General features: G+C 39.0%; 1 protein-coding gene and 1 long non-coding RNA gene across 2 annotated transcripts; one reads left to right on the top strand and one right to left on the bottom strand.

The window, feature by feature from the left end:
* Positions 1-23,987: 23,987 nt before the first annotated feature.
* LOC113598741 (uncharacterized) lies at positions 23,988-28,872 on the top strand. Its single transcript, XR_003419444.2, has 2 exons — positions 23,988-24,330; positions 24,562-28,872. It is a non-coding gene; the product is annotated as an uncharacterized LOC113598741 (long non-coding RNA).
* A 66-nt stretch (positions 28,873-28,938) lies between these two features.
* On the bottom strand, positions 28,939-102,374 carry SEC63 (SEC63 homolog, protein translocation regulator). The gene is made up of 21 exons (XM_027057150.2): positions 102,081-102,374; positions 85,755-85,854; positions 80,717-80,831; positions 79,107-79,219; positions 71,417-71,478; positions 70,773-70,831; positions 69,244-69,294; positions 68,137-68,245; positions 65,773-65,867; positions 65,536-65,668; positions 63,867-63,959; positions 62,933-63,087; positions 60,527-60,674; positions 57,883-57,965; positions 54,863-54,922; positions 54,489-54,662; positions 50,147-50,305; positions 45,723-45,824; positions 42,297-42,395; positions 31,025-31,129; positions 28,939-30,025 (listed from the first exon to the last, which is right to left on the bottom strand). Exons 1-21 carry the CDS (start codon positions 102,202-102,204, stop codon positions 29,882-29,884), a joined length of 2,283 nt encoding a protein of 760 aa, XP_026912951.1. The 5' UTR covers positions 102,205-102,374; the 3' UTR covers positions 28,939-29,881.
* Positions 102,375-126,887: the final 24,513 nt, after the last annotated feature.

Raw genomic sequence — 126,887 nt, 5'->3', positions numbered from 1 at the left:
TATTTTCTACAAAGGAGGACCTACTTTGTGGTGACAATAAAAAGTTATGTGAATTAACTGGTAATAGAATTTTTCCTATCACATCTACATATTTGCTGATAATTCTCATAAATCTTAAATCCCAAATTTCCTTTTTAACCAATGAAATAAAAATAAAACATCTGCCTGGTGATTGTAGGTCACATTCAGCCATGGCCTTAGCCCGTGCTTCAAGCGCAGAGTCTGCCCTCAACTCACTCAAGCTGTCTTTGCTGTCCTCCCCTCTGGGCTTCACCACCTCCTAACACCTTCAAGTCACACTGGGTACTCAGCACACCCACAATAAAATCAGAAACAGACTCCCTACCCTTCCCCACCCAAGGGGTCCCTCAATCTGTGGGGTCCTCGCCAAGCTGGTAATAGTCTTGTTCAACTAAAGCCACGTGCTAAAGACACCAGAGGTTGGGAGGGGGTGGGGGACGTGATGGAATAAAGTGAAAATCACTCCTGTCCAAGGAAAGAGTGACTCATTCAAGTTCTCCTGGGCCTAAAACATGGTTCCTTTCAGGTGGTGCCTCCTCTCTTTGTGGCTCTGGGCCTGTGGCTGGCTGATATTCAGGGACTGACTTAGTGGAAATATTTGTCTCAAGGTCTGGCAGTTTGGGTAGTAGCAAGCGCAGAGACCCTCATCCCAGGGCCAGTGTCTGCTAACAGGGGTGGTATGGTGAGGGCATGTGTTGACAGCCGGGAGAGCTGAGGGGGACAACAGCAGAGGCTTTTTCTTTGGTCACTAGGCCGTAAATTTCAAGATGGCAGGGAACCAGTCTTGCACTCCACTGTATCCACAGCACATAACACATGTCTGGTCTACAATAAGAAGTCAACAAATAATTATTGCTGATGAATAAAAGAAACTAGGGGTTAAAGATGGTGACCTAATCTTAAGCAATATTAGTATAAGCTTTTAGACACTATTCCTTTTCCCCGGTAAAAGTGATTGACTTTGGATGTCTGTCATCAAAAATAAAAAATAAAAAACAAAAATTCCTAACCTGTTAAAATTGAAAGGATGATTTATATTTCCAATCTTCTTCCTCCTTTATACTTTTAAAATTTTATCTCCTGCAGATCACTTCTGCTTTGAGGAATTTCATTTGAAACGAGTCAACTTTTATTCAACATTCATACACGTGATCTCCAAGCACTTTTGGCTATTTGCTAGGTTTCCCTTTCCTCCTAAAATATTTTCCCCTAGTTAAATATGAGAAACCAACTTGTAGTGCTGAGAAACTCCTAGGTTTGGAGAAAGTGAGCCCAGACAGATCTATATGTGCACTCTAAAGAGACAGAAAAACGGCACCTGGGTGGCTCAGTCGCTTAAGCATCCAACTTTGGCTCAGTTCATGATCTCACATTCGTGGGTTTGATCCCTGCATTGGGTTCTGTGCTGGCAGCTCAGAGCCTGGAGCCTGCTTCCCATTCTGTGTCTCCCTCTCTCTCTGCCCCTCCCGCATTCATGCTCTGTCTCTGTCTCTGTCTCTCTCAAAAAATAAATAAACATTAAAAAGAATAGAAAAAAAAAGACTTCAAACAAAGTAAAGAGTATAGGCTGATAACTGATACTGCTGATAACAGTTACTGCTTCTGGGCCCAATCTTTATAGAAAGACGTGTGTGTATGTGTGTGTGTGTGTGTGTGTGCGCGCACACACATATAAAGTAGAAAGGACATAGCAGGGGGTCCAGCCAAGAGAGACTACTTTTTTTTAAAATTTCATTTAGATAATAGCCTCTTGGGGTTGCCTGCACTTTCAGGTTCTAAAATAAAGTCATCAATCACCCACAGCTCTGCCTGCCTTTATTTGAGGGAATATCTCCAAGATGAGCCTCATAGTTACTAAAATTTGAACCTGAATGCAGATGATACAGTCTGAATTTTCTCACTCTCTTTAATAAAAATTCATCTGGTTGGTGAATAAAAAGCAACTGCTGATGAATTCCTCTTAAGGATAACCAACTTTAGTGTGGACCACGTCTTTAATAAGCCCACTTGGGGCAGAAGCTGAAATCAGAAAACTGGGTCTGGACCCAGAGGAAGGAAGAGGGAAGTAAGACTGCAAGTAACAGTAAGAGCAACTCAAACTGGCTTAAAAATAAAGATCAGCCATTGGTAGAGTGTCCAGTGAGCTTTAGGTGAGGCTTATCCAACAATTCAGTGATATCACCAAAGAAATGGTCTGAATCAGCCTATGTCTGGCCTCCCTCATGGTCACAATATGGATGCCGGTTGCTTTCAGGCTGCCATACTTTCCTATTGACATCCAACACAAGGGAGAGCCTCTTCAGGTACCATCCACAGAAGAGCTAAGAAGTTTCTTTCCTAGAGTCTGCTGCCAACATCTCTCTCATCTCATTGCCTGGAAGTGGACTATGCCCCATCCTGGAACCAACCAGTGCCACCAGGATACGCTGATTGGCTTAAGTCCACCTTTGGAAGGAAAGGAGTTCTGCTTTCCTCCAGGAAGAGGAGCTGCCAGGGGAGGGGTGGATGCCTGAATAATTGCCATACTCTTAGCAAAAAAGGAAGAGAAATGGATGCTAAAAGACCAAAATCAGCAAGAAGCTACTGACTTGTAAAAGGTGGGGAGGGGAGATCTAGAAAAAAAAAGTGTGAGGGGGTAGGAAGATGGTAGGATGTTGTGCATTATGACTGAGACCCACATCCCATAGTGCTCGTAGACACTGATCTTTAGGAAAGACCACAGAAATCATGAATTGCTTGATGTGGTTGAATTTCTTGTAGAAACTGGTGAAGACACTGAGTTTTGCATTGTGGGTTGATGCAGGTGAAACCAATACAGCTCATGAGAAGCCAGGGGCAAGACCAAAGGGATTTAGAAACTGTCAAGCCTAGGGGAGTAAGTAGCCACACCAGGAGGACTCTGAACTTTCCTAGGGTGTGAAAATCAGGAATTTAAAGGGCAGAAAGGCAGCCAGCTGACAAAGGGGCTAGAGTCACGTAAGTTGAGTGTGTACTTAGCTGTATTGTGTCCTTTAATAAAGGGGAGAGATCTTCTGGAGAGGAAGATTTGACTGGAATTGATACTCTCCAGGTGAGTTATTTAAGAGAATATTGGGATCGCTTTAATCTGGCTGCGCAGTTTGTCCCCCAGCTGTGTGTGCATGTACATTTGTGTGTGTGTTGGGGGGGGTGGGGGAGAGTGTATGTGTGTGGTGTTTTGTGGGAGTTAATAGCCAGGACCTACCTTCAGGGAATTGTGGGAGGGTCAGTTCTGAATTTTTGAACCATGAAGGGCTGCAGGCAAGCCTTGGGAAAATGGCCAAGGGGGAACTGAAGGAGCTGGTGAGCAGGCACCACACATCTTGGGGCACAAGGGGCACTGTGGGGACTCAGGGATTGCCTGATTTTGGTAGCAACAGGACATGACAGCACCATCTAAAAATGGGCCCTTTACTGACCTTCCAGTGACCAAGACCACAAATGACCTCATTGGACTAAGAACAAATCTCTCTGTAGAGAGATGTCCCATTTTCCCAGACTATAGGAAGCGGTACAGCCCATATATGAACACTAAAGGAGATAGAAATAGCAAAAAGTAAAAATGAAAAGAAAAATTAACAAGAAATATACAAGTTTTATTTGAAGCTCAGTGGCTCAGAGCAGAGATTCTGGCTTGACCATGTCTGTGACCGTGGTCAAGAAACTCAAATACCAGGGGTGGTAAAAGAAACATGATGTCAGGTCTGGCTCAGCTTTAATTCTTCCCCAGTGTCCTCTAAGGCTTGGTTCAGGAGTGTTTGAAGATGGACAAATCATCACAGGGTAGTTGGTAGGAGTGATTCATTCCAGAATAACTGTGAAGAGAAATTCCAGAATGATGGATGCCAATAGACCTAGTGAATTGGCCATCCTAGAGGAATGTCTCCAAAGGAAAAAATAAAACTAGGGGGTAAGGTAATGTTAGAACATAATGAAAGCATTACAGTGCTGATGGACAATTTGGGGATAAATTTATGGAAGTTGCTTGGAAAATCAAGTGAACAAATAAAAAGAGAGTGAGAATTATTAACTCTAAGAGAGAGAAAACCATAGTACACCATAGCTCAATTCTAAATAATATACGCATTTTCAAAATAATATTATCACTAAGTATTGATTTCATTAAAAATTATGCTATAACTTTATTGGGAGGATGAGGGGAGGAAAAGGTGAGATGAGGTTTTCAACAAAATCCACATCTTCCAAAGTAAGAAATCAATAGATTATATCTGAAACAAAAACTAATCAAGAAATGGCAATCTATGCAGGGTAATTACAAATTCAGAGGCAAACATCCGAAACAACAGCTAAAACCAAGGTTGTTATTACAGAGTGGAGATGGGGGACAACAAATAATTATTTTTTATATAAATCTTATAGAATTATTTCCCTTTTTAATCTTCCTCAATAGATACAAACATATATACATACATGATTTTGATTGTAAGAAGCATTAAATAAAAAAATTTAAGCATGCTTATTAAAATAAAAAAAAAAAAACAACCATTGATCCTCTACCTCAGAGAGCGGAAGAGTTCACAAAAACTAGGAGCATGATATTTTCTCACCTAAAGAGAGTTGTATTTTTTTAAAAATTTTTTTTTTTAACGTTTATTTATTTTTGAGACAGAGAGAGACAGAGCATGAACGGGGGAGGGTCAGAGAGAGAGGGAGACACAGAATCTGAAACAGGCTCCAGGCTCTGAGCTGTCAGCACAGAGCCCGACACAGGGCTCGAACTCACGGACCGTGAGATCATGACCCGAGTCAAAGTCGGCCACTTAACCGACTGAGCCACCCAAGCGCCCCTAGAATTGTCATTTTTAAAACATTTAATAAAACTCAATCACAAGTTAAAATAAAAATTGCAAACAAAATTTCTAAACATTTAAACCTAATTTTATGGCTTTTTAACTCACGATAAAAATGCCATGTCAGTACATTCTTTTTGAAGATACTTGACCATTGCTCTCTAGTCAAACTTTTTCTCTTGGAGACATCCACTGAACAGTGTAGCACCTAGAACAGCACCTGCCAGATGGCAGGCACTCCATAATGTTTGTTAAGTGATAAATGAATGCATAAGAAATACTAATTTGTTACACACCTGTGAACATCTAGTATCCTAGCTCGAACTCTGAATGAGTGGGAGAGAGTGTCTTGAGAGCAGAGGCTGTGTCAGATTTACCACTGGGTTCTGATCTGAGACAAATAACATGAGCCACCAAATGCCGAACACACACTTTATCATAAGCAGGGATTTTATAACAAACATGGCACTTTTTGAGCTATCTAGCATATCAGATGCTCACGAAGTCTTGACTTCTGAATGTCTTTCTCCTAACTTATAGGTGAAATGACAGAGAACCTTTACTCATTCATTCATTTAATAAATATGTAATGAATGCCTTCCACGTGTCAGGCACTATTCTAGGCTCAGCTTAAGAAAAAGACCAAGGAGCCAAGATGGCAGAACAGCATGGAAGTTTTTTTGCATCTCGCGTTCATGAAATACAGCCATATCAACACTAAACCATCCTGCATACCTAGAAAACTGATTTGAGGATTAACGTGACAATCTGCACAACCTGAACCACAGAACTCAGCAGTTATGTGGCACAGATAGGTGAACTGGGGGAGAGAAGCCGCTGAGGGCAGGGAGCTGTTCTGGCTTGTGGAGAGAGGATGGAGACGTGAGGAGACTACGGGAAAAGCACCCCCCCAAAAAGCAGTTGGAGAGAAAGTAGAAAAGTAGAAACAGCCACAGAGACTGAACTAAAAAGGGAGAAAGGAGAAGGTTTAAATTCCATTAAGACTCTATAAACAGGGGAAGCACAGAGTCTGAAACTCCACAGCTTGATACCTGGCGGTGCTCTGGTGGAAAGGGTGAATCCCCAGGAGCAGATTGAGGTCTGGGGGATCCTCAGGCCACACAAGGAGAGGCTGTTCCCCTGCTGGGAGGACATTTGGTAGAGAGTGTGCAGCCACCCCAGAGGCAGGCAAAGGTCCCAGCAGACCCCAGAGAACAACCACATTCGCTGGTGCTGGTACAAGGATGTTGGCACCAGATGTGTGTTGTGGTTTTCCATAATCCCTGAACACGATTCCCTGCTACACGATTGCGTGAACCTTTTTTGGGGTGGGCTGGCACCCAGCTGCAGTCCCTGGGCATTGGCAGCAGCGCAGTCTCCTGAATGTTCCTTGGTGCGGCCAGCACCCGGCCATTGTTCAGTGAGACCCTCCCCCAGAAGGTCTGAGCGGGTCAAAGCCACAGTCCCTCAGAAGCGAGGGGCTGGGAAACACAGCCGCATCTGAGATAAAACTCTGGCAACCTGACGGCTTGGTCACAGACAGTGTAAAAGCAGGAAGTGGATGGAAGCCAGAGACAAAGGACAGTGTGCTATTGCTGCTTGGGGAGAATAGAGTTCCAATACTAGAGACTGGGTAGCTGGGTGATGCCATATTCACCCCTGCTGCGCATGTGCATACACACCTACAGGCACCACAACAATCCACCCCAGCAAGCTAAGCAAAGCCATCTAGTGGAGAATGGAGCTGTTACACGAAGCCCCGCCCAGCAGGGCCAACCTCACTCTTCAGGAACACCCTGGGGCATCTCCACCTGCTTAGTTTATGGACTTTAAAGTGCTTCAGGGGCGCCTGGGTGGCGCAGTCAGTTAAGCGTCCGACTTCAGCCAGGTCACGATCTCGTGGTCCGTGAGTTCGAGCCCCGCATCGGGCTCTGGGCTGATGGCTCAGAGCCTGGAGCCTGTTTCCGATTCTGTGTCTCCCTCTCTCTCTCTGCCCCTCCCCCGTTCATGCTCTGTCTCTCTCTGTCCCAAAAATAAATAAACGTTGAAAAAGAATTAAAAAAATAAAAAATAAAAAAATAAAGTGCTTCATAGTTTTCCTTCTGGGGGAAAACAATGTAATTTCAATCATATTTCAGTCGTTCACTGGTCCATCTATTCAATTTTCTTTTCATTTCCTTTCTTTTTCTTGAATATAGAAAGAGAAAACATGTATTATCAATTTTTATTAAAAATAATTTTCTTTAATTTTTTCTACTATATTTTTTACTTTTTTGTAAGTTTTTCAAATTCTTCTTTACTTCCATAATTTCATTTTATTCTATTTCATTGTATTCATTTTTTCAAATGTTTCCCCTTTTTCCCCCCTCTTTTCTCTAATCTATCAAGCTCCTTTCAACAACTAAACCAAAACACACCTAAGATCTAGCATCATTTGATTTTGTGTGTGTGTGTGTTATTTTTAATTTTTTAATTTTTTTAACCTTATTAATAATTCCTTTTCTTCCTTCAAAATACCAAAATGAAGGAATTCACCCCAAAAGAAAGAGCAGGAAGAACCGACAGCCAGGGACTTAATCAACACAGATACAAGCAAGATGTCTGAACCAGAATTTAGAATCACAGTAATAAGAATACTAGCTGGGGTTGGAAATGAATTAGAATCCCTTTCTGTGGAAACAAAAGAAGTAAAAGCTAGTCAGGATGAGATAAAAAATGTTATAACTGAGCTGAAATCTCAAATGAATGCCACAGCGGCAAGGATGAATGAGGCAGAGCAGCAAATCAGTGATATAGAGGACAAACTTATGGAGTATAATGAAGCAGAAAAAAAGGGGTAGACTAAGACAAAAGAGCACGATTCAAGAATTAGAGAAATCAGTCACTCATTAAAAAGGAACAACATCAGAATCATAGGGGTCCCAGAAGATGAAGAGAGAGAAAAAGGGGTAGAAGGGTTATATGAGCAAATCATAGCGAAAAACTTCTTAACCTGGGAAAGACACAGACATCAAAATCCAGGAAGTACAGAGGACTCCCATTAGATTCAACAAAAACCAACCATCGACCAAGCCACAGAAACTTGGCAGGCCAGAAAGGAGTGGCAGGGTATATTCAATGTGCTGAATCAGAAAAATATGCAGCCAAGAATTCTTTATCCAGCAAATCTGTCATTCAAAATAGAGGGAGAGATTAAAAGTTTCCCAGACAAACAAAAATTAAAGAAGTTTGTGACCACTAACCAGCCCTGCAAGAAATTTTAAGGGGGAAATCTCTAAGGGGAGAAAAGACAAGAAAAAAACAAAACAAAACAAAAGCAACAAAGACTAGAAAGGACCAGAGAACACCACCAGAAACTCCAACTCTACAAGAAACATAATGGCAATAAATTCATATCTTTCAGTACTCACTCTAAATGTCAATAGACTAAATACTCCAATCAAAAGACATAGGGCAACAGAATGGATAGAAAACAAGATCTGTCTATATGCTATTTACAAGAGACCCACTTTAGACCTAAAGACACCTTCAGATTGAAAGTAATGGGATGGAGAACCATATATCATGCTAATGGTCAACAAAAGAAAGTAGCCATACTTATATCAGACAATCTAAATTTTAAAATGAAGACTGTAACAAGAGATGAAGAAGGGCCTTATATCATAATTAAGGGGTCTATACACCAAGAAGACCTAACAATTGTAAACATTTGTGCACCAAATGTGGCAGCAGCCAAATATATATAAATCAATTAATCACAAACATAAAGAAACTAATTGAAAATAATACCATAATAGTAGGGGACTTCAACACCCCACTTACATCAAGGGACAGATCATCTAAACCGAAAATCAGAAAGGACACAATGGCTTTGAATGACACACTGGACCAGATGGACTAAACAGATATATTCAGAACATTTCATCCTAAAGCAGCAGACTATACATTCTTCTCCAGTGCACATGAAACATTCTCCAGAATAGATCACACACTGGGACACAAATCAGCCCTCAACAAGTACAAAAGGATCGAGACCATACCGTGCATATTTTCAGACCACAATGCTATGAAACTCTAAATCAACCTCAAGAAAAAATTTGGAAAGTTAACAAACACTTGGAGACTGAAGAACATCCTACTAAAGAATGAATGCGCTAACCAAGAAGTTAAAGAGGAAATTAAAAAGTTCACGGAAGCCAATGAAAATAATAACACCACAACCCAAAACTTCTGGGATGCAGCAAAGGCGGTCATAAGAGGGAAGTATATAGCAATCCAGGCCTTCCTAAAGAAGGAAGAAAGGTCTCAGATACAGAACCTAACCTTACACCTTAAAGAACTGGAAAAAGAACAGCAAATAAAATCCCAAACCAGCAGAAGACAGGAAATAATAAAGATTAGGGCAGAAATCAATGCTATCAACCCCCCCCCCCACAAACAAACAAACAAACAAACAAGCAAACAAACAGTAGAACATATCAATGAAACCAGAAGCTGGTTCTTTGAACGAATTAACAAAATTGATAAACCACTAGCCAGTTTGATCAAAAAAGAAAAAGGAAAGGATGCAAATTAAAAAAATCAAGAATAAAAAAGGAGACATCACAACCAACACAGCAGAAAGAAAGGATGCAAATTAAAAAAATCAAGAATAAAAAAGGAGACATCACAACCAACACAGCAGAAAGAACACCATGCTTTCTTTCTGCTCTTAATAAGCTCTTAATTGCTCTTAATAAGAGAATATTAAGAGCAATTATATACCAATAAAATGGGTAATCTGGAAGAAATGGACAAATTCCTAGAAACATATAAACTACCCACATTGAGGGGCGCCTGGGTGGCTCAGTCAGTTAAGCGTCTGACTTCGGCTCAGGTCACGATCTCACGGTATGTGAGTTCGAGCCCCGTGTCGGGCTCTGTGCTGACTGCTCAGAGCCTGGAGCCTGTTTCGGATTCTGTGTCTCCCTCTCTCTCTGACCCTCCCCGTTCATGCTCTGTCTCTCTCTGTCTCAAAAATAAATAAACGTTAAAAAAAAAATTTAAACTACCCACATTGAAACAGGAAGAAATAGAAAATTTGAACGGACCCACACCCAGTAAAAAAGTCGAATTAGTAATCAAAAATCTCCCAAAAAACAAGAGTCCAGGGCCAGATAACTTTCCAGGGGAATTCTACCAAACATTTAAGGAAGAGTTAACACCTATTCTCTTGAAGCTTTTCCAAGGGATACAGATGTGTTATTTTGAAGGGGCACATGCACCCCAATGTTTATAGCAGCACTATCAACAAAAACCTAAGTATGGAAAGAGCCCAAATGTGTCCATCAATGGATGAATGGATAAAGAAGAGGTACACACACACACAAAATAGAGTATTACTCGGCAATCAAAAAGAATGAAATCTTGCCATTTGCAACTATGTGGATGGAACTAGAAGGTATTATGCTAAACAAAATTAGTCAGTCAGAGAAAGACAAATATCACATGACTTCACTCATATGAGGACTTTAAGATACAAAACAGATGAATATAAGGGAAGGGAAGCAAAAAGAATATGAAAACAGGGAAGGGGACAAAACAGAAGAGACTCTTAAATATGGAGAACAAACAGAGGATTACTGGAGGGATTGTGGGAGGGTGGATGGGCTAAATGGGAAAGGGGCAGTAAGGAATCTACTCCTGAAGTCGTTGTTGCACTATATGCTAACTAACTTATATGTAAATTTTTTTTTTTTTACATTTATTTATTCTTGAGACAGAGAGAGAGAGAGCATGAACAGGGGAGGGTCAGAGGAAGAGGGAGACACAGAATCTGAAACAGGCTCCAGCCTCTGAGCTGTCAGCACAGAGCCCGACGCGGGGCTCAAACCCACAGACCGCGAGATCATGACCTGAGCCGAAGTCGGACGCTCAACCGACTGAACCACCCAGGTGCCCCTGTATGTAAATTTTTTTTAAATAATTAAATTAAATTAAATTTTAAAAAAAGACCAAAATGTCTACCCTCAAGGAGCTTACTCTTTATGGTAGAGAGACAGACAATAAGCAAGATAAATAAGTAAAATAGGTCCATGTAAATGGCGATGAGTGCTAAGGAGAAACATTTGAGCAAAGAAGGAGGATAGAGAGTAACAGGGTTATGGTGAGAAGGAAGGGAATTGTGGCTAAAAGGAAAGGAGCAAGAAGAGTCTGCTGGAGGTAAAGATGTGTTAAGACCTGAAAGCAGTGAGGGAGGCAGAGCCCAGTGAGACTCAACTCCTCTACACAATGCATAGTGGAAAGACGGTGAGCAGGGGTATCAGCTCTGGGGGACCCTCACCCACTGCATGATGGTAGACTAGCCTGACGTGGGGGCTCCATCTCATAAACTGTGAGATCATGAACTGAACAGAAATTAAGAGTCAGCCGCTTAACCAACAGAGCCACCCAAGAACCTCCCAGATGTTAGCTTTTAAAATGACATAGGGGCATCTGGGTGGCTCAGTTGGATGAGCCTCCAGCTTCTGCTCAGGTCATGATCTCATGGTTCATGAGTTGGAGCGCCATACTGGGCGCTCTGCTATCAGCATGGAGCCTGCTTCAGATCCTCTGTCCCTGCGCCCCCCCCCCCACCCCTCCCTTGCTGGTGCTCTCTCTCTCTCAAAAATAAAACATTTAAAAAATAAATAAAATGACATAGATAGCTTACAATACTAAAAAAAACATTTTACAGCATCTAGCTTTCAGAGGTCCTGGGTGGGACAGAGCTAACACCCAGAGCCTGATCTGAGAAATTCTATAAATTCTTCCTCCTCCACACATCTCTGTTTGCATCCACTAATGTACACAGTGACATAGGACTCTTCTAGGGGGTGAGGGGTGGTAGGAAGGTTTTCCCTTCTTTTCAGTTTCATTAATTTAGGCTCTTAATTATTTCCTCCTTCTGCTTGTTTTGGGTTTCATTGCTCTTCTTTTTCTAGTTTCTTAGAGTAGAAGCTTAGATTATTGATTGGAGACATTGCTTCTTTCCCAATGTAAACATTTTAGTGCTATGCACTTTCCTCTCAGCATTACTTGAGTTGAAACCCAGAGATGAGATATAATGAATTGTCATTTTTATTTTGTTGGAAGTATTTTTTAAAGAGAGGAAGTGCACACACTCGTGAGCAGGGGGGAGGGGTAGAGGGAGAGAGCGAGAGAGAGAAAGAATCCCAAGCAGGCTCTATCTCAGCTGGATGTGAGGCTTGAACTCATGAACTGTGAGATCATGACCTGAGCCGAATTAAGAGTCAGACACTTAACCAACTGAGCCACCTAGGCACTCCCAAAGTATTTTTAAATTTGTCTTGAGGCTTATTTTCTTTGTCCATGAATGACATAAAAGCATATTGTTTAATTTCTGATTATTTGGGGATTTTCCAGATATCTTACACTTACTGATTTCTAGTTTAATTCCATTGTGCTCCAAGAACATCTTTTTGAGAGTTTCTTTCTGCCTTCTTTCCTCCCTCCCCTCTTCCTTCCTTTCTTCCTACCTTTTTTCCCTTCCTTCCTTCCTTCCTTCCATCTTCCTGCCTGCCCTTTGCTCCTGGGCCCAGCAGGAGCGCTCCACATGCTCTCTGGCCGACCCCATGACTCTTGCCCACAGGCTGCACCTCCAGGAGCCAAGAAGAGATTTCCATTTTTAAAAGTTTGTTAAGGTTTTCTTTATGGGTCAGCATATGGTCTATCTTGTGCCTGTCCTGTGTGCAACTGCAAAGAATGTGTACTCTGCCGTTGTCGAGTACAGTATTCTATAAGTGCCACTGAGGTCACGTTGGTTAATGATACTATTCAGATCCTCTATGTCTTCTTTGCCTCCTTTCTCTATGAATCACTGAAGTCTCCATCTCTAAGTAGATTTGCCTTTTTCTCCTTTGAGTTCTAGCAGTTTTTGCTGTGTGTTTTTTTTAAGCACTGTTGTTAGCTATGTACACATTTAGGATTATTTAGTCTTTTTGGAGGATTAATTTCTTTATCACTATATAATACCACTATTTATCCTTGAAAATATTCCTTATTTTGAAGTTTACCTTTTCAAATATTAATACAATACAGCTACTCCAGCTTTCTTTAGTGATTGGATGGTGTCTATTTTTTCATCCTTTTACCCATAATGAGGCTATGTTTTCATGTTTAAGGTAAGACAATATCAAGTGGTCTAACATATATGCATTTGGAATACCAGAGGGAGAAAAGAGAGAGAATGAGGCAGAAGAAATATGGGAAGAACTAATGGCTGAGAGTTTCTCAAAATTCATGACAGACAACAAACCACAAATCCAGGAAGCTCAGAAACATCAAGCAGAAAACACAAAAACAAACAAAAACATCACGCCTAGGCATATAATTTTTAACCTGCTGAAAATAAAATATAAAAAGGAAGTCTTGAAGGCAATCAGGGGAAAAAGGCAGATTATATTCCGTAAGGCAGGAGACTCAAGGGTAGTCAGAAACACCATGGTAGTGCCTTTAAGAAGATCATCAATGCAAAATCAGAAAGAAAGAAAGAAAGAAAGAAAGAAAGAAAGAAAGAAAGAAAGAAAGAAAGAAAGAAAGAAAGAAAGAAAGAAAGAGAGAAAGAAAAAGAAAGAAAGAAAGAAAGAAAGAAAGAAAGAAAGAAAGAAAGAAAGAAAGAAAGAAAAAAAAAGAAAGAAAGAAATCTGGAGTTCACTTCTCCAAAGTTATGGCAACCTATTTTGCAGCAACCTTAAAACTTTCAATAGCATGCCCTTTGACCACCAGATATTCCAAAGTACAGAGAAGTGCCTTATTCAAAGCAAACCAGGAAAACAACTCCCTCTACACCAGTACTCACTGACTCCTTCATCAACCTGCCTGCTCTGCCTGCACACCCTGCTAGTGACGTCTGTGCTGTTGTCCCCACAGGCCCTGAAGAGGGTGACTGCAGAAGAGAGTACACTCGTAGGCACACTCGACATTGGGAAAGAAGGAGACTGAACATATTACCAGGTGTGGATGACCCAGCTAAACTTCCTGAAACAGCCTGGGAGTGAGAAGGGGTGAGAAGGGGACTTAACCACATTCTGCTTTCACAGACATTAGGGAGACCACTGATACGGAGATTGGCAGGGCTAATACCGGGCTGCTGGTGATGTCCTCTCGGCCAGTTTTGGCACCTGTACCCTGGTTTCCTGCCCCCGAGGGAGAGAGAAATAAACCCAAAGCGACGACAACAACAAAAATCAAAAAAAGACAGAGAAAATCACAACAAGAGCAAACCAAATAGGGGAAACTATCAAGGACACAGCACCAGAATGAAATGAGTATGTATTTACTCCAGAAAAGCTAGAGGTAGGATGGCAGACAGAGGAAAATTGAAAACTAAAATATAAACCATGACACAGAATAATTAAATGATGGGAAACAGATGTGAGTGTGTGTGAGGAGAAGAGGAAATGAAGAGACAGAAAGAAAACCCAAGTTGGCTATGAGAGGGCGAGCGGCTCTCGCGGCACGGGGTTGACTCACGAATGCGGGATGGGACATGTGTCCTAGACAGAGGGTGCCAAGGAAGGAAGGCAGAAGAAAGGGTGTTGGTGCCCAAGGCCACAGGTGAGCAGATGAAGTAGGCTTGTACTGGCAGTCTTTTTCCCCTAAATGCACTGAGAAAAAATTGTTAACGGGCTCACAACACATCAAGCAGCTGATGATTAAAATGATTTGCAGGGTGCTGATTAGCAACCCCAAGCCTCAAACGTCCTTAGAGGTGAGCGGAAGGGTGTTAAGCCCCCAGTTGCTCCTGTAGCTCTCAGCTGGATCAAGGCTCCCTCACTCTGCTAACTTTATTTTTAAGGACAGAATCTAATTCGTTTTCCAAGCAACTACCTCCAAAGCCCCAAATTGCACTGGCAGTCACAGCAGGGGGACTCCCTCCCTGCAGTCAATTCTCCATACCATATGCTCACATGCCAAATTTCGCACCTTCAACACTATATATTTTGGAGAGACTAAGAAATCATATCCCCAACGTAGTGATTCAAAGGATCTCACTTTGGCAAAAAGGACCATCTGAAATTAGGCTCGTTGGGGTAGGGGTGGGGGTGGGTCCAAAAATCTGTCCTAACACAGCAGGCCATGATGTCCCCACCTACTAAGTTAGTGTTGTTGGAGCCCGAACACTCTCCCATGGGGGAGATCACATGTGGGGGATCACATGTGCTATTAGCCTCTTTTCACACTGGACTTAGCAGCTACTGGAAAGATGATGGTTCTCTGGAAATGACAGAATGATTGACTGGAGTCTTTCTTCTCCATGGATCAGTGGAGGGGATGGGATTTTTCTTATTTGCTCGCATGATTTCCCATTACCAAATGGAATATTAAAATCTTATAACAATGATAAGGTGACCACAATCTGAGTCTGAAACTCCCGTGACTGTGCTCCCATAAGAAAGAAATAGGCACGGGTATTATTTTGAATCCTCAGATTTCAATTGTGTGTGACAGAACATTAGAGTTTTATTGTCCGAGTAAGGGGATACAGTGTGGGAAGGCAGGGTTTTATGAGACCCAAATTACTACGAACATTTACCACACGTGTTATTAAATTTTTACCTCAAATCCTCCAAATGTCTGCCCTTGTTTTTCTTTCCTGGACCAATTCCCAGCTCCCCATTGAAGTCGGGTGTCACGTGGGTTGCACAAATCGACTGCATGCTCTGCATGCAGTTCTGTTCCCACCTGCTGAAGAGAAGGACCCCTCCCTGAGGCTCACCGTGGAGAGGAAAGCACCTCTTCTGCCGGGAACTCAGCTGGCCTCTCAGACCAAGCTTTGGTATCCAACAGAACAGCAAGCTCTCCCATGAAGTCAGCACTTCCTAGGTTCTAGGAGCTTCCTGACCAAAACTCCAGCCTGACAGCCAAGCTTTTGTCTATTGAGGTGTTGTTGGGATCCCTCAAAGAGTCATCTCTCAGGTACCAATGAACTGTACCTTCCCTCATCAGGGTTTCCATGGTGTGTGGGTTAAATTATGTCCCTCCCACCAAAAAAGATAGGCTGAAATCCTAACCCCTAGTTCCTCAGAACCTTACCGTACTTGAGATAGGGTCTTTACAGAGGTCATTAGGGTGGGCTCTAATATAGCTGGGGTCCTTACTAAAAAAAGAAATTTGGGGCTCCTGCGTGGCTCAGTTCGTTAAGTGTCTGACATTGGCTCAGGTCATGATCTCACAGTTCGTGAGTTTGAGCTGTCTGTGTGGACAGCTCTGAGCCTGGAGCCTGCTTCGGATTCTATGGCTCCCTTTCTCTCTGCCCTCCCCCACTCACACTCTGTCTCTCTCTTTCTCTCTCAAAAATAAACATTAATTTTTTTTTTAATAAAAAGAAAGAGAAATTTGGACACAGAGACAGACATACGTAGAGGGAAAACAAAATGTGAGAGACACAGGAAGAGATGCCATCTACAAACCAAGGAGAGATCCTGGAACAGACCCTTCCCTCACAGTCCTCAGAAAGAAATAACCTGCTGACACCTTGATTCCGGAAACCTAGCCTCCAGAGCTGGGAGACAATGCATTTCTGCTGCTTAAGCCAATCAATTTGTGGTACATTGTTGCAGCAGTCCCAGGAAACTGACATTCTTGGCTTCCTGTCCTCGCACCAAGCCGGTCAGGACCAAGGGAGAGCTTGTCTATATCTGAGCCAGTTTAATTTTGGATGGCATTCCACAGTGGAACGAGGGAACTGAGTGCCACAGGGCCAAGGAGTGTTATTAAGAATATTATAAGGGCTTTGCTCCCTTAGAAGACATTGGGTCCCTTGACCCAAAATCTAAATGTAACGGACACATAGACTGCGCGCGCGTGTGTGTGTGTGTGTGTGTGTGTGTCCCATAAGATAGTGGGTATGAAATGGTTATCCAGAAGTAAGGTCCCCAAGGAGGCTCCCCCAGGGCCTTGCCCAGGGTGCTGTACAGGTGGTATCATGACTTTCACACACACACACACACACACACACACACACACACACACACATATGACCTTCATATTCTGTCCCACCGAACCGCTCCCATTCAGCTTGGATTCCGGTCAGAAAACAAAGCTGTCGGCCAAAATAACAATACTGCTTTGTCCATAAAAATAAATTAACATAAAAACATTAAGCTCCTCGAAAGGAAAGGTTCCATAGACCTAAAGGGCAGCAGTTCTAGCTGAAGGAATGCCATGATTAGAAGGATAAATTGTTTCTTTTTAAAATCTATTAAGAAAGGGGATGGCTTGGGGCGGGGAGGGGGGGGGATTTACAGACAAGGTTGTCCTTGCGTTTAACTGAAACACAACGGAGAGACGTCGGATATATTGTTTTCACTGGCTGGAATAGTGAGGGTAGTTGTATCCCCCCCCTACTCTAAGGAGAGGCCCTGAAAGCTCACTCGGCCACCTCTGAGGCGTGAACATGGGTAGCCGTCCCCCGCCCCCACGGTGGCCCGGCACGGGCGGGGGGAGGAGGGGTAGGCCCCGCAGGAGGCGGGGCGCCAGCTCGCAGCCGCTGCGAGGCCAAAAGTGGAAGCGGCGGAGCTTCCTTTGGCTCCAGGGGTCCGAGGAGAAGCAGCTCGGTGCCGGGAGCGGGCACAGGGGACGTGGTCGGTGAAACCGCGGACGCCCGACTCCGCCCTGGGTTCTGGAGGGCCTGGGGCCCGGCCCGCGGCCGAGGAGTGCCGGCGGAGCTGGGCGATGGGGGTGCCTGCAGCAGCGCTCCAGCCACCCCGCTGGGGCCGCGGGCTCCAGGAAGGGGCACCGGATGTCCCCGGCCCTGCCCGCCGGCCTGACCCCCCCCACGGCCACCTCACGCTCCCTGGCGGCCACAGCTGGCTCGCCTGCTCCCGCGGCCGTCCCAACGCGGGCACTGAGCACCTACACTTGGGGGAAATGGTGGGGGCAAAGTCTCGGGGACTCTAGTGCCTCCTAGGGGCAGGGAAGAAGAAAGTGGCCGTTTCCACCGAAGGGACCTCTTTCAGTGTCTTCACGACTAGGAAATGACAGCTGAGCGTCCCCCAAAGCATCTACCCACCTGGTCACCCAGTTCTGGTGGCAGAACTGAGCCCGCATTTGCATGTCCCCCAGGGAGGATCCTTATTCCTCCTGAGGGCGCCTTTGCTCGCCTCTTCTGCAGATATTAGGCAGCTTAATGCTTTGCCGACCCCATCGGTTAGATCCCCTTGACTATGTGTGATCCGGATATCCCGTCTTGTCAAATATAAGACTTGCCAAGCCTGCCAGCCTACCCTGGAGATTTGGGACTCGCCAGTCTCCACAATCATGTGAGCCAACTCCTTAAAGTAAATCTAGACAGATACAGATATAGGTTTATTAATCAGGCGATAGCTGTAGGCTTGCGAATAGAGTGTATAGCTATAGGTGCATTCTCTTGGTTGTGTGTCTGGAGAACCCTGACTCCTGCGGGATCCCCAACACAGCTCAGACCCATCCCTCACCCACTTCAGAACCTGGTCCAGCAATACCCCTCTTCTGTCTTATCAGTTTTTCCTCTCCAGAGATGACTTCCTTCTGCATAAAACATACTGCTGTTTCATCTTTTTAAAAGTCTTGACTTAGAAATCTTTCTTGGAAGTTCTCTTCCAGCTGCTATTCCATTTCTTTGGTCCTCTTGCAACAACATTCCTCTAAAGAGTTGTCTGTGTTCTTTGTCCCCAGTTTCTCTCCTCCCGGTTCTCTTTGTTTGCCTTTTTATTGTGAAATTGACAAACATAAAAAAGGTGGAGTGGGGGGTAAAAACAAAAGCACAAAGCTTAATGATTTATCCAAAACAAATACCCTTGCTACCACCATCCAGGTCAAGAAATAGCACATTAGCAAGAACAGAAGCCTTCCTCATAACCCCTCCCACTTCCTACCCATTTCCACCCCCAAAGGTAAACAGTATCCTGACTTTTATGAAAATGACTTCCTTCACTGATTTGATTGCTTTGCCATCTAAGCATGCATCCGTAAACTTTGTACTTTAGTTTTACCTATTTCTTGAATTTTAAGTAATGGGATAATTAAAAATGTCTTCTGTAGGGCTGGGTGGCCCAGTGGGTTAAGCTTCTGACTTTGGTTCAGGTCATGATCTTACTGCCCGTGGGTTCAAGCCCCCCATCGGGCTCTGTGCTGACAACTCAGAGCCTGGAGCCTGCTTTGGATTCTGTGTCTCCCTCTATTTCTGCCCTTCCCCTGCTTGTGCTTTGTCTCTCTCTGAAAAATAAATAACAACAAAAAATTTTTTTAATGTCTTCTGTAATTGCCTTCTTTCACTCAATATTGTGTTGGTAAAATTTACCCATGTTGACATATGTAACTGCATTTCATTTGTTTTCATTAACTTATATTATTCCTTTGCATTAGTTATCTATTGCTGTGTAACAAATTACCCCAGAACTTAGCAGCTGAAAACCAACATTTATCATATCACCCATGTTCTGAGAGTCCAGAATCATTTGTGGTTTAGCTGGGTGTTCTGGTTTATAGTCTCTCAGGTAGTTGTAGTCAAGCTATCAGGCCTTCAGGCCTTCAGCCCTGATGACTTAACTAGGGCTGGAAGATCCACTTCCAAATTCACTCACATGGCTGTTAACAAGAGATTAGGTCCTTGCCATGTGGGCCTCTCCATAGGACTGCTCATGACATAGATTCCCCAGAGGAAATAGTCCAAGAGAAAATATGGGAATGAGAGCTCCCACCATAGAAGCTACAATGTTTTTTATAACCTAATCTCAGAAGTGACACAGCATCGTTGCTGTTGTATGCTATTGATCACACAGACCAAGCTGGTCCATTGTGGGAGGGGACCAGCCAGGGATGTGAGCACCAGGAGGCAGGGATCACTGGGGACCATCTTGCAGGCTACCTGTCATAACCTTTGTATAAACATAGAAAAATGTATTTATCCATTCCATTATCAGTCGACATTTGGGTTGTTTCTAGTTTGGGACTCTTATGAATAGAGCCTCTACGAACATTCTTAATACATGTCTATCAACACATATGTGCATGCATTTCTATTGGCTAAATACCTGAAAGTTTAATTACTATGTCCCTGCCTATGCATAAGCTCAACTTTAGTAACTAATGGACAAGTGTTTCACAAAGTGATCTACAAATTTATATTTTTACCAGGAGCAGATGAGATTTCAACATACTATGTGTCCACCACTTGGTATTGCCAATCTCTTTCACTTCTGCCATTCTGGTGAACATGTAGTGATGATATCTCAGTGTTCATCTCCCTGATGGATAAAGAACTTGCACACCTGTTCACGTATTTGTATTGCTCTTAGGACATAGTGTTTTGTGAAGTGTAGCACACATGGAGACATGGCACTCAGATCCTCCTTCAAGGAATGACATGCTGCCTACTGGCAGGGAGTATGGTCAGGAGACAGCCTCCAGCCAACAGTTTCTTCAAGGTTGGCCTTGAACCTTGTCAAGGTCCTGCTCTTCCTGGGGAGCTCATGCTCTGACTGAGCAAGGCAGAGCCATAAAGGCACAGCCATTTCAGCCTGAAACGGGACATACTAATGAGTGACATTTACTCCTGAGCACCTCCCAGTTGGCCCAGGCTTTGCTAGACCCACATCAAAGTTCAGCTCCTTTCTCACCCCATCCTGCTTCATCCCTGTTTTATTCACAATAAACATCTTGATTTTTTTTTTTTTTTTTTTTTTTTAGAGAGAGAGACAGCGCATGTGTGCTTGCATGCACACACGCACCCATGCAACTAGGAGAAGGGCAGAGGGACAGGGAGAGAGAATATCAAGCAGGCTCCAAGCCCAGTGCAGAGCCTGACACAGGGCTCGATCTCACAACCCTGAGGCAAAATCAAGAGTCGGACTCTACACTGACTGAGCCACCCAAGTGCCCCGACATCTTGCTTCTTAATAAACATCTGGTACCACAAACTCCTTCTCAGTGTCTGTTTCTGAAGGACTCGATCTGTGGCACAAACTGTCTTTTCAAGTCTATTGCTGATTTTCCTATTGAGTTGTCTTTTTTTCTTCTTACTAATTTGTAGGAGTCTTTTGTTTTGTATGGATTCAAGTCCTTTGTCAGTGACGTGTGTGGCAAATATCTTTTCCCACTCTAGGGCTTTCGTTTTTCACTTCTTTATTGTGTCTTTGAAGACCAAAAGTCCTTCATTTGGATGTAATTCGATTTCTCAAATTTTTTTCCTTTTTAGACATGCCCTTTGTATCCTACCCTGAGGTCATAAAAATCTCTTATATTCTAAAAGCTTTCATTGTTTTGCCTTTCAAATTTAGATTTACAAGCCACCTGGAATTAACTGTTTCATAAGGGATGAGACAGAGGCCATGTGTCAGTTCCCCCCCCCACTCCCCCGCCACCCCCGAATGGGTATCCTATTGTCCCAGCTCCACATTTTGAAAACACTTTCCTTTCCTTCACTGTTCTGCAATGCCAACTTGTCACGTATACCAGGTGTGTGAGTCTGTCCACATGTGCGGGGCTGTTTCTGGATTTCCCTTCTGTATCACTGGCCTTTTTGCTTTTGTCCCAATACCACCCTGTCCTCGTTCCCATTCCTGTTCAAGCCCCCTTGGAACAGGGTTTTGCCTCCAGCTGTTCCACTGCAATTGCTCTTAGGAAAATCTCAGGTCAATTCTCAGCTGTCATTTTACTTTCTTTCTGAGCAGTAGGTGACACCAATGGCACCCCTTCTCCTGACACAGTGTCCTCCTGGTCACTGCACTCTTGGTTTTCCTGCTCTCCTTCTCTGCCTCCGGCACCACTGCCTTCCCCCCTCCCCGCCTCCAACCCTGTAATGTCAACCCCCCTCAGGGCCCAGACCTCTACTCATATTTCTTTAGGGATCCCATCCAGCATGTAAATGCCATTTAACCCCAAATTTGTGTTTCTAACTGGACTTTGTTCTCAAACCCGACTCCTACATCCAGCCGCCTCACTAAGATGTTCATATGAAGAATCTCAATCTAACATATCAAAACAGGACTTCTAACTTTTCCTCCCAGATCTGTTCCACCTTTTGCCTTTACCTTCTCAGCTGATGGCAACTCCCTCCTTCCACTTGTTCAGACACATCCTTAGCAGCATCCTTACTTCCTTCTTTCTCTCATAGCAGCACATCAGACTCATTGGACAAGCCTGCTGGCTTTACCTTCAAATATGCACAGCCCAAATCCAAACACTGCCCCCTACCTCCACGGCTGCCACACCGTCCACGGCTGCCACACCATCGGAGCCTCCGTATGGGCTGAGGCACAGCTATACTACCTCACCTATTGCCTTGTAATGTATGTAAAAACTTCAGGGAGGTTTCTGCAGTAACCTCACTGGGTCTTCCTGCTTCAAGCCCCCTCTCTTTAGTCTGTTTCTGTTTGTTTGTTTGTTTTAAACACAACAGCCAGAGGAATCCTTTTAAGACACAAGCAGATCCCGTCCCTCCCTTGCTCAAAAACTTGCAGTGGCTCCCACTTCACCCAGAGTAGAAGCTGATGTCCTTACATCAGCTGAATCCTTCTGTGAATCCATCACTGTCCTTACATCAGTAGAAGCTGAGGGCCTACAGGGCCCAGCCTGCTGTGACTTTGCTCTCTCTCCCCTGATTCACTCTGATCCACTCCCTGGCCTCTTGAGTGCTCTGCATACAGGCCAGGCCGCTAGTGTCTTGGAGCCTGTGTGTTTGCTTTGCCCTCTGTCCAGAACACTCTGCCCCCAAATCTGTATGGCTAACTTCTTCATTCCTTCAAGCCTTGACCCAGATGTCAGCCTTGAGATGAGGCCCGTCTTGACCATGAAAACTGAAACTGTCCTCCTTGCCTTCTTTACCTTTCTCTACTTCTTTTTCCATTACACTTAGCAAGTTCAGATATACTATTTACATTACTTATCTGTTATGTTTATTGTTCATTCTTTACCCCCTGGTAGAATGCATGGCAGGGATCTTTTCCTGCTTTTTCTGTTCTGTTCTCTTTGTGTCCCAAGCACCTGGAACAGCAAACAATAGTCTACTATTAGCTTTGTCCTCTGCCCCTCCCTACACCCTCAGGCCCCAGGCCCTGGAGCCCGAGAGGAACCTCCTTTGGGGAGGAGGGTGCTTCCTGTGGTGGCTCTGCTGTGGGAGGCTGTGTGGCACAGGTAGACACATGGGTTGTGGACTGTGTGCAGCAGCCTGTATGGAAAGGTGCCTGCATCCCTGCTCCAGTTTTGTCACCAGCTGTGACGAGTCACTTCTCTTCTCTGGGTCTTCCTTTCTAGGTCTCTCCCTCACATCAACACCTGGCCCTCTGTGGGTAAAACCGGGAGGGCAATTTACTTCAAACTAGAGCTGAAGAGAAGTCATTAACTTCCCACAACAGTACCACCCCACGGAGGTAGCTCCCAAGACCAAAAGCCAGGGATTTTGGGGGCGCCTGGGTGGCTCAGTCAGTTGAGCATCTGACTTCAACTCAGGTCATGATCTCAGGGTTTGTGAATTCAAGCCCCGCTGTCAACCCAGACAGAGCCCGCTTCAGATCCTCTGTCCCCTTGCCCTCTGCCCCTTCCCCATTCGCGTTCTCGGTCTCAAAAATAAACATATAAAACTAAAAAATGTTTTTAAAAACCCAAAAACAAAATCCAGGGATTTTGTTTCTAGTCCACATTACAGACAGTTTATGTGGACAGTTAGGGAGGATTATAAATACCTTAGTACCAAATGCAAAGTAAACTTTGTAAATCATACTGAGATGGAGGAAGGCTTCCTTTTAAAAAAAATTTTTTTTTTCTCACTCTAAATTTTTTTCTCTTTAACACACATTCAAAAATCTACTCAAAACTCAGTTTTAGTATTACCAAACCCAAACTCCCATCTGAAATGTGCTCTTCCTGAAGTGTCACTTCTGACAGTTAGTGAGCTACCCTGTCATGAAGTCAGCAGACTTGAAAGACGTGGGGGTTCTCAGTGTATAAAGAAAGAATGCTGTGAATCATAACACTATAGTTTCATCTCCAATTCTCAAAAGCACTTCGCTGAAAATCGCATTAATCCTTGTAATTTCCATGATAATAGGCCTGGATCAGGGTTTTGTGAGGAAGGGGCGGGGTAAGTGGGGCCAGAGCTCCTGGGGATCGTGGGAAAGACTAAGTGCAGAGTTCTGACCCAGGAGTTGGTTGTGGGCAGAGCTACAACTTCAGGACACTTGGGAGGGGTGCCTTGCTTCCCTTTGGCGGGGGCACCCCTCCTGGTGCTACCTCTCCACTCTGTTTCAGTGTGTGTGTGCTATCGCGTCAAGGAGACCAACTGTAGGCTTTTGGAGAAACTTGGAAAGAGAAGTTCAGCACAGCCAGTGACTGAAGTCCCAAGGACGTGGCAGAAAATCAAGAAATAAAAAAGCTGGAGAGACACTAAGAGAACACTGGATGTTAATTATACTGGCATTTCTTTTTTAAAGGCTGGAGAAACTTTGGATGCAATTATAAAGTAAGTAGACTAATTTTACAAAGATATAGATGCAGACTAGTGCATAGAAATGAGGGAGACTATAGTTATCCTGGTAATATTATTGGATGTCTCAAATGCAGCTCAATCATGATTTTTAAAGTCTTGCATTAAATTTTAGTCACATGCCTCATTCTTGATCAAAATGTCTATCAGCAAATTTGATTCCCCTCCCCATTCATCTGCATAATCTCTAACTTTGACTTTTCACAGTCAAAACCAAAAATAAATCTTCCTTCAAAGGATGATCCCAGGTGCCAGCACGACTCTTGAGAGTATTTCAGAGCTTCCTCAATTTCAACCAAAGTCCAAAGATTCCCTGTAAACAGAGGTACTATGTATTTTTAATTCTGACTTTTGACAATTTTCCACGGGAATCTCATGTTTCTGCACACCTTGTGAGAGGAGGCACAGAGCTTTCTTGTTCCAGACTATCTTTTTATGTAGGAAACAACCTTGGAAGAGAGAGTTTTCCCCTCTTGGACAGCCTTGCTTGCATGCCCTTTAAAAGACTAGGCTTCCTGAGCTGGAAATTCCTCAGCTGTGACAGCCTCTACCTGGGCTACTCGGCATCGCCCCCATGGAACTTGGAAGACCAGAGGAGCAGATGAGGAACAGGAAGCTCACGCAGCCAGAGAGCCTTCTGACCTGGGACTCTCCCGTCTTTGGCCAACGTCCATGACACTGTGGCAGGTTAACTTGTTAGCTTGCACACAGCGTCTGACCCTTCATAGTTGTTGACACCAGTCACCCCCGAAACTTAAATCTCATAGAATAAAAGGATTTCTTTGTCCTACCTGATTTTCCACCTCTCTCAGGCAAACGATCTAATACAATTCCAGTGCAATGAATACGTATGGATTGTCTTCTGGAGTTTGTTGCAAATGCACTTAATATTTCCAGCCAGAAAAATGAGAAGTTAATATAATGTATTAAAAGACATATGTAAGAGAGACAATGGTTAGATAGGACTAAAAGAGGTTAAAGGGGAAGAAGGTAATCCTAGAAGGTGGAAATAAAATAAATCGCAAAGCACATATTTAATTTTGGTTTAATCCCACAAGCGAAACCCTTCTTTGCTTAATTGAAAATTGTGGTCCTATCGCCCTCTACCGGAACCAGGCTGGAAACTACAGGGAAATTGTTTGAAGTTGCTCTTCATGGAATCTGCTCACATCTCTGTTATGCATTGCTACCACTTTCCAGACTTTAAAGTATAAACCTCCGGTGTTCAGAAAGATAAAGGAACACAGCTCCCTTTGCATCTGCAGCCTGACAGGTTAATGCTGAACCACCTCATGCTGAAAAGAGAGTGGGCAGTCCTTCCCAATACTCACCTTTAATTTGTAGCAGCCAGATAACAGGACCACTGACAGAACCACTAACAGTAGCCTTTGCTGGACATCCCAACAGGTCGTCCCTAGCACTTCTGCCTCCACCTACCCCACTTCTATTCCATGGACATCTGCTTAGAACCCTTCCCTCATCTATTAACCCCATCACCAAACCTATTCAGTTCCATCTCAGAAAGTATCACTTTGCTCCTGGGCCCTACAGGACTAGACGGAATGCCAACTCTTCCAGCAGAGTAACATCACACTGTGAACTCAAACGGTGAGTGCCAAAAGTCCAAACCTTCATTTTAGTTTAAATGTTACCCTATCTAGGGGCGCCTGGGTGGCTCAGTTGGTTGAGCAGCTGACTTCAGCTCATGATCTCACAGCTCGTGAGTTCGAGCCCCGTGTCAGGGTCTGTGCTGACAACTTGGAGCCTGGAGCCTGCTTCGGATTCTGTGTCTCCCTCTTGCTCTGCCCCTAACCCACTCACATTCTGTCTCCGTCTCTCTCAAAAATAAATAAACATTAAAAAAATAAATAAAATAAATGTCACCCTAACTGTACCTAAAAGCAGCCTGCCTAAATGTTTTGATCATGCACTGAAATCAGAAAAAAATATATAATGCACCAATAAATGTATTATTTATTTACAAATTATATAAGTGTACAATTGTACAATATATTATGTACATTATAAAACACACAAAAATAGAAATTTAAAAGGATGAGAGTAAATACAAATAACCATTTTACCTTTTCCCCACGGACTGATTATCTGCATACCCCAGGGATATATAACACACCCACCTGAAACCACAGCCCTAAAGCATGCCAAGGATTGCTGTATTTGGATTTTTAGCTCAAGTTACAGAAAAATGTGCAAGATCATAGCTTTTACAGTTTTGCAAAATAGCCCTAATATCTAGTTTAAATGTGTGAAGATGTTTGACACTAACTTAAGACACATTAGGACCAATCACCACACAGCCAATGAAATGGTACTTTATGGTTCAATGTTAGCTGTTTCATCTTAAGGCAAACTTAAATGGGGGTTTCATAGAGTTAAGTAAGAATATTTGGGGACAAAAATGCTTTCAAGAAATACTTAAAGGATGACAATTTGCCTGTTTAAGAAAAGCAAAAAACAAAAAACAGCTAGTATCTAAAAAAGTAATTCCTCTGCCTCCAGTGGAAAAGACTTTAAAAGCGGTGGGGGGGGGGGGGGTAGGGCATCCCAAACAATGACCATTAGCTAATGCAAACGGTTTAGAATGGATTGCCACATATCTGCCTGTCCTGATACCAGTGAGTCCTTAAGAACATGAATTCTTTGATTTCTATAGCCCCAGTATCCAATCATTGCCCTGGAAACATAGAAACGCAGTGAATATATGACATATGATGAACAACCCCTCAAATACATAGACTGCGGAGTTACATTTGAAATAACTGTTGCGAAAGAACACTTCAGCATCTGGTTTTGATTTGTTGAAGCAAAGAACTAGACAGACATCATGGTCAGCAATACACTCAGAGAGTTTCATTACATTCCTCAACATCCTCCCACATCTTTTCCCCATCAGTCAGTCCTTTGGCATCCCGCAACCCACAATGCTTCCACCCAAGGTCTGAGCTTCCCGCCATGCAGCAGAGTAAAACAGCAAGCCAGGCTTGTCCTTCTCCACCCCTTAGTGCAAGCTGGGAGAAATGTAAGGGTATTACCCCACACCAAGTGCTCCTTAATTTTAAAAAGTTATTCATGAAAACTTAAAAACTTTGTAGAAAGGACATGAACATCTGACTTTTGAGATTGGGATACACACATGACAAACACCATGGGGCCTCAATCAAGTTTTGTAACTGCTAGACTTTCAAGTGTGGTCTCCTCATGGAAGAGTTATCTTCTAGTAGGTACTTTGCCGATTTAGAGAAAAATACTACACAATTTAAATAAATTTCATAAATAATGTTTCACTTTGTGTACACAGTTTTCATCTGTATGCTTGATTATTCTGTTGACAAAAGTTTCTTGATGAAAACAAAACTGAAACTACACTAAGAGTTTCCATTAGATTAATGCAAACCAGGGTCAGTTATCAAATCTTGATCAGGAGAAGACAGGATATGGAGTTTAGAGATTTGCTGAAGAGACGGGGGAACCATAAACCGAACGCTCAGTTCTTTTCACTATTGCAATATGGAGGGTTTTTTTTTTTACCTAAAGTACTTATTAGAGGATAATGTACTTACTTGGTTGGGAAGTACATATAGATCACCCAGAGGGCAAAGGAAAACAGACTAGTGGCATTTTCTAAGGTCAAGGTGATGCTGTTTTTTTAAGTACTATGGTGAGTTCTTAGGTTGTGAAATCATCCTCTCTAAACACAGAAAGCCTCTGTAAGACAAAATGGCTACTAGAATAGAAATACTTTCTTGAAAATTATCTTTTAAGAAAACCAGGACATGTGTACATTACACACTGGTTCGTTCACACGTTTTCTTGAACAACTCCTTTTGCTTGATGCTACGGGCAGGGCTCACTGCCTTCTACCACACTTAGGTGACCAGCAGCTGTCTCACCTGACAGTCTCACCTTCCCGGCAAAACCTAACTCAAAAATTAAACCCTCTACTTGCGAAGAGAAACAACTCCTCAGTGGCACTTCTGCCTGCCAAGGAAGGGTCTAACACCTTTAAAGAGAAAAACAGGTGATGGAGTTTCCAATGGAGAAATCGCTTTGAACATACTGTAGAAAATATTACATCCTAAATTTAGAACCAGGAAAACCATTCATGTTTTTGGTAATTTTCACATTTTATTTCCAACTACTGCAGTAACAAAACACCAGTGGTAATTCTGAATGGAAAGTGGCAACCTTTTAAATCAGTAAGGTCACAAATCAGTATTCCAACAGTACTTTGGCCTATGGAGATTTTGATAGGAGAGGGATTATTACAATCAGTCCTGTAATATTACAGACATATGCTTCCTCAGTAACTAGTAATAAAAATATTCATCTTACCTCAGTGATTCATCATGTATACATTTCTACTCTCTATAAGCACTATCCTTCGGGGTTGCAATGTGTGAGGGGGAAACTCCTCCCACTCATACGGTTTTCTATGCCATACAGACACAGTGGCCACTTGAGCAGTAATGGACATTATTATATTTTAGTTGAAAAATAAAAGAATGAATTATCCTATTATATGCTTTCTCTGGGAGTAAAAAGACACACCGTTACAAATGTAAAATGAGTCAAACTTCTATTTTATTGACAGGAGTCCAAAATGAATACAAAAAAATGCCTCCACTGCATGTTATCTATTTTTTCCTTAAAAGGCTTCTGAGTCAGGTAGATTAAAAGCTAAGAATGTATTTTAGCTTTCATAGTGAACCTTTTAAAAAAGGCTTAATAACATGAGTCACCAACATCAGAGAACATATGGTCCCACACTCATTTTTAGACCTATAGTTTATAAAAAGAATTAGATCCTGCACTGATCTGCTAAAATAGAGGCTTAAAAGTGTTTTAAGCCATTAAAAGCCATTTTTATAACCTAATAACTCTGGGCAATTAAGAAAAGGAAAATCCCCAAATGTAGCCCTCTGTATTATGTGGAATGTGACGGAATGCCAACTTATGACCAAGATAGATAAAAATAAAAAGTTTAAAGCTATGAATAGAGCTGTTATAAATAGTCCTGTATCACTGCAAAATGTCAATAAAATGAATGATAGAGCTTATCAAAAGATTAAAACTTGAGCAGACGTTACTTAAAACGTATGTGTGGTGTTTATCATCCTCTAATGTTTGCTACAAACTAAAGCTAAACAAAGAAAAGTTGCTCACTTATAGATTGGTTTTCATGTACCTTTACTTTTACTGGGACCATAAAATGATCGGATAATACATAGCCCACACTTCTGGACAGTTATAACAAAGGGTTTATTATCGTTCGCAGATGAAATAAATGCACCATCCCATTCATACGTGAAAGGCTCTAACAAGCCTTAAGCGTTTCGGACTGCACCAAGGCACCACCACTGCCCAGTTGTATTATGCACCCATTTCGAGTAAAGAACTAATACCTCCCTCAACAGCAGTTCTGCACTGTTTCTGGTTTATTATACACTTCCGAAACAGCAAAAATTTGCAAGTATGTGCAAATATTGTGGTCCAGTCATAGTACTGCTTAGTCATCATCTTCCTCCTCTTCTTCCTCTTCCTCAAAGCTATCTTCAAAGCCCTCGCTGTCTTCCTGGTCTTCATCCCCCTCTATTGCTGTATCCCACTGTGGGTGATTTTCCGGTACAGGCTTAGCCTCGTGAACTTCCAACTATAAAGAAGAATTAAATGCAGACATGAGAAATTTGGGAGGCATAGTGAAGAAATATATGATAAAAGATTTTCTTTGACTGCAACAATCATAAAGAAATAGATTTTATGGTTCTAACTCTACATTTAACATATTTGCTTATAACAGACATTCATCCCAGAAATAAAAAGGCAATCTACTAACCTGCAAATGTCATTAAATTTCTAATACAATTTGACATTTTAATTTTACAGAAACTATACTATTTACTCTGTAGCATGGAAGATTAATAATTGTGACTCTTGAGCAACAACAAGGTATGTCTCAAGAAGTCTGCTGAGGGAAGAAAACCTCAAGTGTGACTTTTGCAGCCTCCAGCTTCCTGAAATAAAATTCTGTAGACAATGGAAAGAAATAGGATATCCTCGTGGGAGAAAAACAGGTATGCCTTTACCAGCTCCCTATACTTTGGGACTCCCAGCACACAGAGCAGTAATACTTCAATACAGCTTTTACACAAAAGAATGCCTTTTATAAAAACCTCAAGGGAAACTGGTAAACACTGACAGGAATGTGCTTCAAATGATACTTACACAAAGTATATACTCTGATAAAAAACAAATTAGTTTTAGAAATTAATAAACACTCCAAAAGATCCTGTGGGAAAATACATGTGCTTTTCTTAAAAAAAAAAAAAAAAAAAAAGAACCCAGCTGGTGAGGCCCTATAAAGTTATAGCATATAAAAGCATATTAAGAGTATCTCCTAAGTAATTTATAGTTAACATTCTAAATCCTTCTAATAATTCATTTTCAAGGTTCTAAAGTATTATACTCCTTTAACTCAACAACTTAAGTTAATTATGGAAAGAGCAGGCCATCAAGAATATCATATATAAAGTATAAGATGACATCTTTTTCCCTCTGTTACTCTACATTTCAAAACTAGAAATGCTTCCCTAGTATATTAAGCACTTATTCAAACAGGAAACCGTATTTATTGAAGAGTCACTATTATTACCTTCAGGGGTTTAATCTGATCCAAACCCATATAGGAGTCTGATCTCAGAAACACTGTATACTGATAATTTCCAGGCTTGCCTGGTGCAGGAAACTTCAGTTCTACCTAGAGAAAAAAAACAAAAAACAAAAAAACAGCACTTAAAATCCGTATTTGAGAAACGAAAGAAACAACAACTCATTCTTAAAGTTCCTAGGTAAGAGTGTTTAACGGGCAGGTTTATTTAAGCAGATGACATAGGGAGCCCTAACAAACGTTACAAAAGTTGGAACCCCAACAAATACATATATATATATTTATGTCATTTATTATATATACTATGTAAAAAAGAAACCAAATTAGGCAGGACTGATGAGGTTAACTTGTATCTCTGCAATTCAAGAAAACATTTAAAGCAACCAAGTTCTGTATTAACCATCACACCTTGACAACTTGAAGAAATGAAGTAGGGAATAAAGGAAAATAAATGAAATGTAAAAATAACATAGGCTTCACCAAATAGGCAATTCTTGTGTGATTTTCTTATTTCTAAGATAAATGCTATGAGATAATGGAAAATACATGTATTTGTCTCTACCCCCAGTTCCTGGCACAGAGCGAAATCCCTATAATTTCCTAAGTGATAAGAGCACTAGGAACATCTTTTGTTCTAGTATTTGGTCTGTGACCCTGGTTTCTGACACTGAGCTTGTAACACCTGAAGAATTACCTGGATAATAGTAATGTGTTTTGTTCAAATGACGTGACCCTTGATGAGCACCTAGATGAGGTCTGGTCACCAGAAAGACCAAGCCATGATTAGAAGTCTGGAGCCCTCAGCCACGGCCACCCATTCTCCAGAGAGGGGTTAGAAACTGAGTTAATGATCCATCATCCCTATGTTGATGAAGCCTCCATAAAAATCCTCAAAGTAAGGGGGTGTTCAGGGAGCTGCCAAGTTGGTGAGTACATGGAAGGGCTGGGAGAACGGTGTGCTCAAAAGAGCATGGAAACTCCATGCTCCTTACCACATACCATGTCCTATGTTATCTCTTCCATTTGAATAGTCCTCTGTATCCTTTATTACATTATTTTATAATAAACTAGCAAGTATGTTCCCCTGAGTTCTATGAGCCATTCTTGCAAACTGTCAAACCCAAGGAGAGGTTCATGAGAACCCCAATTTATAGCCAGTTGGTCAGAAGTACAGGTGACAACTTGAGACTTGCAAGTGGCATCTGAAGCACGTAGAGGGAGAGGGGCAGTCTTATAGAACTGAGCCCTTACCATGCAATATCTGATCTCAACTCCAGATAAAGAGAGTCAGTGTTGAATTAAACTGCAGGACACTCAGCTGGTGTCACAGAAAATTACTTGGTGTGGGGAAAAACCCCCATACCTGGTGTCAAAAGTGCCGTGAGTGTGATAATAGTGTGAGTTACTAAGAAACACACAGGGGAAGTGAGTTTTTCCTTTACAAATGCCCAATGCTGGGGCGCCTGGGTGGCTCAGTCGGTTGAGCGTCTGACTTTGGCTCAGGTCATGATCTCTCAGTTTGTGGGTTCGTGCCCTGCGTCGGGCTTTGTGCCGACACCTCGGAGCCTGGAGCCTGCTTTGGATTCTGTGTCTCCTTCTCTTTCTGCCCCTCTCCCACTTGTGCTCTATCTCTCTCGGTCTCTCAAAAATAAATAAACGTAAAATAAAAATAAAAAAAAAAAAAAAAACCAAAAAAAACAAATGCCCAATGCTGCAAATACTATATGCTTTCACTCATATGTGGAATCTAAAAAACAAATTAATAAACAAAAACCAGAATCTAACCTATAAATACAGAGAAGAAACTGATGGTTGCCAGAGGGAACTGACGGGCACGGGAAGAGGGGATGGGCAAAATGGGTGAAGGGGAGTAGGAGATACAGGTTTCCAGTTATGGAATGAATAAGTTACATAAACAGAAGGTACAGCCTAGAAAATATAGTAAATAATACTGTAGTAGCACTGTATGGTCTGTAGACAGTAGCTACACACATTGTGAGCATAGTATAACATACAGAGAAGTTGAATCACTATGTTAAACACCTGAAACTAATATAACATTGTATGTCAACTATACCCAAATTAAAAACAAAATTTAAACATGCCCAATGCTTTAAAAAGTCAAGAAGATATTTATTTCCTATCAAATCACAAACTTCATATACAAAGAGTTACAAACTCTTAAGAGTTTCAATTCCAGGGGAAGGAAGATGCCGAGGGAGTAGGAGGACCCTATGCTCTCATCATCCCACAAATATAACTAGATAACTATCAAATCATTCTAAATACCCTAGAAATTGACTTGAAGACTAGCAGAACAAACTCCACAACTAAGGGTAGAAAAGAGGCCACATCAAAGAAGAAAGGAAGTGCGGAGATGTGGTTTGGGCAAGAAATGGATTATGACCACTGTGATGGGGAGGGAGCCAGGGTCGTGAAGAAGGGCAAGAGACAGAGACAAACTAGCCACAGAGGAGTGCATAGGGAAAAGGAATCCCCATAGTAACTGGCTTGGAGAGCACAAGGGCCTGAATTTCTTGAGTTCTTGCAACCAGCAGGGTGTTTAGCCTGGAGTTTTAAAGGTCAGCATACTTGGCTCTGGGAGCGCTGGGAGGACATCGGGGCTGCTCTTAGAGAAAAGGCAGGGCAAACAGTCCACAGACATACAGTGTGGAAACAGTGACCTGAAGAGTGCATGGGGTACACAGTGGGGAGTGTATTTGCTCATCTCACAGGGCATTGCTGAGAAACAGCATTCATGGAGAAATCCCTGGCCAGTGCCATTTCCCTCCCCACCGCTTCAGCATAAGCACAGGGCCACCTGCGGGAAGCAGCACCAATACTACCTAACTTGCTTACACTAAGCCCCCACCCTCTGCACTCCAGTACAACTGCCCTCCCAGTCACACTTGCTTCAGTCCCAGCACAGCGGAGCCCCAAGTTTCGCAGGGCCTTGGCTCCCTTGGCGGTGGCAAAAGGACACATTTCACAAACAGACCAGAACACACCTAGTTAAAACTCAGTCACGTTCAGGCTAGGGACCAAACACTGCCTACCAACAAAGAGACCCTCTGCAGACAACCGGCTTGCAAAAAAGCAAAGCACACACAGCACACATTGGAGACACCCCCTGAAGCACCAGACCCTGGGGGAACAAGGGACACTACACTGCAAGACACTACAGGACCTCTTCTAAATAAAGCCATTACCCTCAAGAACAGGAGACACAGCTGACTTTCCTAACACAGAGAGACAGGCACAGGGACTTAGACAAAATGAGAAGACAGAGGAATCTCTCCCAGATGAAAGAACAGGACAAGGCCACAGCGGGAGATCTAAGCAAAACAGAAGTAATGCCTGATAGAGAACTTAAAGCAGTGATCATAAGGATACTCACTGGATTTGAGAAAAGAGTAGAGGACCTCAGTGAGACCATTAACACAGAGATAAGGACTAACAGCAGAGATAAAGGGATCAATAAATAAAATAAGAAACACGCCTAATGGAATGAACAGCAGGCTGGCAGATGCAGAGGAACGAATTAATGGCCTAGAAGACAGAACAATGGAAAGTGATCAAGCTGAACAAACAAAAGAAAGGAGGATTATACAAAATGAGAACAGACCTAGCAAACTCTGTGACTACATCAAACGGCAGTAACATTCACATTATAGGAGTCTCAGAAGAAGACAGAAAAAAGGAGACAGAATTTATTTGAAGAAATAATAGCTGAAAACTTTCCTAATCTGAGAAGGAAACAAATAGTCAGATCCAGGAGGCACAGAGAACCCTCAACAAAATTAACAAAAGCAGACCCACACCCAGACATATTGTAATTAAAATGGCAAAATACAGTAATAAAGAAAAAGAATGTTAAAAGCAGCATGAAAAAGAAAAAAAAGACAATTACATACAAAGGAAACCCCATAAGGCTATCAGCAGATTTTTCAGCAGAAACTTTCCAAGCCAGAAAGGAGTGGCATGATATATTCAAAGTGTTGAACGAGGAAAACCTGCAACCAAGAAACACTATCCAGTAAGGCTATCATTCAGAACAGGAGAGATAAAGAGTCTCCTAGACAAACAAAAAGAGTTCATGACCACTAAACCAGCCCTGCAAAAAATATTAAAGGGGCTCTGAGTGGAAAGATCAAAAATGACACTATGAAGGTAGGATACACAAAGCTGTAAAACTGAATACTTCTGTAAAGAAATCAGTCAAGGAACTCACAAAATAAAAGGATATAAAATGTAATAATATATACCAAAAATGTGGGGAGAAGAGGAACAAAGAATGGGTTCAAACTTAAACAACCATCAACTTAATACAGGCTGCTATATGCAAAAGATGTTATATACAAACCTAATGGTAACCACAAATCAAAAATCATTAATAAATATGCAAAGAATAAAGAGAAATCCAAATATATCACTAAAGAAAACCAGCAAACCATGAAAGAAAGGATCAGAGAAAATCTTTAGAAACCACAAAACATGTAATAAAAGAGCAATAAATACACACCTATTAATAATTACTCTGTGCAAGGCTTCTGGGAGGCTCAGTCAGTTGACCGTCTGACCCTTGATTTAGGCTCAGGTCATGATCCCAAAGTTGTGGGAATGAGCCCCGCATCTGGCTCCATGCTAAGCATGGAGCCTGCTTAAGATTCTGTCTGCCACTCTCCCCCACTTTCTTTCTCTCTCTCTCTCTCTCTCTAAAAAATAGTAATCATCATCATCATCACCATCATCATCATCACTCTGAATGAACACTCCAATCAAAAGACACAGGGTGACAGAATGGATAAAAAGACAATACCTATCTATATGCTGCCTACAAGAGATTCATTTCAGACCAAAAGACACCGGCAGATTGAAAGTGAAGGGATGGAAAAACATCTATCATGCAAATGAATCTCAAAAGAAAGCCAGAGTAAAAATACTGATATCAGACAAAATAGACTTTAAAACAAAGACTGGAACAGGAGACAAAAAGGACACTATATAATATTATAAATTAAGGGGACAATCCAACAAAAAGATATAATAATTGTTAAATATGTATGCACCCAACATGAAAGCACCCAAATTCATAAACTAGTTAATAACAAACATAAGGAACTGATCAATAATAATACAATAAAAGTAGAGGACTTTAACATCCCACTTACATCAATGGAGAGATCATCTAAACAGAAAATCAACAAGGAAACAAAGTCTTTTTTTATTTTTATTTTTAATGTTTATTTATTTATGAGGGACAGAGCATGAATAGGGGAGGAGCAGAGACAGAGGGAGACAGAGAATCCGAAGCAGGCTCCAGGCTCTGGGCTGTCAGCACAGAGCCTGTTGCGGGACTCAAACCCACAAACTGTGAGATCATAACCTAAGCCAAAGTCAGACACCCAACCAACTGAGCCACCCAGGTGCCCCAGAAACAAAGGCTTTTGAATGACAGACTGGACCATATAGATTTAACAGGTATATTCATAACATTCCACCCCAACAGCAGAATATACATTCTTTTCAAGTACACATGGAAAATTCTCCAGGACAGGTCACATATTAGGTCACAAAACAAGCCTCAACAAATTCAAAAAGATCAAAGTCATACCATGCATCTTTTCTGACCACAACACTAGTCAACCTACAAAACTACAAGTCAACCACAAGGGGGATCCCAGGTGGCTCAGTCGGTTAAGCGTCTGACTCTTGGTTTCAGCTCAGGTCATGATCTTGCGGTTTCGTGGGTTCGAGCCCTGCAATGGGCTCTGCACTAGATCTTTTCTCTCTCCCTCTCTCTGCCCTTCCCCAACTCACACTGTCTCTGTCTCTCTCAAAATAAATAAACTTAAAAAAGAAGTTAACCACAAGAAAAAAAATCTGTAACCACCATAAATAAAATAACATTCCACTAAACAATGAATGTTTAGGGAGAGAGACAGAGAGAGACAGACAGAGAGAGAGAGAGAAAGAATGAATCTCAAGCAGGCTCCACGTTCAGTGCAGAGCTCAAGCCAGGGCTTGATCCCATGACCCTGGGACCATGACCTGAGCCGAAATCAAGAGTCAGACGCTCAACTGACTAAGCTGCCCAGGCACCCCTACCAAGTGTTTAAAGAAGATTTAATACCTATTCTTCTCAAACTATTCCAAAATACAGAAAAGGAAGGGAAACTTCCAAATTCATTCTATAAAGCCAGGATTACCCTGATACCGAAACCAGGTAACGACGTCACAAAACAAGAGAACTACAGACCAATACATCTGATGAAAATAGATGCAAAAATTCTAACAAACCAAATCCAGCAATACATTACAAAAAATCATTCATCATGATCAAGTGGGATTTATTCCTGCGTTGCAAGGTGGTTCAATATTCACAAATCAATCAACGTGATACATCACATCAAGAAGAGAAAGGATAAGAACAATACGATCATTCCAACAGATGCAGAAAAAGCATTTGACAAAGTATAACATCCATGCATGATAAAAACCCTCAATAATGTAGGTGTAGAAGGAACATGCCTCAACATAATAAAGGTCATATATGAAAAACCCCACAACAATCTCCTCAATGGAATAAAACTGAGAACCTTTCCCTTAAGGTCAGGAACAAGACAAGGATATTGACTCTTATTTTATTCAACATAGTACTGGAAGTCTTAGCCACAGCAATCAGACAACAGAAAAAAAAAATAAAAGGCATCTAAATTGGTAAGGAAAAAAGAAATCTTTCAGTATTTGCAGATGACATAATACTATATATGGAAAACCTGAAAGATTCCACCAAAAAACTGCTAGAACTGATAAACGAACTCAGTAAAGTCACAGGACACAAAATCAATGTACAGAAATCTGTTGCATTTATATACACCAATAATGAAGCAGCAGAAAGAGAAATTAAGAAATCAATCCCATCTACAAGTACACCAAAAACGGTAAGATATCTAGGAATAAACCTAACCAAAGAAGTGATACACCTATACTCTGAAAACTATAAAACACCAATGAAAGAAACTGAAAATGACACAAAAAAATGGAAAGACATTCCATATTCATGGACTGGAAGAGCAAATATTGTAAACATGTCTACACGTTCAATGCAATCCCTACCAAAAAGCAATCTACACGTTCAATGCAATCCCTACCAAAATACCTACACCATTTTTCCAGAACTAGAACAAATAATCCTAAAATTTATATGAAACCAGAAAGACCCTGAGTAGCCAAAGCAACCTTGAAAAAGAAAAGCAAAACTGGAGGCATCACAATTTTAGATTGCAAGTTATATTACAAAGCTATAGTGATCAAGCAGTATGGTAATGGCACAAAAACAGACGTGTAGATTAATGGAACAGAACAGAAACTCCAGAAATAAACACACAATTATGTGATCAACTGATCTTCAACAAAGCAGGAAAGAATATCCAGTGGGAAAAAGATGGTCTCTTCAACAAATGGTGTTTGGAAAACTAGACAGCAACTGCAAAACAAAGAAACTGGGGGCACCTGGGTGGCTCAGTAGGTTAAGCACCTGACTCTTGATTTCGGCTCAGGTCATGATCTCGGCTCAGGTCATGATCTCACAGTTCGTGAGAGTGAGCCCTGTGTCAGGCTCTGCACTGACAGAGCAGACACAGCCTGCTGGGGATTCTCTCTCTCCCTCTCTCTCTGCCCCTCCCCCACTTGTGTGCATGCTCTCTCTCTCTCTCTCTCTCTCTCTCTCAAAATAAACTTAAAAAAAATTTTTTAATGAAAAATAAAAATTAAAAAAGAAAGAAAGAAACTGGACCACTTTCTTACACCACACACAAAAATAAATTCAAAACAGGTTATGGACCTAAATGTGAGGCCTGAAACCATAAAAATCCTAGAAAAGAACATAGGTAGTATCTTTTTTGACACTGGCTATAGCAACTTTTTTCTAGGTATGTCTCCTGAAGCAAGGGAAACAAAAGCAAAAATAAACTATTGGGACTCCATCAAAATAAAAAGCTTCTGCAGAGTGAAGAAAACAATTGACAAAACTAAAAGGCAACCTATGGAATGAAAGAAGGTATTTGCAAGTAATCTAATAAAGGGTTACTATCCAAATATATAAAGAACTTATAAAACTCAACACCCAAAAAACAATCCAATTAAAAAATGGGCAAGACATGAACAGACATTTGGCCAAGAAGACCTACAGATGGCCGACACATGAAAAGATGTGCATCATCACTTACCATCAGAGAAATACAAATCAAAACTACAATGGGGTATCACCTCACACCTGTCAGAATTCTGGCTAAAATCAAAAATGTAAGAAACAACTGGTGTTGGTGAGGATGTGGAGAAAACATAACCCTCTTCCACTGTTGGTAGAAATGCAAACTGGTACAGCCACTGTGGAAAACAGTATGGAGGTTCTTCAAAAAGTTAAAAACAGAAGTATCCTACAATCCAGCAATCACACTACTGGATATTTACTCCCAAAATACAAAAACACTAACTCAGAGGGATACATGCATCCCTATGTTTACAGCAGCATTATTTACAACAGCCAAATTATAGAAGCAGCCCAAATGTCCATCAATTGATGAATGGATAAAGAAGATGTGATATATACATACAATGGAATATTAGCCATAAAAAAGAATGAAATCTTGCCACTTGCAATAACATGGATGGAGCTGGAACGTATAATGCTAAGTGAAGTCAGTCAGTCAGAGAAAGACAAATACCATATGATTTCACTCATATAAGGAACAAAATAAATAAGAAAAGGGGGAAAAAAGAGAGAGAGAAACCAAGAAACTGACTTTTTAACTACAGAGAACAAACAGATGGATACCAGAGTGGAGGTGGGTGGGGAATGAGTGAAACAGATGATGGGTATTAAGGGCATTTGTTGTGATGAGCACTAGGTGATTATAATAACAACTTAAAAAAAAAAGTTCATTTCCACTTAGACAAAGGAAGAATAAATTATTAAGATGTCATTTGGATGTTTTGACAATCTGCCTCCAATCTCCAAAATCCAGATTTTGTAAGCAAGATTATATATTAAAACAAACTAGAAAAATCATGGGAGAATCCTTTTTTAAAATTAATCTCATAGTTTGACCTTTCTAAGTCACCACAAAACCAAGAAAACAGAAAAGAAAAAATTACTAAATCACACTGCAAAAAAAACTCCAAGTAAATAAATGTTTATATTTTTGCCTAGTAAAAACAACCATAAAAGTAAAACAAAATGGGGAGAAATATCTGCAGCAAATATCACCACAGGTTGATTTCATAATATTTAAAACAACAACAATTGCCCAAACCAAATTAAAAGACCAATAAAAATGAACAATGGTCACAAAGAGAAGTACAATTCAAGTACACTGAAAGATGTATTACTCTGAAGAGAAATACAATACTGAAACTACACTGAGTATAATTAGGAAAAACTGATTCAGTCAAGAATCAATTATATTAAAATGAGTGGGTAAAAGACAGAGAACAGGATATTAATATTAACATAGTGCCCAAGTAGCACCCCAAAGATTAGAAGAAAAAATACCTTTTACAGTAGAGAAGCCTTAACTAAATGTTCAACCATGGTATCACCAATGTGGGGCAAACTGATATAATGTGCCCCAATTTGATGCACTAAGAAGGTTACATCACTTATGTAGTATTTTTACCAATATTTAAGATGAATACAATTATGAATAACCAATGAGACAAAACTGAGGGACAATCTACAAAATACTTTGTCTGGACTCTTTAAAAATGTTGATGGCATGAAAAATTTAAAAACAAAAAGGCCAATGAAGAGTTCTAGAATAAAGATGAATGACAACCAAATTCAATGCATGATCCTTGACTGGATCCTGAATTTTAAAACAAAATAAAAACTAATTAAAAAAAAAAAAGGGATGTCTGGGTGGCTCAGTCAGTTGAGCATCCCACTCAATTTTGGCTCAGGTCACGATCCCAGGGTCGTGGGATTGAGCACTGCATCAGCGCAGAGCCTGCTTAAGGTTCTCTCTTCCCCTCTCCCCTGACCCCTCCCACACGTGTGAACATGCTCTCTCTAAAGAATAAAAAAATAATTTGAAAACGAAACAAAAACTGTAACAGGCACTAGTGAGTATTTAGGGAAATTTGAATATGGACTGCATATTAGATAAATACCATATCAATGTTAAATTTCCTGAATATAGTAATCTTATTGTGCTTATGTAGGAGATCACTCTTGTTCTTACGGTACTCTGGTAAAACTTAAATTTAAAAAATAATAAAACTGCTCTATTCAAAGAAACAACCTTAAGTTAGCTCTAACTGTCAAATAACCAACAACAAACTACTTCATACATTTACTACTTGGTAATAAAGGGGGAAATGTACTTTTTGTATTAAAAGTGAGGGGCACCTGGGTGGCTCAGTCAGTTAAGCGGCTGACTTTGGCTCAGGTCATGATCTCACGGTTCATGGGTTCAAGTCCTGCATCAGGTTTCATGCTATCAGCTCAGAGCTCAGAGCCTGGAGCCTGCTACGGATTCTGTGTCATCTTCTCTCTATCTGCCTCTCCCCCGCCTGCACTCTGTGTCTCTCAGTAAATAAACATTTAAAAAAATATTTTTAAAATATTTTTAAAAAATCAACATCACAGAACTATCTTGAAATTAAAAAAAAAAAAACCCTTGCTCTTGTCCACCAAGTCCAGGTAGAAAGAACCTTCCTTCTAGAAAAGTAACATGAAAAAATCAAGAAAAACAAGAAAAATAGAAAGGAGTTGCCAAGGGATAAAACATGTTCATCACGATGGTACATGAGTGATGTCATAAACAATGAATAATGCTACATAATCAAAAATTCCACTCTAAAAATCTAATTAGCAATTCTTACATTCATTTTTAAGACCAAAGGTCTTAGCACTAATCCAGTGAAGATAAAAATTGCAGATTTTTGTAAAATATAATTAAATTCTGGACAGAACAAAAGGCATATGTTCTTAGACACTGACAGTGAAAACTCCCCAAAGTAAGTTGAAAACAAGCTTTTAAGACTAAGAAAGTTGCCTACTTTTAACAATGCTATATAAACTTCGAATTAGTTCCCCCCAGGCACCAGAGAACAGTTATAAAAGGTGCCTTAACAAATACAATACAATAAGCCAAATATGATAAACTGAAATCTAAAAAAGATTTTATGAAGCAGCATGAAGGTGAGATGCCTTACATTTGTAAAAACTGAAATAATGTTGTTGGATACTTACCTCTTCTGTATCTTTTAGTGTACACACGTGATATGGCATAGATATTAACGTCTGTTCCTTCCTATCTGCAATATAAAGCCACCACCATTCTTGTTTCTCCTGCAAAGAAAAAAAAAAGAGACGTTATCAGAAAGAACTAGAGAAGTAACTGTCTGCCGTGTCTCATTCTAGAGGTATTGTTCTGGTTTTGTTCACTGCAGTATCTCCGGCACAGACACAGTGCCTGGTACAAAATAGATACTCAATAAATGTTTACTGAATGAATAAACTCTTCTTAACCATTTATAGATCTGCTGTCCAAAAGAATTCTGTATGTAATATGGGGGTTTCAAACAGTCCCTTAAAAAACGGTAGTGATGGGCCTCTGTGTTAAAAACCCCTGATTAACCTTAAATGACAAGAGATATAATAAAATAAAATAAAACATCATAAACTATTACAGGATCATCCAGCAAATAATCTTAGTCATCTTACCTAGTAATAAGCAAAAGCCAGAAAGTAAGAGCAGAAGGGACTTGGGCAACCAAATCGGAAATCATGAAAATACACTACTCATAAGAGATCATCTGATTTAAGAGCCTATCTAATACCTTTCACTGCACATGATTTTAATAAGCACAACATTTTTAGCTGTACCTCAGAAAAGATTAGGAATAAAAAAAGAGCTCAGTAAAGAAACTGCCACCAGAATGTACAATGACAGCAGGAAGAACTGACAGGAGACAGAAAAGTATTTTAAAAAAACAATGAGAAGACACAGAAGTCTGGAGGCAACAAACTTCAGTGTGCTCAGCACTGCTGTACAGAACTCATCAATAACTGTCTAGTCATGTCTTAGTACCCTCTGCTTAAGAACTGGTCAGGGAAGAGATCTTCTTTAAACAAATTAAAGAAAAATGTTTTGGAGCTAAAACAGACTCTAGGATAGTCTAAATACTCATTTAACCAAAACAACACTAGACTATTCTAAATTCTCAATTACCCAAAAGAAAGTTAGAAAAATAACTTTTTACTGAAAACATTATCATAGGGAAAATGTCTTTTGAATTCAAAATCACTTGTACTTGCTATTTTATTTTAACCACAAGACACTGAAATTTGATTATTTGATAATGCTACACTGAGGTTAACTAAAAATTCTTGTAAACTACAAAGTACAACATTAATAAGCAGAATAAATAAATCTCAAGTATATGATTAATTCAACTTCTGCTTAACCCAAAGTGGACTACCATAATAGGTATGTGTGTGTGTGTGTGTGTGTGTGTGTATGTATATTTGTCTACGTGTGTGTTGCACAAAGTGGATAAAAACATTATAATGGACTCAAAATGCAGTATTAATTTCTGCACCTTATGGGCCAGAGTCTCAGTCACAATTACTTGATTCTGCCACTGTAACATGAAAAGAGTAAGTGTGACTGGGTTCCAATAAAACTTCATTCATAAAACAGGCAGGGAGGCAGATCTGTCTACAGGCAGTAGTTTGTCAATGCCTGATTTAAAGCCACATAGACCGGATTATTTCACTTCTCTAAAACCCTGCTTTTCTTCTCTATTAAATGAGGAGCATCTACCTCAGGCTGTGTTGTGAAGATGGACTGAGATAATACAAGTAAATTATATATTAGAATGTCTAGCACATTGAGTGTGATAATCACAATTATTAATGAAATGATCTCATTACTAGAACACACATGTAATATAAGAAGCACGGGACATGTTTAAGAATGTGCGTATGTTCTTTACCTCTCCACTAAGAGAATGCCTTTCCTTCCCTCTCCCAGGCTATTTGATTAAAATGTGATTCATTCAAGAATATTTATCAAGAAGCTGGTGAATATGAATCCATGGCACTGTACCTGTGCCTAGACTCTTTGATGCACACGGTGAAAGTGGAAAAGATGTTCTACCATGACTTATTCACACTTTCAACACAATAGCTTCTCTACTGTGTGAGATTCCCCACTATTCTTAATATATTAAGCATAATGAATGAGTTTCAGTTACATGTAAGTCAATTATAAACATGTAACTTTTAGCAATTTAAATGGGTAGTGTGATAGTTAGGGTAGCTCTACAGGTACACGGGAAGGTAGACAGGTAGACATTAGTAAAATCCTAAATAAATTTTGTCTGATAAGTGGTACTTTTCGAGATGTTTACCGTGTAGTTGTAGATTAAATTAGAAAAAGGCATTCTCAAGGCTAAAATGTTCTAAGGGAGTGAATGGATGTTTTGCTTATTAACTAAGCATGGTCTAAAATGAACTGTCTGTTACAAGGGTACAAATTATGCAGCTTATAACATCCCATGGCACTTTTAAAACCAATCAATGAGTGAAATTTACTCGCTTGATTTCGGGAGTCTTGGGGTTGGCAGACTACCACTGCAATGGGCAAAATGCCCCTAACAGATGGGCTAACGCTCACGACACACCAGAAGATCAGCAAGCACATTAACATGGAATCCTGGGCTGACTTTCCTCCAAGTCAAAACAACAGTCTGCAGAGCCACTCATTTATTATTAGGGAAGCCAAATTACTTGGGAATTTGCCTTCAGCAGCCCCCAGCAACTCTGGATTGACATTCTAAAGCAGAAAGCAGATTTATACATGAAATCACCTGCCAAACATGAGTGCCGAGCATAAGATTCTGTGGCCAAGCTGTGAGGCAGTCAGTGCAACAGCTTCCTTGAACTAAGAGGCAACCAGTTCTCGACCTCTGGCCAGAGACAGAATCATTGCAAAAGCAAAGCATTGTGTAAATTCCAAATTCATTTGAAAGACAAACAACTCAAGGAGACCAAAAGTTGAGCAGGCCACAACCACAAAGTAAACAAGGACAGGAGAACAAATAGCACTGCAACAATCTGTCCTGAGCTTGGGGCTCAGTCATTCTGAACTCTTACTGAACTCAGCTGGTCCCACAGCCCATGGGCTTGCCTATTCCCTGGGGACTAGGGCCAAAGCAAGTGCAGTGGCTCCAGGTGGCCAGTACAGAGCCATCAGAGAAAACTCATGGGAAAAATTTAAGAACTTTTTTCATTTTATTTAAAACTCGACAGAAGTGAGAGACTCACAAAAGCTGTGTAATCATAGGCAAAATATGCATTTGTCTGACAGACTGCCTGAACTACTAAAGAGAAATCAGCAGTCAGCACAACCTTCAGTAATATAGGCACAGAAAAGACAGAAGCACAGGAAACCATATAAATACTTAAAAAGTTAACAATCCTCCCATTATAGACCACATTCACTAAATCTAATTCATACTGAAGTGTATTCTTCAAACTGTCACCTATCAAGAACAGACCACATCAGCACATTTGAGCCAGTACACACCATGGAGGGATAAAAGGCAACTGAAAAATACCTGAAGAGAAAGTAGATGGAATAAGGAAAACGCTGAGTCATGAATAACTCACCTCGGGAAAGTAAAGACTATAAACAGGATGTGTTATCTTTGATTTGGTTTCCAGTAGAGCTCTCTCCTTTCGCTGTATACTTTGTTGTAATTCTTGCCACTCCTAGGTAAAGTAAAAATCAAACATTTGAAATCGTTTTGAAGTTTCCATCTTCTTCCAGCTATTATTTCTGACAATGCTAACTACTACTGAGTTCAGTCCCACAGACCTGATCATTTCCCTGCTCTAAACTTACAACACATTATTTCATAAATCAAATCTAAGCCCTTCGGCATCAACTACATGGGTCGTGATCTGATCTGGGCCAATCTCTTCAGTCTCCTAACACTGCCTTCCTCTTTGCACTTTCTATTCTAGTCATTTCGAACTATCTTGACTTCTCTGAAATCACCAAGCTATTTCACTCCTCCTAAACCCTGTTTGGATTTGTTTTCTCCCTCTGTCTTTAACCTGGCAAATCCTCCTATTATTCCCTTAGGAACTGCTAAAGCCTAAACCATGAGTTCCCAAATACCAGAAATTTCCCTCAACTTGAGTTGATCACTCCCTCCTCTGTGTTATCACTGTACCTGGCAAAAATGTGCATAATCTCTTTTGTACTTTTGTACTTTAATGTTTACTTACAAGTCTGCCTTACCCACTAGCCTGTCATTCAAGGGCAGAAACTGTTTTACATTTGGCTTGCATTTCTGTCATCTAACACAGGGCTTGCAATGTGGCAGAAATAATTGTATAATTATTTGACAATTGAATGAATGTATTTTGGTATCTAAAGAAACTAGTCTGTCACTTCTAACCTTAATACTGTACTCAGAAAAGAATATGTCAACTCTTTCTCAAAACGTGGGTGGGGAAATAATTTCTTTGATAGGCTTTAATTTCCTGGCAATCAATTTAATTCCCGAAGTACAAAAACGGTCAAGGGCCAGCAACTGCTAAAAAGTCACCCTTGTTTTTCCCCACCATTCCCAAGGGCAGGTACATTACAGGCATACCTCATTTAATTGCACTTTGCACATGTGTGCTTTACAAATACTGTGATTTTTACAAACTGAAGGTTTGTGGCAACCCTGTGTTGAGCAAGTCTCTTGTTCTACTGTTGCCATTTCTCCAACAGCGTTTGCTCACTTCGTGTCTGTGTGTGTCACATTTTGGTAATTCTTGCAAGATTTAAAACTTCTTTCTTATTATATTTGTTACGGTGATCTCTGATCACTGATCTTTGATGTTACTACAGTAATTGTTTTGGGGCACCACGAACCATGCTCACCTAAGATGGCAAACTTAATAAATATTGTGTGTATTCTGACTGCTCCACCAATGGGCTGTTCCTCCATTTCTTCCCCTCCTCTTGGCCTCTCTATTCCCTGAGACACAACAATACTGAAATTAGGCCAATTAATAACCCTACAGTGATCTCTCAGTGTTCAAGTGAAAGGAAGAGCCACATGTCTCTCACTCTAAATCAAAAGCTAGAAATGATTAAGCTTAGTGAAGAAGGCAAGCTGGAAGTTGAGACAGGCTGAAAGCTAGGGCTCTTGTACCAAATAGACAAGTTGTGAATGCACAGGAAAAATTCATGAAGGAAATTAAAAGTGCTACTCCAGTGGAAACACAAGTGATAACAAAGTGAAACAGCCTTACTGTTGACACAGAGAAAGTTTTAGCAGTCTGAACAGAAGATCAAACCAGCCGTAATAGTTCTTTAAGCCAAACCTTAATCCAGAGCAAGGACTTGCCTCTTCAATTCTATAAAGGCTGAGAGAAGTGAAGAAGGTGCAGAAGAAAAATTTGAAGCTAGGAGAGGTTGGTTCGTGAGGTTTCAGGAAAGAAGGCATCTCACTAACATCAAAGTGCAAAGGGGAAGCAGCAAGTGCTTGTGGAGAAACTGCAGCAAGCTATCCACAAGGTCTAGCTGGGATAATTAACGAAGATGGCTACACTAAGTAACAGATTTTCCACACTAACAAGACAGCCTTACACTGGAAGAAGATGCCATCTCAGACTTTCAGAGCTAGAGAGAAGTCCATGCTCGGCTTCAAAAGACAGGTTGACTCTTCCATTAGGAGCTAATGCAACTGGTGACATTCAGCTGAAGCCAATACTTGCTTAGCGTTCTGAAAATCCTAGGGCCCTTAAGAACTATGCTAAATCTACCCTGCGTGTGCTCTCTAAATGGAACAACAAAACCTGAATGATAGCACATGGTTTATTGAATATTTTAAGTCCACTGTTGAGATCGACTACTCAAAAAAAAAAAAAAAAAAATCCTTTCAAAATAGTACTACTGCTCATTGACAACGCACCTGGTCACCCAAGAGCTCTGATAGAGACATACAGTAAGATTAATGTTGTTTTCATGACTGCTAACACAACATCCATTCTGTAGTCCATGGATCAAGGAGTAATTTTCACTTTCACTTTCAAATCTTACTATTTTAGAAATACATTTTTTAAGGCAACAGCTGCCACAGATAGTGATTCCTCTGGTGGATCTGGGCAAAGTATACCGAAAATCTTCTCATTCACCCTTTTACAAGCCATTAAGTATATTTATGATTCATAAGAAGAGTCAAAATATCAACATTCACAGGAGTTTGGAGAACTGATTTCCAACCCTGATGGATGACTTTGAGGGGTTCAAGACTTCAGTGGAGGAAGGAGTACTGCAGATGGGGTGGAAATAGCAAGAGAATTAGCAGTGGAGCCCAAAGATGGAACTGAATTGCTGCAATCTCATGAGAGAACTTGAGCAGATGAGGAGTTGCTTCTTATGGAGGAGCAAAGAAAGCGGTTTCCAGAGATGGAAGCTACTCCTGGTGAAGGTACTGTGAAGATTGTTGAAATAACAACAAAGGACTTAAAAGATGACATAGACTCAGTTGACAAAGCAGTGATAGGATTTGACAGGTCTGACTCCAGTTTGAAAGAAGTTCTATTGTGGGTAAAATGCTATAAACAGCATTGCATGCTACAGAGAAATCATTTGTGAAAGAATAGTCAATGCAGCAAATTTTACTGTTGTCTTATTTAAAAAACTGCCCCAGCCACTGCAATCTTCAGCAACCACCACCCTGAATAGTCAGTAGCCACCAACACCTAGGCAAGAGCCTCCACCAGCAAAAAGATCACAATTTGCTGAAGGCTCAGACGATGGTTAGGATTTTTTAGTAATAGAGAATGTTTTCATTAAGGCATATATATTGTTTGAGACAATGCTACTGCACACTCTATACACTACACTACAATATAGTGTTAAACATAACTTTCATATCCACTAGGAAACCGAAAAATTCATTTGATTCGCTATATTGTGATGTTAGTTTCGTTCTGGTGGTCTGGATATAAGCCTGTAGTATCTCCAAACTATGCCTGCAATTCCTCATATTTTTATCCTTTGCCTTTTCCTTTTATTCCTCTCTACTTGACCCTCTCAGGCTATTCGGGGAAACTCTTTTTCTCTCCTAAACTACAAGGGTACCTTTTAGGTCAATGGCCTAGTCAGAAAGAACAGAACAACACAAACATAAAGGAATGGCTGATCAGTTTACAGTTCATTTGCAGTAAGCCTCTAAGGACCCATTATTTGTCCAACAAACCCTCTTTTCTATAGCCCATCCATAAATCAGGTGCAAACTAACGCCATACCATGAGATTTTTTTTCTATTTTCTACCCTCACAATCTTAGTAAGTTCCTTAGAGACACCTCTTTTCCTTAAGGTCTTATATACTTCTTGAAACAAGGTGGAATTTTGTAAATATTAGTTTTTCCCTTAACCAACCTCTAGACATTAGAGTCCACAGTAATGTTTCTTAACTCTAAACATTACCTGCAACTCTGGAAAGACTCAGTTCAGTTCTAAGTAACTGCTTAGACCATAACCCACCTTTCCTAACTCATTTGCATACTCAACTCCAGCAATGAAAACCATTGTAAGACACCAAACTGGCTTCGATTTAGACCCACATCCTATACTATCTAGCAACTTAAAGATTTCAGAAAATTAAGAAGTCCGGGTGCCTGGGTAGCTTAGTCGGTTAAGTGTCTGACTCTTGATCTCAACTCAGGTCATAATCTCATGGCTCATGGGGTGCAGCTCCGTGTAGAGCTTTACGCTGACAGCGCAGAACCTCCCTGGGATTCTCTCTCTCTGTTCCTCCCCTGTTTGCATGTGCTCTCTCAAAATAAATAAATAGACTAATTAATTAATTTAAAAAAAAATTAAGGGGTCCAATCCTTGTTAGAAATGATTTTTCTTTATAATTCTGACCATCCCACAAAAATATTCTTACAAAATAATATGATTGTAAAATATACTGATATTATTTAAGACAAGTAAACAAAACAAATTAAAAAACAACAAAACCCAAAACAATCAGAGGTATATAACTCCAATTATTTAAACTTATAATATAAGTCTTACTGCTTCGTCATCTTTGTTTTGTTTTTCATCTTGCTCTCTATCAGAGTCTCTGTCACTACCATCATCTTTTTCACTCTGGGATTCTCTATTCGTTTCTTCTTCTTCAGAATCACTGCCTTTGTCAGAAACTTCTTCTTCATCTTCCTTTACTGCAGCTTCCTAAAAGGAAAGAGCAACCACAAAAGTTTTGAATACCTCAGTGAATATATCATTCGGAGCCCCTGAAGCTAACTTTTTGTCATTAAAATTAAATTGGCTCAAGATTATAATTTCACTATTCATACAGAATTTTAGAGAATTATAAACACATTTACTTATAAATATGTGGTAGTCAGACTAAAGACTTTAACATTTGGCTTATTTGTCTACTGTTATTTTATTTTTGTTTGTAAAATAAAAAATACTTTTATTTTTATTTACAAAGTATACTACCACAACGGCAAAGATGGCTCATCTTTCAAAACACCAATCATACAATATATTTTATTCGGGATGGGGAAATGGGAAGTTTATAGAAAAGTACTGCTTTGACAGTTTAGTATTATCTTCTATGGCTGACAGAATATAATGTACTAAGGAAAGCCAATATCCCAGACAAGATACTTACTAATCCATTTCAAGAAGCAAGAAAGAGAACAGCAAATTAAATGCAAAAGAAGTCAAAGTAAATAATACAGACCAGAAATCAATTAAAGAGAAGGCAGATACACAAAAGAGAAACCTAAATAAAACCAAAAGTTGGTTCTTTGAGGGGCGCCTGGGTGGCTCAGTCAGTTGGGCGTCTGACTTCGGCTCAGGTCATGATCTCAGAGTTCGTGAGTTAGAGCCCAGTGTCAAGCTCTCTGCTATCAGCACAGAGCCTGCTTCGAATCCTCTGTCTCCCTCTCTCTGCCCCTCCCCAACGTGTGCATGTGCACGTGTGCGCTCTCTCTCCCTCAAGAATAAAATAAACATTAAAAAAAAAAGTTGGTTCTTTGAAAAGATTAATACAACTGCAGCAAGACTTCTATTAGGCAAGACTGATGAAAGGAAAAAGAGAATACAAATTACTAATATTAGGAATAAAAGAAACATAACTACAGATCCAAAGGACATTACAAATAAAGGATATTATCAATAACTGTCAATAAATCTGATAACTTACAGGAAATGGACAAGCTTCTTGAAAGACATCATATACTAAAATTGATATACGGAAAAAAAGAAGAATTTGCTAAAGAAATGGATTCTATAACTAAACCCTTTTTAAAACTCCAAACCCAGATGGCTTTTCTAGATAATTCTTCCAAATAACAAATCCAATCTTACACAAACTCTTCCAGGAAAAAGAAAGAAAGAATACTTCTTGTTTAATGAGGCCAACATAAACCTGATACAAAATCTGGCAAGGGTATTATAAGAAGGGAGAAAGGCAAACCAATATTCTCTCATAAAAATAAATGTAGGAGTCCTAAATAAAATATTATCAAGTCCAAATAAATATGAAAAAGGATACTATGTTATGACCAAATGAATTTGTTCCAGGAATGCAAGGATAGCTTAAAATTTTTAAATGCATCAGGATAACTCACCACATTACAAAAAGGAGAAAAATCAGTCACCTCAACAAATGGAGAAATGGCATTTAATAAAATTCAGTATTGCTCATGATAAAAATTCTCAGCAAACTGGGAAAGGAAGGGAATACTTCCTTAACCTGATAAAGAATATCTACAAAAACCCTGTAGCTAACATCATACTTAACAGTTTGTTTCCTTTCTCCTGGAGATAAGCAAGATGATAAGGGTGGCCACTGTCCCCATTCCTAACGAGCATTACACTGAAAGTTCTAGCTAGTAGAGTAAGGCAAAAAGGAAAAGGAAGAGAAGGAGGCATAAAGATTAAAAACAAAAAAGTAAAACTATCTTTATTCCCAGATGGCATGATTATGTACATAGAAAATCTTTTTAAAAGTACCTACAAATGGTTAGAATTACAAGCATACCTTGGAGATATTGCAAGTTCAGTTCCAGACAGTAGAGCGATTAATGCAATCAAGTCAAATTACTTTTTTTGTTCCCCATTACATATAAATACTATACTGCAGAATGTTAAGTGCACAAACAGCATTATGTCTTAAATCATGTGCATGCCTTAATTAAAAATACTGCTAAAGAATGCTATCACATGAGCTGCCAGAGAGCTGTAATCACTGATCACAGATCACCATAGTGAATATAATAATAATACAAAGTTTAAAATATTGAGGGCATTACCAAAATATGACAGAAACACAAAGTGAGCAAATGCTGCTGGAAAAATGGCACTGATAGATTTGCTCAACACAGGGTTGCCACAAACCTTCAATCTGTAAAAAATGCAGTATGTGCTAACTGCAATAAACAGAAGTTCAATAAAACAAGGTATGCGCATATTGTCAACGTATGCCCCTTGATACAAGGTCAATATTTAGAACGCAACTGTATCTCTACACACCAGCAATAAACACTGAAGAATGGATTTTTTAAAAATGTTATATGCAACAGCACCAGAAAGTATCAAATGCAGAAGGGTAAGTAAATCTAATGAAAGATGTGCCATACCTCTGCCACTGGAAATTACAAAACACTGCTGAGAAAAAATTAAGGAAGATCCAAATTAATAAAGATAAACCATAATTATGAATAAAAAGACTCAATATTGTTCATGTGAATTCTCCCTACACTGAAGCACAGATTCAATGCAATCCTCATCTAAACTCCAGGAGCTTTTTTTGGTGGAACCTGCCAAGCTTATTTTAAAAATGTTGAGGGAAATGCAAAGAACCTAAAATAAGCAAGACAATTTTAAAGAAGAGTTTGAGAACTTAACACTAACATATTTCAAAACTTAATATAAACTCATCATAATTAAGACCATGTGGTTTGGAACAAGAATAGACAAATAATCAATGGAATGGTCTAGTGAGTCCATAAACAGATCTGCACAAACATCCTTATGGTCACTTGTTTTATGACAAACCATCACTGCAATTCTGAGAAAAGGATGATCTTGTCAATAAGTGGTGCTAGAATAAGTGGTCCATAATCCCTATCTCACACTATTCACAATAATTAATTCAAGATGTAGCTAAGCTAAATATAGTAAGTAAAATAATATTTCTAGGAGAAAACAGAAAAATATCTCCAGGTTCTTGTGACAGGCAGAAATGTCTTCAACAAGAAACAAAAACACTAACCATAAAATTGATAAAACAGACTTCCTTAAAATTAAGTACCATCAAAAGCTACCACTAAGACAGTAAAAAGGACTCACATCCAGAATATATAAAGGGAACCCTACAAATCCATAAGACAACCCAACAGAAAAAGAGGATATCCAAATGGCCAGTAAATATATGAAAAGATGCTCATTATCATTAGTTATCAAGTAAATAACAAATAAAAACCACACAGAGATACTGCTACAAATCCACCATTGTGGTTAAAATGAAAAAGAATGGTAGAACTACATATTAGTGAGGATGTGGAACAACTGGACTCAGGTTTTGCTAGTATGAACATAGAATAGTACAACTCTGGAAAATAGGCTCTTTTCAACAAACTCAACATACACCTATTTGTGACCCAGCAATTCCAATGCTAGATTCCACATACCCAAAAAAAATGAATGTCCACAAAATGACATGTGCATGAATAAACACAGCACTTTTACTCATAACAGGCAAAAACTAGAAACAACCCAAATGTTCACCAACCAAAGATAGGTAAATTGTAGTATATTCAAAAATGGAGTATCACATACACACAAAGAATGAACAGGTGCTATCCACAACATAGATGAATGTCACAGACACAATGCTGAATGAAAGCAAACATTTCCAATTATATCAAGCTTAAGAATAGGCAAAACTGGGGCACCTGGGTGGCTCAGCTGGTTAAGTGCCTGACTTCAGCTCAAGTCATAATCTCACAGTTTGTGAGTTCAAGCCCCACGTCGGGCTCTCTGCTGTCAATGCAGAGCCTGCTTCGGATCCTCTGTCCCCCTCTCTCTGCCCCTACCCCACTTGTGCTTGGGCACATATGCTCTCTCTCTCTCTCAAAAATAAACAAACATTAAAAAAAAAATAGACAAAACTAATCTATGGTAATAAGAGCCAGAACAGGAAGGTATGGAGGTAAAGGGAGGGATCTTTGAGAAGGGGCATAAGCAAGTTTTCTAGGGTGTTAAAGTTTTCCATCTTAATCTGGGTATCATGCATACACATATATGTAAAATTTCAGGAGCTATACACATAGGATTTGAACACTTTAGTATAAGTTACATGAAAATAAAGATAATGATAATAACAGTATTAACTTACACTCCCAACAACTCCATTTGCCTGCTTTTGTTTCTGTTGCTTTGATTGTGGTAAGGGCACAGGTGTAGGTTTTTTTTTTAAAGGTTTCTTTTTTTTCGATTTAGCAGCTTTCTTAGGTCCTTTACTCTTCTGCTGCCATCCTCCTTTTGTCCTATTCTTGTTAGTATCACCCTGCTGTAAATCACAACATACATACACACTCAGAAGTTATAACAATAGTTTCATTTGAGAGTCACAGTAATTTTTAGATAAAAATGGCTAAACTTAAGGTTTTCATAAACTGAATTACTCTCCCACAGCAATATAAATCAATCAGAACTAAACAAAACATTTCCTTCACCAGGAAAGATAGGTAAGAAAAATCAAGTTTTTACCCCATCTTCTGCCGGCTGTTCCTCTGCAGCACAGATGGACTGTTCCTTTTCAAATACTTCCTGGAGGTAGAGAGAAGAAAAATATCTCTATCAACTTACATTTATCTTTCAGATAAACAAAGCAATCTTTCAAAATAGATGACCAATACACTTTTTAACTGGTGACAATTGGTGGGTGAAGGAAGAACAGGAGATTTTTAGCAATTACTAAATGATGTGTACAAATTTAGCAATTACTAATTTACACTTTGGAAGTTACCTTCTAAAATATCTCACATCTGTCTTGAATACATTTGAAAAGTACAGTCTAGTTAAATTTATAAATGCAATGCCTTAAGATATGTAAACTCATTATAAAGTAAAAAATATTCCACAGTTTAGAGTAACTAAGGAGAGGCGCCTGGCTGGCTGCATTGGTAGAGAGTGTGACTCTTGATCTCAGGGTCATAAGCTCAAGTGCCACACTGGGGATAGAGTCTCCTTAAACAAACAAACAAACAAAAACTTAGAAAAAAGTTTAAATAATTTAATTAAATGACTAAGAAGTGGAACACCAAAAAAATCCATATAACCTAAAGACATAGCCACTGTATAATCCACTTAGGATCAGTACAAAAGCCATAAATTTGGGATTTAAATTCCAGTAAGATTTCAGTGAGAATCTATACTAGAAGACAGTAAGTGATGTTCGTTGTATTTATAAACTCCTTGGAATTACTAAAGTTAACAAATAAAAACAATGATAACTTGGGCTCTAAACTATTAGCCTAATTCAGGGGTCCGCAAACTATGGCCCATTGTCTCGTTTTTAAATAAAAGTTTTATTAGAACTCAACCATGCCCATTTGTGAATTCAGTAGTTGCTACAGAAACTGTGGCCTATAAAACCTAAAACATTTATTAATTGGACCTTTATAGAAAAAGTGTGCCAGCCCCTTGTCTAATTCTATCATCTCTGCTTCATCATTTTTTTTTTTCATTTCTTCATTTTTTAGCTAGATTCTAATACTTAAATTACTCTCAGGTACTGTTCATACAAGAACTGGAAGATAAATGGTTGATTCTTTCCCTTCTTCCAGGGCAATTCTGCTTTTTCTTCTACCAATTATCCCAGAAGTTCAACAGTTGAAGGCCAACTTTTGCTCGCTTTTCAGGCTGGGAATTCCAAAGCATGTGGGTAGTATAAATTTGGATTCTAACCCAATCCTAGCCACTGGCTTAGAATTTCCTCTTCTCCCAGAGGGCACGTCTCATCCAGAGTCCATGACACAAATGTTTCCTTACCACCTGCTACCATAAAACCAACATCTTTAATTTGATATATCCTACTACAAAATGCTTTTCCTAACAGAGGTTTTTGTTTGTTTTTTTGAGAGAGAGACAGAGACAGAGACAGACAGAGAGACAGAGTGTGAGCATGGCAGGGACAGAGAGAGAGGGAGACACAGAATCTGAAGCAGACTCCAGGCTCTGAGCTGTCAGCACAGAGCCCAACGGGGGGGCTTCAACCCACAAACCACGAAATCATGACCTGAGCTGAAGTCAGACACTTCACCAACTGAGCCACTCAGACACCCCACTAGAAATTTTACACACAGTGTTTAAATGCATACTAGGTTTCCTACAGATGTTCACAGACCCCAGAGTAGAACAGGCTAAGATCTGCCATTAGGTGAATAAGTAGAGTCGAAATAGTACAATCAAAAACAAGTTCTAACTTGGGAGGTAATGCAAATTTGTAATAGAAACTGAGAAAAACAAGATACAGGAAACATATACAATGTGACTGGATTTAATGAAAAGGAATGAGAAAAGTACCAGTATGTATATACACAGAGTAAATATGAGCATGAAGAAAGACATGAAAAGATATACAGAAGACTAAATTCTGGTCTGGAGCTGACAAGGGCTTTCCTGAGGAAGGTGGGTTAGAGAAGGAATCCATGATAGTAAAAACATCATTTAGCCCCACAGTTATTCTTGCATTAGTGTATCTACAGTGATGCGCTTCAAAATCATTAATTTCAGGGTGGTAGGACTTTAGGTCATTTTAATTTCTTCTACTTTTCTACATTGCCTGAACTTTTTTCCCCAGACAGCATGAATTTTTCACATAATTAGAAAAAAAAATATTTTCACTGTAATTTAACATTTTTTAAAATAAAAAAATTGAGAGTAAATTCTCTAAAGAATTGACTAAACAGGGGCACCTGGGTGGCTCAGTCGGTTGAGCAGCCGACTTCAGCTCAGGTCATGATCTCATGGTCCGTGAGTTTGAGCCCTGCGTCGGACTCTGTGCTGACAACTCAGAGCCTGGAGCCTGTTTCAGATTCTGTGTCTCCCTCTCTCTGACCCTCCCCCGTTCATGCTCTGTCTCTCTCTGTCTCAAAAATAAATAAACATTAAAAAAAAAAAGGAAATGACTAAAGAGTAGGTAAAGAAATTCTCAACAATAATCAATAATTAATCTTTGTATAAAACTTTACAGTTTAAATACTATATGCACATTGCCTTGTTATTATGTTTTACAGGGAATTAACAAATCATCACATGAAGAATTAATCTATTTTCCAAGGGTTTTTTTGTATGTAAAAACTAATGTGAAAAACTGAAAATTTATTTAAAATGTCAAAACAGCTAAAAGGACTTGCAAAATTAGATTTTACGACTACAATAGTTTTGACTTTAAGAATACATGACTTAAAATGAGAAAATAAATAAAAGAACTTTAACATATAACTCTCTCCCCGGGGACTTTCTTCACTGCAGTATAGTTGATACACAATGTTACATTAGTTTCAGGCATACTACATAGTGATTCAACAACTCTATGCATTATGCTATGTCACCACACAAGACCATTACAATGCCTTTAACTATATTCCCTATGCTGTACCTTGAATCCCATGATTTATTCCATAACTGGGGAAGCCTATACCTCCTATTCCCCTTCACTACTTAACACATAACTCTTTTTTTAACATGTAACTCTTAAAGAATAAAAATAAGAAATTACTTACTGCCATTGTTTGCCTTGTCAATTTAACCAACACTGTAACTAGGGATCCTACTGTGATGTTGTTGCTATCTTCATCATCCAATACTAGAAGATGAAAGTAAAAAAATAAAATTCAATTTGGTACTTCAGTATTTCATGTACACATTTTAAACTTACTCAATAAAAAATAATTTGTCTATTCTGTATAAAATGCTCCACTAGATGCTTTCAACAATGTACTCATTTAATCTTTAAAATGGCCCTATGAAGGGGCAGCTGCATGGGCCAATCAGATGAGCGTCTGACTCTTGATTTCAGCTCAGGTCATGATCCCGGGGTTGTGGGATCAAGCCCCATGTCAGGCTTGACTGTGGAGCCTGCTTTAAGACTGACTGTTTCTGTTTCTCTCTCTCTCTCTCTCTCTCTCTCTCTCTCCTCTCCCTCTGCCTCCCCCCCACCTCGCTTTCTCTAAAATAAAATAAAATAAAATAAAATAAAATAAAATAAAATAAAATAAAATAAAATAAAAAAATAAAATAAATAAAATAAATAAAATAAAATAAAATAAAATAAAAAATAAAATAAAATAAAATAAAAAAGTTAAAATTTAAAAAATAAAATAGCCCTATGAAGCATTATTATTATTTCCATTTTAAAGAAGAAACTGAGGAGGCACCTGGGTGGCTCAGTCAACTGAGTACCCCACTCTTGATTTCGGCTCAGGTCATGATCCCAGGGTCATGGGATTGAGCCCTGTGATGGGCTCTGTGCTGGAGGGTGGACCCTGCCCCTCCCTCTCTCTCTCTCTCTCTCTCTCTCTCTCTGCCCTCGCCCCAACTCACACTCACTCTAAAATAAAAAAAGATAATTAAAAAAAAAAAATAAAGAAAAAACTGACGTTCAAAACTAATGTAAAATTAAATGCCTGAGGTCACATAATGGCTATATTTGCACTGCCAAGTTTCAAACCCAGGTGTTTTAAAACAAAGTATAATGTGAGCACTGCTATACCACACCTTTCTTTCATACCAATATAAAAAAAGGTTCTGTTACTCTCTTAAACTATGCAAACCTCGTATTCACAAGACTTTAACTATATCATCAATGCCAGCCTGCCAGTCAGAAATAAGATAATTAGGACTAGTATTCCAAGTCACATTAAATTTATTTTTTTAAGGCAAAAACTTCCAAGATTTGTTTATATTAAAAAACACCTTTAAAAGTTTTCACAATGTTTTTGCAATTGTTTAATTTTTTAAAACCACATTTGCAAAAAAAAAACAAAAACAACTCTACACTTGCCACACATATTGCCAAAAGCTAAAGCTAGTAAGATAAACTTAACATTAAAATTAGTAACATTAAAATAAATGTTAAAATTACAACATGAAACAGATCTTATTCAAATATGTAAATAATTCATTTCACCTACAAGTTTTATCTGTAAGAGTTTTCTTCACTATGTATTTCCACCTATAGATTTTTCTGAGCTTGTTATGTTTATTTTACATAGATGTAGATTAGCATACTATGCTGTGGCCTACATTAACACACTACCAGTTGGAAAAGAATGGCCTCCAACAAACTATCACTATCTCTCTTCAATTACTGGTTGTGAGGTGCAACAGCTAGGCATCAAGAAGGATACAATATCCTTTCTTCAATCTGGAAGTCTCCATTATCTTTCCATTATCAAATCTGGGCTACACATTCATCAACACCGCACAGTTGTATGTGCATGAGCACTGCACACGAGTTAATAGCTGTAACTGTATCCACCGGCCATTTGATGCTTTATGGTAAAGAAAAAGCCTACAGGTGATTCTATACAGCCTCTAGGCAATGTGGGAGAGAGATCCACCATCTCCAGCACTAGATAATGCAGATGCCCCTTTCCTGCTTCTAAACTGCTTCTCCTCTCCTTCCCTTAACTATATTACTCATATTACACATTGGGATAGCACTGTGAAAATACAGTAAATTGTCTATACAACAGGCTATGGAATGAAATACATCATGAAGTTTCCCAATGAGGTTGAATATTCTTACCTTACTTCTAACAAGAAAATCTGACATTCATTTTTCTAAGCAGAATGTACTTTTTATAGCTCTTGATTACTATCAGAGTTATCTCTTAAGTCCCAAATTGGATTTTACTTGAATAGTTTCTATTTTCTTTTTTTACTTGCATAGTTTCTGATTTAAATTGGTCCTAAATGAAACTTTTACTGTTTTTAAGTGTTTGAAGACTCACAAACCCACAAGGAAATCCGAACTCTTCACCAAAGCAGTCCCTACATGTATCCTACACTCCAGCCGATTTGAAACCAGACTGCAGTTTTACCTTACTTTCTCAAACACCCCAATCTTTGAGTCATTTATCTCTTTTCAATTCCATTAGAATGCAAACTTAGTAAGGTAGAGGCTTTGTCTAACTCACCACTGCTTCCCGAACACCCAGATAAATGAGTGGCACTCAATAGTTGTTGAATGCATGAATGACACAACGTCCGTGTCATTCATTTCACACTTGCTTTATGATTCCTTGGTTTTAATCCTATGTTTATATCCTCTTTCCTCAACTAGACTATAAGCCCCTTACAGACAGAAACCACCCCTAACACATCCTTGTATTTTTGGTCCCACAAAAATGTTCTCACACTTACCCTGTGATTTTATGTCCATAGTCACATATGGGAAACTCCCAAGGACAGCCATAACCTCCTCATATTTTTCATCTTCAAGGAAGTGCAGCAGATTGTGACGATCTGATTCTTTTAAACTCACCAAATCCTGGATAGTCTTAATTTTGTACTGAATTTTAAAAGAGAGAAGAAGAAAGAAAATAAATCCTAAAGTCATAGAATTTTTCACAAAAGGAAAATTAGCATGTTTACTAAAACAAAATCCAACAACTTTTAAAAAAATGTTAAGATTACACAGGGTCCCCAACTTACAATGGTTCTACTTAAAGCTTTTAAACTTTACAATGCTGCCAAAGCAATATGCATTCAGTAGAAACCATACTCTTGAGTTTTGATCTTGTCTAGGACTAGTGATATTTAATACAATATCATCATGATGCTGGGCAGCAGCAGTGAGCAATAGCTCCCAGTCAGCACGTGCTCACAAGAGTAAACAATCCATACACTTAGAACCACTCTGTTTTTCACGTTCAGTATTCAATAAATTATATGAGATAGATATTCAACACTTTACTATAAAACAGGCTTTGTGTTAGATGATTTTGCCCAAGTGTAGGTTAATGTAAGTGTTCTGAGCACATTTAAGGTAGGCTAGGCTAAGCTACTATATTTGGTAGGTTAGATGTATTCAATGCATTTTTGACTTAGGATATTTTCAACTTACAATCGATGGCTTTATGAGGATGTAAAACCCCACTATAAGCTGAGGAAGATCTACATACACATTTCAAAGCAAACAATACAACTTTATAGCATTTCATGGCCTTTTATCCAAGGAAATTCAAATTAAGAATTTTTTTTATTACAATGTTAAAACAGAGTAATTTTTTAATTTTAGAAAAAATAAAGTTAGGAGGAAAAGACAGTAACATTCATAGACTCTTGACCCAAGCAAGAATGATTGTCATCTTCTATGCTCAGTTTGCTGACCCATATTTTCAATTTTAATGATAAAAACCTTTAAGAGTATGAATTTATCTCCAAGTGCAGCTGCATCCTTATGGTTTTACTATGCAATTTTCTCATTTTTGTTGTTCTCTAAATATAGCTGTTACTGCACTAATATCCATCTGGGCTAAAGGGATACTTAGGAGAGTGTTAATTTCCAGCCATTTGGTGCTAGTTAATTTTTACTTTTGCAGACAGGGATTAGATCATGAGGTGTGTGGAATGTCCACTTTTCTATTACAAAGTTTTCGATTAGAAATGTGAACAAATCAGGGCGCCTGCATGGCTCAGTCGGTTAAGTGTCCAACTTTGGCTCAGGTCATGATCTTGTGGTCCGTGAGCTCGAGCCCTTTGTCGGGCTCTGTGGGGACAGCTCAGAGCCTGAAGCCTGCTTCAGATTCTGTGTCTCCCTCACTCTCTGTCCCTCCCCTGCTCATGCTCTGTCTGTCTCTCTCTCTCTCAAAAATAAAGATTAAAAAAAAATTTTTGTTTTAAGTGAACAAATTTATAATTGCAATACAATTACCTGAAAGGACAGAAAACTCAAATGCAAATTTCTAATATACATTAGTTCTACCTTAATATATTATCAAATCCAGGGGCACCTGGGTGGCTCAGTCTGTTGGGCAGCCGACTACGGCTCAGGTCATGATCTCACGGTCTGTGAGTTCGAGCCCCGCATTGGGCTCTGTGCTGACAGCTCAGAGCCTGGAGCCTGCTTCCAATTCTGTGCCTCCCTCTCTCTCTGCCCCTTTCTTGCTTGGTCTCTGTCTTTCTCTCTCTCAAAACTAATAAACATTAAAAAAAATTAGAAAAAAAAATACCATCAAATCCAATGTCTGTCTTCTGCTCATTTTGTCTAGTGTATACAAAGCAATATTTAAAATCTCCTATCAGAATTATAATTTTAGTTTTTTTCTTGTATTTCCAAGTTTTTTCATTTATACATATTTTTGCTACATCTTAAGATTCATTGTTGGATCTTTACTACAGACTGCATTTTCTAAATAAGAAGCATCTTTATTTGATCTACTTATTTTTTGAAAACTTAATTTTTTTGTTCCTATTCAACCGATAAACCATTGCCCAACCTTTAAGCCAAGTATTAATGACTAGAAAGCATACACTGCACTTCTACTTTGTATATTTATTTCTGGTAACATAATATAAGGAATAAAGTGCTAATTGCTAAAATATATTGGACCCCAAAGTAGTAAAATAACTTACAGTAGGTAAAAGATTATAAAACACCTACCTAATCAAGAAATTGTTAACAGAACTACTTGAGGGATAGTTTTAGAGTGTTTAAGATATTCTAAATCTAAGAAATTCGTAATAAAAACTTTTAGAACACTTTTCTCGTTATTTAAGTAACATAACAAACTGCGCAAAACAGATTTTAAAGTGGCAAAGAATTACCTTTTTATGATTAGAAACCCTTCTAAGATTGTCCTCTTCAATGTGAGGCAGCTGCAGAAGGGGAGACTTAAACTGCTGAAGGCCTTGCACAGCCATCTGGGAAAGCTTCATGCAGTTTTCTAGGGATGCCAAAGTTGGAGCACGAAACTCCCTTTCTTAGAAAGAACAGGAGGAAAAGAAAAAACAAGGCTGGACTTTTTATACGTTCAGGAGTATATAATTCATCACAATAACATGATTCATGCGACTATCCTTAACACCTCATATTTTAAGATCATACCTGCTGACTTTCCTTTAAAAGTTATAAGATACCAAAAATACACAAATTTGTTCCAATGCAATAATCATTATCCAGCAAGAAGCACTGATTTAACAGAAAAATTCTTTGCATCACTTCCACAAATAGCACATTATCAGTATCAAATACTGACACCATGCCAAGAACTGACATCAGCCATAACAACAAACCACAACCATCATCTCCTTTCCTAAGAGTCTCCCTTTCCATTACTGACCACAAACTCCCTCATTCTTTTTCTTCCCCCTCACTCTTTTTCTCCCTTCATGTGAAAAACACTACATATCAGATAAATCATCGTTACGTCACTTAAAAGAATTATTTCAAACTCACTGTTAAAATACAGAATAACCTAACTCTAAAAATATTCAAAGGAAAGAAGAGGTATATTAAATATTTGCAAACAATAAGTGACAACAAACAATAAAACAATAAATTCAAAAACATGAGTTGTGATAAAGACTTTACATAATGGAAAATATAGGAAAGAAGAAAAACGATGAACAAAAGTGGGAAAGCTGACTCAACCTACGGGCAGAATTACTGTAGGTACTCATAAATCTTAGAACTATGAAGTGTAATCTGCATATGCTTGCAAGAAAAAGTACAACACAATTAATTACATTTCCACCTCACCTTCACGACTTCGGGCCATTATTATTAGTTGGCAGATTACATTAACCATTTCTTGAAGTAGGGCAGGGCATTTTTTCAACATAAACTGCTGATCTGCAAAACAAGAGAAAACCTGAAATGAATCATTCTACTTTTACAATTATAACATCTTTATCATCTACAGTCCAAGACTAATACTAAATTTAAGTTGTCCCACAAATATTTCACACGACCTAATAAGAATTTTACAGGTTGAAATTTCTCCTAAGCAGCACTGTCAAAAATCAGTCAGAAAATTCTAGCTCAGATATGATGTTTCAAATTTTTAATATTACAAGTGTTGTGCTTTGTAAGTTAACTCCCTTGTTTGGAAGGAATAGTCTTAAACTTAATTCTAATCTTACTATATTTAAGAACCTTAAAAATTTTCTTCTTCTATACCTAAGTTTCTGTAACTATGAATAAGTCCAAAGACTGAAATTGATAGTAATGTCAATTCCATGCAGAAAGAAGAGAGGGGATGATAAAGAGGGGAAGGAAAAGGAATGAGACAGAGTCATTTTTACTGCACCTAATAGTTAACTGTTAAGATCATCCATGGGGTTGGTACTCAACCTAAAAAAATATTTGTTCCCTGTTTCTTAGATAACTGGTAAAAAGGGAGATGGTTTTGTATCTGTACAGAACATTAGAATTACCAGTTAACTTGCAACTCCAATAACAATGCCTAAATAGAGATCCTTCATTCCATCTTAAGTATCCTATCTTATCATCAACCACTGATCATCAATTGGCCTTGTTTTCAAAGGCATTTGATTATATTATTGGCTTTAAAATGGCAGAGGAGGAGCTTCATTCAGAAAGAACATTTATTCCCGAAGGATAATAACTTTCTTTGAAAACTTCAAATGAAATCATGCAAGTAAAAAAAAAAAAATGACAAATTCATGGTATTCCTGGAAACACCACTGTCCCAATCCACTACTTTTATTTATTTATTTTTATTTTGTTTATGTTTATTCACTCCCAGAGAGAGAGAGAGAGAGAGAGAGAGAGAGAGCAAGAGCGGGGAAGGGTCAGAGAGAGAGGGAGACACAGAATCCAAAGTAGGCTCTAGAGTCTGAGCTGTCAGCACAGAGCCTGACACGGGGCTTGAACTCATGAACCACAAGATCATGACCTGAGCCAAAGTTGGATGCTTAACTGACTGAGTCACCCAAGTGCCCCACTGCTTCTCTTTTAAATAGATAGGTGGCTGCAAATACTTAGGAAGCTTTAAATAAAGATTAAACACTTTATCAGCAACCACAGCTGGAAGTGGTGGTGGTAGTTGTGGAGCTGACTGAGGTATTGATTATGAAATCCATTTTTTCTTCCCCCCAAAAGCTTATAAAATCTTTTTTAAAAAGTCACTAGGAATTTTTGTATAATCTGCAACTGACTAAACATTTTTCAGAGTATTCTCTCACCTTGAAATACTAAATTTTAACATTTGCCAAAATATCGGACTTAGACCTTCAAAATATCTGTGAAGTAATTATGTAGCATAAAGATTTCTTTTTAAAAGATTCTTGAGCAATTATTTGATTGAGCAAAAAAGAACAGCAACAAAAACACCGCACCATGAAGTCTAATTAAATCCGTTGCTTTTGTACCATTAAAACCGTGCAGATATTAGAATCATAAATACCTTCTTCAAGGGTCTCAGGAATTTTCATTCTAGCAAGATGAGACAGTAAAAGAACTCTGGCTTTCAGGCTATATGGGCAGGTAAGTGGAGGCTCATTCTTCTTTAAATTAATGCTGCCAATTTCTCTGATTAGCTAGAGTAAATAAAATAATTATTAAAAATATCTATATACTGAAAAGCATTAACTTTAATACCTAAATGCTTATTATATCAAGGAATTTAGGACACATGTCTAACCTGAGGTATTAGAATATTATCTGTTGGTCTGCTTGTGGCATCTTTGTTATACTGAGGATCAAATTCAGAGGCTCCAGCCAAAACCATGATAAGACCTAAGAAAACAAAAGAAATATAAAGGTAAACAAATAAACTTGCTCATCTATTAATTTCCTCTCCTAGGATACTTTATTAATGTAGAGTGAGGCAGTTTTCCAATTGCGCAAAAAGCTAAAAATCATCTGAACTCCAATACTAAGTATTCATTTCTCCAACAAAAAAGAAACATTTCACTTTTTAAAAAGTGTACAGTATTACTTATCACAAGTAAATAGAAACATACATTAAGGGCCCCAAAGCAACTGGATGCATTAAAATCACTTCAAATACCATCTGTTTCTAGATTTAAGCACGTGTTCCACAAAAACTTTCTACAGAGTAATTATTAAGTATCCCATACTATGTTAATAACTATTATGTGAACAAAGGGGGCTCTATGGTTAAACAAGACTGAGAAACAATGAGTTAAAAGAGTTTTAGGTTTCTTCGCTTGATGACTTCTCAGAACCTTAAGTAAACTGAAATACTCTATAATTTACAGAAATTTTTATCATGGAACCCTGAAGGGTTTGCGGGACATGTTCTTTGAAATACACATGATTTGCAGCTACATACACTATGAGCATTACTTGTTAGTCTATACAAGCTCCTTATTTTTTTAAATAATTTTTTTAAAATTTACTTATTTTGAGAACAAGAGAGGAGCAGAGAGAGAGGGAGAGAGAGAAAATCCCAAACAAGCTCCACACTGTCAGCACAGAGCCCAGTGCAGGGCTCGAACTCAGAAACCATGAGATCACGACCTCAGCTGAAATCAAGAGTCAGAGCCTTAACCAACTGTCAATCACCCAGGCGTCCCTATTCAAGCTTTTTAATGACTTTTTAATGTGCACTATAGTCACCTATAGTCATCAATCTCACCTTCCAGCAGAAAATACATACCATGTGCTCACTAAAAGCAGGACAATGTAGAGCTTAAGGGCACAGACCCTGGAGTTTTCACTTCCTAACTAAATGATGTAGGACAATATTCTTCACCTTTCTATGGGTCTCAGTTTCTCCCAATGTGCCTGACACACAGTAAGCACAGTAATATGTGCAAGCTACCGCTATCAAATGTTTTCATGAAAACAACTATTCCTGAGACAACTATGTAAACGATACCAACACTAAAGTAACCAAGGATATATAATCAAGCCCACCAGCTAAAAAATGCTTTTCTGATAGTACTGTATAAGGCTAAGTACCACACTCAGGAATAAAACAGAAATCAAGTTCACTGATGCAAAAAACACGTTAAAAGACATTATAAACATGAAACATTTTCATAAGGGGCTAAGTTTCCATATTAATATTTCAATCCAACATAAGGAAGAATGACATGTGTGCATAAGGGAGAGTAACTCACTCATTCCTCAGAAATAAAAGATCTGCTCACTTCTCAGAAATAAAAAATCTGTTCACACAGTCACATGACCCTGAGGAGTCTCTTTCTCATTACCAAAAAAATTAGTTAAATTGGCAAATCCAAAGTACAGACAAGTCCATTTAGGTTTTGGAACAAAAATGTATTCTCCAGTGAGACACAATTTAAAACTTTAAAACATGTATATCATCTCTTTTTTTCCCAGAGGAAGAGAAGCAGGGCTTGTCTATGACAGGTCTATGATTTCTGCAGAGCAGAGATTCTGAAAGGCAACAAACACTACATACTCCAAGGATAAAATTTACAGTGTTAGCTTTATGGAATCAAAGAAAGTATCTTAAATGGAACTTTTTTTTTGCTAAAAAGAAATTCTGAAATAAGACTCTGGGAATGAAATATCCTGACAGTTTTCTTTCAGCATGCCCAAGACCTGACTTATTTTACTGAGATTAATACAGTGTAATGTACCGATTTAAGGCTTGGGAACCAGACTGCTTGAGTTCGATCCTGACTCTACCACTTAATATTTCCTTAAGCTCAGTTTCCCCATCTATCAAATGTGCTTAAAAACAGTAAAGATTAAATGAGTTAATATCTACATAATCCATAGTAACGCCAGGCATACAACAAATACTCAAGAAATATTAGCTAGTAATATTACAAAGTTAACCCACATGAAGCTTTACCATAAAATTTGTAGGGTAAAAAACATATATAGCTGAGTAAATGGAAATAATAGAAATACATGTGATAAAGGGTACCAGCCACTTTCCTCCAGCTTTAGTTGTATGAACTGAGCATAAAACTGTGAAATAAAAGGTTTCCAGTGGAGTATGTATCAACTCCAAATAAATGACTCAGAAAATAATCTACTATCACAGATACTTAAATTTACTCACGTTTCATATCCATATTTCGGGTTTTATAAACAAAGTATGTATAAATCTGTGTTGTGCGTATTAGAATCTGGTCTCCACTATAGCGTATTGAGCGATACCACCAAGAGCCCTAAAACACAAATAAAATTAAACAATAAATAAAGCACCAAAACCACAATAAATATTAAGTCTAATGCAGAATATGTTACGGTCAAATTTCCTAAGCATTCATAAAACCAATAACAATACCTGAGCTTTAGAACAAATGCCTTTGTTACTTATTTCAAATTATTTAGCAAGTATTTATACTGCCCAACACCTAAACACCAACCCACCTCACTACATATGTATGATTAAACCATTTCAGTTTCAGCTAGAAACTGAACACAAAACAGAAACGAAACAACCCATCACTATAAAAGCAACAAGCTGGTTCCTGACACGCAGTATGGATTCAATAAATATTTGATAAGTAAGTGCAGGACAATTTTACATTTGATATACTACTTTCATTCACATGACTCCATACAGCTGGATCCTCACATAATAAACCTATGAAGAAGGCAAGACAGGTTACTTATTAGTCTCACTATGGGACTCAGGAACTGTAAGATCAGAAAGAAAACCACCAGTCACAAAAGTAACAGTAAAATCATAAACTTTATGGTATTTCCATATTGACATATTATGCAGCTGTTTTTAAAAATGAGGTGTATCTCCAACATAGGAAGCAAAAGAAGTCACAGAATGATAGAAAGACCACATTTTTTTAAAAGTGTGTATGTAAACATAATCCATAGAAAAATATCTGAAAGGGAGAACACCAAACTTAGCAGTGATTATCTCTAACAAAGAAATGAAGTTGAGGGAGACGGTAAAGGAAAACATTTCAAACTCTACATATACCTGTATTATTTCACTTATATGTAACTTTTGTATGGGAGGAGATATACTTTCACATACTTAAATGATATCACCTTTAGAAAACCTTTAAAGTATAGATGAATAGAAGATTCTTAAAATTCAAGGATCAATGGATTATATTCTAATACAAATTATAGGAGGCTCCAAAGCACCCCACCAATTCCCTTTCCAAAAAAAAAGTTAATAAAAAGAGCTAGCACTTACCACAACAACTGGAAGGATAACCATGAATGCCAATCCATATACAAGTAAAACCTAGAATTGAAGAGAAAAAAAATTATGGCTTTCACAGGTAAATTATAAAAACATCCATGAACACTTACCTTGAGGCTTGCGTGGGGGAGGCACTAACAAAAGCACTCCAGGGAGCGTGGGTGGCTCAGTCAGTTAAGCATTTGACTCTTGATTTCAGCTGAGGTCATGACTTCAGTTACTGAGTTCGAGCCCCACATCGGGCTCTGTGGTGACAGCACGTAGCCTGTTTGGGATTCTGTCTCCCTCCCTCTCTACCCCTCCCCCATTTGCTAGCTCTTAAAAGAAAAATGAACTCCTAAAAACAAAAAAAAGCACTCCTCTTATATTATTTCATTTAATTCTTACTTCATTTTCAAATTTTTCAAAGCTACTGTTATTATTTTTCTTTTGCAAATAGAAAACCTGCAGCACACATAGGTTACAGGACTTGTCCTAGGTCACACAGCTAGTAGGTGGATTGGAATCCAGGCATTTCAATTCTAAAACTTATGCTCTTATCCAATATAACAAGTCACCTTTTAATTTGCTCTGTAAATAATACCAGCAAAACAGCTTTTATAAATTATATTTTCCTTCCAGTCAGATACTTATAGCTCTACACGTTAGTAAGTAGTTAGTGCCTTGGAAATAAATGATAGAATCCTGGTTCCTTATCAAGGAGCAACTTCATAATGTTCTATTTACAAATAATTTCTGTCTATTGGTCTTAGATTTTTCTCCTACTGCTTGATTCCAAATCTGGTAGCTAACTATCCTCTTCTCCAGTATTCCCACAGTAATCCTAAGCATGATAGACACACTTACACACAGAAAGCATATATCCCTAAGATAACAAATGTTTGTCAGCCATAAAATAACATTAAATAGCCATTTTCAAAACAAATTACAGACTATATGAATTCTTTTATTGCTTCAAAGATAGCTCCTAATCATTTTTAAGATATGTGAAATAGGGAAACATCTATTCCTGAACAGTAAGTTAATTCCTGATGTTTCAGAGTTGTAAAATCTATCACCAAATAAAAGTCTGATACCCTACTGCCTCCCTAAGTACCATATGGAATATATATCATTAATTTAACATATATTAACATTAATTTCACCTGGGTAAATGTGAAATGAAGGATAATTTAAATGTTGAGCACTACTTAGGATAGATACCATATAAAACCACAGTTCCCCAAACCAAGGAAATGACCCAACCTGAAACTACCTCCAAAAGAAATCACCACAGCTTTAAGGTTCTAAAACAACATTTAGAACACACTGCCCTTCCTCTGAAGAAAAACAAGCAAAAAAAATCCATACCGCCCCAAAGAACAACCTAATAATGGGAACCAATTCTTTTCTTTATTATATAAAAAGTTTTCATAATACACAGTTAAATTAAAGACAGCATAACAGTACTTTGATATAGCTCTCTATAGTACTAAGATCTATCTAGCACATTATAATGTGTCCTATTTACATGTACTCACCAAAATTGAGTTTTTCTGGTCAACTATCCAAGCTGGCAGGGCAATTCCAAAGCTTGTGGCTAAAATAGGAAGAGTATTTCTGAAGAATCTGCACTTCCAATTTTATTTATTTATATTTCAAAATTCTGCACCCCAACCCTTGCCCCCCCCAAAAAAAAAATCTTTCAGAAAGATTATATTATGTGTGTTCCCATTACAGAAAAGTCGATGGATTTTTCCAGAAGTGGGGACAGGGGGGACTCGACCAAAGTATATGAATTCCTTCTTAGTAAATCTAAATTTTTTTATATGTCATTATGTAAACACTATGAATATATGATAAAATGTTTAAAGTCAGTAAAGAAAAACAGATTGTTTTCATCCAACTTTTATCAACTGCTAATTGGAAATTAATGACAATGATCACTCTTCTCAATCTGAGTTCTATCTTTCAAACTGGCTGCTAGAAAGAAAAATAAAAATTAGCTAAAGGAAACTCAATTTACATATCCATTTAACTCCTTGAAGTTATAATTTTCCTATTCACAAACTAAGAATCAAAATATTCCTTTCAATCTATTAATATTTTCACTTAAATACACAAACACACACACACACACACACACACTATATCACTAGTAATTTTTGATTATTATTTACCACACCTTGAGGGCCATCTGGATTTCCAAACTCTTCCCAGTTTTTCCGGGACTCTTCATCAGTTAAACTAGCATTAAGAACAAAATTGCAAAATTAGAAAACCACATCTGCAAAGTACTCACATATACAAACTCTATTAATGAACCAACTCATTTGTTATAGATATTAATTTCAGGAAATCAAGAAAAGCCTCTCTGAAATCAGATAAAAAGAAAGAGAAGAAAGCAAGGAATTCTACATTAAAGAAAATGCTAACTATTGAGACTTTAGAGAAATTCCTGGTTGGCCTGTGGGTTCTGAAGTTTTGCCAGTTCAAGTTGGAAGATAAAACTTTCGAAATTTTCTAAGCAAGCAGGGAGGATTACAGGGACTTTTTTCTTATATCCTTATACATTTTCCAAAATTTCTTCAATGAGCTTTGCTTATACTTTAATAATATATACCTACTTATAAACCCACTACAAATTAATAATAATAATCCCTCCAAAACTGGTACCACATTCTCAAAAGAAAAAAATGAACACCTGGAAAATTCCAATGCTACAGAAAAGTTCATCTTGCATTGTGCTGAGGTCACAATTTTCTCCTAAAACAACTGCCAGAAGGACTAGGGAAAAACCTGCTGAAACAATGCTTTTCTAATCCAGCAATATAAAAGTGACAGAGTGATTTAAAAAAAAATTTTTTTTAATGTTTACTTTTTGAGAGAGAGAGAGAGAGAGAGCGAGCACAAACTGCGAAGGGGCAAAGAGAGAGGGAGACACAAAATCCAAAGCAGGCTCCAGGCTCTGAGATGGCGGCACAGAGCCCAACACAGGGCTCAAACTCCCAAACCATGAGATCATGACCTGAGCCACAGTCAGACATTTAACCAACTGAGTCACCCAGGCGCCCCCAGAGTGATTTTTTTAACACCTAAAAAGAAATATAACCTTTGACCTGGGCAGTGGTCCAAGGCACAAAATGAGAGTGGTTTTATTTCAGATCCCAAAATAGATATTAAAAAAAAAAAACTGAAAGAAATTTTCAATTCCTTCAAAAACTTTACGTTGTTAAGGAGACAAGGCAGACACACACAAAAATGACCAGTAAGATCATAAGAAAGGCATTTTTGAAATCCATGTGGCAAAAGATTATGTTTATGTCCAAATCTAATTTTAACAGTATTTCTATTTCCCAGAACATATGCACATAGGATACAATGTAGTTTTCTATTCAACAAAGCTCCACAGTAAGAGACAGAATGCAGAAGTACCTTTAAAAAAACAGCAACAATTTTCAAAGAGTTCAATTTTTTTTCACCTAAACCATAATTTCTATCTTTTATTATTTTTTTTTTAAGGTAAGCTCTACACCCAATGTATGGGCTTGAACCCATAACCCTGAGATCAAGAGTTGTATGTTCTACCAAATGAGCCAGCCAGGTGCCCCCCCTATTTTTCTTTTTTTTAATTGAAGTATAGTTGACACACAATGTTACATTAGTTTCAGGTATACAAGATAGTGATCTGACAAGTTTATACGTTATGCTATGCTCACCACTAACATAGCTACCATCTGTCACTACACAATGCTATTATAATACCATTGACTATATTCTCTATGTTGTACCTTTTATTCCTTCTATAGACTTCTTCTTAGACTATTATCTATAAACTTATTTTTTCTATAACTGTAAGTCTGTATCTCCCACTCCCCTTCACCCATTTTGCCCATTCTTCCATCCCATTCCCCTCTGGCAACCTGTTTGTTCTCTATATTAATGGGTCTGTTTCTGCCTTTTGGTTATTCCTTTGCTTTGTCTTTTAAGTCCCACATATAAGTGAAATCATATGATATCTGCCTTTCTCTTTAGCATAATACCCTCTAGATCCAGGTCCATCCATGTTGTCACAAATGGCAAGATCACATTCTTTTTTATAGCTGAATAATATTCCATTGTATAAATGAATACCACATCTTCATCCATTCATCTATCAATGGATACTGAGTTGCTTCTATACCTCGGCTCTTATAAATAATACTGCAATAAACATAGGAGTGCATGTATCTTTCTGAATGAATGTCTTTGCTTTCTATGGGTAAAAACCCAGTAATGGAATTACTGGATCATATGGTATTTCTACTTTTACTTTTTTGAGGATGCTCCATACCAGTTTCTGTAGTGGCTGTACCAATTAACATTCCTACCAACAGTGCACAAGGATTTCTTTTTCTTCACATCCTCGCCAATACTTATTTCTTGTCTTTTTTATTTTAGCCATTTTGACAGGTCTAAGGCGTTACCTCATTGTGGTTCTGATTTGCATCTGCCTGATGACTAGTACTGCTGAGCATATTTTCATGCATCAGTTGACCATCTATATATATTCCGTGGGAAAGTATCTATTAAGGTCCTTTGCCCATTTTTTAAAAATCATATTGTTGGGTTTTTTGGTGTTGAGTTGCTAAGTTCTTTATATATTTTGGATATTAACCCCTTATTGAAGATATCATTTGCAAATATCTTCTCTTATTCAATAGGGTGCCTTTTTATTGGTTTCCTCTGCTGTGCAAAAGCTTTTTATTTTGGTGTAGTCCCAATAGTTCATTTTTGCTTGTCTCCCTTGCCTTATGATTTTAATATTATTTTTTTCTAAGTAAGTTCCATGTCCAATGTGGGGCTTCAGCTCATGACCATGAAAGCAAGAGTTGAATGCTCTGAGCCAGCCAGGTGCCTCTGCCTTATGTCATCTAGAAAGACTGCTATGGTGGATGTCCAAGAAATTAGTGCCTATGTTCTTCTAGGTGTTTTACGGTTTCAGATCTCATAATTACGTCTTTGATCTATTCTGAGTTTATTTCTGTGTATGAAGTAAGAAAGTGGTCCAGTTCCATTCTCTTGCATGTAACTGTCTAGTTTTCCCAGCACCATTTACTGAAATGACTCTCTCTCCCCAGAGTATATTCTTGCCTCCTTTGTCATAGATTAAATGACCATATAAACGCAGGTTTATTTCTGGGCTATTTTGTTCCATCAATCTATGTTTCTATTTTTGGGCCACTCCTATACAGTTTAATTACTACAGCTCTGTAGTATAGCTTTAAATCTGGAATTGTTATACCTCCAGCTTTGTTCTTTTTTCTCAAGATTGCTTTGGCTATTCAGGGTCTTTTGTGGTTCCATACAAATTTCAGAATTATTTGTTCTAGTTCTGTTGGTATTTTGATAGGGGTTGCATGGAATCTGTAGATTGCTTTGGGTAATACAGACATTTTAACAATATTAATTCTTCCAACCCATGAGCATAAAATATCCTTCCATTTGGTGTGTCATCTTTAATTTCTTTCATCAGTATTTTATAGTTTCCAGAGTATAGATTTTTCACCTCCTTACATTTATTTCCAAGTATTTTATTCTTTTTGATATAACTGTAAATGGAACCGTTTTCTTAAATTCTCTTTCTGCTACTTCATTATTAGTGTGTAAAAATGCAACTGATTTCTAGGTACTAATTTTGTATCCTGCAACTTTACTGAAGTCATTTATTACTTTTAATAGCTTTTTAGAGATCTTTAGGGTTTTCTTTTTTCTTTTAATTTTTTTTAAAATTTTTTAACATTTATTTTTGAGAGACAGAGAGAGAGAGAGAGAGAGAGAGAGAGAGAGAGAGAGAGAGAGAGACTGCCAGTGGGGGAGGGGCAGAGAGAGACAGACAGACAGACACAGAATCCGAAGCAGGCCCCAGGCTATGAGCTGTCAGCACAGTGTCCGACACGGAGCATGAACCCACAAGCTGTGAGATCATGACCTGAGCCAAAGTCAGACGCTCAACCCACTAAGCCACCCAGGCGCCCCTTTTTAATGTTTATTTTTGAGAAGGAGAGAGACAGAGTGCAAGCAGGGGAAGGACAGAGAAATAGAGAGGGAGACACAGAATCCCAAGCAGGCTCCAGGCTCTGAGTTGTCAGCACAGAGCCCAACACGGGGCTTGAACTTGGGAACAGCAAGATCATGATCTGAGCCAAAGTCAGACACTTAACCAACTGAGCCACCCTAGGGTTTTCTATGTACAGTATCATGCCATGTACAGATGATGACAATTTAACTTCTTCCTTACCAACATGGATGTCTTTTACTTCTTTTTCTTTTCTGATTGCTGTGTCTAGCACTTCTAGTACTATGTTGAATAAACATGGTGACACTGGACATCCTAGTCTTATTCCCACTCAGTTTTTCACCTCTGACTTTGATGTTAGCTCTGTGTTTTTCATATATAGCTTTTATTATGTTGAGATACGTTCCCTCTAAATCTACTTTTTTGAGAATTTTATCATAAACATAAGAATTTTGTGAAATACTTTTTCTACATCTATTGAAATAAACATCTGATTTTTATTCTTCATTCTGTTAATGTGGTGTATCATACTGACTGATTTTGCAGATACTGAGCCATTCTTGCACCAGAATAAATTCTACTTGATTGTGATGAATGATCTTTTTAATGTACTGTTGAAGGTGATTTGGTAATACCTTGTTGAGAATTTTTATATCTATGTTCAACAGGGATTGCAAATATTTTTAAACTTCTCTGGTCATTTAAGGAAACAAGTACGTTGACATCCTCAGTCCCTTTTTAACCATAACTCCACTTACGCTATTTGACCAAGGCCAGAGTAAAATACAGAAGCCAACAAAAAGCACTATCAGAGAGACTGCAACTTCAGAAGGAGGGGTGCGTATGGTAGCTCTGTTTTGCTAAGGGAGGGATGTTTCTCAAAAAATTTTGCCCTGGTTTCCCTGTACAACTGCCCACTCACTTAGGACTTCAGCTATTTGCCCTTCTAACCAGAATTTTTTCCCAAACATAACTCTATCCCCTCTACTTTTCTGATGACAGCAACATAACAAACTGCTCTGTTTTCCAAACAATGCCCTCAAATTTCACAAAATAAAGCATAGTTCACATCATAGAAGCACTTGATTTTTTCAAACTGCACACACTGCTGATTACAATTCCATTAACTCATTCATTAAGCTGACTTGTACAACTGGTGTGAGACACGCACCATGTTCAATATTCAAATTAAAGGAATCATCAACTTTTAAAAAAGTTGTTAGAAAGCAACTAATTTTTGGATAGTTATTAGTGCTTCGGTAAAATACCACTTCTAAGACTTAAAGTACTTAAAAGTTATGTAATTTTAGTATAATTCATATATAATGAGCTTAAACAAGACCACTGATATTAACATAACTTTCAAAAATTCAATGAGTATAAGGTTTCCTAAACATGATTACATATCTTAATTTTGGAGTTAGGAGGCTGTGTCATAGATTCTATTACAAATCTGATAAGATCTATAACCCTTCTGCTCTAGAAAAATGCACAGTTACAAATACACATATACTCTGTATACAGTTTCGGGGGCCCCAGATCATACAACCTAATCTAGAGAATGCTTTCATTAAATTATAGGTGAATGACCCTGAGTTGACTACGTAAACCAAAATTACATATTATATATAGTAATACATGAAAACACATGTTTTTAAAAATTAAAATAGCTTTAAAATAACATCTAGGGGTGCGTGGGTGGCTCAGTCAGCTGAGCATCCAACTTCAGCTCAGCTCATGATCTCACGATTCATGGGTTCGAGCCCCAGTCAGGCTCTGTGCTGGTAGGTCGCAGCCTGGAGCCTACTTCTGATTCTGTGTCTCCCTCTCTCTCTGCCCCTCCCCTGCTCATGCTCTGTCTCTCTCTCTTTAAAAAATAAATAAACTTAAAAAAAAAATGTTCCTTTAAAATAAAGTAACCCCTATGTTGTCCACTCACTATACAGTAGGTTAAAAACAGGTTTTACACCCAAAAACCAAATCTCAACTATATGGTTATAGAAAAAACAGAAACTATGAACCAGAAAATTCAATAGTTGGTCTAACTCCTCAAAAATAACCAGAACTCCTTTTCTTTAAGTTAGAAACTGGTGTGAAGAAATAGGAATCACCCAAGCCTATTATTGTAATGGGCACATAAGGGAAAAGAAAATCTCCTGAATAACCAAAGCAAATTCTAAAAAGCTTTGCAGATCAAAGCCTTTAAATGCTGCTTGAGTTATACTTGGGCTGCTAGAGTAATGCATAAAATACATGAACTTCAATCACTCAGAACTTGTAATTAGTAAAATGTACCTTTATCTAATTCATTTATACTTATACAAGCTACAAGATCTCAAAGTTCTGGGTCCCATAATCATTTTACTCCTTCATTTGTCTGATGGACCATCAACTATTTAAGACATTTTAAACACAAAACATTCTGTATCTTGATCAGGTAATTGAGTTAAAACCAAAAGCCATATATTATTCTTCTGTACTTTTTAGAAAAGTGACCATACATCATAAAGAGTCAGATTTCCATTAACTTGAGGACAAATTCATGAACTTAAAAATGTTACAATACCTGGGGAGCCTGAGGTGGCTGAGTCAGTTAATCATCTGACTCAATTTTGGCTCAGGTCATGATCTCATGGTTGTGCGTTCGAGCCCCACATTGGGCTCTGCGCTGACAGTTCAGAGCCTGCTTGGGATTTTCTCTCTCTCCCTCTCTCTCTCTCTCTCTCTCTCTCTGTGTGCCCCTCCCCAGCTCGCTTGCTCTCTCTCGCTCTCAAAATAAATAAATAAAGTTACAATACCTGAAAACTAAATTTAAACTAAAATTAAAATTACTAAATAATCTTAGCTATCTGACTTCCTCTGGGTATCTTGAATTCTTCTGAAATTACCTGAAGACAGCAACTAAGGCACTGAAACACTTGTGTAATGAGAGTAAATGGCCGGAGGAGACACAATGAAAAAAGGGGGAGACACCAACTGAAAGACTGTAATCTGGAGGACATCTGCTATGCAGAAAATGTAGTATACCCTTCAGAAGCTCCTAATGGCACTGCTTTATTGCAGAATCATATTCACATATGTAACAAGCAACTCACAAAAAAGAGGGGACAGGAAACACAGTCAATAGACTTTTATTAAGCATAAAATGATTATTTCCCAAACTTCTGTAATTCACATGCCACTTTCACAGTTTGCTATTATATCTGAGTATCCTATGACTTACATTTTTAAAATCAGCTTACAAAATGATACATCACTGAGTCCTCTAAAAACAGACAATATCTTGTCCGGATTTTACTCTTTAATTCAATGCAAGAGCTATACGGGGATATGCCTATGAGTCCTGAAGAATCCAGCTAACTTTTACCTCTTGTAATATTAACACTCAAGGAAGAGCTACCTCTAATTTTATACACTCTATCCTGTTTCCCAAAAATTAAACTAGTCTTTACATAGTTTAATGAGACAGCTACATTTCCAAAACAAGAGAAACAGATCCATCTTAATAAAAGCCTAGAAATGAAAACAAGGTGTAAGCATATCTTCTTCTAATCAGGATACTTCGAAAATAGCTCAATTAACTTACTACTTAATTTAACTAACATCACAGGGCAAAAGCACTACTTTAACTAATTTACTTAAAATTCAAGCTTAGTTAAATTAGCACTTTTGGTTGTCATGCAGTTCCATGAAGAATAGATTCAACATATGAGGTTTTTAGCATTTCAAAGTGGCCAACAACAACTGACTATTTCATTCAAATAAAGAACTTTCTTTACCACTTCTAAAAACGTGTAATGGGTCCTATGATACTTACGCTGCATAAGCTTTTGCTATCCTCATGAACATAACTTCATCACCTCCTTTATCTGGATGATATTTAAGTGACAGCAAACGATACTGTTTCTTAATTTCTGCTACCGTTGCCCCCTGAAAGGAAAGCTTTGTTTTAGTAAAACTAAGCACAATGCTGTAAAAACATAATTCATCCCATTTTGAACTTAAAATATAAACTATTCAATATTTTCAGAGGGGCTCCTGGGTGACTCAGTTGGTTAAGTGTCCAACTTCGGCTCAGGTCATGATCTCGTAGTTTGTGGGTTCAAGCGCCACATCAGGCTCTGTGCTGACAGCTCAGAGCCTGGAGGCTGCTTCGAATTCTGTGTCTCCCTCTCTCTCTGCCCCTCCCCAACTTGTTCTCTCTCTCTCAAAAATACTAAAAAAATTTTTTTAAATATTTTCAGAAAGAGAAAGTGTTTTCATCCTATATACTTGTCCCTTAAATTTCATCCCATGTATTTTTAATAAAAATACACTTACTTTGTCCAATATATTTATTTTATTGAGCACCTACATGTTGTGCAGCACACTAGGCACCAATGATTTAAGAGTAAAACTACATAATGCCACATTGAAATAAAAGGACAGTAACATTTAAATATCAAAGAATGATCACAGTAAATTAAGTCTCTCTGAAGAAACCCTCAAATCAAAGATTAACTTCCCTTCTAAGAAATAATCTGAAGAAAATCTGGTTTCATCTGCTTATCAATATTTTAATATTAAATAAATAATTAAGAAGGTTATCTTAGCTGTTTCCTAATTAGACTCAATTTCTATTAATAAACTTTTCATATTAATTTGTATGGCATTAAGTTGCCCACAAATCTTTTATTAGTCTTAAAGCAAATTTTGCTTCTCCAAAACAGAAAACTAGGTATGTTTCATATTTATATTATATTATATGAACCTCTGGATCAAGCCATCTACTGAGCAAATACTAGAAGTAAAAAAAGTGGTTTGGGGGAAAAATAGAAAGAGCACTAGATTCAGCTTGGCTACTAAGAAGTTATGGCACTCCAGGCAAGACACAATTTTTCAGGCCTTGTTTTCTCCATTGGAAAAAAAGGCTAGAGGATCCCTAGCATTCATTTCAGTTCTAACTTTCCTCTGATATATCTAAAAGACCAATTTTCTATTGGGATCCATCAATCAAGTTCAATCAGGAAATCACCTAAAGAGTATATCCAAGGTTACAATGAAACCAGTTCTTTGTAAGACACAAAGACTTAAACACACTGCCTTAGTGTCATCTAACAAAGGGTCATAAGATTTTTATCATTCAACCAACATAAATGAACTCCTGGTTTTAACTTTGCATTAAACCAATCCTACACAAGTCTTTAAAAAATATACTAATTTCTCATCTCACTTAAAATATTCTTACATTTTAGCAATTACAAACCAAGACTTACTAGAATGGCAATCAACATTTGTAGCTTAAAAAACATATATACATTAGAATAATAGATTAAATATCCAAAGTCTCATTTCTTTAGGCACAACCCAATTTCTTTTAGAATTTAGACTTACAGTATTTTCTTGAGATCAATAAACTAATGTGCATTATATAAAAATACTACTTACAGGATCCAAATTTAATACTTCATAAGGATTGTATTCTTGATATTCTCGGTCTGTTTTGGAAACTTTGTATACAAGGAATAAGAACAATGCCCATCCTGCAAGCAGAACTATTTTCCTGTTTAGGAAAAAGATAAGTAAAGTATAAATAAATACATCTATATGGTTTTCCTTTAAGAGTCTATAAAGACATTATGGCAGATCAAGGCAATAAAACAATCTAAAGTGTATACATCGTTATGCTATTGAGTCAATTCTACAATCTCTAGGTTGTAAACTCCTGTTACAGCCAGAACAGTGTCTTTTTTACCTATGAATTCTCTAGAATCTAATATAGTCTTGCATCTAGAGTCTTGCATGTGATATTCCCTCAATTACTATTTGCAGAATTTTATGTGTAGAACTTAATTCAACTTACTAACTTATTGGTCTCATTATATTAGATCAAAATATATCAATACTAAGCATTCAGTAAACCATGTAATGTAAAAAAAGAGCTGCTCTTACCCTTGCAATTACACTTTTACTAAGATAAACTACAAAAAATGGGTCAATTATGCAATGATGAAGGAATAGCCTTGTTTATAACAGTAAAACTTCAGAAACAAACTCAATGTCCATTTATATAGAACTAATTAAATAAACCATTTATAGGAGATTAATTAAATAAACCAAGACACAACCAAACAATTAGCCAACACAGATATAGAAAGATGCACATATAGGTTAAAAAAGGATATAAAGGAACATATGGTTTGGAAAAAACCTAATTTCTCCTCTCCAATATGTTTTATTTAGTAAAAATATTTAAAAGACTGATATTAGCAGTGTTGGAGAGGCTAAAGAAAAAAGGAAGACTCATACACTCTAAACTCTGAAAAAATATCTGGCAATACGGTCAAAAACCCTAAAGTACACACCCTTTTAACAATCTACCTCAAGAAATTTAGAAGGAAATAAACTAGAATTAAGTATACAAAGGATAAAAAACTGGTCACATATAAATAACAGCAGAAAACAAACACAGAGATGTGCATCAATAGAGTAGTAGACAAATAAATTAACAGTATATTCATAAAGTGAAATATCATCTAGGCAATAAAGACAGTATTTGCTGTGGAAGATTATCTATTGTTAACTTTTTAAAAGAGGGACTCCTGGGTGGCTCAGTCAGTTAAGCGCAGGCTCTTGGTTTTGGCTCAGGTCAGTCTCACAGTTTTGTGGGTTCAAGCCCCATGTTGGGCTTTGTGCTGACAGTGTGGAGTTTGCTTGGGCTTCTCTCTTTCCCTCTTTCTCTGCCCCTCCCCCACTTGCACTGTCTCTGTCTCTCTCAAAATAAATAAACTCAAAGAAAATTTTTTTAATTAAAAAAAAGAAAAACAGCTTTCAAAAATATATGTATTATAATGCTATTTTTACAGATAAAAGTTTATTATAAATAAAAATATAGATAGTAAATCATCTTAATAGTGGCTATCTTTAAGTGATGAAACTGAACAATTTTTATTTTTTTATGCCCTTTACATCAATTTGTTATGCTGAGTAGGAACTGTTAAACACATAAAATGAATCATAGGAAACCTAACCAAACAAAATTGGAGTGACCCGTTTTCAAAGACAGAAAACATTCCATGTGTTTAAGCTCACTTGGTAGAAATCTAGCTTAAATATGTTTATTTGGAATGAGACTCTATGATCAAGTTCCAACCTACCTAATGACCTTTATCACCCTTATTTAAAACAAACACAAAAAACCCATCTCCCCAAGCTCCCTAAGCTTTTCCCACCATCATGCTTTTGCTCTTGAATCTTTCTACTTAGAATTCCCATTCCCCATCTCTGCCTATCCAAACACTATTCATCCTTCCAGACTCATACCTCAAAGCAAGCCTTACCTTTGCCAAGGTCATCAATGGAGAAACAGCCAAAAAGAAGCAAAAGAAGTAAAACCATGTCTCTCCCCCTCGAACTCACTGCAAGCTCCTTGAGCTGTGGACAGTATCTCAGTTTTGACTAACCCCAGAGTAGCTTAAACACAGTTGGCATTCAGATGCAAATTTCTTTCTATCTGGCCAAAATAACGTTCCAATTCTTATTAAGGGCAAAATACAGTACTGCAAACGGCTTTCCATACTACCTAAACACCCAAAGACAAAGAGGATGCCGTAACTGGAACACTCTTACCTAGCTATGTAGGGAGAGGTAATTAAGAACATAGGCTCTGAAATAAAACTACCTGAGGTCAAATCCCAGCTTCACTACTTATTAACTTAGAGATCTTGGAAAGTCGCTTTCTCCTTTACAACTCGGTTTCCAATTTTTAGGGTAGATTTAATAATTAAATGAGATTAGGTATGTAAAGCACCTAGAAGGTGCCTCACTGATAGCAAACAATCGATTCCTGTTAGCTGTTCTTAGTATCTCTGACCCAAATCTCAGCTCTGACCTCACTCAGAGAAGCCTTCTCTGTCTCAAGCCAGAGTTGAGAGCCCTTCCTCTGCTCTTTCATGGCACCCACCTCACAGCCCTTATTATTATCATTACCTGTTTACTTGTATTTCTCACAACTGTTAAGTTGTTGAACCACATCTATTTGTTAATCACAATATATCAGCTCTTGGTACAACACCTGATACATAATAGGCATACAATAACTACTTATTGAATGAATAATGAAAATAATTTAAACAGTAATTTTCTAAAAATAAATGTTTATTCATTTTTGAGATAGAGTGTAAGCGAGGGAGGGGCAGAGAGGGGGACAAAGGATCTGAAGTGGGCTCTGTGCTGACAGCAGCAAGCTCAATGCGGGCTCAAACTCATGAACCATGAGATCATGACCTGAGCTGAAGTTGGACACTACCAACTGAGGCAACCAAGTGTCCCTAAACAGTAATTTTTAATTCAAACCCAAAGTTTGCTATACCTTCAATTTGCTAAAAAACACTTGAAAACCTACTTTATTCCCACACAAGTTAATAATTCCACATTTCGTTCTGCCAACTCCCCCAAAAGGCTAAGAAAGCTCAGAAAACAAAGATAAAAGTAAAATTGAAAACCACCAAAAACAAACAAATAAACAAGATTTAAAAGCAAACAAAGGTAGAAGGAAAATGAAAACACCTAGGATATGCTACACCCCATGATAGCTTTACATGTAGCACCTGGCTCTCTGAGACAAAATATAAAGGGAAGAGAAGACAACCTCATAACAGAATCCTTCAGAGGCTGATGAAAACTATAACCACCAATAAAGCCAGGTTTTCATTTCCTAAAAACCAAGCAAAGGTGGAAACATAATGGATTTCATCATGATCCCCACCCAATTTTTAAAAAACATTATTTAGGTCCTGTGAAAAGATAAGCATTTTTCCCTACATATAGGGTCAGTGATCAACTTGTGAAGTCTCGTGTTTTTCTTTAAGCATATTTTAAAGGTCATTTTGGAACCAACTTCCACAAATTAGAGCATTACACAATGACTGCTTAATTCTGAAAGAATGCTTTAAGGTTATGGAGCAAAAAGGTTTTGATGGTTTCTGACCTTATCTAAAATTGTTACCAGTTATCTATTTAATTCTTCCTTACTTATAAACATCCCTTAATCTGTACTTTCATTTAAGTAAATCAGTTTGCTAATCACTGAAGAGAACTTTACACAATTGGGCTTTTTCCTTGAAAACTGAAGTTCAGATACTGACATAGTGTTGACCAAAGCCCAGAAAAGAAGAGATTGGGAGGGCAAAAATATTTGCCTTGCTGCCTCATAAAACTATGAGAAGCAAAGGCAGAGTCAACAGTGAACATAAAACTACTCTTGTAAACACTAACTTTGAGTTTTAGTTTTGCATCGTTGAAGAACTCTTAACACCAAAGCTAAGATTTCCCTTCCTCTGTAAAGGAACTAAACCAGGCAAAGTCAAACCTTACAAAGAAAAACTATTTAAAACCCTTGAAGTTAGAGATGTTGAAAATTATCATCATCATTTAAACCAAGATCAAAAAATAAATGGTTCTACTTTTACTAATTTCCTCTGCTAGTTCTTCCCCTCCTATCTACTGGATAGACAGATATAAGTAATTCACAAGATACAGTCCTCCTATAATGGCAACTCTTTCATCACCTATCAGATTCATCTACTACCTCAAAACTGACAACTCAGAGTGAAGGTCCAAAGCCTAGTCTCTAAACCAGCAGACCCCAGGCCCCCTTGCCTCACAAAATCAAACACGCATCCTCTAATTAAAAATTCTAATGGCTTGTTTAATCAGATTGGCGTGCAAAAATAAAGGGTGACTATGTCCCCGTTCCACCGCTTCTAGCTCCAGGAACGCTTCTAGCTCTCCAGGAGCGAAGAGAACCTCTTAGTCTCAGGTTCTTCATCTCAGAAAACAGCAAAAACATCTACTTTGAAGTTAATGATAAAATTAGGAGATAACACATAAAGCCTTAGCACATCTGGCATACAGTGTGTGCTCAATAAACCTTAATTATCACTATGAAATGCAAACTTGATCATGTCACCTCCCTGTTTTTGATAATCTTTTAAAGATTCCCCCATAATCTTTAAGGCAAAATTCAAATCCGGGCAAGATGCACAAGGTCTTCCTTCAAGATTTGACTTCCCTTTCTCCCACCCTCCCTCAAGTCAGAAGTACATTGTCTCAGGGTGCCTTGGGTGGCTCAGTTGGTTAAGCGTCCGACTTCGGCTCAGGTCATGATCTCATGGTTCATGGGTTTGAGCCCGTCAGGCTTTGTGCTGACGGCTGGGGCCTGGAGCCTGCTTCTGATTCTGTGTCTGCCTCTCTCTCTGCCCCTCCCCTGCTCATGCTCTGTCTCTTGAAAGTAAATAAACATTAAAAAAAAAAGTACATTCTCTCTCCTAAATCATTCTGTTCAGACAGCTCTCAAACTCACATCTTACCCCTACTAAGGCTACAATTTCTTTAAACATATGTCTTATTCATCATTACACCCATATTTTATATGATACCTAGCAAAGAATAAGAAGTATTTTTTTAATTGAAACCAATTACTTACTTTACAGTAGGAATAATATTTGGCTGGGGTTTTAATAACCGTAAACGATACCACATACATCTTCCATACACTTTTCTGATATTCTTTAATCGAATTTGCTCTGTCAAAACAATAAATAAATAAGATGATAAGTTGAAGCATTTTTCACTGTGAAGACAAAACCAGTTAATAACATACTAACCTTCATTACCATGCTAAATTTTGTTGGAACATCAAAGTACTACCTTCTCAAATAACCTTTAAGAAAAATTCACAATATAGGTTAATTTTTCTGCCACTCCAAACAAATGATCTATCTGGAAAATTTTGTTCAACTACCAGGCAACCATTTGCATATGAGACTTAAATAACTTCTAATCAAAAAACGCAAAAAAATGACTTGAATCCAAAATACTTAGCCACATAATCAGTAATTTCTGAGAAATGCTTTCTTCCTTTCCCTTCTGCTATAGGAGGTACAGAAAGTATAAAATAGTTGAAACATGCAGCTTATTAAGGAAGCTAAGCGGAAATGGTATTATTCAATCATGAAAATGTTAAATTAGAAAAGTCACCCAAACCCATAAGAAGTTAAAATAGGTTCATATAAGAGTTATGAAAGGCATTATTTTAGTCCTCAGAAAAAAATCTGCAATTCAACTAAAAAGGAATTAAACCAAGCCAAAATATCATGTATTGTTTTACTAATAAACTCACTACCAATCACTTGAATAAGTCTCCCAAGTTAAAAAAATAAATAAATAAGTTATAAAATAAAAATGTACCAAAAAAAATAAAATAAAATTTAATTTAATTTAATTTTTAAAAAATGTACCTCTTAGCAAAGATGGCATGCAGAAAGCAAAGGAAAAAAAACCCTGCCCCTCCCAAAGCCAAAGCCAAAACAAAGGCTTGGAAGGCCAAGAAGGCAGTGCTGAAAGGCAACCACAGCCACAAAAAAAAAAAAAAAAAAAAAAAAAAATCTGCATGTTACCCACCTTCTGGTGGCCCAAGACACTCCAAAGGCAGCCCAAATATTTTCTCTGGAAGAGCAACAAGCTTGACCACTATGCCATCATCAAGTTCCCCCTGAGCAATGAGTCAGCCATGAAGAAGATAGAAGACAACAATACTTGTGTTCATTATGGATGTCAAGGCTAACAAGCACCAGATCAGACAGATTATGAAGAAGCTCTATGATACTGACAAGGGCCATGGTCAACTCCCTGATCAGGCGTAATTAAGAAGGCATATGGTCCACTGGCTCCTGACTATAATGCTTTGGATGTTGCCAACAAAAATGAGATCATCTAAATAGAGTCTAGCTGGCTAATACTAAATATAAATTTTTTCACAATACTAAAAAAACTACAAAATCACAGTCCTTAAATGAGATGTTAGATAAGTAAAAGAACTTTGCCTATAACAGAATGCTCCAAAGCCACCATGTAAGAAGTCTAACTACCCTGTTACCACCATACTTTGAGGAAAGCATCCACATGGAGAGCTAGGTGACAGGAGGTAGCAGAACCAACCAGGTGTGGTGAAGAGGAATCCATAGAGGGAAAGGGGTGGTGACAGAAAAGGAGACTGGTAACATACAGGGGGATTGATAAAATAAGTTAATACACAAAGGATAACTGGACTCAGAAGGGAGTTATATATATGAGAAAATAATAAGAATGAATCCTGTGGTACTGAATTGGAATTGAAGATATTGCTATAAACTAACATATTTTAATAAAGGATTACAGATGTAGACTTATATACATACATATAGGCACTGTCTATTAAGTGAGCCTAGGAACAGTGCATGAGACCAATAGCAGTAAGCACACTAGTACCCAGATCTAGTTTCTAAATACCATTCTCCACTAAATAAGAACAAGGGATTCAAGTGCCTTCCCACAAATTACAAAAGGGAAAAAATAATTTTACAGTGGCAAAGTATGGTAGGCTGAATAATTGCCACCCAAGAAGTTCAGATCCTAATAGCCAGGACCAGTGACTACATTATCTTACATGGCAAAAAAGACTCTACAGATCCAATTAAATTAAAGATCTTGAGAGAGAAGAGTATTCTATGCTATCTGGATGGATACAATATAGTCACAAGGGTCCTTATAAGGAGGAAGCAGGAGGGTCAAAGACAAAGAAGGTGATATGACAACAGGAGCAGATGGTGGAGTGATATCCTCTGAACATGGAAGGAGGAATCATAAGCCAAAGAGCCCAGGCTATCTCTAGAAGCTGGAAAAGGCAAGGAAATAGACTCTAACCAAGAGCCTCCAGGAAGAACCAGCTCTACGAACACCATGACTAGCCTAGTGAAATTGATTTTGGACTTCCAGCCTCCTGAACTGTAAGAGAATAAATTTACATTGCAATAATGTAATAAGCCATTAAGACTGTGGGAATTTGTTACAGCACCAATAAGAAACTAATACAGAAAGCCTGGCAGACATTATCTTAATCAGGTGCTCAGTAAACATTACCAGCAATGGGACAAAATGCAATCATATGCCATCTGATAGAACATAATAAGAGGAACACAGAATCACTTTTGTGAAATTCCTGCCTAAGATATAAATCTGAATCTAATCATGATTAAACACCAGCCAAATCCAGAGCCATCCTACAAAATAACTGACCTGTAATTTTGGAAGTCAAAAAGCTGAAGAACTGTACCAGACTAAAGGAGATTAAAGAAACATGTCAACTAAATGTCATGTGTGATTCTGAGCTGGATCTTTTGCTATAAACAACTTCACTGACACAAGTGACAAAACTTAAATGGGGTCTGAGAATGAAATGGTAGTAATATTAATTTTCTGATTTTCATGGTTATTTTCAAGACACTTGAAAATACCACTGGTGATTTTTTAATCTGTATTTCATTAAATTAAGCCTCCACAGTCTCCCATTTTCTATAAAACCAAGGAAATGTTTGATAAGGTTATAAGAACAATGCAGAAGTCTCTTTATTAGCCAGCTTGATCTATTAAAAGGAATGACATTCTCCCAATGTCTCTAGCCAAAAAAAGTACACACGATTTTCAGTTACGTAGTTTTGCACAATGTATATGTACCTTGTACGCCTCACTCTTCCAATCCAAAAATTAAATCTTAACCTTTTAGGAGAATACAGAAGTCAATCAATAAGTACTACAAGCTATGGTTTACACAGGAAGACACTGGCATTTAGATTTCCAGCACAATTAAACATTCATAGCACACATTCCAAATCTCTGTATGAATGATCTCAAGTGAAAGTAACTACCACAAGTGAGGTCTTTCCAGGTAGTTTTTTAAAAGACACTTAGAATTTGTTTTTAAGTTCATTTATAAATTACTAGTGTTATAGTTGGTAAACATTATGTTAGTAATACCATTTACTTATGATATAGTTTTTAAAGAAATCAATACACATTTACAGAAAAGGGAAATTACAAAGTCATAAAACAATTCTGTGACTTAAACTATATAACAACATATTATGACTGCTCTCGGCAGGTGAACATAAAGTTTTTATGTCCGTGGGAATAGTACAGGTTTGGGAGAAGGTTAATATGGCTGCGCTTCATAAGCTATATAATGCCTTTTGCTAAAATAGTCACATCCATCTGCCCATGCCAGTATGATCTGCCAAGATGTAGTATAACTGAGTGAACTCTTAGCACCATATTCCTGGAACCCAAAGAGCTGAAAGAACATTAGCCAGATCTTAAATCTTCAAACCTGTTTGCTTCATTACCGCAAAAGAATTTGTAAAACTCATGTACCTACTTGTAGGTTTCTCATTTGGCATCTCAAATTTTTCACCAGAAGTCTGAAGAGGTACAAAAGATGTCATTTCTGATATGAGTTGACATTTTAAAATAAAATAGTTTCATCACTTTTAAACACACCAATTAAACCTAAAAACCACAGCAATTTCATACATTTACCATTTACAAAATTTCCCTTTACAAAACTTCATGAACAAGCCAGCCCTTCATTTTATTTCCCCCACATAATTTTATCCTAATGTAATATATTTTCGTCCTGTCATTTCTTATAATACTGACACATACCTCTAAAAATTAATTTTTTTATTCCCTGTCACTAATGTTTTTCCCAACTTTTTGAAAAATTTCAAACCTTCAAAAAAGTTGAAAGATATCACAATGAAAACATCCTTCATCTAAATTCACCAAATGTTAACATTTTGCAACTCTTGGCTTTACCTCTAGTTCCCTCTTTCCCCTCCCACTTTTTTTTCTAAGTTTATTATTTATTGGGGGTGGGGAGAGAGAAAACATGTGCATGTACAAGTTGGGGGAGGGGCAGAGAAAGAGGGAGAGAGGCAATCCCAAGCAGACTCCCGCCAAGTTTGGGGGCTTGATTTCAGGAACAGTGAGTTCATGACCTCAGCTGAAATCAAGAGTAAGATGCTTAACGGACAGAGCCACGCAGCCCCCTCCCCATTCTTTTTTATCTGAACTATCTTCCAGTAAACTACAGATATCAAGATGCTTCACCTATAAATCCTTTAGCACATACTGCCAAAAAAATCAGTATGTTTATCATACTCAGGTTTAACATCTATAAGCTTTTATATGTTAAAATTCGATGCTACGTTTTTTGGTATGAAGACAACATAAATACTATAAATTGATAAATCACTAAAATTTGAGTAAAGTATCTATGCTTTCTTTCACTTATAAGTTTGTAAATATCCCATATGTTCAAAAAAAGTTAAAACTCTAAATACTAAAACTTATTTTTAAAATAAAGGCACACTGTTGCCAATATGACACAATTTTAGACAAAAGAGCTTTAGACAAAAGAGGATTGACTAAACACTACTCACTATCATCAGATTATCTAAATTGGAAGATTTCAGAAACTTGGGTTCATCTGCCACCTATATCCCCTGCATACTCTGGTAACGAAGAAGGAAACCTGTTTAATTTATTAAATACTGTACTGAAAGTTAAAAACAGAACGGATGTATGCTACAGAACGGTTTTAAGTGCATCAGTTGTTTACCCTCATGATCACATGGCTGACTGGGAGCTGTGGTTCACGGCTGCTGCCCAGTACTATTAACAGCACTGTACCCCATGCCACTAGCCCAGAAAAAGATCAAAATTCAAAATGTGAAGCACAGTTTCCACCGAATGCGTATCAACTTCAGACTTTATATTGGAAAATCCTAAGTCAAACCATTATAACCAGGGACCACCTGCAGGATATTTTATAGGATGTGATTTTTTAATTTTTCAAATGTCTATTTATTTTGAGGGGGGAGAGAAGAGGGAGAGAGCACAATCAGGGGAGGGGCAGAGAGAGAGAGGAAGAGAGAGGAAATTCCAAGCAGGCTCTGCGCTGCAGGGCTTGCTTAGGGGCTCTATTTCATGAACCATGAGATTGTGACCTTAGCCAATATCAAGAGTCAGACACTTAACCGACTGAGTCACCCAGCTGCCCCCAGTATGTGATTTCTTAAATATGTAACTAAAATTTTTTTTAATTTTTTTTAACGTTTATTTATTTTTGAGACAGAGAGAGACAGAGCATGAACAGGGGAGGGGCAGAGAGAGAGGGAGACACAGAATCTGAAACAGGATCCAGGCTCTGAGCTGTCAGCACAGAGCCTGACGTGGGGCTTGAACTCATGGACCGTGAGATCATGACCTGAGCCGAAGTCGGATGCTTAACCGACCGAGCCACCCAGACGCCCCTGTAACTGAAATTTTTTAAATAAACATTTTAAGTAGAAAAGACATTACCCATAAAAGGATATATAAAGTGGCCAAAAACTATTCTCCTCTCATTAAGAAATAAAATAGTCAAGATCTTGTCACTTCTTTGCTTAAAAACCTTCAATAACCTTCCCATCCAAACTTCTTTCCCTGGCTTACAGACATGCTCTGCACCCCAGCCCCCTCTCTGAGTTTATCCCAGATTATTCTCCTCACCTGACATACCCTTGCCACTCTGGTCTTCTCTGTTGGTGGAATATGCCCAACTTTTTTTTGCCTTAAAGGCTCTTGTACACACACAACTGTTCATTCAGCCTATAACAGGCTTTTCCTACCCAATTCAAACCTCTGAATACTGGCTGCCTTTTGTCACAGCATGAAGGAATGTTCTCAGGAAGACTCTCTGAATACTCTACTTCTCTACACAGTACATATCACTATCTGATATTTTATTGTTTATATGTAGTATGTCACTCATCTCCCCCACACTAGGATGTAAGCTTCAAGAGAATAAGGATCCCGCCTACATTGTTTATCCCACATTCCACTGCCTAACACAATGCCTGGCAAATAGTAGGTGCTTAATACATAATTGTTGAATGCATGAATTTTCTCATTTAGACTTCCCAATAACCCTGAGGGCATGAATGTATGTATTATACTTTAAAAATGTTGAGGGCTGCCTGGGTGGCTCAGTAGGTTAAATGTCCCAACTCTTGATTTCAGCTCAGGTCATGATCTCACAGTTTGTGAGACTGAGCCCCACACTGAACTCTGCACTGATGCAAACCTGCTTGAGAGTCTCTTTCCCTCTCTCGCTGCCCCTCCCTCTCTTTTTCCCTCCCTCTCTCTGTCAAAATGAATAAATAAAATTGACGCCCAGAAAGGTTAACTTGTCTAAAGGCAAAGTACATATAATTATATAATGATACAAAGGAATAGCATATTAATCACTAAAGTATAGATATAGAACAAAGAAAATGAAAGCAAAAATAAACTATTAGGGCTACACCAAAATAAAAAGCTTTTTGCACAGCAAAGGTAATCAACAAAAAGGAAAGGCAACCTACTGAATGGGAGAAGATATCTGTAAATGATATATCCAACAAGGGGTTAATATCCAAATATAAATAATTTACACAACTTGGGGTGCCTGGGTGGCTCAGTTGGTTAAGCATCTGACTTCAGCTCAGGTAATGATCTCCCAGTTCACGAGTTCAAGTCCCACTTCAGGCTCTGTGCTGACAGTTCAGAGTCTGGAGCCTGCTTCGTATTCTATGTCTCCCAATCTCTGCCCTTCCCCTGCTCATGCTCTGTCTCTCTCTCTCTCAAAACTTAAAAAAAAAAAAAAAAATTACACAACACCAAAACCATAATTCTCTTATAAGAAAATGCAGGGATAAAATTTCATGACCGTGGATTTGCCAATGGATTCTCAGACAATAAAAACACAAGCAACGAAAGATAAAATAAATTGGACTTCATCAAACTTAAAAACTTTCATGCATCAAAAGACACAAGAAAGTGAAAAGACAATCTATAGAATGGAAGAAAATCTTTTCAAACCATGTATCTAGCAGGGATTCATATCCAGAATGTATAAAGAACTCCTACAAGTTAACAAAAAAAAAGATAAACAACACATCGAGCTCTGCACAAAAAATTTGAATGGACATTTTTCCAAAGAAGATATACATATGGCCAACAAACAAATGAAATGATGCTCAAAATCATTAGCCACTAGGGAAATGCATATCAAAACCATAATGAAATACCACTTCACATCTATTACAATGGCTATAATTTTTAAAGAATGAAAAATAAGCGAAGAGAATATGCAGAAATTAGAACCCATCTACATTGCTGGTAGAAATGCAAAATGGTGCAGCTCTGTGGCAGTCTGGCAGTTCCTCAAGAAGCTAAACACAGTATTACCCTATGACCCAGCAATTCCACTCCTAGTAATATATACCCCCAAAAAACTGAAAATAAGGACTTAAAGAGATACTTATATGACAATGCTCACTACAGCATTATTCACAATTCAATAGGGGCACCTGGGTGGCTCAGCTGGTTGAAGTGTCCCACTCTGAATCCTGGCTCAGGTCATGCATAATCCCAGGGTCATGGGATCAATCCCCACACCAGGCTCCATGCTGAGTGCAGAACCTGCTTAATTTTTTTCTTCTCTCTCTCTCTGCCCCTCTCCCCTGTTCATGCCTGCGCTCTAATTAAAAATAAAACAAAAAGCGTTCAACAGATGAATAAAAATGTGCTATATCCATACAATGGAATATTATTCAACCATGAAAAGAATGAAGTTCAGATACATGCTACAACATGAATGAATCTGAAAACGTTATGCTAAACGAAATAAGCTAGACACAAAAGGACAAATATTGTAGGATTCCACTTACATGTAATAACTTGAATAGGCAAATTTATAGAGACAAAAAGTAAATTAGAGTTTTTCAGGGGCTGGAGGAAAAAGAGAATGGGGAGTTATTGTCAATAGGTATATAATTTGTCTGGGGTGATGAAAAATATTGTAAACAGTGGTGATGGCTGCACAACATTGTAAATGTAATTAATGCTACTGAATTGTTCATTTAAAATGGCTAAAACTAGAAATTTTACATTATATATACTTTACCAAAGTATATATAATTATATAATATGATATAAACTTATACAGTATAAAATTTAAAAAAAAAGATTCCACCTCAGCAGTATCTGAAGAATGTCCTGTTTCTTCCTATTGCCACCACCATTGTTCAGGCCCACATTATCCCTCTGCTTCTTAATCTCTGTTCTTTCTCATTCTATGAAACGTTATCACATTAATTTACATACAACTGTAAAAATATGTTCTAAAATGTCCAAAAATGACATACTGTCAACCAAAAAACACATGAACTCTTCAGCTAGGCATACAAGATTCTCCTTTTGACTTAAATCAACTTTTCAGATCTTTTCTCACACTTAATCAATGAATGATTTCTGCTTCAACTGATCTGTATTTTTAACATGTTCCATGCTTTCCAGCCTCTGTACTTTTTCCTCACATGATTTCGTTTTTTAATTATTATTAAAGATTTTATTTTTAAGTAATCTCTACACCTAGTGTGGGGCTCAAACTCATGACCTCAAGATCAAGAGTCACAGGGCCCACCGACTGAGCCAGCCAGGAGCCCCCCCTCGTATGATTTCTTCTTTGGACCCCCACCCCCACCATTCAACCCATTAAATCTTTCTCATCCTTTAATAGTTTAGTCAAAATTGACCTACTCTCAAGAGCCTTTCCTGAACTCTAGATCCCCACTATCGTTACCAACCAAATGCAAATACTTTATCTACCTAACTTCCAAAGCACTTGTTTTCACTGCTCTTACATTTACTTTGTTGTGCTATGGATATAATTCACAGACTTGTCTAAACCTAATCCTTCCACCCCACCCAGATTACAAACTCTTATCAAAACAATGGCATTCATACTCCTCTCTTCTGCCCTCCTGGTACAGGCAAACAGCTAAGGCTCAAACAATAACTACTAGATATAACCAAACAAGCAAAAAACCTACTTTCCAGATGAAAATCCCTTCATCCATACGGACACAAACACAATCTCAAAATGTAAAAGGAACGCTTTTTTAAGAGAATGAGCCAACATCTTTCAAAGAAACAATGTGATGGTAAGAATGTGTAACATTTCTTATTGATAAAGTCTGGTAACAGAAAACCTTTTTTAAAAGAAAGTCCAAGTACAGTATGGATACATTTGTTGTGACTTCCCTTATGTCTGAATAAAAAGTATGACTAAGGGAACAAATATCCGAGAAAATGAAAATAGGACTATCTTTGTTTTTCAGGTTCTTCCAAGATGAAGCAAGTATGCAGTATGACCTTTAAATAAAAACAACTGCAACAATGCATTTACTAATCCAATGTTTGTGACCACATCTACAAAGCCTAAATGCTGCACTATAATTCATTATGCCAAGGTCCCATCTGGTTTCCTCTGCTGTGTAGGACTTAAGCGTACATGTCTGATTCCCCTTTCTGTCAGGATAGATCAGAGGGAAATGACTTTATTTTAAAATGACTCAAACTTCTCAGATGTCTAATATCCCTTCAAGATCTAAAGTCTTAAAAAGACTATATGTTCTAAATTAAATATGAATGCTCATAAAATATACTCCTGTGAACACAAAGCTATATGAGCCAGTTTTTTCTGCTAAATTCCATTCAACAGACTGAAATAATCAACTCCACTATAATTAGAAACCTAGATAAGTCAATAGATAATTTTCAATTGAAATATTTCATTTGAAATAAAAATGATCATCCCCACCCTTTTCCCTGCACTCAATCCCAAAACTGAACTGATAAAAGTAGGTTATTATTGGGCCAATCACCAGGGTTTTTTTGTTTTGTTTTGTTTTGTTTTAATGTTTATTTTTGAAGAAGAGAAAGAGCATGAGACAGGGAGGGGCAGAGAGACAGGGAGACAGAGAATCCGAAGCAAGCTCCAGACTCTGAGCTGTCAGAACAGAGCTCGACACGGGGCTTGAACTTACCAGCCAGAAGATCATGACCTGAGCCAAAGTTGGAGGCTTAACCAACTGAACCACCCAGGTGCCCCACCAAACAGCTTTTAAGAGAGGGAGAAACAGGGGTGCCTGGGTGGTTTAGTCAGTTAAGCATCTGATTCTTGGTTTCGGCTCAGGTCATGCATGATCTCACAGTTCCTGGGTTTGAGCCCTGTATCAGGCTCTGTGTTGACAGTGCAGAGCCTGCTTGGAATTCTCTCTCCCTCTCTCTGCCCCTCCCCCTCGTTGCTGTCTCTGTCTCTCTCAAAATAAATAAATAAAATTTTTTTAAAAAGAGAGAGGGAGGGAGGGAGAAATAAGTGAAAATTCAAAATCTGCACTCCACTTTCTCTCCAAGGTACTTTTACATTCTATAAGTACTCCAAGCTATCTTAGAGTTCTCTTTCTAATCTACCCATTCCCCTACATCCTGACATTTCAGTGGACTAATCAGCCTCTGAAATGGTCTCCTTCTCTATCTAGTTCTTCCCCACCCATCAACCTCCCATCCTCTTCTGCCAAATCATTCTCCACACAATGCTCCACAAGAGCAAAACTGACCAAGGCATTACCCTACTCTAAAAACTCCACTGTTTATCCAATAACTTACAGGATAAAGTATAAGCTTCCTAAAATGGCAAACTGACCATGTCATGAACTATTTAAAAACTTCCACTGTTTACCCAAAAAATTACAAAATAAAGTATAAGAGTCCTAAGATGGCTGATTTACTTTTAAGAACACAGCAAATCTCTACCATTTATTAAACATCTCCATGCTTTTGCATATACTTTCTCCTACCTAAGGGATACATTTCCCCCACTGACCCTTTATGACCCATCTCAAACAACCTCCTCTGCATGAAATACCCAAATCCAGAAACAGAATTATTCATTTCTTTCTCTGTGCTCTCACAGCACTTTCCACTTACCATTTCAATACTTACTATCGTGTGTTATATTACAGGAGGCAGTACAAGAGTAATGGCTAACAAGAGAAGCTCTAGCATTAAGACGGTTTTGGAGCTATACGGCTTTAGATAAACTTTCCTCCTCTAGGACTTAGTTTTCCTATTAGTAAAATTGGGATAATACCTGAGTCTGGCTCAAAGTGCTATTATGAGTACATTCAGCACTACTTGCCTTGGGCTAGCAAACATTCAAATGAACAGCAGCAGAGCTGAGATGAGAATCACAATTATCTGTCTCAGGCTGGAGGGGGGTGTAGGGCCTTCCGCAACAAGAGGAAGGACCACGTCTATAGAGAAGAGGAAGAAAAGGGGGAGGTGCACACACCAAAATGTTTAATTACCTCTGGGTGATGCGATTACAAGCAATTTTTGTTCTGCTTTCTTTGTGTGTGTGCTTTTCTGTACTGGGTATATACAACCTAGTAAGAAAAAAGTTCTATGCACTTAAAAATCTGATCCATCACCTAGAAGCAGTATCTAGCACATAGTTAATCCTCTATAAATACCTATCAAATGAAGGAATGTCTACACTGTGTTTAGTTTTGTGGGCATGTTTATGTGCATTTTATTTCTTTGCTTCTGAGAATCACTTCTTATAGGGCACATTATTATTATGCCTAGAAAATGAGGTTGAGTTCAGAAATAACAAAATAGGAACAAAGCTGGAACTTAAAGCCAGAACTTCTAACTTTCCAAATTCAGAGTTTTCTTACTATACTACGGAGCACTAAAAATGGACTCCTATTCACATTCCCAAGTCAGAGAGTTGAATCACTTGCACACTGTCTGAGAGGGAGAAAGCAAAGAAAAATAAAGAAACATAACTTTTTTTTTAAGTTTTACTCATCCTTTCAAAACCATGGGGAAAAAAACCTGAGTACAGTATATCTATTTGTTTACTCCTGAATTAATTCTGTAAAATAAATAACTACTGTCTCTATTTTACAGATGAGTGAACTAAAATATATAGAAGTTAAATAACTTGCCCAAGATCACACTGTTAGTAAAGCAGCAGATCCAGGTTTCAAAACCAGACAGTTTTGAAACAGTAAGATCAAGGAGTAAGGTCAAATAAGTTTTAAAAAAATAAGGTCAAGAAATTAAAGAAACAATAACCTGGAAAAGATAATGATATATTTTATCTCAATTCAAAGGATCAATAAGCCTTCATCTATGGAACAGATAAAAGCATGTTCTTGATTATTTGAAATTCTAATATTTACAAGCAGTTATTTTTTCTTGTTAAATACCACTGTAAACCTGTATTATTAACATTGTTTTATTTATTTTAATGTTTATTTATTTTTGATAGACAGCGTGAGCAGGAGAGGGGCAGAGAGAGAGGGAGACACAGAATCTGAAGCAGGCTCCAGGCTCCGAGCTGTCAGCACAGAGCCTGACGTGGGGTTCCAACTCAAAAGCTGTGAGATCATGACCTGAGCTGAAGTCGGACACTGAACCGACTGAGCCACCCAGGTGCCCCAACACTGTTTTAACAAATATATTCGGCTTTCAACTACAAGAACTTTACAGCACTGTTCTACAGGAAGTGCTTCTTAGCTATGTAAAACAAAAAGGCTAAAACATTAGTGGTTGTTTTTTAGCAAAGAGCACATATCAAAAGAAATACACCATCTCCCAAAATGACAACTCCAGCAAAAGACGAGTACTAAGGAAGTTCTCTTTGCTAGCTACCATTTACATCACATAGGGACCTTTAAAAATAACCAATACACAGCACCCACTCCAGACCAATTACATCAGATATCTGGGGATGGGCATAAGTTTTTTTTTTTTTTAAAAGCTCCCCAAGTGATTCTAATGTGTAGCCAGGGTTGAGAACCACTGTTCTAAGGAAATCTAAACCCTCTGTTATTACTTCACACAGAGCTTTTGTCCATAATGGTCTGAAAAAGTATTCAGTCAACTTACTCAACACATTTGCAAACAACCAGGAGAGTAAAATAAATAGGACCCCGCAACTACTAAAAGGGGTATTAACTGTGAGTGCACTTAGCCCAACAGATTAGACAACAATCAAGGCTAAAGGATTCCATTAGTGTTCTGGATAACAGAGGAACTTCAATTAACATATCAAATATGCCAATGACCAATTACTTCTATCTCTCAAACCGTAGATTTTACCATCTGTGAAGTGGTGCCATAATTTCTAATGGACCCAAGAGCCCAATAATTCAAGAAAAGCAACACTGAAACAAGCATAAACCTTGAAACTAAAAGACCCACATGTATCATCATCTTGAAAAACAAAATGAAAATTAACCTGAACTTTAATGTAGAAATGCTGGCAAAGAAAACATTTTCATACTTTCCGGCAGAGAGTATCCTTGAAAAGTCAAGAATGCCATAAGAACTCTGAAATTCAAACTCATATGCCTACATTTTTACATCTGGCTACTTGCAGTTTCACAGGAAAATGAAATACAGTAGGCTTCAAAATCAAATATAAAAATATCCTGTTGTGTTAATCAAAAATACTACTACAGGTCCATATCCTTTATTCAAAACCCTTGAGGAAATACATATTTCAGAATTTTTCAGCTTTTAGAAACACAGTACAGTGTCTCTATCTTTTACAAGCCCTTGAGGATCTACAACACCAATCATCAAATTAGTATTCCAAATTAATATGCTATATTAATACTATTTTCTAAGTAAGAAGAATAAAAATTATAAGTAGCCACCTGTTGATACAAGTCACCAAATTATTTTGCTGCAAACATCTGAAGAAAAACTTTCAGAGCTTTGGGTGAACCTATAATTCCAAGATTTCTCTTTGATACCCAAGACACTGCAAACTGAACTTCAGGAAAAAAGTCCCTATAATAAAAACATCCCTTTAATACCACTGTAGTTCTAAAGAAACAACTCAAATTACGGTAGAAACACAAAAATAAAAAATAGCCCAAGTGATGTCCACCAATTTTCATGATGATGAGAATAGCATTTTAAGCATCCACCTTAATTTTCACAGTGCAATTTTGAGCAAGACCAAAAAAATACGTTATTAACATGTACACATTTACTGACTAAGGCAAGCTTGAGGCAGAGAGCCAGATGTAAAGAAAGGACAAATCAACACCTTTCTCTCTAGCAATCTGGAGACAACAGAGGACTCTGAAGCTAAGCAGACCAGGTTCTGCCACAAAGGAGAAAGTTACTTAAGCTTTCTAAACTGCAGTTTCTTCACATAAGGATAGAGGTGATAATAACAGTACCTACTTCATTGTGTTTTCAACAGGATTAAATAAAGTGACATTTGAAATCCATAACTTATATAGTCACTATTAATTCCCTACCACCTTTCCAAAGACCAACTAACTATATGCTGAAGCAGCTCAAGTATAACTTGCCTGTAAGTTATCAGGCAAATTTTATAATACAAAACCGACCATCAAAATAGGACTTTCAAATTTCAAAAGTCCAGTGTAGATTAAAATGACTAATTTCTGAAATCAGCAGCTTCTCGAAACACATTCTATCCAAACCTACCTCTCTCCCAATACCCTTCTGTCTTCCACACAACCAGTTGCACACATAGGGATAGTAAATGAAAATAAACCACTGTACTCAGAAGTTCACTTTTCACTCAAAATAAAATTAGATTGGCCTAGGTTTGGCAGATAAGGGAAACCATTACAGTATTAAGACTTCATCATTCATATACAACCACTGTCCAAAGAACCCAGATAATTTTAAAACACAGGAAACTAAGGCACAACAGTCCAAAATCCAACTTTCATAAACTATCCACAAAGTAAGAAAACTGGTAACTTTGGGCACATTTTGCACCCAATGGATATTTAAACTTACCATCAAATGTACAAAAAGATGGAATCCTTTGCTATTTATCCTAAATTCAATTTAATTCCATGATGTAATTCAAGAATTTTACAGAACATGGAGTCTTAAAGCATAAAAAGTTCTGAGCTGATTAAATGCTTCACTGTTAACAACTGCCCCCAAATACAGTATACAACGTGGACAACCTAGACTTCCATCACACTGAACTTGAAGGAAAACGTTTAATCAAGTTAGCATAGCTCCTATGAAATTGAAAGCTTTCCCTAAATGTTATTACTCAAAAACTACTAGTTAAATAACCTATTAGGGCCTGGCAGTTCCATCAGCTTCAACAATATCACTTGCCATATATCCTAGTACAGCGCAACATAAAATGCCTCGAAAAGAATCTCTATTATTCTATGTTCTAATCCCATGTGTTTAATGAGAAAAGATTTAGAACTAAAAGCAAATGGACCAGGTACCTCACAACCACCAACGAGATGCACTACCTACACACTTAATCCTTCATTCTTGCACTTTTCCTCCATAAACAGGAAACTCCAAAGAGAAGGAAATAGAGAACAGCCTATTTTTGCTAAGGGGAATAACAGCATTGCTTCCAACCCCACAGCGTGAGTGAACAAATGAAAAAGCAACAGGGGAAAGGCACAGGGGGAGGGGCGGTCGGTGAGCTCAGTTAGGAGTCCTAAACATGCCATCCAGCTCAGACAGTGCCCAAAACATCTGTAACGGCAGCTGCAGCAGAGAAACGGGGGTGTGAGGGTAGAGGGCCGTGGCTTGGGGGCTCGGAGTTGTGCCTGCACGTTCGGCTTCCTCTTTTGCCAACTCTTCTCTCACCTCCCAATTCCCATCCTCCCCAACCCATCCTGCTCCCTCCATATAGAAAAATAACCAATAAAATCAGAGGCAGAGAAGACAAAGAAGCAGGAGGAGGCTGCAAGGAGCGTCCAGAACAATGGGGGAGAGGGTGCGAAGCGCAACTCCTGAAAAGGACAATGAAACAAGGGTGGAGAGGAGCCCGGAGAGGAACCAGGGAAACACCGCCGAGCCCGGGCCCCGCCAGAGGCGGACGCCTGGACTCGAGGCTCGGCTGGGCGGGCTGTATCACCCGGACGCTGGGGGCTGGGCTAGGCTGGAGCGGACGGGGGCGGCGCGGCCCAGAGGGGCCGGCGGGGCCTGCGCGGGTCCGCGGGCAGCTGCCGGCAGGACTCACCGGCGTTCTGGTCGCGGGGCCAGAGGTAATATGTGGCCGGGATCACGATGAGCCCCACGAATGAGGTGAGGAAATAGAAGAAGGTGTTCCCGCTGTCATCGTACTGGAACTGCTGTCCCGCCATGGCACCCCCCCCCTCCGCCGCTCTGTCCTCACCGCCGCCGCCACGACCCCGCTCTGATCTCCAGCACCCAACACCCCGGCCCTGTGTGGCGTAGCTCGGACGCCGCCGCCGCCGCCGCCGCCGCCTCTCCTCCCCGCCCCCACGCTACTCTCACGGACACGCCGCCGCCACCGCCGCTGCCGTCGCCAGATCTCGCGAGAAGAAATAGTTCCCGCCCCACTCGGTTTTTCCCTCCCTCTGCCCCTCCCCAATACACTCGCTAAGGGAGACGTGGCGCGCGCAGCCGTGGAACTCGGCGAGGTCCCGCCCTTGATCCCGCCCCCAAGCCAGAGGACCGCCCCTCGAGCTCCTGTAGGTACTCCTCTAGCCTTAAGAGTCCCCGGTGGTGCCTTTTGTCCTGCGCCTTCTTTCCCAGCGTCCCACTAGCTGTCCTGAGATCATTTTAGGGGGGTCCCAGCAAAGACCCGCGGAGCTGTGAGTGCGTGCGGTTCATCACCTGGCTGCTCCTGGAGTCGCAGCTATTCGGAGCAGATCTGAGGTTTCCTTGCCTCTCCCTTCTCCCATCCTTACCTCACCTTGTCTGCCCTCTCTCTTATTTAATTTCCCTGGTTAATAATAACGCTTCTTTAAGTTCCAGATCCGTCCCTCCAGCCCTCACATTTTGAAAACACGGGTCATTCAGAATTGGGCGGCGCAGGGGGGATGGTGGGGGTTTTGTTGTGGTTTGTTTGCAAAGTAATGTTTGCTATTAAAAGATTGCGATCTAAGCTGCGCCCATTTTGCAGATGGAGATTCCCCAAGCCAATAGAGATTGTGGCCTGTACATCCCAGAGGCAATATTTATAGACACCAGGTCACCAGTATTTTCTTCCTCCCAGGCTGTAGGCTGAGACTTCTATTGCTTTATACCATTTAATCGTCGGTAAACCCCTTGGGAAAAATCAAAGCATGCCCTCTCCAGATGAGGAAATTGAGGCTCAGAGAGATTGCCTAAAGTCATGCATAGTAAGAAAAGGTCCAGGAATTCAAACTCAAATCACTGGACACCACAAAGCCAGTGCCCTTGGCCACCACCTTGTCGTGGACCTTAACATTTCCCTGAGAGCAGCTGGCACCCCTTGCAAGGTGTGGGCAGGAATCTGTGTTTCGATGAAGGATGCCTAGGGAAGCAGTCGCTCTCAGGAGACTCTCTCTTGGCTGGCTGTGAGGTCCCAGAGGCTGGAGTCAGCTGAGCTGGGAGTGGAGAGGACTGGTTTCCTGATCTGGGAATGACCTGCGCGGTCCCACTGCAGCCCTGGCTGAGACCTATTCCAGTGTCTCCATCTCCCGTCTATGGATCAAAAGGAAAGACCCACCTAACCTACCTCACAGAGTGGTTGTGAAGAGTAAAGGGAATTATAGTGAACATGCTATACACAGGAAAAACTATGAAATAAGCAAATACCACATTACATTTTCTTACACTATTTTTTTATTATATGAAATTTATTGTCAGATTAGTTTCCATACAACACCCAGTGCTCATCCCAAAAGGTGCCCTCCTCAATACCCATCACCCACCCTCCCCTCCCTCCCACCCCCCATCAACCCTCAGTTTGTTCTCAGTTTTTAAGCGTCTCTTATGCTTTGGCTCTCTCTCCCACTCTAACCTCTTTTTTTTCTTTTTATTCCTTCCCCTCCCCCATGGGTTTCTGTTAAGTTTCTCAGGATCCACATAAGAGTGAAAACATATGGTATCTGTCTTTCTCTGTATGACTTATTTCACTTAGCATCACACTCTCCAGTTCTATCCACGTTGCTACAAAGGGCCATATTTCGTTCTTTCTCATTGCCACGTAGTACTCCATTGTGTATATAAACCACAATTTCTTTATCCATTCATCAGGTGATGGACATTTAGGCTCTTTCCGTAATTTGGCTATTGTTGAGAGTGCTGCTATAAACATTGGGGTACAAGTGCCCCTATGCATCAGTACTCCTGTATCCCTTGGGTAAATTCCTAGCAGTGCTACTGCTGGGTCATAGGGTAGGTCTGTTCTTACACTATTTTTTAAAACTAATTTTAAAGGGTGCCTGGGTGTCTCAGTTGGTAAAGCCTCCCACTCTCGATCTAGGTCTGCTCAGGTCATGATCTCCTGGTTGGTGAGTTCGAACCCCACATCAGGCTCTTCGCTGATGGTGAGGAGCCTGCTTGGGATTCTGTCTCTCCTTCTATCTGTCCCACCCCCCTCTGACTCAAAATAAATAAACATTTAAAGCAAAAAATTTTAGTACAGTCTATTTACTGACTTCTTTTCAATATGTCTTCCATTGTTAGAAGAGGAATCTGGTCACATGTCTTTTATTTTATGTCCTTAAAACTAGCATTTATCATAATCAGTAATGCTTTTCTTCATAATGGATTATGTTCACATGTATTGTCTCTTCCCTTTCAAATGACCTACCATTTTGAAAGGAAATTTTTTAAAATAGTCTTCTTGGGGCACCTGGATGGCTCAGTCAGTTGAGCTGCTGACTTTGGCTCAGGTAAGGAACTTGGGGTTCATGAGTTCAACCCCCACATGGGCTTGTTGATGTCAGCTTGTTGGTGCAGAATCTGCTTCAGATCCTCTGTTCCCTTTCTCTCTCTGCCCCTCCCTGGCTTATGCTTGCTCTCTCTCTCAAAAAAATAAGTAAAACATTAAAAAAAATAATCTTCTCTACATTTCCCTCCTCACATTTTTCTATATAAAGGTTTTCAAAGACTACACAGGAGGGGAAAAAAATAAAAAAGAAGTGAGGCGAAGGGGATTGAACTATGAAGTGAGCACAGCATTTTGATTACCCCAAAGCAGATATGCCCAGAACAATTTGCCTTGCCTCAGAAACAAATTAGCCATAAAATTGGCTCAACTGAAGTGGGTAGGTTCCTGAAGTTTCTTTTGTTTATGTTGAATTTCTTATTCTTTCCAGGTTCTAATAATGCTGAGCTGGTTATTTTTTATTACTCTGATTATATACTTTACTCAGCATTTGTGTAAAGATAATACGTCAGTTTTATAACCTTGTAACAATATAAATTATTGATGATAAATATTCCCCTTCTGACTTTTTTTCTGCAGGAGTAATCTTTTCACTGCAGCTTTGGGGTCATGCATAAGAATGGCTTGAACAGAACTGAACCACGAAATAATATTTTGAACAAATCACATTTATTTGCTAACCTCCAGACCAATCTAAAACATGAATTTTTTTTCTTATCAAAGCAGATTAAAGAATGTGAAGGGAGGTATTGAAAAGACATTAGGGCTTGATTATGCTCAACTTCAAAATCATGAAAACAATTTTCAAAGAGGAATTGATGGCCGTGGTTTGTGCTTTAGCATTGGGAGCAGGTCTGTGTTTTGGTTCCTCTCTTTTCATGGTATCTTCTCTTTCTAAAGGTATCCTAGAACTTAATGTTACTGAACATGGGTAAACGTGGATCACCCAAATATTCCCCAGAGCAAATCTTAATTATAGCCTTAATTAATCACGATTTCTGATTCATTGATGTTTTTATTTATTTATTTTTAACATGTATTCATTTTGGGGGGAGTGACAGAGACAGAGTGTGAGTGGAGGAGGGGCAGAGAGAGAGGGAGACAGAATCTGAAGCAGGGTCCAGGCTCTGAGCTGTCAGTACAGAGCCGGGTGCAGGGCTGGAACTCACAAACCGCGAGATCATGACCTGAGCCGAAATCGGCCACCTGACCACCCAGGCGCCCCTCGTTGATGTTTTTAAACTAACCCAACAGTTTCTTTCAAGAGATCATTTTAATAAAATACTTAGTAATACTAAGTGAATATGGCAGAACCAGATCTACAAATACATTTTGCTCTTAATCTAATAGCACTTTCTAAAAGGCCTTTTTGTATTCTCACTATGTATCTATAAATGAATATTTTAATCAATTTCATTTCAATTGCTAGGAAGATAATTCCTCTCAAGTGTAGAAAGCCTGACTATTTTTAGGTTCTTCTTAATAATTTACTTTTTCCTTAGAGCAAATCTTTGTTTCATTCCAAATCCTTCTTGTACAGATGGTGTTGACTTACATTTCTACATACTAACATACATTTGTGTGACCATAATCAATATTATTTAATTTTCTGTTTAATGGAATGAGCCTTAACGAGACTGGAAACAACCAAGTTATTAGGTAGGTTCATGCAATTATTTCCAGTCTTTTATTCCTCCCCCCACCCTACAATAATCTTCACTGCCAAAGCCTAGCATTTCATCTTTAATATTAAACCCCTTATTACTTTGTTTCAGAGTTAGGATTTTCTTTCATTAAGAGCTAATTGTTGGGCGCCTGGGTGTCTTAGTTGGTTAACCGTCCAACTTCGGGTCAGGTCATGATCTTGGGGTTTGTGAGTTCGAAACCCCGCATTGGACTCTGTGCTGACAGCTCAGAGCCTGGAGTCTGCTTAGGATTCTGTGTCTCCCTCTCTCTGCCCCTACCCTGCTCACGCTCTGTCTCTCTCTGTCTCAAAAATAAGCAAAACATTAAAAAATAATAATAACAAAAAATAAAAGAACTAAATCTCTTCTAATACAAATTAACCGATTTCTTTTTATTTGTCCTTAAGAGATGAAGAGTTACCCCCATAGTGATGACAAGAGTAACATCAACAAATTGCTTAACTAAAAAAATATTGATTGACATTGCTCAATAAGCCATAAAAGAGCACTTACTGAAATTTCCCACCCAGATTGAAATACAACTTGGAAGAATGGCCATAAATAAACAGAAGAGTGCACTATGGGTAATTTCAAAGCTATATTTTTAAGTAAGAAGAAAAAAAATCTCAATAGAGATTAGAACTTCAGGAAAACCATAAAAAATATAAACTTGTTGAAAAACAAATATTTGTGGGTACTTAAGCATATAAAATTGGGGGACTTTAGGAAAAAGAATATAAAATTATAAAACAAAAGTTAACATTTGCTATGGACTTTGGGTGATAATGATGTGTCAATGTAGGCTCATCAGCTGTAAGGAAGGTACCACTCTTTGCGGGGATGTTGATAATGGAGGAGGCTGTACATGAGTGGGGGCAGAAATTATATAAGAAATCTCTGTACCTTCCATTCCATTGTACTGTGAACCTAAATCTGCTCTAAAAAAATAATAGTCTACTAAAAATAGTTAACATTTATAAAAATTATAATTGCTATAGGTTTGTGTTACAGATGGAAGAAATCTGATAGATTCTATTTTGCATGATTTCCATTGGGAGTTTTTTAAACTGTGGTACATTTAAAATTGTATGCATTGCATATTGAGTATCTTCCTAGTAAGAGACATTTTCCTTTTTGACAAGCCTCAATGAGAACCCAATCCTCTGCTTACAATTTTAATACCTACTGAGTGGAAGAATTTTCCACAAAGTAATTTCTGACTTTGTACATTTCAAACTATGTTTCTCCTCCACTACCTCTATACTTCAGGTGCCAGGCCTCCTGGGATAAATACATATCCTGAATTAGGATGTATCACTCTTTCATTTTACAATACTGGGTGACTCTGCCCAGAGGGTGAGGTAATAAGAATATTCCTGGAGATGGTAACAACTACACACAGAAGTAACTCTACACTATATAAAAATACCTCCCTAACTCCAAAATGAATGTACCCCCTAACCTCCAAACACACAGATTAAAAAAGAAATTTGGTCATTCCACATTAACATCCATAGAGTTCACACACTATTAGCCAGTGTAGGGAGTACAAAAATGTTAAAGACAGAGTCTCTGACCTCTGGAAACTCACCTACAATCTAACAAAGAGGACATACTGTCTCAATAAGTAGCAAAAACCTAAGGAAGGAATTGATAAATGCTATAAGAAGTGTACTGATAAAAATATTTGCAAGTTCATAGGAAAGAGGCATTTGTTTTGTTAGAGAAAATTGGAGGGCTTCAAGGAAGAGGTGGCCATTGAGCTAGGCCTGGAAACTTAAATAGAAATTGAATTTAAAAATCCAGGTGGAATCAGCTCAAAATACATTTGGAGAATAGCATAAAGTCCGGTCTGTTTGTGAATAGGACCAACAGAGTTGAAAAAAGACTTTTAAGTCCAGCTTCCAGGTTACAGGCCACATGTCAGCAATATTGCTTTTAAAATGAACTTTGTTAGAGGTGTGTATGAGTGGGAGACATTGCAATCCCCTTGGGAGGCCTTAAAGAAAGAAAAAGAAATGGTTTGAACTAGTATGGTTTAAGTATGGTCCTGCAGGAAACAAGAGGGTGAACTAGGTCACCATTTCTATTATTTTCCTCTTTCTTCTTTACCCAGGATATAGTTTCAACTCTTTGATATCAATCAAATCTTCCTAAGATGTAATACAAAAGTTATGTCCCCAAAAAGACTTGTTTGACATACCTTGCATCACTTTGCTGGTGCCTATATTTCACATCCTGTTCTGCTCTCTACTTCCTATCTTGCTACCCACCTCTGTCCTGCCTCACATCTGTTCTCTACACAGCGGCCAGTGATCCTTTTTTTTTTTTATCTTCTTTTAACTTTCGATTTTGAAATAATTATAGATACACAAGAAGTTGCAAAAAGTAGAGAGAGGCCCATATACCCTTCACTCAACGTCCTCCAATGGTAACGTCTTATATAACTAAAATACAATATCAAAAGCAGAGAATTGACATTGGGGGGTGTCTGGGTGGCTCAGTCAGTTAAGCATCTGACTTCAACTCAGGTCATGATCTCAGGGTTCAGGCGTTCCAGTCCCGCTTCCAGTGAGCTTATGCCCTGCTTGGGGTGAGCTCGAGATCCGCTAAGGGTTAGGGTGAGCACCACTTTCCTCTCTCTCTCTCGCTCTCTCTCTCTCTCTCTCTCTCTCTCTCCCCCTCATAGGATTTTCTCTTTCTCTGACGCTCACTCACTTGCACCTGCCTCCCCCCCACAAAGGAAGGAAGGAAGGAAGGAAGGAAGGAAGGAAGGAAGGAAGGAAGGAGGGAAGGAGGGAAGGAGGGAGGGAAGGAGGGAAGGAGGGAAGGAGGGAAGGAAGGAAGGAAGGAAGGAAGGAAGGAGGGAAGGAAGGAGGGAAGGAAGGAAGGAAGGAAGGAAGGAAGGAAGGAAGGAAGGAAGAAAACTAACATTGGAAGGGTCCTGGGTGACTCAGTCGGTTAAGTGTCCAACTCTTGATTTCTGCTCAGGTCACGGTCCTGAGATTGAGCCCTCCTTCTAGTTCCTTGCTGAGCGTGGAGCCTACTTAAGATTCTCTCACTCGTTCTCTCCCTCTGGTCCTCTCCCCAGCTCATGCTCGCTCTCTCTCACTCTCTCTCACTTTCTAAGATAAAACAAAATAAGAAAATTGACATTAGTACAATCTATGGATCTTATGCATATTGACCAGTTGCACATACACACACAATTGGGTGTGTGCATATGTGTGTAAGATCCTTCAAAGCCTCTAAGATCATTTAACTTTCCTCAAAACCCTCTGTAGTCTTCCTGTCTCACTCAGCATAAAAGCCAAGGGTTTGGGTCTACAAGGTCCTAAGTCATGTGCCCTACCCCCACCTCTCTGAGTCCATTGCTACCACCGCCCCCTCGTTAACTTACTTCAGCTACACTGGTCTCCTTGTTGTTCTTGGGGCCTTCACCCATAGTGAGTTTTTTTCTGCCTAGAATATTCTTCCCTCAGTTATCCCGGTGGTCCCCTTCAAAGCCCTCATCATTCAGTTCTCTGCTCAAATATGAGTCCTTCAGGGAAACCTTTCCTGATCTCCTTATAAAGTAGCACCCTCCTTAATTTTCTGTCATCTTATTTGCTTTTCTTTTTCTCCAGAGCATTTGTCATCAAGTGATATATTCTATATTGATTTATTTATTGAATTTCTTTCCCCACTACTCCACAAAGTTAGAATCTTGTTTTGTTTGCTGTATTGCCAGTGCCTAGAATAGTGTCTCACATGTGGAATATGCACATTAAGTTATTTGTTGAATGAATATTCAGTTTATGCTATCCTATTAAAATGCTTGATGTATCATTTTATAACTTTTTGTTTTCATTTTTATTTTAGATTTTATTTTTAAGTAATATCTCCACCCAATGTGGGGCATGAGCCCACAACCCCGAGATCAAGAGTCACATGCTCTACTGACTGAGCCAGCCAGACACTCCATAATTGTTTTTAAACTTGTCACATTCTGTATATTCTATCCTCTTACCTGCTATGTAAATTCATGCTAATTATTACAATCTCAGAAACTGTACCTTCTGCTTAAACTTAAACAAAAGCCTGGTCAAAATCTTCCACTTAAAATAAGTTTCACTGCCTCTTTTTTCCCTTTTCTTCCTTTCCTGTTTCTCCCACTATACCTGGTTCACACTATAGAGTAGCTGAACAGGTAGATAATGGGAGATTATCTCCCATTGTGGGATTTTTGCATTTGTATAGTGGGGAAGTTTAAGTCATATAGTTATGCCCAATCCCTGGGTCTGGGTCACAGCCATGCCGTAGTTGCAGGGGAGACTGGGAAAGTGAGTATTTGGTGAGATGAGAAAGTGAGTATCTTCTATGGTGAGATGAAGGTTCTGCCTCACAAGATGGGACATTCCCAAACTTTGGAAGGGGTGCAGATGCCACTAAGAATATCGGTGGTCCACGGAAACTGGGCAGTTAAATGGTGAGATCCTCTAGCCATTACTTCCTGGGCTACAGTTAGCATCTGGCTAAGACCTTGAATTGAAAGAAGGTAGTAGAAGTTTGACCTCTATGGGTTGCTAAGGTTGCAGCAATCCCACCCACTGTGGAGACTTGTGCTGAGTCACTTCAGAAGCAAGTGGGAGCGTCCATGGCAGCCTAGACTAGGGCAAGTAGCTGGGTTGGGAGCCTGCTTTGTCTCGGGGCTGAAGAGGGATGAGTGCTTATGGTCACCATCGGGTCCCCAGCTCTCATGCATGGTTCACTCAGATTAGCACAGACAGAGTAGCCACTCTTGAGCTGACTGATAATGAGCCAAGATGTTTCAGCATCAGTGGGCATTTCCAGTCCACCAAAAGCACATTTGTATGGGTCATCCCTGCCAACACGAATGGCTCAGAGAGAGGGAGGGAAGCTTTGACCTATAGGCTAACCAGATTCAACCCTCATTTCAATCTCTGATTCACTGGACAAGTTGGCAAGAGATCTTAAGTGTTAAATAAATTAATAAACTTGCCCTAAAGATGAGGTTTTTGCCTTGCTTTAGTAGGTAATGACACAGGCTAGACCTATATGACCGTAGAACTCTAACACGTAACCCTTACAGCAATCAATCCAGGAAGCCAAAACACAATCCCTTCAGCAATCAGCCCAGAACGTCTGGACTAGGTCAACTGCCAGCTTCTCAGCTTTTTGCCCCCATTTTCAAACCAGGTTCAACCAGACAAATATGCTGCTAAACCAATCACACAGGATGGCCTGCTCTGAGTTAGCCTGTCTCCAGCTTCTCCATGCCAACAACCTATAATCAGAGCATACCCAAAGCCTTCCCTTTTTGCACTACAAAGCTTTCCCGTTCCTCTGCCTGGCTTTGGGTCTGTGCCAAACACAGGTGATGGTGGCAGAATCCCTTGCCATACCAAGCCCTGAAGAAATAGCCTCTGTTTATTCTCATTTGGATGATCTTCATCCATTTCCACATTAGGTAAATGTTAAATGAATTACTTTTAACAGTTGTTAGGTATAGTATTCACACATACTAGTAGTCCATTTGTACATGTCTTAATTATCTGCATTGTTCCTGTCTCTCCTCTCACCAAAACTCAGACACTCTGGGAAAAACAACCAGCCAACCTGAGAACCCAGACCACTGCTTGAAATCTGAGGCAGGACCACAGAAATAAAAAGCCTTTTTAGAACGTAAGGAATGTTCTTGCTTAGCAGGGATTACTGACTTGATCCTTATAATGAGCCCTTCTGCAGATGTATTTATATGACATTCTCTGTTCACAGGATGAGAAGCTACCAAATCTTATATCATATACAGCTCTGCTTTTCAAACTGTTTTTGGCCATTATTCATAGCAAGAAATATATTTTACATTAAGGCTCAGCAGATTACTGAAAAACGTCAAAAAGAGAACTCTCACTGTGTGCAATGTGCTGAGATATTTTCCTTACACTATATACTAATTTATGTTAAATATAAGCAAAGCATACTTATTTATACATTAAAGACTTTCTTAAAGAAATACTCAGCTATAATCTGGAAGCTTTCTGAAGATGCATAGTGATATTTGATCATAGAATACAAATAAGGTCCCCTTTGACAATAAGTGTATTCTTGGACATAATTTTTCTTATTTGTGGTGTGGAATGTTTCATTTAAAGAACTCCTCTGGTGCAGGAGTTCTCAAACTTTAGCTGAAAGAGAATCACTTGGAAAGCTTGTTAAAACACAGGCTGCTGGGCCTCATCCCCAAAGTTTCTCATTCAGGCTGCATAGGGTGGCCTGGAAATTTGCATTTCTCATAAGTTCCCAGGTGATGCTGATGCTGCTAGTCTGGGAACCACACTGCTCTAATGAATCGTATCTGTAAATCAAATCAACTTTTCATGCAATGAGTAACCACTTCCTAATTTATCTATTTGTTGTATGTCAAGTTTACCGAAGCAAATTATATAGAGTATGTTGTACTGGTTGGATGTATGTGTAATTTGCATACAAGCAGGAGATCAAAAGTCAGGACTTAAGGGAGATATTCTGCTTGCTGGTTCCTTCTTCCAGCCACTGTGGTGCTCCTTTTCAGAGTTATTTAACCACTCATTAATTTATTTAACAAGTATTTGAGACCCTTTGCCAAGAGCTGTGCTAAGCTCTAGATTACAGCCAGCCTGAGCATTTTATAAGAAAACATTTCCCTTTAGAAAGCTGTAGAATGATGCCAAGACCATTTTTCTGTGCTTTTAAACCCAATTAGTTCCTGATAAGTGAAGTTCAGGTGTCTTTCCAGAAACAAGATAATAAAAGTAGATGACTGATGCAGGTTTTAGAGCTTCTAATCCACTAGTCTTTGGAAGCAGTACCTTCCAAAACTCCTCTATGAGAGGGAGCACAGTACTTAGGTGCTAGTTAAAATTACAGCTCCCAGGCCCTTGGTGATTCTGACTCAGTGAGTTGGGGATAAGGCCTGATTGCTGTATTTTTAGCAATTCCTCCAGGTAAGTCCTAAAATCAAGTACAGTAAAACCTTGGATTGCAAGTAACTTGTTCCATGAATGTTCTACAAGATGAGCAAATATTTCTAATAAATTCTAACTTGATAAACAGGCAATGTCTTGCAATACGAGTAGTATGTGATGCTGAATGTCACATGATCACAACTGAGCCAATGGTTCTTGAAATTCACTTTGATATACAAGTGCTTTGGATTACAAGCACGTTTCCAAAACGAATTATGCTTGCAAACCAAGTTTTTACTGTATGGGAAACCCTGTAGTAAGCTATCTTTGAATTCAACATAGGCCCCGGAATTATATTAACTGAAAGGAGGTATTCACAGTAGTTCAGTGTCTTCAAATTTTACTGCATATAAGAACCACTTGGGGGTGGGGCACACCTGGGTATCAGTTAAGTATCTGACTTTAGCTTGGGTCATGATCTCACAGTTACTCAAATAACTCTGAAAAGGAGCACATCAAGCCCCACATCAGGCTTAGCACTGACAGTGTGGAGACTGCTTAGGATTCTCTCTCTCTTCCCCTCTGCCACTCCTCCCCTTCTCTAAATAAACAAACAAACAAACAATCTTTAAAAAAAAAGAGAACCACTTGGGGAACTAAAGAAATTTCCAATGTAGGGATGTCTGGGTGGCTCAGTCGATTAAGCATCCAGCTCTTGGTTTCGACTCAGGTCAACCTCACTGTTCAGGAGTTTGAGTCCCACATCAGCTCCGCAACTGGCAGCATGGAGCCTGCTTGGGATTCTTTCTCTCTCCCTCTTCCTCTGCCCCTCTCCCACTCGAGCTGTCTCTCTGTCTCTCTCAAAATAAATAAACTTAAAAAAAAAATATGCCTAGGCCAATGCCTAGGCCAATGCCTAGGCCATTCTCTATACTAGTTATATCAGAATTTTTCTCCCCACCTTCCATCATGATTCCAATTGGCCACCAAATTTTAGAACGACCACAATCATTTATAAAGGTTAAACCCCTCTTCATATTGAAGCACCTTTCACAGTCTTTTACAATTGTAGCTGCCTGAAATCACCATGAAAACTTAAAGTGTTGGGGGCTGAAGTGTTGAGGTAGCTGATACCCCATCAAGTAATCTTGAGGGCTCTTGATCTGCTGAGGCCAGCAGTCTCTTAGCTTTAGAAAGCTCTGTACTGGGTTGGGAACTACCTCAGCATTTGGTGGCTTCAGAGATTCTGCTCAAAGCTATAGACTACTGTCTCTCAGAATTTAGTGTCCATATGAATCCCCTGGGGGCCTTATTAAAATGAAGGTTCTAACTCAGTAAGTCTGGGGTGGGATCTGTGGTTCCTCATTTATAATAGACTACAGGTGATGCTTATGATAAACATTTCTAATAAACTACAGTGAGGCTGGACCATGAACTACACTTTGAGTAGCAAAGCTGTAGATCTTCCCCCAAATCTACTGTCTGTAGATAAAAGCTACAAAAGTATACAGCAATGGCTGAGATAGAAGGGCCTGGGGACTGCAACTCTCCTGAAGGCAGGACACTATACGCCTGCTGAACATCATAAATGGCAGTACTTTAGGAAATGAAAGTAAGAAGAACTGTAGATGGAACTGATGAGACAGATTTGAGACAAAGTTAATCCAAAGTGTGCAATATTGGAAGATATGGCTGGAAGTGTAGATAAAGAAAAGCAGACTAGCATAGAAGAGAAGAGTTTGGACTTCCAAATCAGCTTACAATTCAAAACCCGGCTCTACTACTTACTGCCTGTGTGACCTTTGACAAATGTCTTAACTTCATCTGTAAAATGGGAATAACTTTTTCGTGTGTGCTTAGTAATGAAAGGCACCCCACCCAGGGCCTGGCAACAGAAGATCCTCAGTAAATAATTGCTAGTAGTGTATAAATGTAACCTAAGTGTCTAGAGCTTCCCCAGATCTAGGTTCATTCACCCAATTTTGATGGCTCTCCATCTCTGCTTGGCAGGCTGCAGGAAATCCAGCCTCGTGCAGAAGTTGCACAAATGACCACGGGAGCTCTCTTGCCCATTTTGGACTTGCAAATTGCTCTCTGTCATGGCTAATGAGGTTACAACCTGTAGGCCCAGACTACAATGGAACCCAAAGAGGCCATTGCCCAGCCTTCATCACCACTGTTGCCACTGCTTACATGCAGGAGCCTTTGCATTGATTGTTGGAAGTCTACACCATTGCTCTTGCAAAAAGACTATACCCTAATATTATATTACAATGTTGCTTGGTGATGGCAGTAGTGTGTTCTCTGAAGTTGGAGGTGGGGGAGGGATAGACGAGCCAATCGAGAAGTCCACAGAAGATTTTTGAATGCCAAAGAATCACAGAATCTACAGTTCATACCCAAAGGCATTTTCTCCCCAGAGCACACAAATGAAGTGCAGTTCCAGGGTCAACTGCTCTCTATCCAGAACTGCTCACTACAAGCTCCATGATACTAAAGTCTTGTGGCTGATAACAGGAAAATTTGCTGAGTACATACCTTAGTTCATTTCATTCCCAACAACACTATGAATTAGGTACCAGAACTGCACCCATTTTCAACACGAGGAAAAGGAGGCTTAGAGAGATAAAGAAATGTTTTCAGGAACATACAGGTGGTAAGCAGTGGAGACGAGTTTGGAATCCAGGCAGTCTGAGTTAGGACAGAGATGTTCCTCTTTGCATCTGCTCCCTACCCTGCTCCCTGCACCAGGTTACTCTTCTTACCAATGTGCTCTCCCAGCTTCTACCTGGGACCCCAGTCAAGCAGACTTGTCAGTATATGTCTTCACCCTAATTGTGGACAGGGCTCAAGTGTTTTACCCAGTGGGTTCCTCAGTTCTGATGCATGTGAGTAAATGCAAACAGCTACAAAGTAAAGAGGGTCACCAGGATCTGAATCTTAGGTCTGTTCCAGCAAAGTCATCCAGTTATGGGATTAAGATGACAATGGGGGGAGTCAGTTTGTAAAGGGCTTTGAAGATCAGAATAAGGAATCTAGGCTTTAATCTATAGTCAAGTTCTAAGACTAAATCATTAACATAATGTCAGTGGGTAAGGAGGACTTTTAAAACATGCAGAAGGAAGAAAAAAATTAATCTCAGTTTCATTTGTTCAGGCTGTCACTGACTCAGATTTGGGTTCCAAAACTAGTGATAAGGGAAGCCCCAGTGCTTCAGATAGAGCGTTCTATGTCCAATAAATGACTAGAAGAACAAGTGAAGAGCTGTTGGGCTGTCTTCTCAACAGTCACACATATAGTGTTATAGTTGCTGTGACCCACCACCCCTCACTTGCAGGTGTCAGGTGAAGGTGTCCTAAACTGGAATCAGGAAGGAAGAGAGAAGAAGGAGAAGAGAAGGAATTGAAACACACCCCCAAATCCTTGATATGTTAATAGGAATGTAAATCTCTAAGACAAAGTAGAAGATGTGAGGTTTCCCAAAGTATTTGACCATTTCCCCCCTTTAAAAAATGAGCATGACCAGGGTCTGCAGAAACACACTTTGGGAAATGCTGGCCTAGTATTTATACCAAGATGGCTGCCACTCACTGATGGATGAGTTTACGAAGAGCAGCTTCAGTGGAATAATCTGGGTGGGGGAAGCCGGTGTGTAGGGATTAGGAGGGAAAAGAAAGAGACAAGTGAAGGTGCTCAGCATCTGGACCACTCTATCAGGAAGAAAAGGAACAGGAAATGAGAGCTGGAAGAAGAGGCAGAAGATGGAGGTGTATGCAATATCAAGAATCAATGGTTGTGGGTTTTTTTTTCTTTTTAAATATAGATGACTTTACCACGTTTATATAACATGCTCTCAGCCCCTCTCTTTTCTTTTCCTCATAGGATGCTGCTAGCTGCTTTTCCAGGTGAAACGTAATAGAAATTACTCCTGTTGCCCTCCACTGGGGCTGGATCCCTCCTGATCAGCCATGAGGGTCCTATGCTCCCTATGAAGGGGCCTGAGTCCTTCTCAGTTTTAGATACAGCCATATCTCCAATCCCTACAGAAGGTTTAAACAGTAATGTATTTAAACGTTTAGGACAGTGATCAAGAACCAAGCTTTACAGAGAATAGGAGTTGGGGAGGTGGTTGGTTAGGGTAAGTATCCTGAGGCCTCTAGCCAACCACTTTGCTCCAAGGCACTATTTACAAGCCAACTCCCCCATGTGGGTTTTCTGAAATCTTAGTCTCAAAGCCTCTGGTTTTGGCTCAATGGTCAGCAAAGGGCCGATTTCTGGTCCAATGGATGAAGGGAAAGATGAATGCTACTATCTGTTCTTAATAGATCTTACATTTCAGAATGTTGCCAATTCCCTGTGATCTAGAGCACCTATTTTCTTTTTAAGTTTTATTTATTTAAGCAATCTCTACACCCAACATGGGGCTCGAACACACAACCCTGAGATCCAAAGTCACATGTTCTTCCAACTGAGCCATCCAGATGCCCCTTAGAGCATCTAAAATCAAGCACATTTAATCATTTTGAAGGGTGATTTTCAAACCCCAGGTAGTCACCTTAAGAAATCCATATTTCTGTTAGTAACTGCACTCTATGTCTTGAGAGCGAATGATTTGGTCTCATTCAGTTAAGAGGATAAGTGCCTCTTCCCTGTGCTCATTAAGAGGCATGGGAAGCCTGGATGGCTTCTCCCTAATTCCTGGAGTATGTATGTGAAGGTGTCTGTGTCTGGAAAAGTTAGTGAATGAGAAAAGACATGGAGGAGAAGGAAGGAGTCTGTGGAGTGAGTGGAATCCAAGATACAGAAGAAGGGAGAAGGGATCATCCAAAGATTTATTCAGGAATGCTAAACTGTTTTTAATAACTCTAATAATTCATGCAGTTATAAATATGCTTGGCAAGAAAAATACTTAGAATTTATCATCCCAAGAGATGCAAATACAAAACTTTAAAAACATGGTACTGGTTCTGAATATACCATTAACTTTGATACCATTAACTGGTTCTGACTACACCATTAACTAACTCTGTGACCTTGGGCAACTTACTTTACTTTGCACTTCACAGGTGTGTGTGTTTGTTTTTGTCTAAGAATGGTATAATATTGCACACCTTATCTCCCTCACAGTGATGCCGTGGAGGTCAAACCAGATTACATTAAAAGAGTTATAATTACTTACATTTGCATAGTATTTTCTCATCAATGAAGCATTTCTGCATATATTACTCCATTTGCGTGAAAGAGCTTTGAAAAGTTATAAAGTGCCCTAAAAGGACAAACCTGAGTTTGAACACCAGCCCCATTTCTCTCTACTTCAACTTTCTCATAGTAAAATTAAGATAATGGTATACCTCAGAGGTCGTTGAGAGGATTACGTAGGATGCACATCTTGGAGCTTCTGGGTGGCTCAGTCGATTAAGTGCCTGACTTCAGCTCAGGTCACAATCTCGCAGTCTGTGAGTTCAAGCCCTGCGTCGGGCCCTGTGCTAACAGTTCAGAGCCTGAAGCCTGCTTCAGATTCTGTGTCTCCCTCTCTTTCTGCCCCTCCCCCGCTCATGCTCTGTCTTTCTCATTCTCAAAAATGAATAAATGTTTAAAAAAATTTTTTAAAAAGTAGGATGCACATCTTAAATTCAGTGCCTGCAGGGGAAATACTGACAAAATTCACTTTGTTCAGGTCTCTGTGCATATGTCACCCCCTAAAGGCCTTCCCAGTCCTCTCATCTAAAACAGTTCCTCCCTCTACCATCCTTTTCTCACCCTTGCCCTTCTTTCTTTTTCTAAGACTTAGCACTATCTGATATCACAGCGACTTATTTGCTTACTGGCTGTCTCCCCATTAGAATACGATCTCCCTAAAGAGAGAGATTTTGTCTGTTTCTCTGTATCCCCAGCATCTAGACTGTAGTAGGTGCTCAACAACTATTTATTAAGTGAATGAAGTTAGGGGTTATAATTGTTATTGTTGTTATTACATAAGGTCCCTCCCTCACTCTGCCCGTTCTGATACAGCTCTGTGTATAGGACAACTCTGCTTCAGGAATGGTTCCTCCCTCTCCCTTTTTGAACAACAACTTTGTTGAGATGTAATTCACATATCATAAAATTCATCCTATTAAAGTGTACAATTCAGTGATTTTCACTATGTGAAAATATAGTGTTGTGCAACCATTATCATGACCTAATTTCAGAACATTTCATCACCCCCAAAAGAAATCCTGTACCCACCAGCAGCCACTGGTATTCTCCCTCATCTCCCCCTCGCCTGTCCAACCACTAACCTGCTTTCTGTCTCAGTGAATTTGCCTATTCTGGATATTTCATATAAATACGATTATGTAATGCAGTCCTTTGTGACTGGCTTCTTTCAGTGTGTACAATGTTTACAAGGTTCATCCATGTTGTAGCACGCATAGGTACTTCATTCCCTTTTATGGCTGAATAATGTTCCAGAATATGGCCATTTCACATTCTGTTTATCCAAACATTGGTTGACAGACATTTGGGTTGTTTCTACTGTTGAACTAAATAATGCTGCTCCGATGGGGCGCCTGGGTGGCTTGGTCGGTTGGGCGTCCGTCTTCGGCTCAGGTCATGATCTCACGGCCTGTGAGTTCGAGCCCCGCATCGGGCTCTGTGCTGACCACTCAGAGCCTGCAGCCTGTTTCAGATTCTGTGTCTCCCTCTCTCTCTGCCCCTCCCCTGTTCATGCTCTGTCTCTCTCTGTCTCAAAAATAAATAAACGTTGAAAAAAAAATTAAAAAAAAAATAATGCTGCTCTGAGCACTCGTGGACGGGTTTTTTGTGTGGATGTATGCTTTCAGTTCTCTCAAGTATGTACCTAGGAGTTGAAATGTTAGGTCATCTAGTAACTAGGTTTAACATTTTGAGGAATGGCCAAACTGTTTTCTAAAGTGGCTGCACCATTTACACTCCCAGCAGCAATGTATGAGGGTCACAATGTCTTCACATCCTCATCAACATTTGTTGTTGTCTGTCTTTCGTATTTTAATTTTAGCCATTCTAGTGGGCTTCAGGTGGTATTGAATTGTAATTTTGACTTACAGGTCCCTAATGACTAATGGTGTTGACCATCTTGTCATGTTTATTGGCCATTTGTATGTGCTCTTTAGAGATGTGTCTATCCAAAACCTTTGCCCTTTTCTTTTGGGATGAGCACTGGGTGTTCTATGGAAACCAATTTGACAATAAATTTCATATATTAAAAATAATAATAATAATAAATAAATAAACATTTAAAAAATAAATAAATAAATAAATCATTCAAAAAAAAAAAAAAAACCTTTGCCCCTTTAAAAATTGGGTTGTCTTTTTATTGTTGAGTTGTGAAAGTTCTTTATATACTCTGGTGAAAGTCCCATATCAGATATGGGAGTTAAAAGTATTTTCTTCCATTCTGTGGGCTGTCACTTCACTTTTTGATGGTGTCCTTTGAAGCACAAACGTTTATAACTCTGATGAAGTCCAGTTTATCTAATTTAAATTCACTTTTGAAGTTTCTTCTTTTTAGTACCAGAGATTATTAGTCTTTGTCCTATTGCCCCAAGAGCTGGCAAGGATTTGTTCTTTCTGAGCATCATAGCACCAGCTCTGGAACTTTCACTCAGCCTCTTTCCCATGTTCTATGTCATGGAACGGGCTGTTTCCTTCTTGGAATTCTGCCTCTGCCCCTTGCTTCTCTGCCTAGCCAGGTCTTTATTGCCCTTTGAGACTTAGCTCAGACATTTCTCTTCTTCCTCTTTGGGGGTCTCCATTCCTCACCACAGATGGTGTGCGGCTCTGTCTTCCCTTGTGGAAAACACTGGAGGCAGAAATTTCTTTTTAATTGTCCTTGTTATTGGAGAATGGAGTCTAAACTGGTATGTGTTTGAGTTTCAGCCCCATGTTTAGCTGTACAAACATAGGCAATACAGTATTTCTGATCTCTGGTCAGTGTTTTTAAGTTTATTTATTTTTGAGAGCAAGAGAAAGAGAGAGCAAGGAAGGGGCAGGGAGAAAGGGGGACAGAGGATCTGAAGCAGACTTTCTGACAGCAGAGAGCCCCATGTGGGGCTCAAACTCACAAACTTCAAGATTATGACCTGAGCTGAAGTTGGACACTCAATCAGCTGAGCCACCGAGGTGCCCTCCCGGTCAGTTTTATAAAATGGAAATAAATTGTAAGCATGGGGTCATTGTAAGTTTAGAAATAGAGTAACAAAGATAAACTATTTAACTTGGTGGATTCTCAATACACCCCAGCGCTTGTTTTTAGCATTATGGTTTGTTTTTGTTCTGTTTTGTTTTGTTGTGTTTGCTTTGTTTTTTAATGAGAGCTGTCTAAGAGTATCAGGCACATGTTCTCAAGGAATGCCAGTTCCTTATTATTTTGTAATTTCTAATTTCAACTTATTTTCTAATTTCAACTCAACTAAACTCAACTCTTTATTATTTATTTATTTATTTATTTTTTATTTTAGAGAGAGAGTGAGAGTGTGCTAGCTAGGGAGAGGGGACGAGAGGGACAGGGAGAGAATCTTAAGCAGGCTCCACACTCAGCACAGAGTCCAATGCGAGGCTCAGTCCCATGGTCCTGGGATCATGACATGAGCCAAAATCAAAAGTCGGACGCTCAAGTGACTGAGCCACCCAGGCACCCCTCACCTAGACTCCTTTCAGTTTCCAGGGAGCTGCATTTCTTGAGCCACAGCCATTTTTGAGCACCTGATGAAAGCAGTGAACCATCTCCCCAGAAAATACACATTACCCAACAGCTTGCATATGATTTTGGCAGGATTCCTGAACACATGAAGCCCACCATGGGCCCAGAGCATTCTTGTCACAGATGTTCATAGCCAGTTCTGCCCCCTTGGTCCTTTTAAAAATGAGCAACTTTTACCATACCATCCAGCAATTGCACTCCTTGGTATTTACGCAAATAAATTGAAAACATATCTGCACACAAAAATCTGTACAAGAATACCTAAAGCAGCTTTATTCACAAGTGTCAAAGCTTGGAAGCAACCAAGATGTCTTTCAGTAGGTGAATAGATAAATTGTGCTACATCCACACAACGGGATATTATTTAATGCTGAAAGGAAATGAGCTATGAAGCCATGGAAAGATAAAGAAGAAACTTAGATGCATATTACTAAGTGCAAGAAGTCAATCTGAAAAGGCTACGTATGTACTATATTCTTCCAAATACATGACATTCTGGAAAAGGCAAAACTATGAAGACCGATAAAAGATCAGTGGTTGTCAAGGGTTAGGGAGGGATGAACAGGCAGAGCACAGAGGATTTTTAGAGCCGTGAAACTATTCTGTGGGATAATATAATAGTGGAGACATATCATTATCCACTTGTCAAAAATCCATAGGATATTCAACACCAAAGTTCACCAAGAGTGAAACTTAGTGCAAACTGTGGACTCTAGGTGATAATGACATGTCAGTGTAGGTTCATCAGTTGTAACAAATGTACCACTGTGGTGCCAGATGTTTATAGTGGGAGAGGCTGTGCACGTGTGGATGCAGGGGATATATGGGAAATCTCTGTCCTCTCCATTCAATTTACTGTGAACCCCAAAACTAAAGTGTATGGGTTTTTTTTTATGTTTATTTATTTATTTATTTATTTAGAGGGAGAGCGAGGAGGGGGAGGGGGCAGAGAGAGGGAGAAAGAGAATCCCAAGCAGGCTCTGCACTGTCAATGATGCGGGGTTCGAACTCACAAACCATGATATCATGACCTGAGCAGAAATCAAGAGTCCTATATACGCAACTGACTGAGCTCCCCAGGCCTCCCAAGCATGTTTCAAAAAATAATAATAATAATAATGAGCAACTGGCCCTGCAGCATGCCTAGTAAGCTGTGCAACCATCTTCCCAGGAAACAACTACACAAGGTCTGTTTCTGAGAGACATGTTTTCCAGAACTTTGGCATGACTCTCTGGTGTCATCAGGGTCATCATGGGACGTTAAAAATGTTCTCTCTGAGGTGGCAAGAACTGCTCAAAGGAAGCAACAACCAGGTTGTGGCGATCTTTCTGAGAATTTTTATTTTCTAGTATGGAGGACCACCAGCAGATGGCAATCAAGGAATACAAAACCTAAGCCTGTCCTCCACAAGATTCTGATTTAAGATTACTAAAATGGTAAACTTAAGGTAAGCAGACCACTGTAGTCCACCTCTTGGGTAAGCAATTCTCTGCAGAGGCACAATTTCTTATGCTCCAGATAAACAAGTCATCTTCCACCAGTGACTGAAATAAATGTCTAGCCTCAAAAAAAAGCTACCAGAGACAAATTCTTAGATTCTTTAGTTCATGAAAGGAGAACTTTGGTTACTCTTTGTGGAAATGAATTAGAAGAGTTTTTGGTTTTGTTTAGACAGTATATTTCCTTTAAATTTTCTGTTTACATCGTGAGCAAGGATAAATGTTCCTTGGTATGTAAAAATGTGTATTTGTGTCAATTATTTTCAAATGATAAAAGAGAGACAGCTGTAGTACAACAGAACTACAAAATCACCGGAGGGAAAGAATTTGCGTGAAACAATCCAATGTTTGCTGGGGGTGTAGGGGGTGGGGTGTGGCTGGGAGTGGGGGTGGGGGGTCGGGTGGAGGGCTGGGGAGGTGATCTTACCAAACAAGATTTTAGAACTGGCTGTACAACAGGAATTTCTTCTTTTCTCCTTTTTGCTGTTTGCTTCTGGAGATGTACTAGTGAGTAGATTCTCAATTAAACCAAACATTCTCAGTAATGTAACTATTAAGCTTGGAAGACTTTGCCCTTGTTGGTAAATTCTGATATTTATGCTTTGCATTTGCTAAAATCACTAAGTCTACAGAAAGAGTTGCAGTGTGGTAGAGCTTGCAAAATATAAATATTGCTAATTTGTCTGTTAAGTTGAGGCAAAGAAAATTTCAGCTTATAGTTTACAGTTCAGGAATATTTGCAGGTATAACAAAACCCCTTTATACATGGCTATACACAGTAGAAAATGATTAACCTGTTTTGTTTTGCTTATTGACAATATCTTTATGAAAAAAGTCTCGTAAAGCATATAAAAAATACATATTAGACCTAGAGAGTTTGAGGAAATACTCAATGTTTAAGAGAAGCTATAAACAATAAAGAATACTCTTTGGATTCTTACTAAGTATTAAGCAATATTATCAAAACAGATAAATTAGCCCCATATTTATAGGTAGGGGAACTAAGTTTCAGAGAGATTCATAACTTGCCAGGTTACACATTCAGAAAGTAGCTGAGCTGGGATTCGAACCTAGGCCTATTTGGGGAAATGTAAGCACTTCCTACACTGTAATTGCTAGCCTTATTCTAAAAAATGATATTAAACATTTGAAACCTCCTAGCAAATTCAGAAATTTAACCAAATCACCCAGGAAAGTGGTTAAAGATTCAGTGATCAGGTCATACCCCTAGAGATTGTAATTCAGAAGACTGGGGGTGGGGGCCCCAGAATCTGACTTTCCAACAACCACCCCGCTGTGGTTCTGCTGAAGGTAATCTTTTGACCTCAAACACAGGAACTACAGGCCCAACCCAGGAGACCTTCACTTCCATAAGCAAAGAACGCTTTGAGGTCCTGATGAAAGCCTGCACCACTTTTTCAGAAAAATACACACTTTACACCCCAAATTTCGCATACGACTTTAAGGGGCTCGTGGACACTCTGAAGCTATGGGCACTCGATTTCCTACACGTCCCAGTAAAAAGCGGCCTAATTAGAAGTCCCTTCCATCTCTCCACCGAGAGATGTCACTCTTCAGCCTCAAACATCCTCCCCAGAGCCTCCAGTTTTTCCCTTTTTCCTTTCTCCTCAACTACAAAGGAAAGAGTTTCCCAGGAAAATGAGTTTACTGTTTGAAAGGAGCTTCCCCTTGTAAATAGAGCAGACTCTGGCATGAACTCCAAAAAATTAAGCTGAAATGGAATGATAGTGTTGTCTACAATCATGACGAAAGCCCGTCTGGAAATAAAGGTGTGATTAAAACCTAACAGTAGAGACCACAGATTAATACAGGCACAACCCACCTTGCGAAGGGACATGAAATTTATTTTCACAAAAGCCCCTTCTGCAACTTCTTTTCAATCCCTAGGTTTTCTCAGAGGTCTCCATGTTGAAGCTAGGCTTTGGATCTTTAACTCAAAACTTATAGAGAATGTCATTTGAAACATGTACATAAATAATATTGACACAGGGTCCTCACATATTTACCTTTAATAGGTTCCGGAGTCTGGAAAATAGGAAAGGCATAAGGAGAATATGTAGTTCTCTCTGCAAGCCTGAGGTCTACATAAAACTATGGCTAGAAGTAAGGCATGTCTGTGAAAACTCTGATATTGTATATAAGTTATATATTTTAAAAAAATTTAGTGTTTATTCATTTTTGAGACAGACAGAGACAGAGCACGAATGGGGGAGGGGCAGAGAGAGGGAGACACAGAATCTGAAGCAGGCTCCAGGCTCTGCGCTGTCAGCACAGACCCAGATGTGGGGCTTGAAGATCATGACCTGAGCTGAAGTTGGAAGCTTAACCAACTGAGCCACCCAGGTGCCCCGTCAGTGTGTGTTTTAATTGTGGTTTAGATTTGGGGCACCCTGCCAGAAAGTCCACTCATTCAGAAATATGTCTTCCTTGGTATGAAAACAGGAGCATGTGTTTTGGATCAGGAAGACCTGAATCTGTGACCAGGCAGATTAAACCCACCTCTCTGACTCCTAATGTACTTGTAAGTCAGGAATAATCATCCCTAATTTGTCAGGGTGTTCGGAGGGAGGCATGAAATAATATATATAAAGCTCCCAGCACAGTGTTTGGCACTGGGCAGGCACTCAGAAAAGTTTGTTTTTGTCTCTCTTTCTCACTACCACACTAAGATCCCCCCGCGGTGGGGGTGTTGGGCACAAACTATCTTCGGCTTAGCTGGGGCTGCACCCGTCAGACTGACTAGAGTCTGGTCTGGCAAACCTGAGGAGAAACTGGTTTCCTTTAGGAATTCCCACTTTCCAGTCTCCCCCCTCCCCATCATATCTGTTGCAAAGGTAATCGAGGACTTCACACACCGAACCTGCCTGAGGATCACAGGGAGTTATAAGGGACAAAAAGACATTGTCCCTGTCCTTCGAGTTGCTGAACCCTAATAGGGAAGATAGTACCAAAAATAAGTTAGCAGAAGCCATAAGGCATACATATAAGCACAAATATTCTACATACCTGAAAACAGGTTATGCTAGAAAGGGCAAAGCCACATGGAGTTGATTTAGGAAACAGTCATGAAGGAAATGATTATTGAGCCATATTTTTTAAGTGCAGGAAAGGATATGAGATGCAGAATGAAAGAGAGAAAGCTCAGAAAGGAGGAGAGAGTGCCATAGGGCTAGCTTAGGGAGGAGGTGGGCCCATAGCAGATTTGCAGGGCAGCAGGGGAAGCCATGCGGAGGGCCTGTGAAAAGATGACAGCAGCTAGGTGTGGGGGAAGGGAGGCAGCTAATTG

Source organism: Acinonyx jubatus, chromosome B2 (genome assembly GCF_027475565.1).
Source record: "Acinonyx jubatus isolate Ajub_Pintada_27869175 chromosome B2, VMU_Ajub_asm_v1.0, whole genome shotgun sequence".
In the NCBI taxonomy this organism is placed as follows: Eukaryota; Metazoa; Chordata; class Mammalia; order Carnivora; family Felidae; genus Acinonyx; species Acinonyx jubatus.
This window is presented reverse-complemented; position numbering and strand designations above follow the sequence as displayed.

Bases quoted from the DNA above. Each gene is read 5' to 3' on its own strand.
- SEC63 (XM_027057150.2), bottom strand. From the start codon at position 102,204: ATGGCGGGACAGCAGTTCCAGTACGATGACAGCGGGAACACCTTCTTC. The intron at 69,295-70,772 runs GTGAGTACATGT...CTTCAATTCTAG, and splicing joins ACCAGAAAAACTCAATTTTG to GTTTTACTTGTATATGGATT. The intron at 65,669-65,772 runs GTTAGACATGTG...TATTTACTCTAG, and splicing joins ATAATATTCTAATACCTCAG to CTAATCAGAGAAATTGGCAG.